General features: G+C 40.5%; 4 protein-coding genes and 2 long non-coding RNA genes across 11 annotated transcripts; 1 reads left to right on the top strand and 5 right to left on the bottom strand.

Moving 5' to 3' along the window:
* Nucleotides 1-15,386: 15,386 nt before the first annotated feature.
* LOC118885082 (zinc finger protein 268-like) lies at nt 15,387-27,864 on the bottom strand. Its single transcript, XM_036833428.1, has 5 exons — nt 27,759-27,864; nt 20,731-20,903; nt 19,421-19,547; nt 19,027-19,128; nt 15,387-18,201 (listed from the first exon to the last, which is right to left on the bottom strand). Exons 2-5 carry the CDS (start codon nt 20,743-20,745, stop codon nt 16,322-16,324), a joined length of 2,124 nt encoding a protein of 707 aa, XP_036689323.1. The 5' UTR covers nt 20,746-20,903; nt 27,759-27,864; the 3' UTR covers nt 15,387-16,321.
* A 225-nt stretch (nt 27,865-28,089) lies between these two features.
* On the top strand, nt 28,090-30,056 carry LOC118885153. The gene is made up of 2 exons (XR_005017450.1): nt 28,090-28,563; nt 28,781-30,056. It is a non-coding gene; the product is annotated as an uncharacterized LOC118885153 (long non-coding RNA).
* Nucleotides 30,057-32,963: 2,907 nt separating this feature from the next.
* LOC118885101 (zinc finger protein 577-like) lies at nt 32,964-70,926 on the bottom strand. Of its 2 annotated transcripts, none has more exons than XM_036833464.1 (4): nt 70,828-70,926; nt 67,912-68,038; nt 67,077-67,172; nt 32,964-33,658 (listed from the first exon to the last, which is right to left on the bottom strand). In XM_036833464.1, the coding sequence occupies exons 1-4, from the start codon at nt 70,840-70,842 to the stop codon at nt 33,600-33,602; spliced, it is 297 nt and encodes a 98-aa protein (XP_036689359.1). In that variant the 5' UTR covers nt 70,843-70,926; the 3' UTR covers nt 32,964-33,599. The 2 variants fall into 2 exon arrangements, with proteins under 2 accessions (XP_036689359.1, XP_036689358.1); XM_036833463.1 differs by lacking the exon at nt 32,964-33,658 and adding an exon at nt 59,886-61,743.
* On the bottom strand, nt 46,788-51,980 carry LOC118885103 (zinc finger protein 84-like). The gene has a single exon (XM_036833472.1). It carries the CDS (start codon nt 51,038-51,040, stop codon nt 49,463-49,465), a length of 1,578 nt encoding a protein of 525 aa, XP_036689367.1. The 5' UTR covers nt 51,041-51,980; the 3' UTR covers nt 46,788-49,462.
* A 27-nt stretch (nt 70,927-70,953) lies between the features above and the next one.
* Nucleotides 70,954-79,170, bottom strand: LOC118885154. The gene is made up of 3 exons (XR_005017451.1): nt 78,887-79,170; nt 77,540-77,629; nt 70,954-71,177 (listed from the first exon to the last, which is right to left on the bottom strand). It is a non-coding gene; the product is annotated as an uncharacterized LOC118885154 (long non-coding RNA).
* Nucleotides 79,171-83,050: 3,880 nt separating this feature from the next.
* LOC118885087 (zinc finger protein 649-like) lies at nt 83,051-114,994 on the bottom strand. 5 transcript variants are annotated; one of them, XM_036833440.1, is made up of 5 exons: nt 102,516-102,595; nt 95,362-95,560; nt 93,019-93,145; nt 92,333-92,428; nt 83,051-87,571 (listed from the first exon to the last, which is right to left on the bottom strand). In XM_036833440.1, exons 2-5 carry the CDS (start codon nt 95,494-95,496, stop codon nt 86,007-86,009), a joined length of 1,923 nt encoding a protein of 640 aa, XP_036689335.1. In that variant the 5' UTR covers nt 95,497-95,560; nt 102,516-102,595; the 3' UTR covers nt 83,051-86,006. The 5 variants fall into 5 exon arrangements, with proteins under 5 accessions (XP_036689335.1, XP_036689333.1, XP_036689334.1 ...); XM_036833438.1 differs by lacking the exon at nt 102,516-102,595 and adding an exon at nt 102,206-102,503; XM_036833439.1 differs by lacking the exon at nt 102,516-102,595 and having other exon boundaries at nt 95,362-97,240.
* Nucleotides 114,995-115,512: the final 518 nt, after the last annotated feature.

Raw genomic sequence — 115,512 nt, 5'->3', positions numbered from 1 at the left:
AGGCATGGAACCTGGTTTAAATGAACTCCCAGGGAATTCCCTGGCTGTCCAGTGGTTAGGACTCCACACTCTCACTGTGAAGGGCCTGGGTTCGATCCCTGGTCGGGGAATTAAGATCCCACAAGCCGCGTGGCGCAGGAAAGAAAGAAAGAAAGAAAGAAAGAAAGAAAGAAAGAAAGAAAGAAAGAAAGAAAGAAAGAAAGAAAGAAAGGAGGAAGGAAGGAAGGAAGGAAGGAAGGAAGGAAGGAAGGAAGGAAGGAAGGAAAGGAAAGGAAAGGAAAGGAAGGAAGGAAGGAAGGAAGGAAGGAAGGAAGGAAGGAAGAAAGAAAGAAAGAAAGAAAAGTGAACTCCCAAACTTGCTGATAATTTGCTATTTCTAGGAAATATTTGCACAAGATTGCTTTCCGTACCCGTTACTGAGTTGCTTCATTCATTCACTCATTCATGCATTCATTCATCAAACACTGTTACTGAGGCCTCCTCTGGGACAGAGTGTGAAATAGCAGCAGGTTGGAGGGCCCTGTATTATAATCCCACCTCTGACCTAACAGTGTGACTGTGGAAAAGTGACTTGTTCGCTCATAGCCTCGGTTTCCCTCCTCTGACTCTCTTTTGGAGCAAAGATTACATGAGAGGATGTACGTTATATGAATCCCCAGATATAGTGGGTTGACTGGTGGCCCCCTAAAGACAGGCCCAAGTCCTGACCCCTTGTACCTGTGAATGTGACCTTATTTGGGAAAAGGGTCTTTGCGGATGTGATCAAGTTAAGGATTTTGAGATGAGATCACCCCTACCTAAATCCAATGACAGAGCCCTTATAAGAGTGAGGCAGAGGGAGATTAGTCAACAGTAGTCACAGAGGAGAAGGTGATATGAAGACAGAAGCAGAAATTGGAGGGATGCATCTGTAAGCCAAGTGTATTCGTTTTATAGGACTTCTGGAAGCAAGGAGGATTAACCAAGATGGCGGAGTAGAAGGACGTGCTCTCACTCCCTCTTGCGAGAGCACCAGAATCACAACTGGCTGCTGGACAATCATTGACAGGAAGACCCTGGACTTCACCAAGGAGGATACCCCACGTCCAAGGACAGAGGAGAAGCCACAGTGAGACGGTAGGAGGGGCGCAATCAGAGTAAAATCAAATCCCATAACTGCTGAGTGGGTGGCTCACAGACTGGCGAACACTTATACCACAGAAGTCCACCCACTGGAGTGAAGGTTCTGAGCCCCACGTCAGGCTTCCCAACCTGGGGGTCCGGCTACGGGAGGAGGAATTCCTAGAGAATCAGACTTTGAAGCCTAGTGGGAATTGATTGCAGGACTTTGACAGGACTGGGGGAAACAGAGACCCCACTCTTGGAGGGCACACACAAAGTAATGTGTGCATCGGGACCCAGGGGAAGGAGCAGTGACCCTGGGGGAGACTGAACCAGACCTACCTGCTGGTGTTGGGGGGTCCCCTGCAGAGGCGAGTGGTGGCTCTGTTTCACCGTGGGGATAAGGACACTGGCAGCAGAGGTTCTGGGAAGTTCTCCTTGGCGTGAGCCCTCCCAGAGTCTGCCATTAACCCCACCAAAGAGCACGGGTAGGCTCCAGTGTTGGGTTGCCTCAGGCAAAACAACCAACAGGGAGGGAACCCAGCCCCACCCATCAACAGTCAAGTGGATTAAGGTTTTACTGAGCTCTGACCGCCACAGCAACAGGGAGGGAACCCAGCCCCACCCATCAACAGTCAAGTGGATTAAGGTTTTACTGAGCTCTGACCGCCACAGCAACAGTCAGCTCTACCCACCATCAGAGCCTCCCATCAAGCCTCTTAGATAGCCTCAACCACCAGAGGGCAGACAACAGAAGCAAGAAAAACTATAATCCTGCAGCCTGTGGACCAAAAACCACAGTTACAGAAAGATAGAGAAGATGAAAAGGCAGAGGGCTATGTACCAGATGAAGGAACAAGAAAAAACCCCAGAAAAACAACTAAATGAAGTGGAGATAGGCAACCTTCCAGAAAAAGAATTCAGAATAATGATAGTAAAGATGATCCAGGACCTCGGAATAAGAATGGAGGCAAAGATTGAGAAGATGCAAGAAATGATTAACAAAGACCTAGAAGAATTAAAGAACAAACAAACAGAGATGACCAATACAATAACTGAAATGAAAACTACACTAGAAGGAATCAATAGCAGAATAACTGAGGCAGAAGAACGGATAAGTGACCTGGAAGACAGAATGGTGGAATTCACTGCTGCGGAACAGACTAAAGAAAAAAGAATGAAAAGAAATGAAGACAGCCTAAGAGACCTCTGGGACAACATTAAACGCAACAACATTCGCATTATAGGGGTCCCAGAAGGAGAAGAGAGAGAGAAAGGACCAGAGAAAATATTTGAAGAGATTATAGTCGAAAACTTCCCTAACATGGGAAAGGAAATAGCCACCCAAGTCCAGGAAGCGCAGAGAGTCCCATACAGTATAGGACTTCTGTACAGAGTATCACAAGCTTTGTGGCTTAAACAGCAGAAATGTATTGCCCCACAGATCTTGAGGCTGGAAGTCTGAGGTCAAGGTTTTGACAGGGTTGTGAATCTGAAGGCTCTGAATCTGTCTCAGCCTTCTTCTCTAGCTTCTAGTGGTTTGCTGGCAATCTTCGGCATCCCTTCTCTTGTAGAAGCATCACCCCCATCTCATCTTCACATGACGTGCTCCCTGCATGCGTGTCTGTGTCCCAATTTCCCCTCTTCATAAGGACACCCAGTCCTATTAGATTGGGGCCCACCCTACTTCAGTATGACCTCATCTTAACTTAAATAATGACATATGCAACAACCTAGTATCCAAATAAGGTCACATTCAGAGGTACTGCAGGGTTAGGACTTCAATTTAGGAATATGGGGGAGGTTACAACTGAATCCATCACACCAAGGATTGCTGGCAACCACCAGAAAGCAGGAGGAAGCATAAAACCGATCTCCCTAAGAACCTTCAGAAGGAACCAACCCTCCTGACACCTTGATTTCAGACTTCTAGGCTCCAGAACTGTGAGAGAATACATTTCTGTGATTTTAAGCCACCTAGTTTGTGGTAATGAGTTGTAGCAGCCCTAACAAATCAATGCAACAGCACAGGGCCTGGCATACAATAAACCAGGAACTGGTTTTTGCCCTGGAGAAGCTCACAGGGACCTTCTTCTTCTAAGGTACATGGGACCAGAATGTGTCCCCTCCCATCTCTCCCCAGGTCCAAGGATTCACAGGAAAGTCTGCTGAAGGATTTCCCAATGTGTTGATTGGGAAAGGGAGGTCCCACGAGGAAGGGGGATTGTGAGGATGAGAGGGAAAGGCCATGTCACTGTGGTCTGGATCTCAGAGGACAGAGAAAGCAGAGGGAGAGCAGGCTTGTCTCCAGCAAGTGGAAAGAGCCATAATGTTGATGGTGGCTGTGATATATACCAAGCCCTGGGCTACCCACTTCATACTTATTAGCTCCAGCCAAAAGATCACCCTCAGTGATTATAGCTTCTGTATTAAAGAAGAGAAAACTGAAGTCCAAAAAAGGGGGATGATGTCTCTAAGGTCACACAAGTAGTGACAGAGCCGAGATCTGAACACGGTTCTTACAGAATCCCAAGCACAGGTATTTTCAGCACTGTGGTATGCTGGTAAACATTTAACCGCCAGCTCTAGAGGGGAAAAAAAAGTACGTCTGTATATAAATACATATGTGTATGATAAATTTTACTGATTATAAATGATATGTAGCAGTTTACAAATCGTAATACAATACACGATACTCTTAATTGTAAATATCATACCACTATAGTTTCAGGGCGACTTGCTATTTCTTACAAAATCCAGTACCAGTTTTCATCATTCTGTCTCGAACAGGAATGTCACAAAATCAGACTACCAATAAATGTCTGGTTACTCTCCAGTCCAGCAAAGAAGTAGCTCCTGTTATGGATGCCACAAATGTAGTCCCTACATGAGTGTCGGCTGATATTTTTGTTTATGTTAATGAGAGACAAACATAAAAGAGGGAAGATGGATGTTGGAATTTCACTGGTTCATCAAAATGTAGCAAAGTAATTAGGAAGGGCTGAATTTGAGAATTTGTTACCTTTGTTTTGAATATCACTTACTTCATTGTAATTTTATATGACTGATTTCTAATAATGGCTCATAAAATTCCTGAAATGTTAACAAACAAACAAAAAAAACATAACCTAATTGAAAAATGGGCATAAGACCTAAATAGACATTTCTCCAAAGAAGAAATACAGATGGCCAATAGGCACATGAAAAGATGCTCAACATCACTAATTATTAGAGAAATGCAGATCAAAACTATAATGAGGTACCACCTCACACCGGTCAGAATGCCCATCATTAAAAAGTCTACAAATAACAAATGCTGGAGAGGGTGTGGAGAAAAGGGAACCCTCCTACACTGTTGGTGGGAATGTAAGTTGATGCACCCACTGTGGAAAACAGTATGGAGGTTCCTCAGAAAACTAAAAATAGAATTACCATATGATCCACCAATCCCACTCCTAGGCACATAGCCAGAAAAAACTATAATTCAAAAGATATATGCACCCCTATGTTCATAGCAGCACTATTCACAATAGCCAATACATGGAAAAAACCTAAATGTCTATCGACAGATGAATGTACAAAGAAGATGTGCTATGTATGTATATATATATATATATATATATATATATATAATGGAATACTACTCAGCCATAAAAATGAATGAAATAATGTCATTTGCAGCAACATGGAAGAACTTAGAGATTATCATACTAAGTGAAGTAAGTCAGAAAGAAAGGCAAATACCATATGATATCACTTATATGTGGAATATGAAATATGACACAAATGAACTTATCTACGAAACAGAAACAGACCTACAGACATAGAGAACAGACTGGTGGTTGCCAAGGGGGAGGGGATTAGGGGAAGGATGGAGTGGGAGATTGGGGTTAGCAGATGTAAGCTTTTATATATAGGATGGAAAAACAACAGGGTCCTACTGTGTAGCACAGAGAACTATGTGCAGTATCCTGTGATAAACCATAGTGGAAAAGAATATTTTTAAAAAGTATGTATAGGAACTTCCCTGGTGGTCCAGTGGGTAAGAATCTGTGCTCCCAATGCAGGGGGCCCGGGTTCAATCTCTGGTCAGGGAACTAGATCCCGCAGGCATGCCGCAACTAAGAAACCCGCAAGCTGCAACTAAAAAAAATTAAAAATAAACAGTTATGTATATATATGTATAACTGACTCGCTTTGCTGTACAGCAGATATTAACACATTTTTTATTGAAGGATAGTAAATCAACTATCCTTCAATAAAATAAAAAATCCTGGGGCTTCCCTGGTGGCGCAGTGGTTGAGAATCTGCCTGCCAATGCAGGGAAACGGGTTCGAGCCCTGGTCTGGGAAGATCCCACATGCCGCGGAGCAATTAAGCCCGTGCGCCACAACTACTGAGCCTGCGCGTCTGGAGCCTGTGCTCCGCAGCCGCGATAGTGAGAGGCCCGCGCACCCCGATGAAGAGTGGCCCCCGCTCGCCGCAACTAGAGAAAGCCCTCGCACAGAAACGAAGACCCAACACAGCCAAAAATAAATTAAAAAAAAAAAAAAAACTTCTTAAAAAAAAAAATCCTGAAATGTTAACAAGTGTCTGTGAGCTGGCACGAGCCATCTCAACACCCTCTGATATATGGGTTGGGGGTGGGTGGGACAGACGTGTGGCCTCCCTCATGTCAGAGTCCCAGGAATCGTGGGCCCTGGCTACTCTGAGGCTTGGGAGACCGAGGCCAGCTCCAGCCCATGGAAACAGTATTGACGACAGAGGGCGCTTGTCAGTGGCGGCCTCTCTGGCTCAGGCACTGTCCAGCTGCTTCAGGTCACTGACGACTGTGCTTGGAACCCGGCTATTTCTGTCTGTGGTGCTGGTGTTTCTCCCAGCCTCCAGTTGTGTGGATGTGGGTGTGGGGGGGGAAGGATAAGAAATGATTTCCACTGACTCTACTGAACCCTGTTATCAACTCACCCCACGTCGTCATCCGTCCCGCAGCAGAAGATTCTAAGACTCACCCTTTCTTTACCTTCACTGTTCCAGGAAAGTGCTCCTCCCTCCCTTCCTTGTTTCTCCATCCCTCTGATCTCTCCCTCCCTTTATTTTCCTCTCTTCCTTTCTCCTGCCCTGCATCCCCACTCCCTCCCTCCTTCTCTTCTCTCTCCATCGCTCACCTCTCTATCCCTCCCTCCTTTTTCTCTCTCAGTAAAATTTTCAGTGAAATGTAATATACACCCAAACCATTGCACATATCATAAATGTCCCATCAATCAATATTCCCAATGTTAAGACACCTGAATAACAAGCACCCAGAACAAGAAGCAGAATGCCCCCACTGTCCCCTTGCAGACATCCTACACACACACGTGGGGATAAACAACGTCCTCACTCTAATCAGCATAGGTTAGTTCCCCTGTTTTGAAACATCACGTAAATGGAATCGGACAGTGCATCCTCTTTTGTGCCTGGCTTCTTTCCCTCTATGTTATGTCTGTGAGATTCAGCCACAGTTGTGCATGTTATGATTTGCTCCTTCTCATTCCCATAGAGGAGCATTTTGTGGTGCGAATACACAATGTCTCTTTTCGTTGTGCGGACAATCTTGCACAGGAAGGATTGTTAATAGACCCAATTTACAGGTGAGAAGACAGAGGCTCAAAGAGAGGAAGCCCTCAGTGCTGGGAGTCTGGGTCCCCAGGACTCCCTCTTAGTCACCTGAGAGCTGAAGTTCTCAGTTCTTTACCCCTCATGGATTATTTTCTGACCTGGGCAAAGTTTCCTAAGCTTTAGCGACTTCCAAAGGAGCAGAGCTGAGGGGCCGGAAGGGGAGGTAGATCTGGGGCTGCCTGAGTAACAGGAACTGGGAGGGATCACTCCTGGTTTCCAAACAGCCAAGGATATGCTGCCACAATGCCTGTGTTAGTGACTTTTGGGGGTGCGCTGGAACCTCCTTGGAATCTAAATATCCAATTCACTTACCTCCATGCTCCTGATGTCCTGTGACCCTCTGCACATCTGGGCTGAGGACATACAGGTCTCTTGGAGGTTTTTGTTTTTGTTTTTTTAAATTGCTGAACCCTGATTTTTTTTTTTTTTTTTTTGGCCACACCACACAGAACGCGGGACCTTAGTTCCCTGACCAGGGATCAAACCTGCGCCCCCTGCAGTGGAAGCTAGGAGTCCTAACCACTGGACCACCAGGGATGTCCCTCTTGGAGGTTTTAAAGGTGATCAGGAAATGTTAATGGCTATATCACAAACACAGTTGTTGAAAGCAGAGAGAAAACTGGGAATACGAAGACAAACAGGACAGTATGAGGATGCTTGTTTCTTCATGTTCCCTGGGGCCTGTGAGCCAGCTCTCTGGCCAGAACACACAGGCAAACTGGACCCAGAACAGCCTTGATCAGCTCAGATGTGATGGGAGAGGAGAGCAGGCAGCCCTCAGTCACATTGGCCAAGCCCGTGGCCACTAGCTACATGCAGCTATTAGATGTAAATGGATTAAAATTAAATTAAACGTATAATCTAGTTCCTCCACTGGAGATTTAGACTCTGGGAGGGATGCATGGCTGCCATGAAAAAGAGTTTGGTCAACGAGGAAGAAAGTGGGAAGGGGCTTTTGGGAGGTACGATGGTCTGATTCTGACCCTAATTCCAATATATGGATTTCTTCCCAAAGCAAGCAGTTCTCCAGCACCAGCTGGGTGTCCTAGTGAAACCAAGCAGGACCCTGTGGGGCTCCTGGACATGGAAGCCTTTCTGTGTACCCCGTTTCTTGTTTGTAGAGAATAGACTCCAGCCTCCGTGACCTTCCCTGAGTTCCTGAGGCCAGATTAAAGGAACCAGAGAAGCTCATCAGGAGACCACCTGAGGCTAGATTAAGGGAGTGTAGGCCTGATTCTTATCAGCAACCCTGCCCTTGAACCACTGCTATAAAACTCCTCCCCAAATCCCCCCAGGTTGGGTCCCACAGTTTTTCAGGGCACAGGCGCCATGGTGGCACGTGGAAGCCTTCTGGGTTTTCCCCAACCTGGAAGCTCTCCAAACCCCATCCTTCTGAGTTTTTATGGAGGCTTTATTACATAGGCAAGATTGATTAAATCATTGGCCATTGATGGGGATTGATGGAATTCAATCTCCAGCCGCTCATAGGTCCAGGGGTGGGGCTGAAAGTTCCAACCCTTTACTCATAGGGTTGGTTCCTCTGGTGACCATCCCCCCATCCTTAGGTGCTCTCCAGAAGCCTCCTCATTAACATAACAAAAAGGCACATTTATTGCCCTCCTCACGGGGAACTGCAAGGGCTTGGGGAGCTCTGTGCCAGGAACAGGGATGAAGACCAAATATATATTTCTTACTGTCATTACAGTATCACAGATGCTCCCACAATTGCTGATATGCAAGACACCTACCAGACAGATTACTTAGCTGAAGAAGATAAATTTCTTGCCCTCCAAGAGGACATACTGGGCAAACGGTGCGTAGAGAAAACAGGTACTCCAACGAAAACGTGTGCACAGGTGTTCATAGTATCACTCCTCACAATAGCCAGAAGGTGGAAACAACCAAAGGTCCATCAGTGGATGAATGGAGAAACAAGATGCACCTGCACCACTGCACCACTCTTCTCTGTCTTCACCTCCGCGATCAGAAAACAAGTATCCCTGCCCAAGATCTGTCCTACTTGTCCTCTGAATCCCACTCATCTCATTTTCTCAAGAACTTCCCTCCTTGACTTATCTGCTCTCTCTCCTGCAGCATCAAATCTTTCCCTTCCCTTCCATCATTCCCAACAGCACCCAATAAGGTCTAGAACCTCTTTTTTTTTCTTTTTAAGTTTACCCTTCCACTCCACATTCTTCCTTAGTTTCCAACCAGTTCCTTGGCTCTCCTTCTCCACAGCCAAACATCCCAAAAGAGTTGTGTATGTTTGCAGTATTCATTTCTTCACCTCATAGTTGTCTATGACTCTCTCCAAAGAGTCTTTTGTCCCCACCATTCTACTGAGCATGCCCTTGTCTAGCTCCCCAGCCCCGAAGGGATATGTTTTTTCACCTGGACTTTCCAGCAACTGTGGTCCTTGCTCTGGACAGTTCTAAGCCTTGGTCTCCCGAGGAGAGTGACTCTGGTTCTAAAGGTCTTAATAGAACATACACCAGGGAATTCCCTGTCGGTCCAATGGTTAGGACTCAGCGCTTTCACTGCAGGGACCCCGGGTTCGATTGATTCCTGGTTGGGAAAGATCCCGCAAGCCATGCATGGTGAACCCCCAACCCTCCAAAAAAAAATGATACACCAAAGGAACAGGGAAAGGGGAAGGGAACTGAAACCAATTGGGTAACAGAAAACTAGGGCTCTTTCTGCTTCTCAATTGGCCCGAGAATACACCAATACGGTACTTGTTTTAAGAGCCTTTGGGGAGTAGACTGGGCCCTTTTAGAGACTCAAGCACCTGACTGTTTTTCTCAAGCTCCATCCTCTGTGGGATGCAGAAGTTCAACCCTCTCAACATCAAGAGTCAAAGAATCTGGGTAGCCAGGTCCCTTCTCTCTCAAGGAATCAGGATAAAGAGAGAGGCAAGGACTGAGGTGAGAAGAATCAGAGATAATAATGAAAGGCAGAGATGAAGATGAGAGAGACGAGAACCAGAAACACAGAGAGTGCTCCGAAAGGTGGGAGGCGGAGGAGCCGACAGTGGGACAAGATAGAAGAGTCCCCATCCGCTCACCACTACCAAGATTAATGCCATCATCCTCTGCTCCTGCGGAAGCTCATTAGTAGGCTTCTAGACCAAAGAGATGGCAGTCTTTCTGAAATTTTAAGAAAGTATCATCCAAGGGTATCACGGTGATATGGGGGAATATGGGAAAATAGACACAGAGGTAAGGACAGTCATCCTAAAAACATTATTCCCAAGGTCTTGTATCAATTAGGGTGCTTTCAATTATAAGTAATCTGCAATTTACAATTACACCTAACAATGGCTTAAACCAAGACAGCGTTGATGGTTTACTTTACAAGCATTTTGGAGATGGGTTAGGTTAGTACTAGGTTAGTCTAAATAATGTCTGAATAATATCATCAAAACCACATTTATTTTATTTTATTTTTTTATTAAAGTATAGTTGATTTACAATGTTGTGTTAATTTCTGCTGTACACAAAAGTGACTCAGTTATACACATATATATTCTTTTTCATATTCTTTTCCATTCTGGTTTATCACAGGATATTGAATATAGTTCCCTGTGCTATACAGTAGGACCTTGTGGTTTATCCATTCTATATATACTAGTTTGCACCTGCTAATCTCAAGCTCCCAATCCTTCCCTCCCCCGCCCCAAACCCCTCCCCTTGGCAACCAATTTTTACAAATTCCCAGGGACCTCCCTGGCAGTCCAGTGGTTAAGACTCTGCACTTCCACTGCAGGGGGTGTCGGTCTGATCCCTGGTTGGGGAACTAAGATCTCACATGCTGCGTGGTGTGGCCAAAAATAAAAATATAATAAAATAAAAAGTTTTTAAAAAGCAAAATACAAATTTCCACGTGCTTTACCTTTTTATGAATACCTCTGGTTTTAAATCTCGGCTTCAAGTAAAGTACCCTTGTTGCCTGATGACTTTGTTTTGAAATAAATCAGTTTACAATAGCACTCAGCCTTTCCCTTGCTTTCTGCAAATAATCACTCACGAATTGCCCTTCATCATATAACACACTCCTGATGAGCTGGCAAAAGAAAGAACTCAAAATGAATATTAGCTAGTCTTGTTATCAAAAGTCCTTCACCCACTCCACTGTTTTTACTCAGTCATCCTTTTTTCTCCCTTCCCCTCATGTCACCCCTAAAGTTTTTGCATTTTTAAGGCAAAGAAGTTTACCCATCTCATTTGCATTCTTGACTCTTAGAAATGCTTTTTAATTCCCAAGAAATGTATACTCTTCAATGCCCAACTAAGATGTGACCATAGAAAATAAGGAACAACTAATAAAGACAAGAGGGCAAAGCCAGGAGTCATGAAGGATGGTGTACATCCTCTAGATAGGAGAACGAGTGCTTCCAAATTGAGTTCCAGGACAGGGAACTCTCACTATTCCTGCCCATTGGCCTTGGTTGCAATAGAATAGCGCCTGCTGTATCCTCCCCAGTTTTCTGTTCTTCATTGGAAGTTTTCATTGTGGATGCCTATTCTCATTGCACCATTGTATATTGGGTCTCTGAGGATTCTTTTAAAGTTTATGGACTGCTCGCTACAAATATTTCTAGACCTGATTGAGTCTAAAACTCCAAAATAAAACTTTGGAGCTGTCTCCCTTGGGAAGGATGGGACTACTTCTGTTTGGGGAGAAGAGTATACAGGGGTGTGGGGTAGACAAATGAGTAGGATGTGGTAGAGACTGCCAGCTTCCTACTCGATATTCACCCCTCTCCTTCATGGCCAGAAGTGAGTGGAAATTCATCCGCCTGAAACAATGCTTTTGGCAGCCATCCTTCCAGCTAGATGCGAGTAAATTCTAAGCAATGAGAGGCAACTGGTTGTATCGCATCAGTACATAATTAGGACAGAGCTGAGGGGTCAAAAAGCAGCAGCAGTAAACAATCCTGGCATGACTGGCTTTGGTATCGTTCAGTTTGTCCCAAATGATAATGAAAAACTAATGAAATCGAGCTCCACCTCGTGGCTGCCTAAAACAGAAAGCAAGGAAATGGGAGTCGCCTCATCCCCAGCTCTCTGACCCTCATTGGGAGAGGACTTTTGGGAGACTTAGATTATTTTCCCTGGGAGCTTCTAGAGCGAATTTCTGGGACCATCTGAATGAGGAACTTTTTTTTCTTTTCCTTTATGGTTTAATCACAAGATATTGAGTACAGTTCCCTGTGTGTCCCAGTAGGACCTTGCTGTTTTTATCCAAGGAACTTTTTTGTTTTCTGTTTTGCTTTTAATCCAGGAAGTCCCCTTCATTCCAGAACGTACATTCCAGAGACTGGAGATCTCTCCTGTATTTCATCCCACCCTAAGAGTTACCACTGCTACAAGATAAAAGAAAATCTGTGTAAATGCTTCATAATCTTGGAACGCTGTGGATTCTTCAACTGTGTTTTTCCCCCTCACATTCCCATCTCAGGCCCCTCCCAGCTCCAAATACCATCTAGATAACTGTTTCCCAAATGTTGGATCTACAACTGATACTGTTCCAACAGAATCGCTTGGGGAGGTATTTTTTTAAAATATGGGTTAGACCACAATATTGTAAATCAACTATCCTCCAATAAAAAATAAAAATTAAACAATTAAAAATAAAATAAAATATGGGTTAGGTCACTGCAGCATCAAGGCATCTGATTCATAAAGTCTGGTGCTTAATGCAGGAACCTGTTTTTTTTTTTTTTTTTAATAAACTTATTTATTTTTGGCTGCGTTGGGTCTTCGTTGCTGTGCGAGGGCTTTTTCTCTAGTTGAGGCGAGCGGGGGCTACTCTTCGCTGCGGTGCGCGGGCTTCTCATTGCCGTGGCTTCTCTTGTTGCGGAGCACGGGCTCTAGGTGCACAGGCTTCAATAGTTGTGGCTCGCGGGCTTTAGAGTGCAGGCCCAGTAGTTGTGGCACACGGGCTTAGTTGCTCCGCGGCATGTGGGCTCTTCCCAGACCAGGTCTTGAACCTGTGTCCCCTGCATTGGCAGGATAATTTTTAACCACTGTGCCACCAGGGAAGTCCTGAATTTTTTTTCTTAATTTATTTTATTTTTGGCTGTGTTGGATCTTCATTGCTGTAGGTGGGCTTTCTCTAGTTGTGGCGAGCGGGGGCTACTCTTCGTTGTGGTGCACGGGCTTCTCATTGCGGTGGCTTCTCTTGTTGCGGAGCACGAGCTCTAGGCGCGCGAGCTTCAGTAGTCGTGGCACGCGGGCTCAGTAGTTGTGGCTCACGGGCTTAGTTGCTCCGCGGCATGTGGGATCTTCCCAGACCAGGGCTCGAACCCGTGTCCCCTGCATTGGCAGGCGGATTCTTAACCACTGCGCCACCAAGGAAGTCCCAGGAACCTGTATTTATTCACAAAACTTCCTGGTAATTGTAATATGCAACAAGATTCCTCCGATTATTAGCAGTTGAATAAATGTTCTCTTTACAACAGAATAAGAATTAATGGTAGATCTCGCAAACACAGAAACATCTTTATAGCCCACACCCAAGAACAAATGGTCTTCTTCAAGCAAAATAAACTTTGACAGAAAGGCTGTTGTCCCCAATATCTTGTTCAAGGCCCTCTGGGGCTACTCAGGTCTTGAATTGGCAGATGTGGGCAAGTTAAGCTGTCAATAGTTTATTCTTTCGATGAGGTGAGTTTCTCAGGAACAGTTAACAGAATTATTAATCTCTCAGAAAGAAGTCTTCCCCACCCTTTCCACCTCCAAATTCTCAGCTTCCATAATCATGTGAGCCAATACCTTATAATAAATCACACACACACACACTATAGGAGAACCTGAATATATTCAAGAAATACTGTCTATTTTGTTGAGTATAATGGTGACTATAGTCTTTTTAAAATCCTTATCTGTTACAGATACATATTAAAGTATTTAAGGAGGAAATTATACTATATGACATTTGATTAAAAATATTCCTGGGGCGGGGGGAGGAAAGGCAATCAGTGAAATCAAAAAATGTTTAAAATTTTTGAATCTTTCTACTCTTGCATATTTTTACATTTTCCACTTTAAAGTCTTAAAAATCACTCTATGGCCCAACAAATCCACTCCTAGATATATGCCCCACCAAAAAAAAAAAAAAAATGTGTGCCTATGAACACTAGGATAAATAACAGGTGAGGGAAAAACACAGTTGAACAATAGTGTGCCCAAGATGATAAAATATTATTGTTACTTCTTCATTATCAATGTATGAGTTGTCATACCTGTAAATAAGTGAATTTTTTCACATTACTTTTTCATTTTTGATGCTTAGTGTTAGTAATATGTATAACATCTACAGTGTTTTGTATCATATAACATTGATGTAGATACTGACAGATGATTCAGCTTGTAAACGGATGATGTAAACTTATGGTATTGATAAATACAGTGCAGTACTTTAAACGTATGTTCTCTTCCCTATGACTTTTCTTTCTGGCCGCGCCGTGTGGCTTGCAGGATCTTAGTTCCCTGACCAGGGACTGAACCTGGGCCCACGGCAGTGAAAGCACCGAGTCCTAACCCCTGGACCACCAGGGAATTCCCCCTTATATGACTTTCTTAATAACATTTTCTTTTCTCTAGCTTCATTGTAAGAATACAGTATATAATACAGATAACATATAAAATATGTGTTAATCGACTGTTTGTTATTGGTAAGTCTTCCAATCAAAGAAAGCTATTAGTAGTTAAGTTTTGGGGGAGTCAAAAGTTATATAACGATTCCCGACTGCATAGGGGGTCAGCGCCCCTAACCCCTGCAATGTTCAAGGGTCAATTGTACTAGGAGTTTTGGATGAATCGTGTATCCACTCCCCCCATCCGAAAAGAAGTATGTTGAAGTCCTAACCTCCAGTACCTCAGAAAATTGAGTTGTTATAGATGGAGTTTAGTTGAGATGAGCTCATCCTGGAGTAGGGTGGGCTCCAAATCCAATAACTGGTGTTCTTAGAAGTTGGCCATGTGGAGACACAGAGGCACACAGGGAGTATGCCATGTGATGACAAAGACCGAGGTTGGAGTTATACAGCTGCAGACTAAGGAAAGCCAATAGTTGCCCATAAATCACCAGGAGCTAGGAAGAGGCAAGGAAGGAATCTTCAACAGTTTTCAGAGGGAGCATGGCCCTGATGACACCTTGACTTTGGACTTCTGGCCTCCAGAACTGAGACAGTAGTAAATTTCTGTTGTTTAAACCCATTCAGTTAATAGTATACTTTGTTACAGCAGCTCTAGGAAACAAATAAACTAGGTTTTCATGGAGGAAAGCCGTGGCAAGCACGTCTGGCTATAAGTCTAAGCCATATTCATTCCCCATTTCAGCACAACCACCAAGACAAGAGACATTTTAATCTTCATTTCTTTGAAAATAGTAGCTGCTTCCAGTTTTTCAGAACTCATTTGGGGACAGAAGAGTTGTGATTACTTATCACTCTTAAACCTCAATATTTGTAATGGGGTTTTTTTTGGGTTTTGTTTTTTGTTTTCTGAGTGACAACCAGAAGACAATTTGTTTTAAAAAAATTTATCATTCCTAAGGGCTGAAAAGTACCAGATTCATTTACAATACCAGTAACAGTAAAACAAAAACCAAAAAGGTGTAAATGGTGTTATAGTCTTCTTTAATGTTAAGCTGAATTACTTCCCTTGTGATTTATATATTTCACTATGTTGACATTTTTGGTAGATATTAGACATACAAACTGGAACAAGAATTTCGTGGTACACAACTTTCAATACCTTGTGAAATTTGAAAATCATCATATACATGTTCTACAAAAATACTCAGATACAAAGCAAATACATACATCTGGGACCTTTCTTAATTTACTTCTTTGACTATGCAATATATTCAAACATGAAACAAAGTGTCCTTTGGCATGCTAAAGTTATCTGCTCTTCCTAACTGACTACTTTGTGTTACATTTTCTATAAATACATGGTAATACGATGATCAAAATTTTTATTATAAAGTTGTTTATATGTAAATAAACTTTCCCACCATCATTACACTCTACTAATTCTCCTTAAAAAAATATTATCTGATGCATGATAAGTTTGGACTTCATGCCAGAGGCATCCCTTATCACAAGTCTTCAGCCATCTGTATTCCTTGGTATGAAAACTCATTTGTTTGGAAGCTACTCAAGAATTCACAATATTTGTGAGATTTTTTTCCACAGTGAAAACTGGCTACTTTACGATAGCCTATCAAAAACATTTGTTGTACCCAAAGGTTTCATTTTGTGCGATGTATAATGGGATCTCTTCTCAAGAAGAGATTTCAACTTTTCATTCATACTGCCTTTTTTCTCATGAAATATGAGGCTACATTGGTAGTAGATAATTTTCCTATATTCACTGCATTTAAAAAATTTCTCTTCTGGGTAAGTTTTGAAACTTACAAAGGCCAAAATTAATGGAAAAGTACCCTAACTTTCCCTGCATTCATAGGGTGACTCTCGTGTGAATTTTCTTATCTTCAGGGAGATCTGGCATCTCACTAAAGTCTTCCCAGTGCTGTGTTCCTGGGATTGTTTTCATGTATGAATTTCCTCATGTGAAGTGAGAAAGAACTTGACAGAGAAAGTTTTCCCACACTCACCACATTGATAAGGTTTCTGCCCTGCATGACTTCTCTGATGGACACTGAGGTATGATTTCTCAAAAAAGGCTTTCCCACATTGAGTGCACTGATATGGTTTCTCTCCTGTGTGATGTCTCTGATGTCTAATGAGCTGTGACTTCTGGTTGAAGATTTGACCACATGGAATGCATCCATAGGGTTTCTCTCCAGTATGGCATCGTTGATGGATAATAAGATGGCTTTTTTGGCGGAAAGCCTTCCCACATTCACTGCATCCATGGGGTTTCTCTCCTGTATGAATCAACTGATGTCTACTGAGCATTGCCATACTGCTAAAGGCTTTTTGGCATTCAAGGCATACGAAGGGTTTCTCTCCTGTATGTGTCCTCTGATGGACAATGAGCATTGCCTTTCGTATGAAAGCTTTTCCACATTCACTGCATTCATAGGGTCTCTCTCCTGTATGAGTTCTCTGATGGACAATGAGGTGGGACTTGTCTATAAAAGCTTTTCCACATTCACTGCATTCATAAGGTTTCTCTCCCGTATGAATTCTCTGATGTGTTATGAGGGATGACTTTTTATTAAAGGCTTTCCCACATTCCTTGCATTCATAAGGTTTCTCTCCCGTATGAGTTCTTCTATGAACAATAAGCTGTGACTTGTCTATAAAAGCCTTCCCACATTCACTGCATTCATAAGGCTTCTCTCCCGTATGAATTCTCTGATGGGTTATGAAGTGTGACTTTTTATTAAAGGCTTTCCCGCATCCCTCACATTCATAAGGTGTTCTTGCTGTATGATTTCTCTGATGTAGAATGAGCTGTGATGTGTGTACAAAAGCTTTTCCACATTCACTGCATTCATAAGGTTTCTCTCTGATATGAATTTTCTGATGTGTTATGAGGTGTAAGTTTTTATTGAAGGCTTTTCCACATTCCCTGCATTCATAGGATTTTTCTCCTGTATGATTTCGCTGGTGAACAACAAGCTGAGACTTACTACAGAAGGCCTTTCCACATTCTTTACATCCATAAGGTTTCTCTCCTGTATGGATTCTTTGATGGATAATCAGGTTTGACTTTTGCATAAAACCTTTCCCACAATCACTACACTCAAAAGGTTTCTCTCCTGTATGTGTTCTGTAATGTAATCTGAGCTTCGTCTTTTCCCTGTAAGCTTTTCCACATTCTTTGCATTCATAGGGTTTCTCTCCTGTATGAGTCCTATGGTGTAGAATGAGATGATATTTTGTTCTAAAGGATTTCTGACACTCGATACATTCATACGGTTTCTCTCCTGTATGAGTTCTCTGGTGCAGAGTGAGATGACATTTTGTACTGAAACCTTTCTGACATTCACTGCATCTGTATGGCTTCTCTCCTGTATGGGTTCTCTGGTGTATTATGAGCTTTGACTTATACCTGAAGGATCTGGGACATTCACTGCATTCGTAAGGTTTCCCTTCTGTGTGAATTCTGTGATGTCTTTTAAGATTTGTTACTGTGCTGAAAGACCTCACACATAAATTATGTTCATAGTACTGGGCTCGAGGGTGGGAGGTTTCATGTAGAGTATGGAAAAATGACTTCCCATAACCATTTAACTCATCAGAGTTCATTTCTGCATAGCTTTTACTCTGATAACTTGGGTCTGAATTTTGTTTCAAACTTATTCCTCTTGAGACACATTTATGGGGTCTTTGTGTAAATGAAACAAAGTTTTTGCTCAAAGGAAATATTTTTCCCAATGCATTGTTTTCATGGTCTCTCTCCACAGGTCCACCCTTCCCGTTATCTTCCCGATGCCAATCATAAACTTGCCACATTACTTCTAGAAAAAAATCAATGAATACTACCATTATCATGAAATGGAGAGGGATGAAATCTCAAGTCAATATCCAAAGAGATGGAGAAAGTGGTACAGCAGGTGCACAACGTAAGTCTGAGGCACCCAATAAAAGAAACAGTAATAAGTAATGAACTGAAGGACATGGGTGTCATCAAACATTGGAACAAATCTATGAATATTTGAAAGCAAAATAGAAGAGGTATATGAATATGGATAAAAGGTAAAAGAGGTTGGTTGTGTCTAATGAGCTATGCTAAAAGAACAACTAAGCAAAAAAGGAAAGACCAAATGAACTAGGCAAAGATCTGACCCAGGGTAGATACAAGGAGGTAAGTCTCCTCCTAGGTGGCTAGCAAAAGAGAGTCATATATGGAAGGGTAGTAAGAGAAGCAGGCAACATTCATACTGAAGACTTCTTTTCATTCAAAGTCACTTCTAAAGGTTCAGAGACTATGAGAAAAAAATATTAAAATGGGGGGAGGGATAAATTAGGAGTTTGGGATTAACAGATACATACTACTATATATAAAATACACAAACAACAAGGACCTACTGTATAGCACAGGGATCTATATTCAATATCTTGTAATAACCTATAATGGAAAAGAATCTGAAAAAGAATATATATATATATATATATATATACATATAACTGAATCACTCTGCTGTACATCTGAAACTAATATAACATTGTAAATTAAATATACTTCAATTAAAATAATATATTAAAATAACAAAGTTCCCAACCCAACAATGACCAACTGTTACTTTGCTTCCGCGAACTCCCACTGCATTGGTTTCACTCACCTGGACCACACTGACTTGGGAATTCCCTCTCTACTACTGCTTTTTCTTTTTCTTTTCCTTTCTCCAAGTGCATCACTGGTTCTGGCTTGGTAACTTGATAACCTGTCAAGGCGGGTAATCACAGAGAATCTGAGCAGTATTGGGTCCTGTGAGGAAAAGTTCTGTTTCAGGGAATGTATAGTTTAAATCTCAGAAAAATTGAAACTTTTCACTTGGAAAATGAAATTAAGTACAGTCACTGTATGATACTAAATAAAATAAGCTCTGTTACCTACCTATACTAGTCCAAGTCCAAAATCATTGACGATATCAGAGTATGCATAAATTGTAGCAATGGAATAAAGACAGGCAATAAATGGGCTTACGCTGAGATATTTAGGAAAGTTGTCTTTACCCAATGACATTAGGTTGCTATAATTTTCCAACATCACATCCCGGTAGAGGTTCTTCTGAACAGTGTCTAGCAGCTGCCACTCTTCCCAGGTGAAATCCACAGCCACATCATTGAATGACAATAAGCCCTGTTGTAACATAATCCTTTTTAATCTGGAGTTAATATAATGGAATAAAATAGTAACGATCTATAGGATATTATTCTATTTTTACTATGAAAATTTATAAACATATATCATTCTGTACCTAGTTTTGATTGACACTCTGTGGGCTAAATTCATTAAAGCTCTCCTTTCTTTGTGCATTCTTCATTCACTTCTTCACTCACTCACTTACCCAATGTAAAATGTCATTGAAACTTTAAACTACCTAAAGACAATCTGTAACCCACCTTACAAGCATTTAATGTTACTTACTATACATTTTGCATTAAAAAAGGAAATAGAGCATGGTCCTGCCGTCAAATGCCTTCTGATCTATTTGAGTTCAAAGAACTGCATATAGTTCAAAGGGACAGGAGAAGAGGCTGAAAGGGACAGATGCCCAGGTGACAGGCAGGAACACGTCTTGGATCAAGAATGCACATGTCCTGCAGACACTTGGTAGCCACTGCAGTGTTTTTCATATACAAAAGTATGCTACGCTCAGAACTGCCTGTTAGAAATCGGACTACGTATTAAATCACAATACTCAAAAAAAGCAAACACAAAGCTTTCACTGTGTGCTATGTATCGTTCTAAGCATCTTACATACAGTAACACAATGATCTGCACAGTAACCTTTATGTAAGCACTACTATTATCTTTTTTTAATAGGTAAGGGATTTTTAAAGTTTTCTGTCTGTGTCTGTTATACCTCCCACATTTCCTCAGGAAGATGACTTTTCACTGGGTCCACTGTCTGGATGAGAAAAAAGTAACAGAAAGACCCATCTTCACACTTAAATGTCCAGGAAATCTTTACTGAATTCATGTGCTTCCTTCTTAAATACAAAGTAAATCTTGCAACACATTTTTATCTTTTGTGATGGTTTCCAGTATTAACAGAGAAATGTAGGCAACCCACTTCTGGATCCTGCTGCTTATGTGGCAATGTTCTAATTATCAGCACCTTGCAGGACCCTATGACATGCAGATGAGTTTCCCTTCCTGATTAGCTATTCTGGATCATTCATTCTATCTCCCAATCTAAGCATGTCCCTCCTAGCCACAATGTATCTATATATATTGTTATCTTTGATTGGATACATTTTAATAAAACTCCAAAAATCAAAAATGCAAAACAAACTGGGGAAAAAACCAAACAGCTCACCTGGGACTTGGTCATTTTTAACAGCTTTTAGGAAGTGGCCACCACATTTAGGATCTGTCCTGAAATCCTGGTAATGGTGTCTCATCAAGGGTATCCTTAGCAAGGATGAATTTCCGGGCTTGAGACCTACTTTTTTCCTTTATAGGAGTGGCCTTATTCTAGGAAGCCGGCATCTATGGATTCAAGAAAAGATTTGTTTAGTATGGAAGTAATGATAAAAGCAAGTTCCAATACGTGCAAGGAACTGTTTCAAGTATGTTCTTTTCTCACTTAACCCTCACAACAAGCCTATAACGTACAGATGATCATTATTCCATTTTAGAGAAAACTAACAGAGGAAAGGTTAAGCACCTAGCTAAAACCCAACAGCTAGTAACTGGCAGAGAAAGGACTAAAACTCAAACCCCCAGAATCAATAAATCCCCTGAGTCTAAGGAGAACTACCAGAATTATCCTTTCATCTTAACCAACCAACACAAAAAGTAGGAAAAATATCTAGAACAACTATTTTAAGACCCAGAAGTCAGAGAAAAAGGGAAACAAACAAGGTGAGAAGTCTGTGCTGCAGCTCACTGCCTGGAGAGACTTTCCAGCTCAGATCACAGGGAGAAGGAACCCCAAAACTGTCCAGCAGTCTTGCTGAGTTAATGATACAGAATTTCAAGTCTGAGAAGCAAAGGTGGCTAGAGTCTGCCAGGCAGTACCTCAGAAAAAAGAGAGAAAAGTCACTCTGTAGATATGCAGAGGGTTCCTCTGAGTCTCTGGCTAAAAATTGGTGAACTGAGGAAATTACTAAGGCCCCTGGAAAGGAGGAGGTGGAACAATTCCTGGAGCTCACACAAGATCAGGAATACTGAGCATTCCCACTAGCCAGGGTAGAAAGACCTTCCACCAGGACTTCAGAGGCCTCAGAAGAGCACTGCCTCAGTAATAGGTACAGAGTAATCACAGACAAAAGACTTTTTCGGCCCCACCTAAGAAAGTTGAAAAGAAAGCCTCGGAAGAATCAAACCTTTTCAAAGTAACTTGACTACATGCCAGAGCAAACCTCAAAAGTAGTTAAAGGAATAAAAGAAAATCCTGTAAACAACAATATCAAACTGACAATATCTGATATCCAATCGAAAATTACCAGATATGCAAAGAAACAAAAAAACATGACCCAAAGCCAAGGAAAGTTCAAGCTAGAGAGACAGACCAAAATGACAAAAGGGATAGAATGGGCAGACTAGTACATTTCTTTAAAATTACACACACACACACACACACACACACACACATATATATATAATATGGAATGTGTATATATTCCACATATTCCACAAGAGAAAAGCATGAGCATGATGAGAAAAATAATAATAAAATATTTAACAAGTGCCATTGAAACAAATAGGATATTCATGTTTGCCTCAAACCAAAATTAACTCAAAATGGATTATAAATGTAAGGGTTAAAACTATAAAACTTCTGGAAGAAAGCATAGAAAAATTTTAAGTGAGGCAAAGATTTCTTAAACAGGGCACAAAATGCATGATAAAAGAAAAAGTTGATAAATTGGACTTCCTCAATACTAAAACTTTGTGATATTCAAAAGACACTGCTAAAAAATGAAGAAGGATCAAGCCACAGGCTAGAGGAAAATATTAACAAAGCATGTACCTGACTAAAAGACTTCTATTTTAAAAATATGAAGAACTTTTCCAACTTAATAAAAGAAGAGACAATCCAATAAAAAGGAACAGAAGTTTCAAACAGACACTTCATCAAAAAAAAAAAGAGATGGCAAATAAGCATATGAAAAGTTGCTTTAAGTTGCACAATAAAAGCAAATTAAAACCTAGATAAAATATTCCTATAAACCTGCTAGAATTGCTATAATTTAAAAGACTGAATATACCAAGTACTGACAAGGATGTAAAGAAGAAAAAAAAAAACCTGTCATGCATTGCTGGTGAAAATATAAAATGACAAAATGGTACAACCACTTTGACTGGTACATCAATGTACATTACAGCTTCATTCAAAATATCCAAAACCTACTCCCCCAAATCCAAAACATCCATCAACTGGGGAATAGATAATATCGTGGCTTATTTGTACCACTGAATATTACTCAGTGACAGAAAGGAATGAACTAATGATACATGCAACATCATGGATGACTCTCAAAAGCATTATTTTAAGTGAAAGAAGTCAGACATCAATGACCTCTTACTGTATCATTCAATTTGTATGAAGTTTTAGAACATATATAATTATGGAAAGCATGTGATGGTGAGGGAACAGGGGATGGGGGTATGGTCTCAATGAAAAGAGGCACAAGGGGACTTTTGGGGTTGATGGGAAAGTTCTATACATTGATTCGAGTGATGGTTAAAGAATGGTATACCTTTGTGAAACTCATCAAATTATACCTGAAGAACTGGTGAATGTTACTGTATATAAATTTTTTAAATTGAAGTATAGTTATTTACAATGTTGTGTAAGTTTCAGGTGTACAGCAAAGTGATTCAGTTATATATATAACTTACGGGTTATTTTCCCTTATAGGTTATTACAAAATATTGAGTATAGTTTCCTGTGCTATACAGTAGGTCTTTGTTGGTTAACTATTTTATATATAGTAGTGTGTATATGTTAATCCCAAACTCCTAATTTATCCCCTGCTCCCCTTTGGTAACCATAAGTTTGTTTTCTACGTCTATGGGTCTATTTCTGTTTTGTATATAAGTTCATTTGTATCTTTTTTTTTTTTTTTAGATTCCACATATAAGCGATATCATATGATATTTGTCTTTTTTCTGTCTGGCTTCCTTCATTTAGTATGATAATCTCTATATTGTACATAAATTATACCTCAGTTAAACTAACCTCTTGCCTACAAAAAGCAAAACAAATACAGGCTGTCTGCCTCTGAAGACAAAATCCATGACCTTAAACTCTGCAATGGAGTCTCAACTGAAATCTCAAATTCATGTCACTTTTTGAGACTTCATCTTCACTCAAAACCCCGGCTGGATCGCTTGGCAACTCTAATCAGTGCTGACTGTTAAATAATTAACTCTGGTGCTGAAAAATTAATTCTAACACTGAGAATAACTTAGAGATGCCAGGACACCCGAGAAATATATTAATGCAACTTACTCTCAGTATCACATTGCTGAGAACTCCGAAGGACAATGCAACACTGTCTTAGGCGGACAGAGAGCTGAAGAAAACAGATCTGGATTTCAAGGACAATATGTGAAAGAAATTTGTGGCCAAAGAAATGAGGCCAATCTCATTTATAAACTTAGTATAAAAATTCTAAATATTTAAAAGATGAGGAAACCATGTTCACTGATAGAGAGGAAGAATACTAAGAAAACAACATAGGAAGAATTATACAATGCACAGATAACTTTATTCCAGGAATGCAAGAAGAGTGTAGAAAGAACTATTTTGTTATCTCAATAGATAAAGAAAAGACATGTAATAAGATATCATAGCCACCCACAATTTTTAAAAATGTTATTAAACTAGAAATAGACAAGAACTCTGTTAACTTGATAAAAGAGTATCTACAAAAAAAAAAATTCACGGCATTTCTTTAAACTTAGGGACATGACAAGGATTCTCAGAACATTTAGACAAAACTGTATCACATTTTGGCTAAATGTAAAATGGGGAAAATAAATGGAAGGAATGGAAAAGAAGAAGCAAGACTGTCACTATGCAACTGCTTTAAGATCAACATAAACATTAACTGCAATTTCATATTCAAACAACAGTAAGATTTAAAAGGAAAAAACACTATTCACAATACCAACAAAACGTATAAGGTACCTGAGGGGGAAATGTACAAGAATAAAGTTTTATTACACCAAAAGAATACAAATTATAACCAGTCAAATGGAGAGACACAATAGGGTGAGGTCTGGGAGGGTCCCAAACCAGAAGCTTCCACTGTCCTTTCCTCTTGGAGTCAGGACCCGTTGCTCATCCAGCATATCTATGTGTGACAACATGCAGGGTATTGCCAACCACAGAAACTCACCTGAGCTTCAGTGTTTACAGTTTGTATTAGAGTTTCATTAAATACACATGATGGATCTAATCATTGGCCATGGAACTCAACCTCCAGCACCTCTACCCTCCTGGAGGTTGGGCTGATATCACCTGGTTGGTCTTTCTGGCATAAACAGCTCCAACCTGAATCATCTCACTAGCATAAACTACAGACTCACCATGAGTTGCCTCATTAGCACAAACTATCAGGGCCCACCATGAATAATGCAGTCATCTCTATCATTCAGGATATTCCAACAATCTAGAGGCTACCTCCCAGGAACAGGAGACAAAGGACTGCCAATGGTTTATTACAAAATAACCAGCAAAAGACTAGCATTCCATATATGGGACTACTTTCTAAATATGAGTTAGGAAGAGACAAACTTCTCAGGTTTAAAATTGGCCAATGAACATACAAAAAAGATGACCAACCATGTTAGTGACAAGAACAGTGCATATGGAGACCACAATGAGATAGATGTCTTCTATACTCACAAGATGGTCAAAAAGCAAGAATGAAAATACTAAGTATTGGAAAGCCTATGGATCAAAAGGCACTTTTATACATTGCTGATGAGAGAGTTAAGGTGGTACAAAAGCAATTTGACTTTCCCTTCTAGGTAAAAATTCATCTACTTTATATTAGAAATTTCATTTCTAGGTATACACCCTAGACTAACAAATTCTCACATCAACTGGGAGACATAAGAATGTTCGGAACTTCACTACTTGCAGTAGCTGAAACCCAGAAACAATATAAATGTCCAACAACAGGAGAATGGTATGTTGTATTTATGCAATGGAATTCATATTAATGAAACAAACCTACCTCCAACGTGGATAAATCACACATACGTAATAAGTCAAGAAAAGCAAGCTTCAGGACTTCCCTGGTGGCGCAGTGGTTAGGAATCCGCCTGCCAATGCAGGGGACACGGGTTCGAGCCCTGGTCCAGGAAGATCCCACATGCCGTGAAGCAACTAAGCCCATGCGCCACAACTACGGAGCCTGCACTCTAGAGCCCAGGAGCCACAACTACTGAGCCCGCGTGCCACAATTACTGAATCCCGTGCGCATAGAGCAACAAGAGAAGCCACCGCAATGAGAAGCCCGTGCACCACAACGAAGAGTAGCTCCCGCTCCCCGCAACTAAAGCAAGCCTGCATGCAGCAACGAAGACCCAACACAGCCAAAAATAAATAAATTAATTAAAAAAAAAAAGAAAAGAAAAGCAACCTTCAGAAGACCACATAATAATATCCTTATTATAAAACTTACAACCAAGAAAAACTAGAGTGCACTTTTAAGGTATCCATATACATGTGATAAAACTATAAAAGTCAAGGGAATAATACATTCTAATTTGTGAATAGTGGTTCCAAAGCTTGGGATGGTTCGGTGGGACTCAGAAGATGGAACAAGGATGGAGGACTTTCCCATTTTCCAATGATCAAACATGACATTCATTAAACAAAATTATAAAGAAAAGCCAAGGTAATCAAATTTCTAAATTGGGCTATCATATTAGAAAAGAATAGAAGGATGATATGCCCATTGTTGCTAAAGATGTAGAAAAATCTGGCACACTGTGTGTAGAAGCATTATAGAATAGAAAGTTATTGGGGAAGTTTGGTAAAACTAAATCAGAAGCCTCTGAAATATGCATTTAATTTGACCTACTTTTATAAATTAAAAACAGAAAAATATCCATAATATATAATTCAGTTTAAAAATACATTTCAAAACATTACAGGTAGTTTACAGATAGTAAATTGGGGGTTAATTTTTTTTTTTTTTACCACTCCCTGCGGCTTGTGGGATCTTAGTTCCCTGACCAGGGATCAAACCCGGGGCCAGGGAATTCTCCGAGGGTGATTTTTATTTCCTGCTTTTTACTGATAATAAACATACAATGATATTCTGATTTAAAAAACTTAGAGAGCTCCATTTAATATCATATATAAATTCACATAGGAAGAGGATTTTATTATTTATTATTCTAACTTAATAAAAATAAGTTGAAAGTATTGTTTTGAGTAGAAAAAAATCCCATTAGAAAGGTATACATTTGAATAATAATAGCTACCTTCTGTCAAATACCTACTTGTTATATGGACTTAATATTTGTGTCCCTCAAATTCATACGCTGAAGCTTCAATGTGATGGTATTTGTAAATGGGGTCTTTGGGAGGTAATAAGCGTTAGATGAGGTCATGAAGACAGGGCCTTCGTGAGAACTGGTGAGGCAGAAATCAATTTGTTTGAATGGGAAAACAGACTTACAGAACTTGGTACTTTATCCAAAGTCACAGAAACAAGTGGCAGAATTGACATAAAAAGCTAGGATTAACTTGATTTCAAGCGCGTACAAACACACGTAAACTCTTAAGTATTCATGGGCACTACTTTAACAATTCATGGATCTAGATGGCAGGTATACAGCAGAACATTTGGCTATTCTTTCGGCTTTTCTGTATGCTTGAAATTCTCCAGTATAAAACGTTGGGAAATATAATACCCCAATGCTCAGCACACACCCAAATGTCTGTCCACCTGAGGCCTCTTTATGTCCCAACCCCCCTCAACCTCTCCTAAGGATACCCACACAGCTCCCCAACCTGCACTTCGCTGTCGCACCCATTCACAGCTCCCCAGACATCTATTTTTCACCCACTGGCCCCTCCGAAGCTCAAATTCCAACCACAGGAATCCCAGGTGACTAACCCCCAAGCCCTATCCTCACCAACCAATCCAGATGGACCCCTTTGATCATCGGCTCTTCCACCGCCTCTTTCCACCGCCTGGGGTGGGGGCGGGGGCGGGGGCGGCGATCCGGCGCCGACCTGTCACTGTCAACAGCAATGGTGTCTCGTTACTTCCTCAACCCACTCCTCAACACTGATGCTGGCCCAAGCCACCCACAACGCCCCCAAAACTCCGAGGCCGCCTTCAACAACAATCCTCCACGTGTACCCACCACAAACCACATCTCAAGTCACAGAATTCCCACCACGCGGGATTCTTAAATCCACTCGCAGCAATCTCACGTAGCCTCAAACGCCAATTCTGTGACAGTACGCTCGGGGAAGCCAAGCTTTGTACGCCACTTCCGTTTCCGCTGACGTGAGTGGCGGGCCCCTGTTATCACTCGCATTCAAGGCCACTTTGGAAGTGAGCGATGGGTTCTGATGCCCGGAGGAGTTAGTTCCGTGCAGTATGGCCGCGCCCATGTCGTTACATTATGTTGGGAGCGGCCATATTGGATCGTGCGCCGCCATTTTGGACCGTCCTGCCGACCAATACGGAGAGGTGCGAATTCAACCGGTTCTCTCCAAGATTTTTCATCCTGGGCTGTTCCATCTCTGCAGCCGCTCAGCTACGTGTTCAGTAGCGTTTCAGCACTCTCGCCTACAGTCTTCCGACCTGACCCGGGAGCTAAACCAATCACAGGCCAGGCCTAAGCAGAATGGCCCCGCCCACTCTCTTTCGGATCCCTTTTTATGCCGCAGGAAAGACGTGGCCGTGTTGGGAAGGTTGGGGCTTCGGGACAGAGAAATGGGGAGCGTTTGCAGACAGGATGCCGGTTCAGCGTTGGAGAGAGTGGGGATTAGGAGGCTAGAGCTGTAGCTGAAGGAGCAGAGGTGTTACGAGGAGAGCACTCTGGATGTACTTCGTGACGCGAGACCGTGAGGGGGTGAGGACCGGGGCAGATGTGTTTTATGGAGCAGACGCTGGCAACCACAGTCCCCGCCAGGAGTATCACTTCTGTCTCACGGTACAAGGTAACTCTAATAGAGGCGGAGCGGGCGCGCAGCGCTTAGCTCCAGGGGTTAGAGGTCCCGCTCAGCCGACAATCAGCTCTCGCAGCGGACCCCCCGGAAGAGAGTGCGGTGAGAGGCCGATGGGGACCTCCTCCGAGGGGCCCTCGAGGACCCCTGGCCTTGGGCCTGGCGGGTGAGGTGGGGGGCCTGGGGACAGTCTGAACGCTGTGTCCTGCAGAGCTCGAGAGCCCTCGCCACTGCCGCCTGCTGGCCGGGCCCGGGCCTTGAAGCGGACGGGAACCTCTCCCCCATCCCTGCCTCTGGGACCTAATGGCGGCTGTGATCTCCATGGGTCGAAGCCCACAGGACCCTGCCCCTTGTTTGCGCTGCCAGAGGAGCCTGAAGTCTGACTGGGGCCGGGGCACCCGGCTCCCTCAGTGATGACAGCTGGGCAGGGTCTGGAGGCCTGGCCCTGAGGGCGCCGCCAACTGAGATCCACCTCTTCAGCCAGGCCTGGGCACTGGGGGAGCATCTAGTCTGGGTGCTGAACCAGCGCTCCTGGGCAGGGTAAGCGGCCTGCGCAGGCACCCCCTCCTCTTAGCCCGGGCCTGGACCTCTGAAAGCTGAGCCTTGGGACCTTGCCCTTTCTTGTCAGGACAGAGAATAACATTTGTTTTGGTGGAGGTTTCCAGGAACGTCGTGACCTGACCTCAAGAACAAGGGATCTGATAGCAAGAAGTGTGCAACAGCTAACCACACCCCTCCCTCACCTTTCCTGTAAAAGGGTTTTGCTGAAAGCTTTCAGGGAGTTCAGGGTTTTTATGGCATGAACCATTGGTCTCTTTGCCTGGCCCTGCAATAAACCTTTCTCTGCTCCAAACTCCGACGTTTTGGTATTGTTTGGCCTCACTGTGCGTCGGACACGTGGACTTCCGCTCAGTAACAAATACATTCAAGAAGGATTCTGTGTATCTTGAATAGTCACAAGTCATTTGTTTTTGTGAATACTGTGATACAGGGATCAACTTTCTTTTTTCCTCTGTATAGATAATTGTCCAGCAGCTTTATTTAAAGTGAGTCTCTTCTACACTGTTGGGCAGTGCCATCTCTATCATAAATCAAGCGTCCATGTCTGTATGGCTCTGATTTAGGATGTCGTTCTGTTCCATTGCTCTCTCGTTTATTCCCGGGCCAATACTACTCTGTTTTAGTTACGGGATCATTTCTAAGTCTTAGGTCTGATAAAGCAAGGCCGCCTACTGTATTCTTTTTCTACAAGAGTGTCTTTGTTCTTTTGGCCCTGTATATTTTCACATAAAATTTTACCTCAACTTGTCAACTTCCACACACACACACACACACACACAAAAGTCTGGGATTTGTACTGGGGCTGCATTGAATCTATAAATCTTTTGAGTAATGACATTTATAGTATGAAGGCTTAAAATTCATGAACACCATGTATCATTCCATTTATTCTTTAATGTCTCTGAATAAAGTTGATGTTTCTTATAGAAGTCATTTTTTTAATTCATTTCATGACACTTGACATTCTTAATGCTCTTGTAAATGGTATTTTATAATTTCATTAACCTTTGTTGGTCATATACAGAAATACAATTAACATGCATATTGATATTATACCAAACAAACTTGATAAACTGTCTTATTAATTCTAATAGCTTTTGTGTAGATCGTTGTATTTAAATGTTTAAAACTTCATATTTTCCCTCTGCCTCAACATCCCCACAAACCAGCTCTGAGTACACTGACCAGGCAACCATGTACACCAGTGCAATAAGGTCGGTCCCTGCCTCGAGTTCCTCTTCCTACCTTCCCGTGCCTGTGACCTAGTGTCATTCAAATGCACCAGCGAAATCTCCTCCAGTCTTTTCTTGTGTACTCCACCCTGATCCGCCAGTAAGGGCACTTCCCCATGGATGCTTCCACCCCCCTACTTGGTAGAGCCTGGTCCCTTGGTGCTCTCTCTGACGTGACCTCTCAGCATGCAGTGACTCTTGTCTCTCATGACCTGTGAGTATAACAAACTTTTTCCCCCTGTACCTATTGAGTCCCTTCTTGTGGTCTCACCTGACTGACCATCACCTAAAAGAACACAAAACAATTATTCTAGATTTTTATGTAAACAGTCATATCATCCTTAAATAGTGAGTTTTCCCCATCATTTCACATTTTTAAATCTTTATTTTTCTACCAATTGCACTGGTGAGAACGTCAGTCCAATGTTGAAAGAAGTGATGATGCAGCACTCTAGCCTTCTTCCTGATTTCAAAGTTTCTCCTTTAAGTATGACGTTCACCAAAGAGTTTTGTAAATTCCCTTTATCAAATTTAATCATGCCTATGTGATTAAGCCTCTATTAAAAAAATCCATAAACCACAGAGAGCTTCTGGGTAGATGAACGCATCCAAGTGCCAGGAGGGTGGGGCCCTCCATCTCCACAGCGACAGAAGCTCCGGCATTTGTCTGCACGTCACCCTTAGCCAGACCTAAGCTGCTGATGTCTTCACTTAGCCCCATTGCCCTTTTGAGGGCACAAGGAAGTTCTGACTGTTTTGGAGTTCTGAGGTCTGTACAGCAAAGAACATATTCCCTGGGCAATGAAAAGAGCATCTGGCAGGGAGGAATCCAATGATGCCTCTGGCACAGGGGGGATTCTGACACATCATTGTCCATACTTTCCTTCCGTTCTTCAGAGATGCTTTCTTTTAGTTCCTCAAACATATTTATAATAGCTGATTTAATGTCTTCGTGTAGTAAGTCTGACATACGAGACCCCTCAGATAGTGTCTATGGATTGCTTTTTTTCCTGTGTAAAGGCCATACTTTCCTGTTCTTTGTGTATCACTTTTTTTTGTCGAAGCTAGACATTTTAGAAAATACAATGTTGTTACTTTGGGTATCAGATGCCCCCTCTCCTCAGAATTCGTTGCTACTGCTGTTACTGTTGTTGCAGTTTGTTCAGTGACGTTCCTGGTCTGTTTCCTTTGCAGGGGGCAGTCGCTGAAGTCTCTGCCTGGTCAGCTTCCTTAGTTGTCCTGAGTCAGTGAGTCCTCCCCCGTTTGCCAAGGGTAGTTTATGCCTTAATGCTCCACTACTTTATTTTTTCTTTAATTTTTTATTATTTTAACAAATTTATCTATAGTTGATTTACAATATTGTGTTAGTGTCAGGTGTACAGCTTCAGATTCTTTTCCATTATGTTATTACAAGATATGGAATATAGTTCCCTGTGCTCTACAGTAAATCCTTGTGTTTATCTACTTTCTATATGGTCATGTGTACCTGTTAATCCCATACTCCTAATGTATTCCCCATCCCCTCCCTCTACTACTACTTTGATGCTTAGGCGGTTTACAAGTCTGTCCTAGCCTTCTCTTCCTGCTGCAGGATTTCAAGGTCAGCCAGAGGTGAATTACCAGTGACCTTCAGGTCTTTTCTGGGCATGTACATATCCCTGTGTAGGTGTGTGGCCTTTTAGATCCTCAGGAATGTGTCAGAGTGTTTAACAGCTCCTTGTGAACATCTTATTCTTCAGACATTCCTTTTAAAAATTTTGGCTGAGCTAATGTTTTCCCCAACTGGTTTTGCGGCCTTAAGCTACCACAGTGTTAAGCAACTGAGACTGTTTTTTGACAAATGGTTTTCATGGCTACTGTAGCTGTGAGGTAGATGTTTTTCTAAAGCTAGTGCAGAACTGGGGAGGGGGGATGGGAGTAAACAAAGTTAGAACTCCACAAACCCCACTGTTTTTAATGAGGTTCAAATTTTTTTCTTGACTAAAAATGCTCTTCAGGTTGTTTGTACGCCTTTGGTTAATTTCTAGAGTCGTAAAAAAGTTGACTTTAATCATTTTTCCAGTATTTTTTAATTTTTAAAAATATCTTTATTGGAGTATAATTGCTTTACAGTGTTGTGTTTCTGCTGTGCAAAAAAGTGAATCAGCTATACATATACATATATCCCCATATCCCCTCCCTCTTGCGTCTCCCTCCCACCCCCCCCATCCCACCCCTCTAGGTCGTCACAAAGCACCGAGCTGATCTCCCTGTGCTATGCGGCTGCTTCCCACTAGCTATTTATTTTACATTTGGTAGTGTATATACGTCCATGACACTCTCTCACTTCGTCCCAGCTTCCCCTTCCCCCTCTGTGTCCTCAAGTCCATTCTCTACGTCTGTGTCTTTATTCCTGCCCTGCCACTAGGTTCATCAGTACCGTTTTTTATTAGATTTCATATATATGTGTTAGCATACGGTATTTGTTTTTCTCTTTCTGACTTACTTCACTCTGTATGACAGACTCTAGGTCCATCCACCTCACTACAAATAACTCAATTTCGTTTCTTTTTATGGCTGAGTAATATTCCATTGTATATATGTGCTACATCTTCTTTATCCATTCATCTGTCGATGGACACTTAGGTTGCTTCCATGTCCTGGCTACTGTAAATAGAGCTGCATTTTTCCAGTATTTATGTTGCTTTCATAAAACACTGGGTTTACACAGGTCCTCTGCTATTTTGGAAGTCCTGCCTCCTCACCTCATTTAGTTTTGCACAATAATTTAATAGGATACAATTTATTAATTTTATAGGTAAATACCCTGTCTTATAATAAGCTACTTCCCATGAGCTATAATTATTGTTGGCACACAAAGCCAGCACTGCTTATCACTATACAATATTGCATCCGATTTAATAATTGCCCTAATAAACCATTAAATTTATGATATATCCCAAACTTATTTCTGTCCAACTTCACTTCCATCCTTCCATCAATGACTTCAAAGGAAAAACAATCACAAAGCATCAAGATAACACGAACACTTATGCACTATTGTATTTATCTGATTGTCTGTCTGCCTTCTGAGTGAAGCTGGAAGCCTCCACACGGCTTAGTCAGTGTCGTCCAAATCTTTCCATCATCAGTATCTTGGGTGTATATCTGTCATGTGCTGGACATCCATATATTCTTGCTTGAATAAGTGATTAACCAGATGATGTGAAGAAAAGAGAAAGTGTTGTGAATGGGCCATTAGTCATGTGGGATTTTTTTTTCACCATGTAAGAGCAGAATCTTGGCGCTTGGAGATCCTGAAGGAACAATATCAGGGGGCTGAGGGTGGGATAACATGCTGCCAGAAAGGTAGCAGTGTGCTGCACCCAGAGGTGAGATTTGGAAACAACATTACAGATTGTAAGGATAGAACGGGTGAAGTAAAACAGAATGCAGGTGATTGCTAGAAGCAGGACAGTTTGAGTGGCTTTTGCCTCAGGAGAGAATCTGTGAGAATTTCTGAGGGTGTGAATATGCTTCACTTGCTGGTGGTGTCTACGTAGGAGAAGGCCCATGTAAACACTGGCCCCAATCATGAGTCCCATGAACACAACATCTGGCAAAGTCATGATAATTGTGAATTTTGCAGCCCTAGACATTTCAGGATTTTTAGAAGAACATAGCCCATAATCCCGTAGCTTCGCTGAATTGCGAATAGGCCGACGAGGCTCTAAATTTACGGGGACAAAGATGTTTATCAGCAGGTTGGAGATCCAACACAGGAAGCAGGAAGAATGGCTGTTCTTCCAAGCTCTGTCCTTGACCCCCATCCACCCACCAGTTCTGGGGCTGATGGTGATTGCCTGAAAATTGCTCAAGAGGCAAGTGGTGCAAAGAGAAAGGCCTCGGGCTAGTCTATGGATGTAATAAACAAGTTTACACCGAGTGTGGCCCAGGATGTGTGTCACTCCCCAGGTAAATATCATCTGGGGGATCCCCTTGAAGAGAAGAACCAAGAAGTTGGCCACAGCCATGTTGGTAAGAATCAAGTGTATGGGCTTCAGGGCATGACCAGTGCAGGATGTGGAAGCATAGGTTGAGAGAAGAAAGGTATTCCCCAGGACCCCAATCCCAGTCTGGAGCAGGAAAAGTAGCCTCAGGATCGAGTCACCAAAAATCATTCTCATGGGATCACGGGAACAAGCCGTTCAGAAAAGAAACTGAAGGTCATGAAGTTAGAATTCAGAGTGAGAGCACCAGTCACAGATTTGCTCCAATATTCCCAGTTCTGATAGGGACTCTTGGGTCCTCAGGAACTCCCCTTTCTGAGGATAGAAATTTCAATTCTGGGGAGGGGACTCTACACCAAGGAGCTCAAAATTGCCACTCAGAGTAGCCGTCTTGGCATATGTCTGTTTATGCTCATACAGCTATGCAAAATTGTTCATTATTTAGTCCATTTCCCAAATCCTTCAGTGTATATGTCCAGGACACAAGCTCCAAGATATAAAGCCTCATATTTCATTTCAAAAACTCTTCTTAAACATCTACTATATGCCAGGATAGGTTGTCAGTACTCATATATACAAAGATTAACTGACCTGGATCATTGTTTCTAACAGCAGAGGGCCTAGTGTGGCGGACGCATGTATAAAATACCATAGAATGAAACAGAAATCGTACCGTGAATAAAGGCTATAAATGGTATTGTGGAAACATGTGTCAGGGATTCCAGCACTTAGGGATTCTGTGATAACAGACAGACATTTTTATTTTATTAATTTAGTAAAATTGTTCTTCCAACTTATTAAATTAATATGTGTATACCTTATTAAGGAATAAAGTAATACAAAGATATAGAGAGGAAAAAGTTCATCTGTGTCCTCTGTCTCTCATTTCTAGTCTTATTCGTCTCTCCCCTGAGATAACCATACATTTCAGGGGTGCATTCTCCCACACCTGTTAATACAACAGGTATGTGTGTGTTAGCAAGCAGTAATAAGTACAGGATTAAATGGGTCACTTACGTTTAGAAATTTAAAGCATTCTCTCTCATAAGACATGGGCCAAAGAAAAAATCATACTGGAAACATGGCAGTAAGAAAACAATATACCATGGCCATGTAAGACCAGGAATGCAAGGAATTTTATTGACTAAGTTCACCATATATATCTTTTTTTAAAAAATTAATTAATTTATTTATTTTTGGCTGAGTTGGGTCTTTGTTGCTGCGCGTGGGCTTTTCTCTAGTTGTGGCGAGCAGGGGCTACTCTTCGTTGAGGTGCGCAGGCTTCTCATTGCGGTGGCTTCTCTTGTTGCGGAGCACGGGCTCTAGGTGTGCGGGCTTCAGTAGTTGTGGCACATGGGCTCTAGAGTGCAGGCTCAGTAGTTGTGGCGCACGGGCTTAGTTGCTCCGCGGCATGTGGGATCTTCCCGGACAAGGGGTTGAACCTGTGTCCCCTGCTTTGACAGGCGGATTCTTAACTACTGCACCACCAGGGAAGTCCAGTGGCCATTTTTTTTAATGACCACCTACAGAGTTAGTTCATTAAAGAGTGAACAACAGCAGGCAAATCCTGCTGGGCTGACACTTGGAAGAAGTGTGGGCTTTCCATTTTTTTAAAATGGGCTCTGTTCCTGAGAGCAGGCTGTAGTTGAGCACCATGCACAATGCCTAAAGCCCAAGTAAATCCCCCATAGCCCTGCTGGTCTAAAGAACCAAAGGACAAAATTCAGGATAACCACAGAGGCTGCAAAGTAAAAGGAAATCTGAAAAAAAAGAGAGCCACAAAGGCAGTACCACAAATTTTAGATACAACGTCTATCTTAAGACTCTGGCTGAGCCCTGAATGTGCATGCATGGGGTAGGTACCAAGCAGTCCCCCAGAGCCTAAAATAACTGAGATTTCAGAATATGGTGTTTAAGTTTAGGCAAATTATCTGTTGAAGAAAAAATAACCTATACTCTTTGGGGAAACACAACAAAAATTCAACCTCTACAATGTATCAGTATACAATCCAAAATTACTAAACATACAAAGAAACAAGAAAATGTAACCCAAACTCAAGATAAAAAATAATCAATGGAGACTAAACCCAAGATAACTCAGATGTTGGAATTGGCAAACAATGATTTTAAAGCAGATTTTATAACTATGATCAAGGGAATAAAGAAAAATAGTAACTATATAAGGAACCAAATGAAAATTCCAAACATCCAAAATTTAAAAATCACTGAATATGACAGAAGAGTCATTGGACTTGGAAAGAGATCAATAAAAATTAACCACTTGAAAGAGAGAAGAAAGATGCGGAGGAAAATAGAGTGGAAAGTACCTGTGAGAAAATATTTTTAAAGTATAAAACAAATAAATGGATTTTCCCACAGATAAAGAATTATAAAAACCGGATAAAATATTCATAAATGACTATTTAGAGGAACCAGAAAGCATCCCCAAACATACAGAAATTGAAGGACAGTTTACACGTACTTGATAAAGTGCAACCACAAGGATTTATGGCCTGAAGCTAGGGTAGCAGAATCTATATTGATGGCAGTGGAACCTATGTCAATGGCAATGGCAAACAGCAGGCCTTACCATCTCAAAGTGCCAGAGAACAGAACTTAGGGATTTTTTTTTCTTCTTTTTTTTTTTGGCCGTACCCAGCAGCTTAAGGATCTTAGTTTACCCACCAGGGATTGAACTCTCACCCTCAGCAGTGAAAGTGCAGAGTCCTAACCGCTGGACTACCAGGGAATTCCCAGGGATTTTTTTTTAAAAAGCTGGAAATTTATAAGGGAAATCCTGGAAGTGGGAGAATTGAAGAAGGAATAAACACTCAAATCTAAATATGAATTCTTTCCAAACCCCTGACACCCAAACTGCACAGAGGCGGGGGCGATCCCAGAGGGCCTGGGGAACTTCTCTGCAACTTCTAAATTATTTCTAAATAAAAAGGATTTAAAAAAGTGCTTAAAGTTAAATGATACAGAAAATACTCTGAGCCTTAGAGTTTCTATTAGAGCTACTCGTAGAGGTAAATTTATATCCTAAATGTTGATATAAGAAGAAAATTAAAACTGAACAGGGGACTTCTCTGGTGGCTCAGTGGTTAAGAATCCGCCTGCCAATGCAGGAGACATGGGTTCGAGCCCTGGTCCGGGAAGATCCCACATGCTGTGGAGCAACTAAGCCCGAGCGCCACAACTGCTGAGCCTGTGCTCTAGAGCCCACGAGCCACAACTACTGAGCCTGCGTGCCACAACTACTGAAGCCCACGCGCCTAGAGCCTGTGCTCCTCAATAAGAGAAGCCACCACAATGAGAAGCCCACGCACTGCAACTAAGAGTAGACCCCGCGCGCTGCAACTACAGAAAGCCCTCGCGCAGCAACAAAGACCCAACACAGCCAAAAATAAATAAATAAAATTAAAAACAAAACAAAACAAACCTGAACAGAAAATACCAAACATTTAGTTAGTAAAACAAATATTCCCCTCACAAAAAAAAAAAAAAAGCAGAAAGAAAGAACTTAAAATAGCACTTTTAATTACTACCATAACTGACCTAGGATAGGCATACCTGGAAGGTCTCTTTTAAGTATTGTTTTCTTTTCAAATTATTTGTCATTTTCTCCTCTAAATGAATTATAGGATCAGTTTAAGTTTTGGTTGAAATTTCTCGAAATTCACAGATAAAAACAGAGCAACTAACATCCATATAATATTGTGAGATATATTTCTTAATTATTTCCCCTTCTTTACTGCTTTTAAGGAAATGATTTTTACTTATTTTCAGCTTGCACATTTCTTCTTAACGTGTTTTTTGGGGGGGGGAGGCTGCATATTGATTTGCTTCTTATTTTCTAATTTTTCTTGCTTGTGTACAAGAAAGCTATTGATTATCATCTCTTATCCCTCTAACAGAACAATCCCATTGCTATTCATATTCTTTCCACTGATTCTCTTGGACTGTCCGGCAAGGCTGTTATCAGCAAACAGTGACGATGTTGAATCTTTTCTCCCATTTAAACCTGACTGCACCCTTGCTTCCCTCCCATGCGTTCTCCAAAGCAGGCAGACTGGTACATCTCAAACCTGATTTGTATCACATCACTCCCCTAGATAAGCTTTGACAGACTTCCCAGACTATTTAGGATAAAAGACAAAATCTTTCATCCTGTCCCAGCTTTATCTTCCACTGTTCCTCTCCTCACCCAGGACACTTCAGTTACACAGGTGTCTTTTTGATGACTTCAGTTTTTAGGCTCATTCCTACATCAGGGACATCTGACATTCTCTTCTTTCTGCCTGCAGCGTTTCCCACAATCTACTGTATATACCGGCATAGTCATTATTTTGGTCTCAGCGAACATCACTCTTATCTGAGAGGCCACCTCTAATCCTTCATTCTAAATTAGGTACCACCAGTTGTTTTCTCTTAGAGCAAAAATTCTTTAGCTTTCATCCAGGTCTCTTTCTGCTATTTACCTAAGATTCTGTACTTAATTTGCATTTCACCCCTTGAGCTTAAATTCAGTATCAGCAGGAGGCATGTTTGTCCTGGTATCTCTACCCAGCCAGCACTCAGCGGAGTACGTGGCCCGCAGGACATGGTCAGCAAATTTTTGTGAAACGATGGTAATTGAATTTCATCGGCACCGTGCTCAACCACTCCCCCATGTGGCCGTCAATCACATTTCTGGAGGCACCACAGTTACTCATGGTCCCATAGGAGGCAAGGTATATGACTGAATTTTTGACATTTTTTTCCTAGTTAAAATACACACACACACAAACACAAAGGATTTAAAATAACCCTGTAGATGAATTTAACACCATCTTTACCAACAAACATGAATGGTTTTCAAAAATAGTTAATAAGCAGCAAATTTCTCCAGGATTCTGCTTTTTCCATTTTAATGTCATTATGGTATACCAGGAAACAAAGAAAGTTATATACAAGAATAAGCTCTTACAACAATAAAAAATGATAGTTTTGTTTGAATATCATGAGGGACTCCACATACTAAGGGGAAAGTGCGTCCCCAAAAGCAGCTGGGCCTGAAGTATAAAGGTTGAAGATCTGGGTTAGAGTCTGGGACTATTATATTAGATCTACCTACAAATCAGTTTGATTGCCACCATATCTCTGCATTTTGTGATCTATTTATGTCTTTTTTCTAATGTTTCTCCTTCAGTACAAATTGTAACAGGACCCACTTGCATGTCTGTCCGGAGAAGACTTTTCTACATATAAAGTAACAATGTTGGGCTTCCCTGGTGGCACAGTGGTTGAGAATCTGCCTGCCAATGCAGGGGACACGGGTTCGAGCCCTGGTCTGGGAAGATCCCACATGCCACGGAGCAACTAGGCCCGTGAGCCACAACTACTGAGCCTGCGCGTCTGGAGCCTGTGCTCTGCAACAAGAGAGGCCGCGATAGTGAGAGGCCCGCGCACCGTGATGAAGAGTGGCCCCCGCTTGCCGCAACTAGAGAAAGCCCTCGCACAGAAACAAAGACCCAACACAGCCAAAAATAAAAATATAAAAATAAATAAATTTTAAAAAAATAAATAAATAAATAAAAAATAAAGTAACAATGTTGGCTCTAAAAGAGACCTAAAGACAGCACTGCTGAGCTCCTCTACAATTCCCTCTCCCACTGACCTTAGTCAACATGACCACCCTTGTTTACTCCAGTAATGAGGGGTCCTGCCAGGGTCAAAGACTCTAAAACATGAGAGAGAATGACAGCCGGGTTATGGATCAAATCAGGCCTGGGTGAATTAGTGTTTCCTTCCAAGTTAACTCTTAGAATGACACGTGGGCCTGATACATCAAATCCTACCATATCCCAGCCCCGCTCTAGGCTCACGATGAAACGTGCACTGTAATCCATGTTTTGTGAGACCAGAAAAATAAGGATACAAAGAGTGACAATGTACTGAGTATTGACCCTGCGCCAGGCACTGCTCTCACAGTTTTATTTTTTATTTATTTATTTAGGCTGCATTGGGTCTTCGTTGCTGTGCACGGGCTTTCTTTAGTTGCGGCTGGCGGGAGCTACTCTTCGTTGTGGTGTGTGGGCTTCTCATTGCGGTGGCTTCTCTTGTTGCTCTAGGCGTGCAGGCTTCAGTAGTTGTGGCACACGGGCTCAGTAGTTCTGGCTCCTGGGCTCTAGAGTGCAGGCTCCGTAGTTGTGGCGCATAGGCTTAGTTGCTACGGGGCATGTGGGATCTTCCTGGACCAGGGCTCGAACCCATGTCCCCTGCATTGGCAGGTGGATTCTTAACCACTGCGCCACCAGGGAAGTCCCACACAGTTTTAAATATATTAGTTCATTTAATCCCCAGATAACCTAGGGAACTAAATCCAGTAATTATTATTCTCACTTGGCAGGTGATAACAATGAAACCCAGAGAGTTGAAGTGTCCTGCCCAAAGTTACACAATTAGTTAGTGGCAGATGGTGGGAGTTCAACCCAACATCAGGTTCTAGGGACCCTGTCTTTATACACTTTGTTTTGCTATAGATGAAAAGTTTCTGCAATAGGACTCAAGATGTCTGCTGAGTTTGCTTTTTCCACCAGGTGCTTGGTGCTTCATGGGTTTCTCTTTATGGAAAAAAAAGAAAATCAAACTGACAGCAGGGACAAGGGGGATAAACCTTGAGTACTGCAAGTGCCACAGAGGCAAGCATCAGGCAGAAATAAATGTGAAAATGAAAATGGAATTGTGAAGAACAGGTCAAGAACTGGTGAGTCAGGCACACTCAGACTTGCTCCTTGGAGCCGGGGGCAGTGATGTTTGAGAGAGTTCCCGGCTGCCAGAGTGCTGGAAATAAACCCTGTATCTTCAAGGAGACTGACTTGAAGACAATAAAAGAAAAGGCAGGATGGATTTGGAAGAGACCTATTCACATAAGGGGGAAGGGAAGTATAAAGAGAGATATGACAAGTGGAAGTGATTAGGAAGATAGAAACACAGATAAAGAAGGGGTGAAGTTAGAACAGAGCGATCAATTTCTGTATTTCGAATCCATTTTCCAGTAAGTGGCTCACAGTCTGTTCAGAGAAAATACCAGGAGATACAATTTATTGATGAGCTTTCGCATGTAGGGCTACAAACAGGCCCTTCATATAAGTTAATACTGAATGCTCAGTGTAAAAGAATATTCTTATCCTATTTTACATGGATGGAAAATGAGGCAGAGATTTTTTTTTTAACTTTCTCAAGGTCACTCAATTCCAGTAAATGGCAGGCTAGGTCTGATCTGACCCAAGGTATGTAAATACTGTCTGATTATTAGTTTTTAAAATAAATTTAAATCAGACTGGTTTCTCTTTTGTTACTAGATTAAAGGTGACTCAGTATGGAAGTTTCTAATTCAAAGTCAGTCAGTGGATAATTCAAATCCTACTAGCCAATTTTAAGAAAGCAGATTTTTGATAAACAACAAAGTCCTACTGTATAGCGCAGGGAACTATATTCAATATCCTGTGATAAACCATAATGGAAAAGAATATGAAAAAGAATGTATATATATATGTATATGTATACACACACACATATATGTGTATATATATGTATATGTATAACTGAATAACTTTGCTGTACAGCAGAAATTAACACAACATTGTAAATCAACTACAATAAAATAAATTAAAAAAAAAAGAGAAAGCAGATTTTTTTCCCCATTTAAGGTCTAAGGGGCACTGCATCACAAAGCCAAAGCAAAAAAGAAAAACACGGATCTGTTTAAAGGGGTTATCCTTCTCTGCTATGGAAATCTTTGCTGAGAAGAAATTCCTAAGTACATCTTCAATAGCCTTCTTTGCTGAATAAGAGATAATGTTTGGATGTACTGTCTCATTATTCATAAGTTTTCTTAGGATTAATTCACTGGTATACTGGTAAATGTGGGTGTGGTCTAGATATAGTCTCTCTGTCTGTCTCTCTCTCTCACACACACACAAACACACAGAAGAGTCATTCAGATTCATCCCACAAAACCTCCCAAACAACACAAGATGGAACTGGGAAATCAATATAGATTTACAGAGAGATAGGGTGAAGTCTGATGACAGTGTGGCCAGCTGTGTGTCTGTCTGGCTGCAAAATACTGGCTCTAGAATCATGCAGGAGAGACCGTCATGACTACCATTTGCTAGAGACTTGCTGTGGGCCAGCATATCACCCTCTTTAATGTTCATTCACTCTATTCAGTATTCAGAGTGACACTGTTCCTATTCCTGGCTCACAGGTTGGGAAGCTGAGATTCATTCTCAGGAGCTCCCCATCCCCCAGACTGTAGGAGGCAGAGCCAGGAATTGAAGATAAGCCGCTCTCGCCTCCAGAGGCTGGACTCTTACTCAGGATTGCTTTTAGACTGTGCCTTTCAGTGGCAAAGAAAAGCATACAATATTATAAACCCTCTAGGTCCCACGGCTGTGCATTTCTCCAGGTCCATCCAGGTTCTGGAATCTGTCTGTGAGGGCAATAATGGAGCAGTGTGAGTCTGAGTGCAAATGTGTGTGCAGAGAACAGGGACCACAGCTGAACAGTCTGAACATTAACCCTGAACTCTAGACATCAAAATTTCTCAACTCTGAGTCTAGTTCTCAGTGGTTTGAGTTGATGAAGAACCTAGTCTCCAATCTTAAAGGGAAAGAACAGGAGGAAGAAAAGCAACCCTTACCCTCAGGCTGGCCTCAGCCTCGGCAATGTCCATTCCCCTTCCAGCCGAGTGTCCACGACCATCTACTGCTGCTGTGGGGTCTCCGCTGTTACACCTTCCCCACCCCTCTCTCGGTCCAGGAAAGAGTCCAGCTGAGACAGAACCGTCCTGAGACCCAAGGGGAAACCTCTGTCCTGTCCAGTTCCTCAGCTGCTCTCTCCTCTTAGGCACCGTCTCCCAAACCTTGCTCAAGTCCGAGCCACAAGGGAACACTCACCAGGGTTTAGCTCTGCTTTGGAAACAGACAGCAGGACTGTGGCCGTCAGTAAATACGTGCCATGTAAGCCAAAGCGGTGGTTATGTGTCTTGAGATCCCCTGAGTTCAGCTCCCCCCAAAGCGCTGCAATTACCCTGTCACTTGTGAGGCACCGACACTGTCTGCAAAGGGACTGCGGTGTATCTGCAAAGAAGCGGTAAACGTTAGTCCCAAGCCAGCATCCGCGGTTCCTGGGGATTAAGACAGAATGAATTAAGGGCGGGTGCAGCTGAGGGGGAGACTTTCCTGAGTCCACTGCTGTGAGCTGCGCGTGTGTAAGGCGGCGTGGGACAGACAGGGCACTCAGCGCTGTGCTGAGACGGCCAAGTGGATCCTCATCTCCAAGTCCTGCCCCAAACCCACCCCCAGGGTCATGGGGATGAGATCTGTCATGTTCATACTGGACTCTGCGCTTCAGTGTTATAACAGGGAAGAATAACTCTGACTCCGTATTAGATCTGTTTTTTACTTTAACTTTTGTGCTCTGTTGCCTGTGCTTAGTCATGACGGCTCTGCACCTTTTGTTAAAAAAAAAAAAAGTTGCCGATAGCCTGAAATATACAGGATAGCCTATTCTCAAGGCTCTGACCTTTAAGAGTCCATTCATATAGAGATAAAAAGTTGCCAAATAGAGAATAACATTTGTCTTGTTGGAGGTTTACAGGAATTACGTGACCTCACCTATGCGGACAGCTGCAAGAACAAAAGATTCCTACACCAAGAAGTTTGTAACAACCACGACGCTCCCTCGCCTTGCCTTTAAAAGGGATTTGCTGAAACCCTTTGAGGAGTTTGGGTTTTTTTGGTTTTTTTGAGCATGCGGCACCTGTCTCTTTGCATGGCCCTGCGATATAACCTTCTCTGCTCCAAACTCTGCTCCAAACTCCGACATCTCGGTTTGTTTGGCCTCACTGTGTGTCGGGCACACGAACTTGCATTAGGTAACAGTGTGTCATAGTTAAGGACACGACCTGTGCCTGGGGCGCTGGGTCATCTAGGTATTGGGAAAGCTCTCATTCAATCCTATTCTCACATGCTGCAGGAGCCCTGGGTATTCCTGCCAGTTCCACCCACCTCTCATTCCCAAATTTGTCTTCTTGAACCATCTTGGGGCCAAGGCAGCATAGTCAACAAAAGCGACTCCATTTGCCATTTCTGAAGGTGCTTCCACCCTAATTCTTGAGTCCCTACTATGAATAATGCTACAGTTCACAGAGTTCCACCTCCTCTTTTTTTCCTTCCACTGCCCGGAGTTAACCACAGACTTGATGTTTCTTTTTATACTTTATGTGTATGTGAAATAAAATTCACACTTTATGGCATGACAAGAAAATTTTATTTATTTATTTATTTATTTATTTATATTTTTATTTTTTGGCCATGCCGCGCGGCCTATGGGACTTTAGTTAACCAACCAGGGATCAAATCTGGGCCCTCGGCAGTGAGAGCGCGGAGTCCTAACCACAGGACTGCCAGGGAATTCCCAGGAAAATTTAAACACAAAAAAATGTTCTCTGCCCTGTGGCCTCCCCTCTCCCCCAACTGTGCATTCTGTATCTGCATTAGGCATTGACCAAACCTGCCCCATCAGCAGAAATACCTGTTCAACCATAAACAGCAACATTCTCCCAGCATCAACAAGACAACTCCTAGATCTTCCATTTCTTTCTTAGATCAACTAATCTTTTGTTGACATGTACTTAGTCTTCTAATTTTTTATAAGTCAGCTTAGATTATATCTACCTCCCTCCCTAGACTAAAATGATGAGATCAATGTTCTTATATTACCTTTTACCTTCTTTTCCCATTTCTCTCCCAATTTTTTTACTTTTATAATTTTTTTTTAAATTGAAGTATAGCTGATTTACAATGTTGTGTTAATTTCTGCTGTACGGCAAAGTGATTCAGTTATACATATACATTATTTTTTATATTCTTTTCCATTAGGGTTTATCACAGGATATTGAATATATTTCCCTGAGTTATACAGTAGGACCTTATAGTTTATCCATCCTATATATAATAGTTTGCATCTGCTAACCCCAACCTCCCACTCCATCCCTCCCCTCCCCCTTGGCAACCACAAGTCTGTTCTCTGTGAGTCTGTTCCTGTTTCGTAGGTAGGTTCATTTGTGTCATATTTTAGATTCCACATATAAGTGATATCATATGGTATTTGTCTTTCTGACTTACTTCACTTAGTATGATAATCTCTAGGTCCATCCATGTTGCTGCAGATGGCATAACTTCTTTTTTTTTTAATGGCTGAGTAGTATTCAGTTTTATATTTTCTATAGTCATTGTTTTTAATACTTACATTAGGCTCTGTGAATAAATTCCCACAATCTACTAAAGGCTTGTATCTATGGTTAAACGGATTCGTTGCTTACTCTCAGTTCTTTTGCCATCGCTTATGTTTGTCTCTTACAGATACAATTCATGTTTTAGTAATTTCTTCAAGAAGTTCATGCATGTTCTTGGCTGTTCAACAATGTTTATTTGCATCTTGGTACTTAAAAGACTTATTTATTGGAGGCGAACCATTATCTTTGTTATACTGAGCCTTCTCATTTAATAGACAATCTACTTCCTTTATTTTGGTCATCTTAAAGATCTTTCAATAAAGTGATATAAATCTTTCAAATTCTCTCGTAATTTTTATTGTGAATAGAGAACTTTTCAAAAGTGTTCTGATTATCGCTGGTGCCTAGCACTCCACTGAAGTTGCATATTGACCAAGTATCTAGAGAATTCTACTAGATTCTTTTTTTTTTTTCTTGAAGTATAGTTGATTTACAATGTTGAGTTAATTTCTGCTGTACAGCAAAGTGATTCAGTTTTATATATATATATATATATATATATATATATATATATATATATATATATATATATATATATATATATATATATATACACACACACACACACACATTCTTTTTTAATGTTCTTTTCCATTATGGTTTATCACAGAATATTGAATATAGTTAGTTCCCTGTGCTATATGGTGGACTCTCATTATTTTACATGGTTGTCTGTGGGCTCTCCTCTTTCCACATAGGCAATCACATCATCTGCAAATAATGACAATTTTCTTTGTTTCCAATTTTTAAACCCTTTAGTTGTTATTACTGTCGTGCTGTGCTGGTTAAGACCTCCAGCAGAGTGTTAAGCAGGAATAGAGGCAGCAGACTTGTGTACCTCAATGGTGAGCAACTAAGGAACATCTTCCAAGTTTCATCATTAAATATGATGTTAGCTATAAAGTTCTGGTAGCTAACATCTATTAAGTTAAAGAAGATATATTTACACCGGTTTTGCTGAGCAGGTTTTTTTTTCTGTAAGCAACTTGATTTTTATCTGCATTTTGAGTGCCAAGGTTCTTGCAATGTTATTCTTTTCAAATATACTTTTATTGATGTAAAAATTCACAAAATATAAAATTAACCATTTCAAAGTATACAATTCAGTGACCACTTACTCCATTGACAATGTTATGCAACCACCACCTCTACCTAGTTCCAAAACATTTTCATCATTCTAAAAGAAAACTACATATCCATTAATCATTCAGTCTCAATTTCCCCTTCCCCCCAGGTCCTGGTAACCACCAATTTGCTTTATGTCTCTATAGATTTACCTATTCTTCACATTTCATATAAACAGAAATACAATATGTGATCTCTTGTGTCTGGCTTCTTTCACTCAGTGTACTGTTTTTGAGGCTTATTCATGTTATAATGTATATCGATACTTCACTTGTATAGGTGATTAATATTCAATTACACATATATGTATAGGTACATGTATATACACATACCACATTTTGTTTTTCCAGTAACCCACTGCTGGGCATCTGGGTTGTTTCCACCTTCTGGCTATTGTGAATAGTGCTGCTATGAATAACCTTATGCAAGTATTTAAGTACCTGTTTTCAATTTCCTTGGGTATATACCCAAGAGTGGAATTCCTGGGTCATATAGTAATTCTATATTTAACTTTTTAGAGGGACTACCAACTTTTTTTTCCATAGCAATGGAACCATTTTACATGCCAGCAATGTGCAAGAGTTCCAATTTCTGCAATGTTATTCTTAATATTAGAAAAATACCAGGCATTTTAGGAAACGCTAAGAGGAAAGGAAATGTTTGTAGTGCCCAAGGACATGTTATAATAACGATTCCAAAGTTCCTGTTAGACACAGCAGTGGAAATACATGCACTTGAGCTCACCACACATAACCCTGTCTTCTTCCCTCCTTCAGTCTCATGTGCTGCTTGTTTTTTAGTATTTTATGTACATCTTTTATCATCTTTGGATATTTCAAAAATAAGGCTCTAGAAAAATGTAGGCTTCAAGAAGTGATGTATCATCACAGTTGGCAGAAATACTACAAAAGACAGTAAAAATAAGGACAACAAACTTATGTGGTGTAATTCTTTAGACTTATTAATGAGTCAAATTACATATTAAATTTTGATTTATAAGGAAATAGAACATTTCTATTTATATTAGATTATATTACTCAACATTCTATGCCTATGCTGGAAATTTATTAAACCCTAAAAATTACATTCTTCACATAATTCCAAAAATAAAAATAAAATTAAATACATAAAGTCCATTTTATGTAGTATATAGTCTACAACGTAACCCTTACAAACCTTGGTCGAAATCCAACTGATCCTTATGTTCTGATTTTTTTCTATATTCAAACAGCATTGTGTTTGCAGTGAAAATACCTAATATTTGTAGTAGAATATTCTCTGGAATCCTTTCTAAAACAATTATATTAAACCCTTAGAAAATTATTTCATTCTAGAGTTCCCAGGTTTTACTTAATTACTCAAATCTAGAATGCCACCAAATGTAGAAAAGCCCTAACAATGAAATGATGACATTCCATCAACTGTAACATGCATCACAGTTTAAGATACAGTCAGATGTGAAGAAATAAAATCATGAAATGCAAAAATAAAATATAATTTATCACTGATGCTTTTGCCGCATTCATAAAGTCTCTGTGTAGAGCAAATTGTTTCTATTTTCAAGAGCTCATGGTGCTTAATGATAGCCAATCCTCCATAGGAAGCATTTTCAGTGACTATAATCACAGTTTTTCTGTAATGTATGAGTTTACTGAAGTAGAAGTTTACTGGAGTAGAATAGAAATATGATTCCTTAAGGATTTTATAACTTCATTGAATCCAGAAATTATCCCCCTGAGAACAGGGTCTTTCTGCTATATGAGTTAGTGGGCAATTAAGGAGTTCTGAATTGTAAATAAAGCATTTTGACAATCACTGTAATTCGTACCCTTTTGTGGCCAAAGGCAGACTTTAACTATATCTACTGGATTCTCTCCTGAATTAAGTAACTGGTGTTTAATATGTCACTTTCAAAAGCTTTCCACATTCCTTGTTTCAAAAAGATTTATCTATTATATGAATCTGTGGATGATTAGTGAGCTTTGACATCTATATGAAGGATGTACTACATTTACTACATTAACAAGGCTTTCCTCCTATCTGGGTTTGTTGATGTAAGGAAGATATGCATTATCGGAAGATATGCATTAAGACTACCACATTCACTGCACCTACCGGATCTCTCTCCTGTACAAGATGTTCATCTCCTGTACAAGATGTTCAAAGAGTTTTGACTTTCTAGGGAATACTCTCATTATCACAACATTCCTGAAATTTCTATTTTTATGTACAATGAGATGTAATTTTTCTTAGCTTGGCTGCATTCACTGCAACTGTAGGGTCCCTCTCCTGAATGAATACCATAATGTCTAACAAATAAGACTTGAAAAAGAATAATTTCCCACTTTCCCTGCATCCATAGGTTTTTGCCTCCTAAATGCATAGGCTGTGACTTTCAAATAAAGTCTTTTGACAACTGCTGCCTTTATAATGTTTCTTTTTTGGTGAGATTCCCTAAGGTATAATGAGGAGATGTCTTCAGATGGAAGAGGTACAACTTTCATTCCATATATAAGGTTTCTTTCCTACAAGAGTTCCAAAAGAGTCTATATAATCAGAGACTTCATAGGCATTTCTATTCTGTATGAGTTCTCTGAGTAGATAAGATTAATCAAAAGAGCTTTCTCACATTCCCACAGTCATTGCATAGAGGATTTTCCTCTATGCTGAGTTCGCTGATGATTAGCAAGAGCTGATTTCCGAAAGAAGGCTTTCTGACATTCAATGCACCCATAGGGTCTCTCTCCTGTGTGAGTTCTCCGGTGACCAATGAGAGTTGACAAAGTAGCAAACGCTTTCTTACAATTGCAGCATTCATATGGTCTCTCTCCTGTATGAATTCTCTGATGTACAGTAAGATACGATTTAGCTGCGAAAGCTTTGTCACATACACTACATTTGAACGGTTTCTCACCTGTATGGGTTCTCTGATGTATAATGAGAGTTGACTTACAGGACAGAACCTTCCCACATTCACTGCATCCATACGATTTTACTCCAGCATGACAATTTTGTAGATGGTTAGTGAGACCTGACTTCTGGGTGAAAGCTTGTTGACATTCATTACATCCATAAGGCCTCTCTCCTGTGTGAATTCGCTGATGAATCATGAGATGTGCCTTAGTGGAGAAGGCTTTCTCACAATTTAAGCATTCATACGGTCTCTCTCCTGTATGAATTCTCTCATGTACAATGAGATGTGCCTTTGATGTGAAGGCTTTATCACATGCACTGCATTTGAAGGGTTTCTCACCTGTATGGCTTCTCCGATGTATAATGAGAGTTGACTTAGAGGACAAAACCTTCCCACATTCACTGCATTCATGGGATTTCCCTACTGCATGATGAGTTTTCTTATGATTACTGAGATCTGACTTCTGGATGAAGGCTTGTGGACATTCACTGCATCCATATGGTCTCTCTCCTGTGTGAATTCGCTGATGAATCAGGAGCTGAGCCTTTTTTGAGAAGGCTTTCTCACAATCTAAGCATTCGTATGGTTTCTCTCCTGTGTGAGTTCTCTGATGTACAGTGAGATGTGTCCTAACCATGAAGGCTTTATCACATACTCTGCATCTGAAAGGTCTCTCTCCTGAATGAGTCCTCTGATGTAAAATGAGTTTTGACCTCCAAGGAAAAGTTTTCCCACATTTGTTGCATCCATAGGATTTCCCTTCTCTGTGACGGGTTTTCTGATGATAGATTAGTGCTGACTTTGTAACGAAGGATTTCTGACATTGACTACATCCAAATGGTCTCTCTCCTGTGTGAATTCGCTGATGAATCAGGAGCTGAGACTTTTTTGAGAAGGCTTTCTCACAATCTGAGCATTCGTATGGTTTCTCTCCTGTGTGAGTTCTCTGATGTACAGTGAGATGTGTCCTAACCATGAAGGCTTTATCACATACTCTGCATCTGAAAGGTCTCTCTCCTGAATAAGTTCTCTGATGTAAAGTGAGTTGTTTTGACTTCCAAGGGAAAGTATTCCCACATTTGCTGCATCCATAGGACTTCCCTTCTCTGTGACGGGTCTTCTGATGATAGGTGAGCACTGACTTTGTAATGAAGACTTTCTGACGTTGATTGCATCCATATGGTTTCTCTCCTGTGTGAGTTTCCTGATGAGTAATTAGCTTTAACTTACTGGGAAAGGCTCTCTTACAATCACAGCATTCATGGGATTTCTTTCCTGCATGAGTTCTCCAAGGCATGGTCATGAGTGGTTTACAAGTATTCACTGCACTTTTGTTGCATCCATATAGTTTCTTGCCTAAAGAAGTTGAGTTATAATTAGCAAGCTCTGACGTCTAGATTAAAGCCAGAGTACCCACGGCAGAATGAGCAAGACAGCAAAAGAAGGGTTTTTTTCATTTACTATAAAAAATATTAGTGAGACAATCAGTAGAATCTGAATAAACTCTGTAGATTGGATAATAGTTCTGTATCAATATTAATATTCTGATTTTGATAACTGTATTCTGTTTATATTTTTTAAATGACCTTGTTTCTAGGAAACACACACTTAAGTATTTAGGGGTAAAGAGTTCAGGAAAACAATATGTACCTCTGTGTGTGTGTGTGTGTGTGTGTGTGTGTGTGTGTGTGTGTGGTGTGTGTGTGTGTAATGACAGATAGATAGACTATGATAAAGCAAATGTGGTAAAATTATCACTTAAGGAAATCTGCAAAAACAATGTGCATAAAATTTGTGTATAATCTTGGGATTTCACATTAAGTCTAAACCATTTAGAAATAAATATTTTCAAAAAAAAAAGAAAATAAAATAAAGGGAGACATTTACATAAAACCATATAGGAGGATTACTCATAAAGGCCTAAATGCAGAATGAATAAATTGTTGTATATTCACACAATGGCAACCGGCACAGTACACTGGTATTCTTGATCTAAATGCTCGTTATACAGTGTGCTGATTGTAAAAATTAACTATGTTATACTTCAAACATTTTTATACAAAGAAGTAAACAAAAATGTAGGCAGTAGTCAGGAAATGCTCACGTGTAGGAGACCCTGGAAGGAATTTGGATATTATACTAATAGTAACAGGATGCCATTCAAGGTAATAGTAGGAGAGAGATGTCCTAGTTTTCACTTTTAAAATGTCATCCTGGACTTCCTTGGTGGTGCAGTGATTAAGAATCCACCTGCCAATGCAGGGGACACGGGTTTGATCCCTGCTCCGGGAAGATTCCACACATGGCGAGCAACTAAGCCCGTGAGCCACAACTACTGAAGCTTGCACAACTAGAGCCCGTGCTCCACAACAAGAGAAGCCACCACAATGAGAAGCCCGCACACTGCAACAAAGAGTAGTCCCCGCTCACCGCAACTAGAGAAAGCCCACGCGCAGCAACAAAGACCCAATGCAGCCAAAATAAATAAATAAATAAATAAATAAATAAAATTAAAATTCACCTTTAAAAAAAATGTCATCCTTTGCGTATCTGTATCACAAGGTCTTAAATCTTGTGACATAAATACTTTTTTAGGTTTGTAGACTGTGGTTGTGAAAATTGGTAATGATCTGCTCTGTCATATAGCATTTTTCTTAGATTATACTTTAGATCTTTCTCTCTACCCTTCCACTTGAAGACTGCTATTTCTGTATGATGGTTTATCTTCCCATACCCCTTTTGTTCTTTCCAAGTAACTGTCAAAACCTTATGTCTTTAAAAATCCAGATGTTTCTGAAGTTTATGTTCATGACCTTTGGGGGAGAGTAGCTCGAAACACTGACTTTCCTTACTTACTATTTATAAATAAATAAAAATAGTAAAATTTAAAAAATCATCTGGTTATTATGTGGAGAATAGAGAGAAATAAGATTAAAGAAGTGAGAGTATCTTCAAGTAAACTATAAAAATTTTGGCAAAAAATACTGGACATTGAGGCTTGAGTGAAAACAATAATTACAGAAAAGAGTGGAGGCCCTCGGGATATAATGAGACAGGAAGACCAGACTTGGTAATGGATTAAATTTGTGGTGTGAGTGAAAAGAGGAACGAAAAGTGACATGAATTTGAGGTAGGTATTAGATCTCCAAGTGCAGAAAGGAAGTATCCAGGTGACTATATGAGGATAAGGGAAGGCTTGGCCTGTAGACAGAAATTTGGGGGTCATCAGCATATAAATAGTATTGTTAAGGTCATGAAATTTAATGAAATTACACTGTTAACAAATGATAGAAGTAGACAAAGATGAAGCTTTATGCTTTCCAACTCTGAAGACTTTAGAAGATCCCCAGAGCATGGAGAAAGTCCATCCATCAGACACAACCAATAACTACAAAGGAAAGATGCCAACTAAAGTCTTGAAAAAATATCTGGGGGAAGCAGGTTAAAATAAAGGACCCTCAGCTTCTCACCTGAAGTGTAGTTATCCTATCTTACTGATTCTTTCTTCTCTAATTAATTCTGAAAGCAATAGCCAATGAACCTTCCCAAAGCTCCAATATCATACCTAGAGACCACCACTGTGGTCAACATTCCCACCTTCTAGCTTGCTGTGATACATTCTCACATGGCCCACAGAAAGCCACCTGCACAGTGGACCAAATCTCCTTACCCCGGGATAAAAGGTGCTGCTGTATTAACTGGAAGAACTGTTACACTATTTGACCAGGTAAAAGAAGTGAAAACAAGAGATGTGGAGAAAACAGGAACTGACATTGCCAAAGAAGAAGCAGAAGAAAAGAAGGAAGTCTGGATGCTGCAAAGAAAATAATGTTCTACTGAACACTGAATTAAACCAAAAGAGAGAAAAAGAGGCACGTCTTCCTTGAAACAGCAAGCAAGAGAGCCTTGTCAATGATTTAGGTATTTGTAATGACCTTCAGAGTTTTAGCCTTGTTAAACACATATGGAAGGGTCAACACTTCATGGCTAACAACTTTACTTTCAAGGTCTCCCATCTTGCTGCTTCTCAGTTGCTCACTCACTTGAAAAGTACTGACACTGCATTTCATCTTCTACTCTCCATGGCTCTTTTCCGGGTTTGAAATTAAGGATTATATCTGCTTTGGTAGCCTGATAGCCTGTTCATGGGCAATGACAAAGACTTGGACACTTACAATTGGACTTGGTGGGGACGTCTAGGAAGAGTACAGAATGTTTCAGGAATGGACACACTTTCACCTTGGCATATTAAAGATCTAATGGAGGTGAAAGCACGTTAATTTCCACCTGGGAACAGAAGAGGGTCTGAGAATCTATTGTCTATAAACTCAAGTTCAGTATCTTGAGGCCCTTTGGAAGCTAGGGCAACTGAAAAAGGAAAGGCTATTATTGGCTGTGTGCTCCGAATGATAGGGCAATCATCTTTAACTAGTGTCACAGGTTACTAGAATTCTCCAACAACACATCCTGGTACAGGTTCTTCTGAGCAGAACCTAGTGGCTATCACTCCTCCCAGGTAAAGTCCATAGAAATATCCTCAAATGATACTAATTCCTGTAATTATCATACATTCTTCTTCCAATGTGTGGTGACCATTACTGATGAGAAAAAGACCTACAGGTATATGTTCTGGCTGTTTTCATCATAAGTTACAAAGGCTATATCTCTGTGTCATAGTTCTCATTAGTCATTATGGAAAGAAGTAAAATGCTATTTTATCTATCTTGCAATTGAACACTTAATTATCAACTAATCCAGTAAATCAGAAGTTTTTGAAAGGCATATTCACTATATCCTGCAGGTAAAATATCCCTAAAACAGTAATCTCTGTAAAATATTTTTAACATATATTTAAAAGGTGGAGAAGAACTAAGTGCTCATATAAACACAGCAAAAATCTGTCCTCAAGGAGCTTTTATCCTGAACACCTTTCAACAGATAGAACAAACAATAGAATCAGATATGAAATGACTACACATGCAGGAATTATCAGGTCAGAATATTATGAATGTTTAATATAAAGCTTTAATATATTGAGAAATAAGATATCTAAAATATGGGGAAGGAATAAGATATTATTAAAATGACCATTTAGATGTGTATAAACCAGCAGAAAAATTTAAAATAAAGTACAGTCGATCCTCATTATTCGTGGATTTATTGTGAATTCACCTACCTGCTAAAATTTCTTTCTAACTCAAAATCAATAATCACGGCACTTTCATGAACATTTGCAGACATGTATAGAATAGTTTGAGCAATGAATAATTTGAGTTGCCCAATGTGTCTGTTCCCAGCTAAGTCTGAACAAAATGATGTTCTGCCTTCTTATTTCAGCTCTGCTATTGTAAACAAGTGTCCTTTTCGTGGTCTACTTAGTGTCACGTTTTTCACATTTTTATACTTTTTTTTTGGTAATTTTGTTGTTTAAAATGGCCCCCAAGCACAGTGCTCAAGTACTGTCTAGTGTTTTTAAGTGCAAGAAGGCAGTGATGTACCTTATGGAGCAAATATATGTGTTAGATAAGCTTTGTTCAGGCAAGAGTTATAGTGAGTTTAATGTTAATAAATGAATGATACATATTAAATAAGGTGTCTTTATGCAGAAACACACATAAAACAAGGTTATCCACTGATTGACTGACACATATGTAACCAGCGGCTCGCAGAAACCTAGTCCATAATCCCCCTAGGAGAAATGGTTCAATATTTGCTAATTCAGTGTTCACAGTGATTTTATAGAATGTAAGTACAGTGAATAACAAGAATCAACTGGATACTAAAACTAAAATTAGAGACCAATTAACAAACTAATAGCCACATAGATACGGCTGAAGAATCAGTATACTCGAATAAAGAATGCAAAGAGATAAAGTATATGAAAGAGAGGGTGAGAAATAATGGAGGTGAGTTCTAAAATTTAAATGGATGTACAAAAGACTTGAATAGCCAGGGCAACCTTGAAGAAGAAAAAAACTGGAGGGCATAACCCTATCAGATTTCAGGGACTTATTTTAGTAAAAACCTACTGTAATTAGTCAGTGTTGTATTATTAGTACAAGGATAGTAAATACAACAATGGAACAAAATACAAAGATCCGGGGGCTTCCCTGGTGGCGCAGTGGTTGAGAATCTGCCTGCCAATGCAGGGGACACGGCTTCAAACCCTGGTCTGGGAAGATCCCACATGCCGCGGAGCAACTAGGCCCGTGAGCCACAACTACTGAGCCTGCGCGTCTGGAGCCTGTGCTCCGCAACAAGAGAAGCCGCGATAGTGAGAGGCCCGCGCACCGCGATGAAGAGTGGCCCCCACTTGCCCCAACCAGAGAAAGCCCTCACACAGAAGCGAAGACCCAACACAGCCAAAAATAAATTAATTAATTAATTTTAAAAAAATGTACTTAAAAAAAAAAAAAAGATCCTGGAAAAAAGATTCAGTATACACTACCATCCAGTTTATGACACAATGCCAACGTAATTCAGTGGGGAAAAAGAACGGTCTTTTCAATAAACTGTACTAGTTCAACTGGATAACAATATGGAGAGAAAAATAAGGAACTTTCATCCCATGCCTCACGCACAGGGAAAAATAAATTCAAAATGGATCACAGGTCTAAATATAAATAGTAAAATATTTAAATTTCTAGGGGAAAATTTACATGACTATCACGAGATATGCAAAGATTTCATAAACAAGATGCAAAAAGCACTAACTAGGAAGGGAAATCTTGACAATATTGGGTTATTAGCGGGCATGACAGATCTCTACCAATTCTCACAACCATGGTCCACTTTAAAAACATCATTCTGTGTGTGCTTGTCAGTTATACTGGTAAGATCTTATGTAACATAAAGGTAGCCTACCAGTGGTTGTAGGCAAAGTTTATCACTTTAATTGCTTGTATTAGAAAAAAGAGAAAGGTGTAAAATCAATAATCTAATTCTCACTTTACAAGGCTAGGGGGAAAAAAACCAAATTGAACCTTAAGTAGAAGAAAAAAACTGAAAATGCTATATAAGGTTACTAAATTTGGTACATCCATAGCAAGATTGATTAAGAAAATAGAGAGAAGACAAATTAAAACAAAGTGATGAAAAACTAATCAACACTACAATTCCTAAAGGCATTACAAGGACAACTTGGTTTCTATTTTTTAATGACAAAGCACATTTACACACATCATAGTGAAAGTGCTGAAAACCAAAGACAAAAAGTAAATCTTGGAAACAGCCAGAGAAAAAAAAGACACATTAGATACAAGGAAAGAGTAATATGAATGATTGTTGACTTCTAACCAGAAACAATTCTGGGAGGCGAGAAGATACTAGATTCATACTTTTTAAATGATAGAGGAGAAGCACTGTCAATTTAGAATTCTATCTCCAGGGAAAATATTATTTAAAAATGAGTGTGAAATAAAGACATTTTAAAATAAACAAAATCTGAGAGAATTCACTACCAAAAGACCTGCAGAATCCCGCAGTAAATTATAATTTCTATAATCCACTCGACACAACCTTCTTGAGCATATGTAGGATTTATAATAGCTGTTTTAACATCATTTTCTGCTAATTCTATCACCCGTGTCATTTCTGGGTCTCATTTATTTGTTTCTTATTTATACTTTTTTCCTCTTTTTAAATTTCTTTTTAATTTTTTCATTTTTTATTGGTTTTAAAATTTTTGTTGTTTTGTTTCAAATTTTTTTCCTTTTTTTTTTTTGTTTTTCTGGGTCTCTTTCTATCGACTTTCCTTCATGTTTATGGGTGCTATTTTCCTGCTTCTTGGCATACCGGGGTAGGTTCTAATTAGATTTCAGACTTTGTGAATTTTACATTACTGGTTGATGGACTGCTTCCTATTCCTTTTGAATACTATTGGGCTTTGTCCTGAGAAGCAGTAAATTACTTAGAAACAGTTTATTTTTTTAGTGGTTTGCATTATGCTTTGGTAGGAGAGTTCAGAGGAGCCTTTACTCTAGATTCAATTTGAGCCACCCACTGAGACAATGCTCTTCTGAAGTTCCACTGTGAGTCTCCAAATGTTAAGGAGGTGTTTCCATTTCAGTTGGTGGAAACACAAATTATTCCCAACTTTGTGCAAGCTCCAAGGATGGTTCTGCTTGTTCATTTCCAGTGGTTCTTTCTCCAGCCTAGGGAGTTTCCTCACATATATGTGCTGATTATAACTTAAAAACTTGTGGAGGAACTCTAGAACTCTGACCTAGAAATTGCCCTCCTACTGCCCCTCCCCTGAGCTACTCAAACAAATAATCTAAAAACAATACTCACCATAGCCCTGCTCCTAATCTCATTATTGGCAATTAGCCTGGCCTATGAATGAACTCAAAAAGGACTAGAATGAACTGAATATGGTATTTAGTTTAAAACAAATGATTTCGACTCATTAGATTATGACTAAATTCATAATTACCAAGTGCCTTTAGTATATATAAATATTATAGCTTTCACAGTATCTCTTGTAGGACTGCTAGAACTCTGGAACTCTCCCACTCTCTGGGCACAGCTCTCTCCTCTCCTGTCATCTGCCCCATGGATTGATTTCAGCCACACTGAATTCTACTAACTCTAAACTCTGTCTCAATTCAAGGAGACTGAGATCTTTTGGGGCTCCTCCTCCTTATGCTGCAGAATGGAAACTCTCTCCAGGCAGTAGGCTGTGGGCAATCATAAGGCTTACTTCATTTGTTTTCTTTCTCTCAGAGATAGCTGTTCTGAGCTCCCTATTATCCAACATCTGAAAAAGTTCGTTCACATATTTTGTCTTTTCTTGTTGTTATTTAAGGTAGGACGATATATACATCATACTGTTGAAGAAAAAGGAGTTGTTGGAGTTGGCTGTGAAAAATACTGGTCAGGATTTAGGTTCATTATGATATATGTGGATGTATTAATTTGTGCAATTTCAGAATAGATACAAACGTATGTTTGGTAGTATTTCTAGCAGCATAAATCTCATATTCCTTTAGGACATTTAAGAGTTCTTTTCCAGTGCTGAGAATTTGATTTATACATTTCAAGAGCATTCCACAGTGTTCACATCTAACAATCAGTGTAAGATTCTCTGATTAAAGAAAAAATGTTAATGTACTTAGATCATAATTACTTTAGATAATTATTTCTCTGGAAACATGCTTTTCCAAATTTACTTAAGGGCTAGGTAGGAATTTATCAAAGTGTAAATTCTCTGAAATCTAATGTTTTTGTGGTAGGCAAAATAATGGCAAATCCCAAAGATGTTCATGTCCTAATTCCTAGAATCTGTAAATATGTTACATTGCATGGTAAAGGGGAATTAAGGTAGAAGATGGAATTAAGTTATTTTAGGACCATATAAATTGTTTCTAGAGTTTTAAACGGTTCACAGAGAGAAACCTCAGAATGGATTATACCCAGAGCCTATCAACACTAGATTTAGAAGATGAGATTTGGCACTCCTGAGCTGATCAGTTTTAGGTTAGGTTTTGGACTCTGAGTTGGTCCTGTAACGGGCTGAGATATCTGGAGATGCTGGGATAGGATGAATCCATTTGCATGAGGGATAGACACGAATCACTGGGTGCCAAAGGGTGGCCTCTGGTAGGCAGAATGATGGCCTCCCAAAGATGTCTACATCCTTATGTCTAGGACCTGTGAACATGTTATATTATAAGGCAAAGGGGACACAAAGTAGCAGATGGACTTAAAGCTGCTAATTAGCTGACTTTAAGATAGGAGATTATCCTGGATTATCTGGGTGGGCCCAATGTAATCACAAGGGTCCTTAAATGTGGAAGGAGGAGACAGAAAAATGAGTGTTGGAGGGATGAAAGAGTTGACCAGCCATTGCTGGCTCTGAGGAAGGAAAGGGGCCACAAGCCATGGAATTTGGGCAGCTTCTAGAAGCTGGAAAAGCAAAGAAACAGATTCTCCTCTAGAGCCTCCAAGAAGAAGTGCAACCCTGCGAACAACCTTGCTTTTGGCCCAGAGATGCATTCTGGACTTCAGAGCTCCAGGATAATAAATTGTGCTGTTATGAGACGCTGAGTTTGTGAAAACTGGTTACAGCAGCCATAAGAAACTAATATAGCTGTCCTTCTACATTCATTATATTCTTAGGTTTTCACTGCACAATGCAATTCCTGGTGTCCAAGAAGATTTCCTTTATTTACAAAAGTCTTTCCCACTTTCCAAGGTAAAACTGTGATACATGACTTAGTTTGGTGATAGAATTCCCATTTTTTATTGCCTTTGGGGGATTTTTCTTCTCTATGAGTGCTTCCACATTTTACTAAACATGTCTTCCACCTTCAGTGCCTCTAGAGTTGTCTTTCTATGCTCCTCTGACAAGTGATAACGTACAATTTATCATTAAAAACCATCATACTCTAAGGTTTTGGTCCTGTGGGAATCCTTTGATATCAACTGCAATATCACCTCTAGGAAAAGACTTCCCCACAAGAGCTGCATTTCTGCCCAATGTGATCTCGCTGATATTTACTAAGTCTAACTTCTCACAGAAGTGTTCTCCACAACCACCCCATCCACAGCATTTCTGTCCTAAGCAAGCTCTGACACATAATGAATGTGCGGAGGATTCTTGCTCAAGGCTTTTTCCCATCTCAGGTATCTGAGGATTTTTTTTTTCCTACACAATATCTGTAACATATAAGACATAATTTATTACTGAAGGGGTTGTCGCATTCACTGCATTTGCAAGGCTTAGTCCCTGTGTAAATTCCCGATTTTCTACTGAGGCTTGACTTCTTGGAAAAGGCTGGTCCACAATCACTACATTTCTGCCTCCTAGGAACTCGCTGATGTTTATTAAGGGCAGGGTTCCCGAAAAAGACATTTCTGCAGGCACTGCGTTCATAGGGTTTTGCTCCTGTACGAGTTCACTCATGAATAAAGAGCTATGACTCACTGAGGAAGGTTTCTCCAGCTTTGGGGAATCCACAGCTTTCTCTCTTGTATGAGTTTTCTTATGTTTGATGAGGACTGACATGTGGGCAAAGGCTTTGCCACATTCACTGCAGGCATATGGTCTCTCTCTGGTGTGAGTCCGCTGGTGCTGAATGAGCTTTGACTTGCTTCTGAAGGCTTTTTCACAATCACTGCATTCATATGGTTTCTCTCCCGTATGAATTCTCTGATGCTTGGTGAGGTCTGACTTAAAAAAGAACGTTCTTCCACATTCGCTGCATTTGTAAGGCTTCTCTCCTGTGTGAAGTCTCTGATGTGCAATGAGGTATGCCTTCTGGGAAAAGGCTTTCCCGCACACACTGCAACCATATAATTTCTCTCCAGTATGAGAGCGCTGATGTCTGTTGAGCCGGCACTTCCGGCTGAAGGCTTTTCCACATTCACTGCATCCGTAGGGTTTCTCTCCTGTATGAGTTCGCTGATGGACCATTAGCTGTGACTTCCTGGAAAAGGCTTTCCCACATTCATTACATTCATGGGGTTTCTCTCCTGTATGAGTTCTCTGATGTTCAGTGAGCTGAATCTTCCTCATGAATGTTTTCCCACATTCATTGCATCCATGGGGTTTCTCTCCTCTTTCAGTTCTCTGATGTCTAATGAGCTGTGCCTTCCTGGAGAAGGCTTTCCCGCACTCACTGCATGTGTGTGGTTTCTTTCCTGGATAAATTTTTTCATGGTCATTGAGCTGTGATTTAGTGCTACTGGGTTTCACACAGCCATGGTATTTAATTCTGGTAAGAGTTCTGTTATGCTGGAGGTAGAGAGATGATTTCCCATATCCACTGAACTCATCAGAATCCTTTCCTGCATATCTTCTATTCTCAATAACAAAACCTAAATGTGATTTCAAACTTCTACAATGTGGGCCAAAATTATTGTATCTTTGTGTTAAAGGAACAAGACTTTTGCATAAATCGAAATTATTTCCAAGTGCATAACTTTGCTGATATCTTTCCAAAGTTTTAATCCCGTTTTGGTTTTCTGGGTGCCACTGCATAGGGTCAATCTCCCATATTTCTTCTAGGAAAAAGAACAATGAAAACATCCATGATAATTTTAGGGGGTAAAAAAAGGTACAAAAATGCCGTGGTTTGGGCTAGCTCTTATAAGATCCCAGTCTAAGAGAAATGTCCACTGTGGAAATGTAACCTATGCTCTGTGAAAAATGACAATATTGCATGCTGCAACTAAGGAGCTGGTGAGCTGCAACTAAGGAGCCTGCCTGTTGCATCTAAGACCTGGCGCAACCAAATAAATACATAAATAAATATTTTTTAAAAAGAGAATATTATAAAACAGTAAAAGGAAAAACAGCTATTTTAGAAACAATGATGGGCAGTCTACAATGAATAAATATAATGTGGGCTGCTTTCCAAATAGAACCTCGCAAAATGGGGACAGAAGTAGAAATAGAACCACACTGTGATTGGAATACAAAAAAAGAAGATGGAAGGGATGGATCTATCCATCCAACAAACATTGAATGGGTTGACGTTTGGGAATATACTAAAATATTAGAATAATATATCAGAATATTAGAATTAGTATGTTACTACAGTTTGACTAATATATTCTGTCTCCATGGAGCTGTCATTCTAGTAACAAGAGAGAAAGAGAGCAAGAATCAAGAGGTAATCAAAGTAGTAAGAAAATTACAGAACATGAAAAATGGTATGAAGGAGGTGATAGAGTAGTGGAAGGTCAATCTTAGACAAAGTAGTCATCCTCGAGAGAAGAAAAAGTTAAGCTGACATCACAGGACTAGAATGAGCAATGTTATGCAAATAACTACATGAAGACTATTCCAAGAGGAAACAGGCAATGCAAAAACCCAAAGGCAAAAAAAACTTAGGCATGATAGAGAAACATAAGGGAGGCTGGCATACTTGGACTATCCTGAGCTTGAGGGAAGTAGAAATAGATAAGTTTGGAAAGGTTGGTAGAATTGAGAGCGTATAGATCTTGTAAACTGTTAAAAACTGGATTTTATGCTAAGAACAATAGCAGGAAGCGACCAAAACATTTTTGACAGAAGTACAACAGGTTTTGAATTGATATTTCCAAAAGGTCACGTGACTCATAGGGAGAATGAATTGGAGAAATGAAATTGTTGAGAAAACACACAGGAGGCTACGGTAGAGTTCCAGCAAGAGATAATAGTAGCCTCAGCATGGATGACTACCAAGGAGATGAAAAAATGTACAAAAACAAAGTATGCATGATGGAAGAGGAAAAGATAAGTATAGAGGAAGGAAAGCTAAGACTCACCATCACAATGAGCTCTGGAGGTAGAAAAGGGAAGAATCAAGGACAGGGCCTCAAGATGCGGCTGAAGCATCTGTTTAGGAGCTGGTGCCATTTAATAAGATGAGGAAGAATAAAGACATAGGTTTGGCATCTGTGGGAAATCAAGTGCTCCATTTTGAGGTACACATGAGGTTTGAGATGACTAATACACACTCAAGAGAAAATATGATGTACCTGGCTGGATCTATGAGTGTGGAGAAAGTTTTAGACTTAAGATAATAATTTTAAGTCATGAGTATACAAATATTATTTAAATATCTGGACTGCATGAAACTAGATGAGATCATTTAAGAAGAACGAGTAGAGAAAGGGGAGGGCGCAGGACAAGAGCATTCCAAGTTTTAGAGTTTGGGGAGAGGAATAAGCAGAGAACATGAAAAGTCCATCCAGAGATATCAAACCATATCTATGCTGATCAAACAAATAAGCAACATGGGTTTTAGTAACAAAGGGTTACAACTGGAAAATCAGAATATAGGATCTACAGAGTCTGATTCCAAGAGTACTGAGGTAAAATATTCAATAATCGCCTTGTTACTAAATCGTTCCCCTCTCATTCTGACTACACACCAAAATGAAACTTTTCTAAGACACCAATCACCTATTTAATAGTAATATTGTAGTTAATACTCCAACTTTCTATTAGGTATGATACAACCTCACATGATCTAATATATGCAGACACACATATAACCATCTGAAATTTAAAAATAAGTCCTTGGGCCGTCTACCCACATCCCATGTACTGACTGGTGGAAATACCACCTTCTTCAATCATATTGTAACTGTATACAGAGCTGCCCCATAAAAATTTCTGCAGTGATGGAAATACTCTGTATCTGTTTTTTCCAATATGGTAGCCACTAGCCATGTATGGCTGTTGAGCACTTGAATGTGGCTAGAGTTGACTGCTGAAATAAATTTGTAATTTTACTGAATGTTAATTAAATTTAAATTTAATTAAATGTTAAATTTAAGTAGCCCACATGTGGCCAGTGGCCAACACACTGGACAGCACAGGTATAGACCATCATATCCTGTATTTGCCATTATAATATATTTAATATACTCATCTCCAAATTTTCTACCTTCCACTAATGCCAGATTCTTCCTTGATCTCTGTTCCTACATCATCTCTGTCACCCACCAATGAAGAGATTCTGAAGAATCATTCCCATCCAGGACGAAGAAAACATTCATCATCCTTACCTTCCATTCATCCTAGAACTCCAAGCTATATTTTCTCATTGTTACAATGTTACCACCCAGCTATCAAGAAAGACTCTCTAGAACTAGCCAAAAAAGACAAGACAAAACCAAAATCACACTTTCTAAGCCAATTATTAACATAAAACCCAGAGTAATCAGCCATTTCCTTGCAGACAGTCTCCTACAGGCCAATCTATTAAGAATCTCCCACACTGCTTTCCTCATTTCCATCTCCAAAGTCTTCTTTTTACATTATTACTGACCCACAAGGCCTTCTGTCAACATTTTTACTTAAAACCCAGCTCTCTTTCTTGCAGAAATTATTTTATTATGCTTTCAAAAAGAAGCACACTTTATCCTCTCAGTAACACTTTATCAAAGCTCAGTTTTCTCTGATTTTGTAAATCAATCCTTGTCTATACCTCATAATCAAATGCTAAAAATTTTAGAATTTTATGCACCTACGTCAACCCTTTCCAACAGAGATTTTTACACTTGTCTTTTATTTCACCTGCATCTCCCTCAGAGCACATTAGAGTGGTGGTTCTTCAATGACAGGGATCAAAGCAGAATTGCCTGGCAAGCCTTTCAAATACCTCATAGGCTCCGGTCACTCCCCACACCTAGCAAACCAGAAGCCGAATCTCAAGAGACAGAGCCTATAGTTAGAAAAGGCTCCCACATAGTTCACACACATCCCTGATGAAAAACAAAATTAAAACCAAAATGCAACCAAACCAAACCTGTTTTGGGGATTCCCTGGTGGTCCAGTGGTTAGGACTCCACGCTTTCACTGCCCAGGGAGCGGGTTCAATCCTTGGTTGGGGACCTAAGATCCGGCAAGCCATGCACCCAGGGGTGGGGTGGGGGACCACCAAACCTGCTTTCATGAAAGATGTGATAAATGGATGCAAGTGATACTGTCAGTGAATTATTCTGTGGTTACGCTAAGTAAGGAAGAATAAGATACAGACCCTTTCCTCTATATGGAAAAAGCCTCATACCAACCAGTAAAACAATACAATAAAATATACGACCAGAACTGAGTTAGTGCGGTGTAGATACGAAAACAGATAGGAAGTCAGGAAAGAGGGAGTTCCGAGTGTGCACTTGAACTTCACGGACAGAAAAAGAGAACTCAGAGTGAAAGAAGGCGGCATCTGGATGTAAAAATGCAATATAATCAAATGCGTAGATGCCAGTCTTCGGGTTATTTGACATAATCTGTGGCATTCAGTAAAATAGATCACTTCCTCCTCTTTGGAGTAATTTTGTCACTTGTTTCCAGGACATCTTCTGACCCTGTTCCTACCACAGCCCAATGTTTTTCTTTTTATTTGGCTGGGTTCTTATCTTCTCAACTTCAAAAAATAAATGTGGACCTCTTGTTTTCTCAACCAACTCTCACTCTTCATGTTTTCTCATCAAGTCCCACTGCTTTCATGCCCCCTATCCATAGAGGAATACAACCAGAACCTCAAAAGGAGCTAAAAGAAAAACTGAAATCAACCTATATATGTAGGAATTGGAACAAAGCAAGTCTATATCATCATGGCCATCAGAGGAACTGAGAGGGTGGAATTTCCAAAAGGCCTTTTGAAAACAAAATTCAACAGGAACAGTAGAGACCTTCAGAAATATAGAGCAGAGTAAATAGGAAAGACTCAAGGCAACTCAAAGGTGACCAGGCATCAGGGTGTAGAGCAGTACGGGAGAACCTAAATAAAATGCACATGGAGGAAAAAGATTCACCAGGAGGAAAAAAGATCTCATTCTTGAAGGTGAAGGAAAAAGGATCTCACAGGACGGATATCTTGGGTGCAGGCAAAATATAGAATGAGAGGGCAGATCAGACTATAGAAAGAGAGGTGGGAATACCTGTCAGAGTGCAGAAAGGTTAAATCTTCCGTATATACGAATACACACTCTGATGGTGAAGACATTATCTGGGAGAAAGGAGGGTTCTGGTTTCACATACAGGAAGTAGAACATCACAGGGCAGAGGCCCTGGTGCCTGGCAACACACAGATGATTAGAGTGCAGGTCATATATTAGCAGGAGTCAATGTGGGACTCTCCAGCAGAGAACAGAAAGCTTAGGCCTTAAGAATGAATTAAACTTTTAACAGAAGATTAAAAAAAACAAAAAAACAACAGAATCTGAAAGCTGGGGAAGCAGAGGGTGAACTAGTAGACAGGTGCCCTGGGAGACGAGGGGTGTATGGTTTTCAGATGAATGAAGCTGAGGTGGATTGTCACGGAAGGATATTAATCAGCCCTTTCAAAAGGGGAGGGGATATTGCAGAGGTAGGGAGCAGCGTTAAGTGCAAAGCAATGTGAACAGGTAGTGAGACGTATCTCATAGCAGGTAAGGTGAAGAACGGGAAGTGAGGCCCCTGCAGACAAAGAAAAGGAGAAGGCATGAGGGAGCATGTTGGGAGGAATGGAACCAGGTTAAGACCTCAAGGTCCTGGATGAGACAAACTGCAGTCAGATCCAGAAAACTGAAAAAAAGGAAGACATCATCCTTCAGTGGCAGGCAAAGAAGAACAGCCCTAATAAAGAACATGCAGGACTTCCCTGGCGGTCCAGTGGTTGAGACTCCGCGCTTCCACTGCAGGGGGCAAGGGTTCGAACCCTGGGCGGGGAACTAAGATCCCACATGCTGCGCAGCATGGCCAAATAAAAAAAGAACATGCAGAAAGGTGTTAGGCTTCTGGGCCACCAACTGGTGTAAGGAAAGTTCTCTAGACAGCATTTCAGAAGTATCAATCCTTCACTGACCAACTGGAATTTCCATGTCGTTTCTCCCCATCTTCTTGGTTGTCACTCACTCACCTGGATAGGTTTGACTCTGGCCTGCTCCCTCTACCGTCCATGGGGGTTCTCCTTGTTCCAACTGGAACAGTGAATCTGGTTTGGGAGTCTGATATCCTGTAAATGGGAAATCACAGAACGCTTGGCACCGAGCATTTGAGCCTGGGGAAACTATGAAAACTGGAGAAAGTTCTATTTCAGGGACCACACCCTTCGTACTTTGGTAAAGTAAAAACCTTTAACTTGGAAAGGGAAAGAATACACTCTAGAACCTATGATGCTTTAGTCCAAACCATGAAATATTCCAGGAACCCTACAGATTTCACTGAATGAGAAAGAAAAGGCAACGACTGTGATGCTTCCTGTTGGGCTGCACCCTGCAGGCCTACAAGGCCGTACTTGCCCAGCTTCAAAACTGAAGAAAGAGCCTGGAATCAGCGACAGAGACATCCATGGTTTAATGGATGGGGGAGCTTATGTGTCTGAAGCAAGGTCCTGGAGCGACACCCCACCATGTATGGTAGATGGTGGGCAGGACATGGCGGCAGTCTGCGCTGGGGGTGGGGGGTGGGGGGTGTGTTACCAGTTATAGGGGAAATTGACATCAGGTTGGCTCACTGGTTACCAGGGAAACCAGCAGAAGGGCAGGTTCCTCACCACCCCTGTGATAGCCTATCAGAGTAGAGATGCTCTGATCTAAAGCTAGAGCGATCAGTAGCTGGGTCCTGGAGCAAAGGATGCAGGAAGGTCAGTCACGTGAGTAGGGTTCAGGCGAAGCAGGCACTGGTCAAGCAGGGGATGGACAGACAGCAAGAGAACAGCCATCTTGGGCGGTCTGACCATACACTGCCCTTACCTACTGACACTAGGTTGTAGTAGTTCTCCAACATGACATTCCTGTACAGGTCCTTCTGAGATGGGTCCAGTAACTGCCACTCCTCCCAGGTGAAAGCCACAGCCACGTCCTCGAATGACAAAGATGCCTGTAATAACAAGTTCCAGTGCAATCTGAGGTGGAATAATATGGTGTGGAAAAGAGGGACGGGAACACGTTCTGCGCATCTTCCCCATGATAAATCATGTGCACTGTGACCGTGACTGTTTCACATACCACAGACCACGTGTCTTTGTCCACCTGGGTTGCTGTAACAAAATACCACAGACTGGGTAGCTTATAAAGACAAATTTACTGGGACCTCCCTGGTAGTCCAGTGGTTAAGACTCCACACTCCCAATGCAGGGGGCCCGGGTTTGATCCCTGGTCAGGGAACTAGATCCTGCATGCCTCAACTAAGAGCCCACATGCTACAACTTAAGATCCCACATGCTGCAACTACAGCTCCCACACGCCACACTGAAGATCCCGCACATGGCAACGAGGATCCCGTGTGCCGCAACTAAGACCCGGCTCAGCCAAATAAATAATAAATAAATATTAAAAGAAAAATTATTTCTCACAGTTATGGAGGCTGGGAAGTTCTAGATCAAGGTGAATGCATGGCTGCATTCTGGTGAGGGCCTGCTTCCTGGTTTGTAGTGGGCACCTTCTCACTGTGTTCTCACATGTAAGGGCGAGGGATCTCTGTGCATTCTCTCTTATAAGGACACTAATCCCACTCGTGAAGGCCTCACCCTCATGACCTACACACCTCCCAAAACCATCATCTTTGGGGGTTTAAGATTTCAACAAATGATTTTGGGGGGAACACAAACATTCAAACCACTGCCCCATGGAATTCTACAAATTAGTCCTTCCCAGCCTAAAAAAGTACTAAAATAATATTTGCATAGAAATAAAAAACACTGTGCAGTAAGAATGTCTTTGTTTATAAGTATGAAAAATCTATCAATAATTTAGATATCCATCAGAGGCAGACAGGGTATGCTATACCTCCATGATATAAAATACTACGCAAACATTAAAATCAATGAGGTAGACTTATTTTTCATTTTTATTTTTTAATTTATTTAATTTATTCATTTTTGGCTGTGTTGCGCCTTCGTTGCTGCACGCGGGCTTTCTCTAGTTGTGGCGAGTGGGGGCTACTCTTCATTGTGGTGCACGTGCTTCACATTGCAGTTGCTTCTCTTGTTGTGGAGCATGGGCTCTAGGTGTGCAGGCTTCAGTAGTTGTGGCACACGGGCTTAGTTGCTCTGCAGCATGTGGGATCTTCCCGGACCAGGAATCGAACCCGTGTCCCCTGCACTGGCAGGTGGATTCTTAACCACTGTGCCACCAGGGAAGTCCTCAATGAGGTAGTTTTAAATATACTGGTATCCATGACCTTCAATGAAAAAAATCAAGCCCCCAAATAGTATATACAGTATGATCCCAGACATGTGAAAAATCTTAATAATATATTCAATTATATATGTATAAGGACACATATGTATGCATATAGAAATGCATATATAAAAATATATATGGAAATAAATGTAAACGTAAATATAGGTATATTTTACCACACATCAATTATAGAAAGACACTGGTGGGAGACCCAAACTATTAACATTTGTTAACCTTTGGGTTGGGAGTTTGGCAAGAAAAGGTAAAACGGGATATTCTCTTTTGGTGCAGATACCTCTGTGTGCTTGAATCTCTTGCATGCCAATGTAGCCATGTATCATTTGAATAATTAAAATACAAAGACCAAACCAAGAATAATTGGCTCTGACTTCATTTTTGAACCTAGGGTTAAGAAGCTATAAAGGGAGAATTTTCAGCTGTCTCCTGCCAAATCAATAACAAAAATCTGGTTGAGAGAATTCTTCTTCATGGAGGACCACTCAAAGGTCAAGCAGCCCATTCATTCTATTGGATAATCCAGGCTTTATTCCTGGGTAAAGTCAGACTATTAGAAGGCTCTGTTGTCAAGGCACACTGCTTTAGAAGAATTTTGTCCAATTGAGTTCTGCTCTGGCATGCCTAGTCCGAGGAACACGATAAGAAAAAGCCAGAGGAAACATCTTAGGCCTTTATTACAAAACTGATAATGAGAGTTCTGTCTATCACAAAACGTCTCTGAAGAGCTAGCAAAAGAAATTTCTTAAGATTGAAGAGTGGACTTCCCTGGTGGTGCAGTGGTTAAGAATCCATCTGCCAATGCAGGGGACATGGGTTTGATCCCTGGTCCAGGAAGATCCCACATGCCGCGGAGCAACTAAGCCCGTGCACCACAATTACTGAGCCTGCGTGCCACAACTACTGAAACCCACGCACCTAGAGCCCGTGCTCTGCAACAAGAGAAGCCACCACAATGAGAAGCCTGCGCACCACAACGAAGAGTAGACCCCGCTCGCCGCAACTAGAGAAAGCCTGTGCGTAGCAACGAAGACCCAACACAGCCAAAAATAAATAAATAAATTTATTTATTTATTTAAAGAAAAAAAAGATTGAAGAGCAGTGAAATGTGTACTTCCCCTGAAGAACTGGTGTGCCTTCTCCTCACAGACAATGCAAATCATGTAACGTTTCACATTTTCCTGTTATAATGGCTGCCAAGAAAAGTAGACTCAAGTTCAAAACTAAGGCAACCCAAGGGTCTTACACAGCCACCTACCTAGGCTCCAACCTTAAAAACTTTGTACAAGCCCTAGGGCCCTCATATCTTGCTTCTGAACTTGCCTTGATTTTAAGATTACAGGCTAAATTTATTTTCCAACAGATCCTGATTTTTATCAACATATACTGTTCTCATTTCACCAGACTTGTTTAGAAGCATCCACAAGTCCACCGGGAAACAAAGGATAAAATCGATAAAACAAACCTCACCTGGACCTTGATCATCTTCTCCAGTTCTTAAGAAAGGGCGTGTCAGGAATTCCCTGGCAGTCCAGTGGTTAGGACTCTTGCGTTTTCACTGCCGAGGGTGTGAGTTCAATCCCTGGTCGGGGAACTAAGATTCCACAAGCCAAGGGGCTCGGCCAAAAAAAAAAAAAAAAAGGGCATGTAACTCTAGGGTGTGTTCTAGTGTTCTGTCTTCTATCTCTGTGGGCCTGCCTGGAAGTTGTGGTCAGAGATCTCAGGTCAGGCTGCTGCCAGAAATGATGATCTCCCAAGCCTGGAACCTTCTTCTTCTTCTATTACTGAAATGTTCCTTCTTCCTCTTCTATTACCAGAACCTGTGAATTCAAGAGCAAATTCAATGATTGAGCCTGGGACCAGAGCTCTCCCTTGCTATGTGGACTTACACTAAGAGAAGGCCCCAATATTTCATGTCTCTTTAACCCTCTGAAAGCGTTTACATCATGGGGCTCTGCCCCACAGAAAGATATGGAATGGGCGAGAGGAATGCCTTTTATTTTGGTAAAGTTGGAAGAGAGTGAAGGTGGAAGAGGAGGTGGGAAACAAAAACCAGCTCATGGTCTTGTCACATAGATCCATTTCAGGAAAGATAAGGTACAAAAATGGTGGGTCTATAAACAACAAGGTCCTACTGTATAGCACAGGGAACTATATTCAATATCCTATGATAAACCATACTGGAAAAGAATACAAAAAACCCAGAATGTATATATATGTATGGCTGGATCACTTTGCTGTACAGCCAAAATTAACACAATATGGTAAAACAACTATACTTCAATAAAAAATATTTAAAAAAAAAAAGGTGGCTCTGGAAACTGACTTAAAACCACCTGAGCCCACATACATCTAAATTTTCTGTTTACTGTACTGAGGCAATTATCCCAGTTTAAAGATCAAGGTACTTAACAGATCACAAGCCGTATCTTATGTAATCTTCAACACTGCTCTGTAAGGTCTTCATTATTCTCTCCAATTTTAAACACCAGTAAGTTGAAGCTTGGTCAGGTGAAGCGTGTTGCCCAAGTTAACACCCTTCCTCAGGAGCAATGTGGGAATCTGCATTCATATCTGCCTCTCTCCATTATGACACTTCCCTCTTCCAATAGCCTCACAATACAAACTTGTTCTCTTTCTCAGGCACTTTAAGAACTAAACTTCCCTGGTGTATCATACTGTGAGGGGGCCATACAGTCACAGTTGCAAAAACAGGGCCTTTGGAATCAGCTCTTGTCATATTCCCCATGCACATCCAGACAGCTCCCTCCACACAAGGAATGCAAAGGCAGCCCCATAACATAACTTATGTATAACATAACTTATGTAAACTTGTAAAACACACAAAAATATTATATATTGTTTGTAGATACACACACACACACACTTAAAAGTCCAAAAATAATCATAATGTAAAATTCCAAGCTAGTGGTTACATCTAGGGAGGAAGAGGAAGGAATGGAGTTGGGACTTGGAGTTGACATTTTAGTTGTATATGTAACGCTTTATTTCTTTCCAAAATTAAAGAAGAAAAAAGGAAAAAGATTTAAAGCAAAACAAAAACAAATTGAACGTTAAACACTTTATATGCCCAAATGAGAGGCAGTGACACTTTGTAAGCATTCCTACGAAGCATGGAAGGGGTGCAAGAATCACTGTTCTCATTCATCACTGGTCCGACCATGCTTCCAAATGCAATTAGAAAAAAGAATCAAATAGCAATTGTTAATAGTAGAAAAAAAAGAGTTAAATAACCTTCTGCACAATATTACTATAGACCCAGAAAACCCAAGTAATTGAAATGGACAATAATGAAAAATAAGAGTTTAGTTAGTGCTTGAAACTGACATGAAAATGACATGAAAAATGATAACACTCGGGCTTCCCTGGTGGCGCAGTGGTTGAGAATCTGCCTGCCAATGCAGGGGACACGGGTTCGAGCCCTGGTCTGGGAAGATCCCACATGCCGCGGAGCAACTGGGCCCGTGAGCCACAATTACTGAGCCTGCGCGTCTGGAGCCTGTACTCCGCAACAGGAGAGGCCACGATAGTGAGAGGCCCGCGCACCGTGATGAAGAGTGGCCCCCGCACCGCGATGAAGAGTGGCCCCCACTTGCCACAGCTAGAGGAAGCCCTCGCACAGAAACGAAGACCCAACACAGTCATAAATAAATAAATAAATAAAAGACCGTGAATTTCAAAAAAAAAAAAATTTCTCTCATACCTTCATTTAAAAAAAAAAAATGATAACACTCCTTTAGATAAATACTGTAAGTATTATATGATAGAATATTACTGGGGGATATTCTCACATTATGTACTGAACATTTTCAAAATAAAATCGCTTCTGATCCAACATTCTGTTTTGGGGAATTTATGCAAAGAAAAGAGTGGCAAAGTGAGCAAACACATATGTAAGGTTCACAAAACATATGTAAGGTCCACTGAGAGACGATTAATTGAATGAATAGTTATAATCCATCTAATGGAAAACCTTGTAATAATTTAAAATTTTAACATACTTCCTGAAATTAAAAATGTCCATAATATACAGCTCAGTGAACAAAGCACATTTCTACTCATTCCATATCATATGATTCTGTATTTCACAAAAGGAAATATAACAATGTTAAAATTATTATGGTAGGGGCTTCCCTGGTGGCTCAGTGGTTAAGAATCCGCCTGCCAATGCAGGGGACATGGGTTTGATCCCTGGTCCGGGAAGATCCCACATGCCACGGAGCAACTAAGCCCGTGTGCCACAACTACTGAGCCTGCGCTCTAGAGCCCGCATGCCACGACTACTGAGCCTGTGCGCCACAACTTCTGAAGCCCGCACGCCTAGAGCCCGTGCTCTGCAACAAGAGAAGCCACCAAATGAGAAGCCTGCGCACCGCAATAAGAGTAGCTCCCATTCGCCGCAACTAGAGAAAGCCCACGTGCAGCAACAAAGACCCAACGCAGTCAAAAATAAATAAATAAAATAAATAAATTTTAAAAAATTATTATGGTTGGTCCAATAGATTAGGATGTGAATTTTACATCTTTTTCAATGAGCACAAAATATTTTAAATGAAAATTAAAATTTTAAATTTTAATATTTTAAATTAAAAAAATCCCCACTTGAAATAAAAGTAAAGATGTTGCCAAGTCATTATAAGTCAATAACCATATATGCTTTGGAAGGAATGGAGGGAGGGCAGAAGGGAACAAGTCATTTGTCCCATAGGATATACTACCTTCTGGATTTGGCTAATTGCTTCCTTATCCTTCCTCACCTCTCCTACTCTCAATTTTTCCTATAAACTGGGTAGTTAAATTAGAGTTTTGATTACTTCTATATTTAACATTTTAGGCAAGAATCCTTCATTAACAATGTTGTATGTTTCTTAGTGCAACATATTAAGAGACATGAGGACAAAAGAAAAAATGGAAGAGGGACTGTTATAGAATAAAAGGGATCTAATGGATAAACAACAAACTCCTACTGTATAGCACAGGGAACTGTATTCAATATCCTGTAATAAAACATAATGGAAAGGAATATGAAAAAGAAAATATATACGTATAACTGAATCACTTTGCTAGACAGCAGAAATTAACACAACTTTGTAAATCAACTATACTTCAATAAAGTATGTTTAAAATAAAATAAAATAAAAGGGACCTAAGAGACATAAGAAGCAAATGCAACGCACGTACATTACTTGGATCATGATGCAGACAATCCAATGTTAAATGACAACTTTGAGATGATCAGAAAAACACTGAATATGGACTGGGTCTTGAGTGAAATAAAAGAATTGTTATTAACTTTGATACATTTGAAAACAACCTGCTGGTTATAAATTTTTTTTTTTAATTTTAATTTAATTTTATTTATTTATTTATGGCTGTGTTGGGTCTTCGTTTCTGTGCGAGGGCTTTCTCTAGTTGCAGCAAGCGGGGGCCACTCTTCATCGCGGTGCGTGGGCCTCTCACTATCGTGGCCTCTCTTGTTGCGGAGCACAAGCTCCAGATGCGCAGGCTCAGTAATTGTGGCTCACGGGCCTAGATGCTCCGCGGCATGTGGGATCTTCCCAGACCAGGCCTCGAACCCGTGTCCCCTGCATTGGCAAGCAGATTCTCAACCACTGCGCCACCAGGGAAGCCCTATAAATTTTTTAAGTGACCTTACCAGTTAGAGATGCATACTGGAAGATTTACAAGTTTAAGGACATGAAACCTTGGATTTGCTATGAAACCCTCCAGAGGAAAAACAAAAGTGGTGGCGGCACAGATGAGCATGATTGGCCACGCTGAAGCCGAGTGATGGGTACATATTATACTATTCTCTCTACTGTGAGTTTCCATGAAAAAAAGAAGAAAAAAGTCATTAGGGCTTTATGAGTTCTACCTAATCTGTACAGTACAGATAAGGTCGATATTATGTAAACTCTCACACATCACAGAAAACGATGAAAAGTTTCTCAACTCATTGTATGAAGCAGGCATTTCAAAGTACTAATTGATAGATTAGAAGAAAGAGTACTATAGAGATAGATGTTTTTTCATTGATTTTCATCCTTCTTTCTTTTCTAACATACGTATTTGAGGCTATAAATTCCCTCCACTGACTCCTTTAGTTGAATTCAACAAGAACTGACATGTAGGATTATTATTAAAATGCAATTCACTCAACTATATCTCAATTTTAAAAATGCAATTTAGACATTTCCACTGTAATTTTTTTTTTATTCATGGATGATTTAGATGGGTTATGGCATACTTGCCAAACAAATGGGGAAATCCTAGGTGTTGTTTTGGTATTGCTTTAGAGCTTAATTCCACTACAGTTAAAGAAAATATTCTGTATGATTTCAATTCTTTGAAATTTGTTTAGACTTGCTTTATGGCCCACCATACAGTAACGTTTTAGAAATGTTCTATGTGCGTTTGAGAAAAATTGTTGAGTGAAGAGTTTTATATTGGTCAATTTTTTAATCATGTTATTCTAATCTTCTAGGGGTCAGCACTGGTGGGCTGGTGACCTGTTTTTGTAAATAATGTTTTCTTAGAACACAGGCACACCCATTCTTTAATGTATTTTCAAAGGCTCCTTTCATGTTACGGTGGCGGAGTTGCATAGGTACAGACAGAGACCATTGGGCTTGTAGAGCTTAAAATATTTACTATCTACCCCCTTACAGAAAAAGTTTGCTGGCCCCTGTTAATCTATAGCCTTCTGGCTTTTTGTCTCCTTGGTCTCTGTTACTGAGGCAGGTATATTAACAAGTACCTGTTACGACTGAGCATTTGTCATTTCTCCTTGTATCTAGCATACTTTATACTTCAGGAATGCTACTTAAGTATATATCCAACAGCACCAAAATGCATGTACAAAAATGTTCACATAAGCGTTATTCATAATAGCCACAAGCCAGTAACAAGCCAAATGTCTATTAATAGCAGAATGGATAAATAAATTGGGGTATAGTCATACAACAGAATACTATATAGCAATGGAAAGAAACAATCTACTGCTATATGCAATAACTTAGATGAATTTCACAACAAAATATTGAACAAAGGAAGCCAGACACAAAAGAACATGTACTGTATGATTCCACTTATATAAAGTTAACAATCAGGCAAACTTAATATGATGTTTTTAGGATAATAATTGCCTCTAGAGAGGAGGGAGGAGATTAGGATGAGGTGGGGGCTTCTAGGGTGCTGTAATATTCTATTCTTTAATTTTTAGTGTTATACTTGAAAAAAACTTTTAAAGAAAAGTACAGATCAGTTTCACCTATAAATTTTCACAAAAACTTTTTAAAATTTCAAGCAAAAGATGGAACAGTATAATTAAACGTCTTCTACAAAAAAAACCCCAACAAAGAACAGTATAATCAAACTCCACGCATCCATCATGTGACTTCAATAATTATCAACTCAAATCTAATTCAATTTTATCTACACCACCACTCACTTCCCCACAGCCACTCGATTATTATTTCCCCCCCACAGATTATTTTTGAAGCAAATCCAAAATATCTTTTTATTTCTAGATGCAAAAATATTAAATAAAATATTAACAAATAGAATCCAGCCCCATGTTAAAAGAACAAATCATTATGAACAAGTATGGTTTCTTCTAGGAATATAAGATATTGGGAAATCTAGCAACATAAATCAAAGGAAATTTTAAAGAGAAAGAAATTATGAATGAAAATAAAATTAAAAAGCCTTTGAGGGGAATCTAATATACAGCATAGTGATTACAGTTAATAATACTGTATTATATACTTGAAAGTTGTTAAAAAAAGTAGATCTTCAATGTTTTCACCACAAAACAGAAATGCTAATTATGTGACATGATGCAGATGTTAGCTAACTTATGGTGGTTTGTTTTGCAATATATAAGTGTATCAAATCAACACGTTGTACACCTTTAAACTTACAGAATGTTTTATGTCAATTACATCTCAATAAAGTTGGGGGTGGGGCAGCCTTGGAGAAAGAATAATAACTTGATAAAGTGCAGGTACCATTTATTCAGACTACACAATGTGCCATGCACTACACTTTGTACTTAAAGAACTTTTGCTCATTTAATCTTTCTAACAGCTATGAAGTGGGAACCATGACAGCTTTCTTCACAACTAATGAAGCTTCACAACTTCTTCAGTGATTAACCTACCCAGGTCAGAGGCAGAAGCAGGTTCTTCTTACTTCAGTCCCATCACTTGCTATCTGGTCAACATTATTTGCAGATGACAAAAATGCTCAACTAGAAAAGATGAAGTAATCAATTTGAAGCTATCAGTAATAACATGAGTGGAATGAGGTGACAAAATCAGCATATCTTTTTAATTTTTGCTCCTGTGCATTACATAAAAGAAACAAAAAAGAGGGAGCGGGGTCATATGGGGAAAAAATGACACCATTTACAGTTACAACAAAAGCATAAACGATTTACAAATAAACATAATAAAATATGTCCAAGACACATACAAAAAAAATCACAGCTGGTCAAAGAAACAAAAAAAAACTTGAGTTAGAGGAAATCCATCACGTGTTCCTGAAAGTGTAGTACCTAGATCTACATCAGTTCTACCTCAATCAAAACACCCACTTGATGGAACATAACTGGAACAGTTTTTTAAAAAGAAAAGAGGGGCTTCCCTGGTGGCGCAGTGGTTGAGAATCTGCCTGCCAATGCAGGGGACACGGCTTCGAGCCCTGGTCTGGGAAGATCCCACATGCCACGGAGCAACTAGGCCCGTGAGCCACAATTACTGAGCCTGCGCGTCTGGAGCCTGTGCTCCGCAACAAGAGAGGCCGCGATAATGAGAGGCCCGCGCACCGCGACGAGGAGTGGCCCCCACTTGCCGCAAATAGAGAAAGCCCTCGCACAGAAACGAAGTCCCAACACAGCCATAAATAAATAAATAAATAAAAATTAAAAAAAAAAAAAGAAAAGAAAGAAGAAAACTTCCAGAGTTTGTAATATGGAAATGGTTATGACAGGAGGTTAGATAAAAATATATAAAATCATATCAATACCTACACACCTGATCCCAGCGCTAAAAATAAGATGTACTAAATTTAAACAAGAGTTGTTTTCTGGAGGCGTATTTAGGAGGATGAGAATGTCATTACTTGGGTCGGGATGAGCCTGAAAATCTATTTTCAATAGGAATATACAGTAAACATGGACGCAAGAGGACCAGAAACCCCATTTCTAAATTAAATATGCGATAAGCTCCCCAAACGCTGTCCCCAACGCGGATACGACTCCCAATTCCTCCAACCTCAGCCACCCCAGACGCTACTCTCCAAAAAGCCTCCCAAGTTCTCGTCCCAACACGGAACCCCGTGACCTGCCTTTCCATGGGGAACTCTCAACACGGGTTCCCCGACTGATCCGCTAACACACAACACCCCAGCGAGGATCACCGCTCGCTTCCCCCCAACACTGACCTCTACGTCGTTTGGAACAAAAACAACAAAACACCCCGAGACACGCCCAGAACCGGACACTCACCTGATGGATGAACTCCGTCTTCACCGTTGGAGGCAAATCACGATACCGCTGTTCTAAACACTTTGCCTCAATGTCAGTAGCCCGGCGATCAACCCCCGCGGCGGACACAACTCTCAGAAGCTGAAAGGATGGTGGCCGACGAGGTCCAAAAGCCGCGGTTCCAGAGATTCGGAATCTGGCTCCTCGCGGTCCTTCTATGACGCAATATTTCCGCGCCGGGTTCGAGGCTCTTTACCGGGAACCGCCGCTTTTCCACGCACGGCCGAACCACGGGGGAGGTTTTCCTTTTCCTGCCTTCCGCGGGAAGGTCAAAAACGGTGAGAAGCTGTTGAAAACGACCTATTTCACCCCCTTTCCAGGTCACTTGACCCGTTGGGCCCCGACTTTGTAACATTCGCCAGGGGCGCTGCACAAAAGCTTAGCTTCTCAGAAAGTCAAGCCTGCCCGGATCTCTCTGCAGGAAGCGCAGAGATGGTCGCGGACATGAAGGCACTTTGATTTAAAGGATAAAGAGAAACTAAGAAGCGCAACCATCTCAAAGAAATTCGGGGGTGGGGGGGGGGGACCCGAGCCAAGCCTAGCAACAATTGAAGGAGAACCGGCTAGTGGAATGCTGGCTGGAGGGGGTGTTGGAGGAAGCTGCATTTGAGGCCACTGTAGGGTTTAGAGAACCGCTGAGGAGAGCATTGATCTGAGAGTGGACAAAACTTAGGATTATACAGCTCTTGTTCTGACTGGTGTGGAGGGAAATGGGGAACACGGTCCATCAGGGGCCGGCAAAAGGGGCTGAGGCTGCGGAGAAGCGTGGCTCCCCCAACCACGGTGGGAAGAGCCAGGTCTTCCACAAAGACGGGAAATACTTTAAAGCAAAAGCTCTCAGAAAGGGGCTTCCCTGGTGGCGCACTGGTTAAGAATCCACCTACCAATGCAGGGGACACCGGCTCGAGCCCTGGTCCAGGAAGAACCCACATGCCGCAGAGCAACTAAGCCCGTGCGCCACAACTACTGAGCCTGTGCCCGGGAGCCACAACTACTGAAGCCCGCGCACCCAGAGCCCGTGCTCTGCAGCAAGCGAAGCCCCCGCAATTAGAGAAAGCCTGCGCGCAGCAAAGAAGACCCAATGCAGCCAAAAATAAAATTAAATAAATAAATTTATTTAAAAAAAAAAAGCTCTGAGAAAGGGAAATGATTCTGTTAAGTATTGCGGCCCAACTGATTAAGCCCCACTCCCTATAATTGTACAACCTGGCTCAGAGAACCTTCGAAGTAAAGGGGTTAATCATTCATTTATTGACCCAGCAGATGTTTATAAAATGCATACTCTGTGGCAAATACAGGTCTGGGTGCTGGAAATATGAAATGTATAAACGCAGACAAAAATAACACTTTTTTTTTCGTGGAGCTGTACATTGTACTGTTACAGACCAGGGTTCTTGGACTCTTTAATCAATAGAAATTGGTAACAGTCCAGATAAGAAACTTGGGCAAGGCTTTATTGTGACTGGTGCTGCAGCAGGAGGGAGAGAAAACAAGTAACAGGTTCCCTTTCTTGCTGGGGGTAGGGGGGTGGGGAGCTGGTCCCTTAAATGGGGTGAGGGTAGGGCGCAGGTCCAGGGGTGGGGCAGGAGGGTGGCTTAGGTAGTCTGCCCACCCCCTCTAGGGCTGTGTGCAGGGATTAAGCACAGGACCCTGCTTTTGCTCTCCGTACCTCAGAAGTGGCAGTTGGGTTTTGGTCTTCTTGTATCTTGTTCATAATTGGCCCCAACTGTGCATGCACAGCAGTTATTTTTAGTCCCTTCTATTATAGTTTCATTGTATTCTGTTGCTGGAGGACTTTTGTCCAGGTGCAAGCACTGCAGCAAAGTGTCCTAGATCCCAGCCTGTCTCACTACTGGTGTGCAGAATGGAAAAGTAACTTGGTTTTATTTCCTCATTATAGCGAGTGTTATGATTCCCACCTACAACTGTGACCTAAAATGCCTGGAGGGTAGAGCACTGAACAAAAGACTTTAGTCTGAAGCCTTAAGATCTAATGGAATTTGTTTCTCTAGGTTTTGGATTTGCGTGGGACCTGTCACCCATTTTTTCCTTACGATTTGTCTCTCTTAGAATGGGAATATCTATCCCACCTCTGTCCCACCATTTTATTTTGGAAGCACATAACTTACCTGTTTTCAGGGGTCCAAAGCTGGAGAGGAGTTTTGCCTCAGGGTGAATTGTACCTCAAGTCTTACCCATATCTGACTTAGATGACACTTTGGATATAGACTTTCTTTTTTTAACATTGTATTTTATTTTATTTTATTTTGGCTGCATTGGGTTTTCGTTGCTGTGTGGGCTTTCTCTAGTTGCAGCGAGCGGGGGCTACTCTTCGTTGCAGTGTGTGGGCTTCTCATTGCTGTGGCTTCTCTTGTTGTGGAGCATGGGCTCTAGGCGCATGGCTTCAGTAGTTGCGCTGATGGGCTTAGTTGCTCCATGGCATGTGGGATCTTGCCGTCCCAGGGATCGAACCCATGTCCCCTGCACTGGCAGGCGGATTTCAACCACTGCGCCACCAGAGAAGGCCTGCATATAGATTTTAGAGTTAATGTTGGAATGAGTTAAGACTTTTGGGGCTGTTGGGATGGAATGTATGTATTTTGCATGCAAGAGGGACATGAAAGGGAGGAGACAAGTCCAGTGGAGGAATATTATGGACTGAATGTTTGTGTCTCCTCAGATTCACATGTTGAAGCCCTAAGACGTAGTGTGGCTCTATTCGGAGATGGGGCTCCTAAGGTAAGAAATTAAGGTTAAATGAGGTTGTAAGGGTGGGGCTCCAGGAAGTTTAGTGTCCTTATTTATAAGAAGAGAAACCAGAAAGCAGTGTCTCACCAGAAACTATATCTGCTGGAACCTAGATCTTGGACTTCTAGCCTCTGGAACTATGAGAAAATTAATTTCTGTTGTTTAAGCCACCTACTCTGGTATTTTGTTATGGCAACGAGAGCAGTCTAATACAGTGGTGAATTACATTGTTTATAAAATTAGACAACTTTTAACCGACTTGGCATTCTTTGGATACACCCAATGTAGTCATGAAGTATTTATCTTTTTAAAATCTTGCTTAATGTGTTCAGTAGAAACCTGGGAAACATTTGTGGGGTCATGGTGGAAGGAATATGATTTTGGATCAAGCAAATTTAATATGGGCTTACTATGAATTGATTCTGGCTTTAATGTGTGAGCTCAGTGAGAATGGCTCTAACAGTTTGCTTGGTTGGTTGACTGAAACTTGACTCAAAGGTGAACTACATTAAAGTTTAAATGCCAGAAATTCCTTGTTCCATATTCTGTAAAGTATCCAAAAGTATATGGAGTTAGGAATGCTAATGTAGATTTATCATGTAAAACCAGCTTACCCATCCCCTAAATACATATCCCAGGAGCATCCAGAAGACAGTCTCTTCAATGAAGCTAATCTGGCAACAGAAAATGGAAGTATACTATTATAAGATTCTGTTACTATACACGAAGAGGTATATATAATACTTATACTGACAAGTTAATGATACATGCTGTAAACTAAAGGAACTACTTAAATAACAAAATTATGGGGAATTCCCTGGTGGTCTAGTGGTTAGGACTCCGTGCTTCCACTGCTGTGGGCCTGGGGTTCAATCTCTAGTCGGGGAACTAAGATCCCACAAGCCACGCATGGCGCAGCCAAAAATAAATAAATAAATAAATGCTAATAAGCCAACAAAGAAGATAAATAATCATAAAACATACTCAGTTACTCCAAAAGATGGTAGGAAAAGGGAGCAAAGAATAGATGGGGGCTTCCCTGGTAGCACAGTGGTTAAGAATCTGCCTGCCAATGCAGGGGACATGGGTTCAAGCCCTGGCCCGGGAAGATCCCACATGCCGCGGAGCAGCTAAGCCCGTGCACCACAGCTACTGAGCCTGCGTGCCACAACTACTGAGGCCCGTGTGCCTGGAGTCTGTGCTCTGCAACAGGAGAGGCCACTGCAATGAGAAGCCAGTGCACTGCAACAAAGAGTAGCCCCCGCTTGCTGCAACTAGAGAAAGCCTGTGCACAGCAACAAAGACCCAGCACAAGCCAAAAATATAAATTAAAAAAAAAAAAAAAGAATAGATGGGATGAATAGCAAATTGCACATTTTTAATCTCAACCTAACTACATTCTCACATTAAAAAGACATATTGTCAACTCAATAAAAAAGCAAGGCCTAACTATATGTTGCCTTCTAGAAAACCACTTTAAATATTAAGTGACAAATAGGTTAAAAGTAAACCATGTTAAATAGAGATGTGAAAGATATAAAAAGAAAGTCCCAAGTCAAATTTCTAGAGATTAAAAACTACAATTTGAAAGAAAACATACACTGATGTAATTAATGGCAATTAGACATTGCATAAGAAAAGATTAGTTAACTTGAAGACACAGCAATAGAAACTATCCAAAATGATACACGGGGCTGTGCTGGGGGATCTTAAAAAGCATGAGAGTTTTTTAACCTATTTGGGTATGCAAAAGAAAAGACCAGTGAAGTTGATGACAAGGCAAAAGAAACTCAGGTACAAAGAGAACAAAAGCTAATAAAAGCTTTTATTAAAAAGAGAAAAGCCTTGAGTTCTCGGCCAATGGGGTAAGAGGTATCATTGTGAGGAATGCCAGGTGGAAATCTCTCAAACTGCCCTCCACTCTCTTTTCAAGATAGTGAATGAAGAAACAATATTATGGGAGGACTTATAAAATATGAACATGTAACGTATAATATATTTTTTAAACCCCATTACACATGGTTATAATTAACATGTTAATCACTTCTCTACCTTTTTGATCCAATGGAATACAGTTATAACTGTTTATACAGTTATCATACTGTCCTTGTTTGCTCAATCTAGCATCATCAGTTTCAGGTCACTTCTGATTGGTTTTTCTCAATATTGGTCACACTTTCCGGCTTTTATGCATGCTTGGTAATTTTTGGTTGGATGACAAACATTGTTAATTAATGTGTTTGCACTCCTATAAATATTCTTGAGGTTTGTTTTGAGATACATTAAAGTTACTTGGAAACAGTTTGGTCCTTTCTGATCCTACTTTAGATCTCAGTTGAGCAAGACCAGATTGCTTATTGGATGAGACTCAGCCAATTAACAACGAGTGGCTACTCTATGTCAGGCATTCTAGACATCTGCTATATAGGGGTTAACAGAAGGTCCCCAAACAGTAGAAGTACTTGTTACTTCTTCATGAAGCTTACAGTCTAAATTTTACAGACTATAACTTATATTCAAGACCTTATATTTGAGCACAAACTCAGGAAGATGATATTTGTTGTTTGATATTTGTTATATTTGTGCTTTGTATTGAAACTGATATAGTAATGTTTATACATGACCTAAGATCTTCATATATTCCACATTAAAATCCTTAAGAAAACAATTGAGATGTTCTCTCCAAGTGATTCTAAGTTTTTACATCATGTGTTTTTTAAAAATCATTTACAATGCCATTAAGATACCTCATCTACTTACATGCCTCCACTCCTAGCTTCTCCCTAAGGGACCTGACCTCATGCCCTTCCTCAAATCCCAGTTTTCCAGCAGTAGACTTGGTCTGAACCTTAACGCTACATCAGTTTTATGCCAGTCCCTACTGACATTACTTCTGGCTACAGCTCAGTAATTATAGAGATTCTGAAAATATTTGCCAGATTGGTTAAAGGCCTATAGTATTCCAGTCTAGAAGCAGATTCAGCCCACACTTCCAGAGCTCCTTGACCTATTCCCAATCTGATTCAGTCGATCCAGCTCTGTGGAGTATGAGATACCAGGCCAAAGTTGATTCTATGAAGATCTACTTTTCTCTTCCTCATGTGACACTCAAACATGTAAGACTCAAGAGTCCCTGAGTTGAGAAGAAATGGAACCACCCCAACATTCTTCCTGACATCTATATCCATTCCATCAGTGAGGCAAAGGGAAGGGTTGGGCAGGGAGCTATCTCCAGAGGGAAGAATGCAGCTGAACAGTTATCCAGTTTAGACTTTCATATTCCCAGGATTCTGAGAATAATTTGCATAATCAGAGAAGGGGGAGAGCTAGGATGGAAGCAAGAAGAGTCATCTTAATTTGTGTTCAAATTGCCCATCTTATTTTCATGTTTTCAGGAAAAATACTACCAAGAGTTATGTTGGAATGTATTTCATTATTTAATTTATAGGTTTAAATTACTAATTGTCCTTGGGCTTTCAGTTCATTTTGCAAACCTGATTTCACTACCTTTTCAAGTCTAGAAAATTTTAAAAATCACATTTATAGTGACCTTTATGGTATAATGCTTAGTCTTATTTATAAATTAAACTTAAGCTCATCCAAGGACATTGTTACATTTATGAATTTAATATTCATTTCTGTTGTGAGGGAATTCAGTTGTCTGAAATAATATTTAAATAAATTTAGAGCCTAAGAAATGCAGCAGCTAATCATATATTGGGTGGGCATTGAAGATAATTTTTTTTAAAAAAAGAAAAAGAATCCACAATTAGGAGAAATGAGTATAACGTGATAACCTTAACCAGTGATGTGAGGTAGACTGTCTTTCTCCTAAAAATTATGGAATCATAAGCATAGTAACTAGGAATATGGTTCAAGGTTTCCTGTCCAAAAATGTACATCAGGTATATTGTGTAATGTATTATGAAGTGGGAATTGGTACGTAAAGCTCTCGAATATTTCTCATTTTCACAGGCTTTGCTTCACAAGAACTTTAGTAAGATATTCCACAATTAGTGTGTTCACAGTGTTTTACTTGTATATGATTTCATCAGCTAATGGATGGGGCGGAAAACCCTGCCACATTCACTGCCTTCCAAGTTTCTCTCCAGTATGTAATGACACCTATTGAGGGAAGGACTTTACCACTCTCATATTTTTACACACTATAAGCTCGCTGATGACCTTTGGTAATCACTGATAATAGGGTCTATCTTCCAAAACACAGCTTTCCTAACCTCTGCCTTCATAGGTTTGCTTTTTATACATAACCATATAATCAGCTATACATTATTGCTCAAGGCTTTTCCAAATAGAATGTACCAGTTTTTTCCTATGTGTTTTTTGTGACATAAAATAAGATGTAATTGACCACTGAAGGCAAAACCACATTCATCGCATTCATGAAGTTTCTCTCCTGCACAAACTCTCTGTTATCTCCTGAGGGTGCACCTCTGGCATCTGGATGTTCCATAAGGACTACATTCCTATCTGCTAGGAGCCCACTGATGTTTAATGATGTCTGAGGGGTTGCAGAAGGCATCTGCACAGTCACCATATTAACAGGGTTTTCCCCCTGCATGAGTTTACTAGTATCTAATAAGCTGTGACCCTTTGTGGAAGGATATTCCACCTTCAGTGAATCTACTTGTTTCTCTCTTGTGTGTGTCCTCTTATGTTTAACCAAGCATGACATGTGGGAGAAAGCTTTCCCACACTCATTGCATCCATAGGGCCTCTCTCCCGTGTGAGTTCTTTGATGGACAATGAGCATTGTCTTTGTAGTGAAGGCTTTCCCACAGTCACTGCATGCATAGGGTTTCTCTCCTGTGTGAATTCTCTGATGTTTAATGAGTCCTGATTTCTGTGAACAAGATTTTCCACAGTCAGTACATACAAAGGGAGTCTTTCCTGTATGAAATCGCTGATGTGCTATGAGGCATGCCTTCTGACTGAAGGCCTTACCACATTCAGTGCATCCATAGGGTTTCTCTCCAGTGTGAGTTCGTTGATGTATAATAAGATTGCCCTTCTGTATGAAACCTTTTCCACATTCACTGCATATATAAGATTTCTCTCCTGTATGAATTTTCTGGTGCAGAATGAGCTGTGATTTTCTGGAGAAACCTTTCCCACACTCATTGCATACATGGGGTTTTTCTCCTCTTTTGTTTCTCTGATGTATAATGAGCTCTGCCTTCCTAAAGAAGGCTTTGCCACATTCAGTACATTCATAGGGTTTCTCTCCTGTATGAGTTCTCTGGTGTTCAGTTAGCTTGAACTTTCTGTAGAATGCTTTCCCACATACACTGCATACATGGGGTTTATTTCCTGTATGAGTCTTCTGGTGTTCAGTAAGCTGAAATTTCCTGAGGAAGGCTTTTCCACACTCATGGCACTCATGGGGTTTCTCTCCTTTGTGAGTTCGCTGATGTTCAGTGAGCTTGAACTTCTTGGAGAAGGTTTTCCCACACACACTACATCCGTGGGGTTTCTTTCCTGTATGAATTCTCTTATGTTCATTGAGCCGAGACTTCTTGAGGAAGGCTTTGCCACATTCAGTACATTCGTGGGTGTTCTCTATTTTGTGTATGTCCCGATGTTTAATTTCAGTATGAGTTTGCTCATGATCAGCATGGAGAAAGGATCTCCCATCTCCATTAAACTCAGCAGGCTCCATTTTTTTGCAGCTTGTACTCAGGTTGATTACATCTAAATATGATTTCAAAGTTTTCCCATGTAAATCAAATACATCATGATTTGGCCTTAAAGGAAAACAACTTTTGCTCTGATAAATAATATTCTCAAATGCATTCTGTTCATAACACTGTTCCAACCTCTTCAGTATATTTTGGTTTTGCCAGTGTGGCTGCATATGATCATCCACTTTCTCAATTTCTAGGAAAGAGAACAATGAACCCTTCCATGAGTATCATATGGAATAAAACTACTTCAAAAATACCTTGGGGGACTTCCCTGGCGGTCCAGTGGTTAAGACTTCGCCTTCCAATGCAGGGGGTGCGGGTTCGGTGCCTTGTTGGGGAGCTGGGATCCCGCATGCCTCATGGCCATAAAACCAAAACATAAAACAGAAGCAATATTGTAACAAATTCAATAAAGACTTAAAAAAAGATACCTTGGGGTGAGCTGGCTCTTTAATGGAAAACCTATGATATCAAATATAAAAGAAATTCCAAGTATAAAAGTACCTTATCTTTTTTTTCAAAAAACTTTTCACAATTGTAATTAAATATATATAAGATAAATTTTACCATTTTAACCATTTTTAAGTGTATATTTATGTGGCATTAAGTACAATCACATTGTTGTACAACCATCATGACCATTCATCTCTGGTTCTTTTTCATCTTCCCCAACTGAAAAACTCTGTATCCATTAAACACTAACTCCTGTCTCTTGGAAATGGTTAAAGACATAGTAATATAAAACACCAAACAACCCAAAAGATAACAGCCATCAGGGTAAAAATTCTTTACTTTCACTGAAGCCATATTCTATGGTTGGAAAGGGAAACAATAAACAAATAAGATAAGGAATAAAGCAGGCAGTTGCAAGTGTGACAGTGGTTTGAAGAAGCAAAGGAAATAAGAAATGGAAGACATCAGGATTTATTTGGAAGGAAGGATAAACAAGACTCACTAATGGATTTGATGTGAGGAGAGGTAACAAAAGAGGGAATCAAAGTGTATGCCTAAGTATTTGGCTTGATCCATTGGGTAGTTGGGTAGTGCCTTTTAACAAGATGAGGAATATCGCCGAACTTCAGAATGTGAGGGAAACCAAGTTCAGAATGTGAGGGAAACCAAGTACATTTTGAAACATATCATCTTTGAGATAATATCCAAGCATAGACACGGAAAACCCAGTCAGATGATAAGAGTTGAGTAAGTTCTTGACTGAAGATAGCAATGTGGAAACATCAGTATGTAAATATAATTTAAGGGGACTTCCCTGGCAGTCCAGTGGTTAGGACTCGGCACTTTCACTGCCACGGGCCCAGGTTCAATCCTGGTCGGGGAACTAAGATCCCGCAAGCTGCACGGCGCAGCCAAAAAAAAAACAAACCCCAAAACCAAAAATATATATATTATTTAAGGTCAGAGTATTGTATGAGATCACTTTCTGAGAAACACGAAGACTGAAAAAAGATGAAGGCACAGACGAAAGCTTTAGTCATTCAACGTAGAGTTTTGGGATTCCTAGAGCCCGCTGAAGAGACCCTAACATAACCATGCTGGTAGAGAAAGAAGCAGACATGGGTGTTAGAACATATACATCAAAGAGGCAACTCAGAATGTTGGACATACAGGTCATGATTTCAAGAAAATTCTAACAGACTCTTGGGTGCTCATCCTGTTGCTAAAACATGCCATTCTTCTTCATTAGGTAGACCATCATCAAATTCACTTTCCCAAAGCACCAATCTCACATTCTAACCTTGCATGGAGCTGTGACACATTCTCATATGTTCCCACAGAAAGAGGGACATGATGATCCTGATGGACTTTCACAACAGGCTAGTGGGGCACAGTCTTTTTTAGAAGCAGATCTGCTGCACCAGACATGGGAATGCTCACCTTCTTCACTATTCTGTACCTGTATGGATGTCATGGTGGAATTTTTCCCATTTCATTGTCCCTGATATACTAATCTCTCAACTTGCCAACAACAGCGTCTTCTTCCTTAATCATACAGTAATGTCTCTGCTGGCATTAATTAAAGGGTCTTATAGGACCACCTTCCTCCTGAATCAAGACTTGTGACAATTTTATCTTTAGTTTTTCTTAGAACATCTGGCTATACCTTATTATTTCTATAATGCTGCCACCGAGGTTAAAAATAAGACTATCTAGAGTTAGAATATACAAAACCTAACCTCCACCATGCCTCCTTTATTATTAACACATAAAAGTCACAACAGTAAGCCTGGTGATAAAAGTTTACATTACCATGATGTACCCAGTTTATCTAAGTTTCCACTCCACTAGCTCCCCAACAAATACCTTCAAATATTGGTCTCCACATGGCTGGTTTCAGGCCAATCTTTTGACAGTCCCCACATGGCCTTGCACATTTCCAGTTTCTTGCCATGTTTCCTTATCATCTTATTTCAAAACTGAGCTATTTTTCTCACCTAAGATACTTTATGATACTATCACTCTTCATTCTCTCTATACCACTTTAGGCTACTTTTCTTCTAAATTTCTGAAATAGTCTCTATATTTACTATTTACTTGAATTTTGTATAGCCTTCAATGATAGCAGAAACATTTCACACGTTCAAAAGCTTAATTTGTAAATATTACATGAAGATTTGTCCTAGCTTTGCTCATAAAATCTTTGCTCTGAAAGACATTTCTTTGCTTCCCACTAAATTTAGTCTCTTCTATCAAAAATCCTTAGCATCATCTCCCATCTGTTTTTTTTCCCCCTCTCACACTCCGTATTGTGGGTTGAATATGTCCCCCAAAGAGATATGTTTAAACCCTAACCCCTAGTAGCTATGAATGTGACCCTATTTGGAATCAGGGTCTTTGCATCTGTAATGAAGTTAAGATGAGGTCATAATGGATTAGAGTGAACCCTAATCCAATGACTGGGGTCCTTCTAAGGAGAGGGAGATTTGGCTACAGACACACAGAGACATACAGGGAGAAGGTCATGTAATAACAGAGGCAAAGACTGGAATGACGTGTCTACAATCTAAGGAACATCAAAGATTTCTGGCCACTACCAGAAGCGAGGAATAGACAAGAAAGGATTCATTCCTAGATCTTTGAAAGGGAGCATGGCTCTACCAATACCTTGATTTTCAAATTCTAGCATCTAAAACTGTGAGAATACATTTCTGTTGTTTCAAGTCACCCAGTTTGTGGTAATTTGTTACCTAGGAAACAAACATACCCCATACCTACTTCAGTGGCAAATTCAGTCTTTATTGTTCCAGAATCTTCTCATACTATCCTCAAGCTGGGTTGAAGTCACCAACAACCAGGTCTCACATCTCGTTTTCTGCTTCAACACCTGCCTATTCCAGTCTATTTTCTACTGACAGCCAAGGTGATACCTCTAAAACATAAATTATATCACGTCACTGCTATACCCTAATCCTTCTAAAGGTTTTCTCATTAGGAGGACAATCAAGTGTTTGAAATGGATGACAAGGCCCTATGTGACCAAATGACCTATTGCAAACCCCCAGTTATGACCCCATTGACCTCATCTCCAATCATTTTCCATGCTGATGGTTTGGTGTTTACAGTCGTTTTCACCACCAGACATAGTATCTGTGTACTTTTTCCCACTTATTTTTATTGTGATAAATTACACATAACACAAAATTTACCATCTTAATCATTTCTGAGTGCACAGTTCAGTGTATTAAAATGCATTCACATGGTGTATAACCATCACCACTATCTCTCTCCATTAACTCTTTTCATCTTATAAAACTGAAACTCTATTTTTGTTAAATTTCTGCCTCCTCTTCGAGAGTGGGGACTGAGGTGTTTGATAGAAGAGAAATTTGTGTCATAGTAATATGGTCAACTGGGACTTAATGCCATCAGACTATGAGGAGGAAAAGGATAGCTTTAGGGAAAAGAATCCAGCAACAAAATCTAAAGTTTAAGAGAATGATTAATTAACAAATATAAAAAGGAACTACAGTAAGGTGGGCATGAGGTTTTATGATTTTGTTTAGGCTATGAAATGAGAATGAGAAAGTTTAGAAACGTCTTTCCTAATTAAACAAAGAACAGGAATAGCAGAGGCATTAAATACAGGCGCCCAGAGGGTAGAGCAGATTCAAGGTAATGCCAGGATTTAAGATGTACAGAAGTACAAGAGAATCTCAATTTTAAAAAGGATGTTGGAAAGGGATTTTCTGGGAGGGAAGATGGTTCTAGTTTCTCACACAAAAAGAGTGAACTCATTGGGAATTGCCATGGAGACAGGTTAAAATATATGGTACCAGCAGGTAATATTGGACAGTGTTAAGGAACATGTCAATTGCAAGTCTCCACAAAGAACTTAACACATTTGAATAAAGTAAGGTTTTATAGCCTATGAGACAGAGCAGAGGGATGACAACAGAACCTTTGAAGAATCTCAGAGGGGGTAAAAAGAAAAGTCAAGCAAGCAGATGAATACACATTAAGAGACCACATTACTACAAGAGTAAGGCACCTGAGGTGCAGTTGGATGTCGTAAAGGGAAATAAATATTTCCCAATGGAGCAGGAAGGTGTATGAGTCAGAAGACAATGATGAATTCAAAGTTTTCTCTTAGAAGAGAGACACGGAAGGAGGAATTTCATACCAAGAGACGTGAAAGGAACATAAAATCAGACTCTAACAAGTGAAGAATGGGAGGATTTGAAAAACCAAGCAAGAATAATCCTAGGAGGGGGAAAGTTGACATCTAAGAAGAAATAAACAGGGATTCATTCCAAGATGAGATAAAGTGGTATGTTTTCCTCTAAGTTCTTGCACAGAAAAAGAGCTCTCACATGAGGAAAGGGATACATGGAGGCTGTTTCTGTATCCTCAGACACCCTCACCACTGGGATGCCTTCTCTAAAGGACTAGAAAGTGATTTCCACAGCCTTCCCCCTCTTGCTGGTTCTCTCTCACTTACCTGGATGGGGGTGACTGTGAACTTCATCTTCTAAGGTCCATGGTGGTTCTCCTTGTTCCAACTTGGAGAGTATATCAGGTTTGCTAACTTGATACCCTGTTCGTGGGAAATAACAGAAGACTTAGGCTCATCAAATGGCACTAGAGATCTGTGATGCTATGAGAACGGTACACTTTAGGGACTGCACAATCTGCATGTTTGGAAATTAAAGGCTTGTCTCTAGAAGAATTTTTTTTTTTTTTTAAATACATGGCTTTAAATTTATTTATTTATTTATTTAGGCTGTGGTGGGTCTTCGTTTCTGTGCGAGGGCTTTCTCCAGTTGCGGCGAGCGGGGGCCACTCTTCATCGCGGTGCGCGGGCCTCTCCCGTTGCGGAGCACAGGCTCCAGACGCGCAGGCTCAGCAGTTGTGGCTCACGAGCCTAGCCGCTCCGTGGCATGTGGGATCTTCCCGGACCGGGGCACGAACCCGTGTCCCCTGCATTGGCAGGCGGACTCTTAACCACTGCGCCACCAGGGAAGCCCAAGGCTTGTCTCTAAAACGCGGAGAGATTATACCTTCTCATATGGGGCCGGGGGGAGGACTGAAAATCTCCCACTTCAGAGCACCACAGACACAACAATGCTTTCAAAAGCTGAAGAAAGAAAAGGCACCATCCAAGGGACCCAGGGGAGCCGTCCTCACCCACGGACAGCAGGTTGCTATAGTTCTCCAGCATCACGTCGCGGTACAGGTCCTTCTGATCAGGATCCAGGAGCTGCCACTCCTCGCAGGTGAAGTCCACGGCCACATCCTCCAGTGTCAGCGATCCCTGTAACAACACAGTCCATATGATAAGAGTGTTTCTCTCATTATTGAAATGGAAGGTGTGAAATAATAGAAAATATATATAATGTTCTCTGTCCCTGGTTGCCGGCTTAGCGCTCCTAAAACCGTTGTAGTCTCCTAAGTGATAAAAGCACTAGGAGCATCTTTTGTTCTAACATTTGGTCTTTGAATTCAATCCTAATCTGACACTAACAACTCAGAGTTACCATCAGGCTCCACAGGCTAAACAGCTCAGTCCCACAAGACTGCCTTCACTTCAGTCACCAGTACAAAGTCCCAGATTCCAGGTTCCCTGCACTTGTGTCCAACTTAGCTACAAATTCGGGGGTTCCCATAACTTCCCTGCTAAGGTTTGATAATTTGCTAGAACAACTCACAGAACTCAGGAAATTGTTATGCTTACTCTTATAGTTTATTATAAAGGACACAAATGAATGGTCACATGAAGAGGCTCATAGAGCCAAATCTAAAAGGGTCCTGAGTGCAAGGGCCTCTGTCCCTGTCGAGTTGGGGTGAGTCACCCTCCCAGCAAGTGGACTGTTTGCCTACTTGGAAGCTCTCTGAACCCCGTTGGGGTTTTTATGGACGTTCCATTACATAGGCATGACTGATTAAACCACTGCCTACTAGTGATAGAGCTCAATCTCCAGCTCCTCTCCTGTCTACTGAGATCAGAGGGTAGAGCCAGAAGTTCCAATCAAGGCTTGGTCTTTCTGGGGATCAGCTCCCATCCTGAAGCTCTCTAGGGGCCCACCCTGAGTCACCTCATTAGCATAAACTCACATATGGCTCAAAGGGGCTTGTTATGGATAAAAAAAGACACTCCTATCTCTCAGGAAATTCCAAAGGTTTTAGGAACTCTGTGCCAGGAACCAGAGACAAAGACTATATATATATATATATATATTATTATACCACAACGAGTCACTTGCTTAATTAAAATAAAGGCAATAAGGAGGTGGGAGGTAACAACTAGATTCTTGGGGGGGTATTCTCTTTCATTTATCAAAATTTTATAAGCAATTGAACTTCTTCTGGTTAAATTTTCCTTATTACTTGATCAATTATTTCATTTTTAATAGCTTTATCAACTTGGGAATTTAAATTTAGTGTCAATACATAATAACCATCATCACTCACAAAAATACTGGTATCTCGTTGAATGGCACAATAGCAGTACCAGGAGTAGATGTAATTGCTTTAAACTGACCAAACATCAATTTGATGATTATTATTTTGCTAGTTTCAATATTTAGATGAGTTCTTCTTTTCAATATAGTTCACTAATTTTATTCCAATTAAATATAACAACATCTAGCTCTTTCCTATCTACACAAAATATTTAACTTTTTGGGCATGAAAAGTACAGTAATAACTAGATTTTGAACACAGGGAAGGGCTCTGTATTTTCTGAGATAAGGTAAAGTTCTAAAGCAAACTCTGTGGATCTCAAAAACCCAAGCCATTACCAAACAAGAATTTATAACTCCCCGTGGCCAAATCTGTACTGAAGCACCCGTTCTACAACCTGTTCACAGATGTCCTTTGATAACTGTGCAAGCCTTCCATTTTCCTGGGCACTTTAGGTTTTATTCAAGGATAAAACCAGCCCAAAACAAGTGTGGGTATATAAGTCACCAAGCTGTGGTCTTTTGAAAAACTGTGTGCACTGAATTCTACTTGGTCTAGTCCAGCAGAGGACTCAGAATAATCATATAAGAAACAGCCATACACAACCTGCTTGTATATCTATCAATATTAGAAGAATGCTATGAACACAATGAATGTTATCACCTCTAGAAAGAAACCATCAGAGATTTCCCAAGACTTAAGTACAATGAAATACTGACATCTCCTGAGGAAATGATCTGCCTTCTCCTCAGATTCAATGCATATCAAATAACTTATCATGATTCTCTGGTTGCAATGGCTGACAGATTACATGCAAGTTGATGGTTTATGTAACCAGGAGGGACCTGCAGAGTCATACATTATATACCAACATTGGTCATGTAGTCCGAAATCTACGAACAATATATACCTGATTCTACTTCATCATGATTTTGAAGGTACAGTTTATTTCTCCCCAGAGCCCATTTTTTCCCAATTTATACTTTTCATTTAATTGGACTGCTTTTTTTTTTTTCAGCCTTCTGGAAATTCATGAGGGAATCAAGAATAAAACAAACCCAAAGTCACCTGAGCCTTGGTCATTTTCTTGTTTTGGGGAATGCCAAGTAACTGGGATGTTGTTTTTAGTCTCTTCTGGATCTGCCCTAAATTTCTGTTCCAAAATCTCAGTCTCAGGTAACGGATGTCCCACGAAATGACCATATGCAACTACAGGAACCTTCTCCTCGTCCTTTACTTGATTTCTCTTGCTCCTCGAAGCCAGGACCTGTGGAGTGAAGAGTAAGTTCATTTGGGTGATATATTCCCTCTGGGCCCAGATGCTGTCACTGCTGCTGTTCACCCACCTTAAGTCAAGGCCAGTGCTTCTAACTGTCCCTTTATTTGATGTCCCTGCGGCAGTAAAACATAACAATCTAAATGGGGGCGGGGTATGCCTTCTATGAAGTACAAGTAGCATGAATGAGAAAGGGAAGGTGGGAAAGGAAAACCAGCACAGCACAAAGCCTGGCAGAAGAATGGCAGAAGACTTCTCACACAGATCAGTTTGGGGAAAGAAGACATATAGAAGTGAGGCTCTGGACATTTTTTCCCTTAAAATCACATGTGTCCACATACTCCTTTGTAGTGGGTTGAATGGTGCCCCCCCCCAAAGATATGTTCACATCTTAACCCCATGAACATGTGAATGTGATCTGATTTGGTAAAAGGGTCTTTGCAGATGTAATTATAGGGATCTCAAGATGAGAATGTCCAGGATTATCCAGGTAGGCCCTAAAATCCAATGAGTGTCCTTATACCAGACACACTGAGAAGAAACACACAGGGAAGATGAGACCATGTGAAGACAGAGGCAGACATCAGTTATGCTGCCACAAGCCAAGGAATGCCTGGAGAATCTGGCAGAAAAGGAGAAGGAAGTGAATGGACATTGGGCAGGTGTGCTGGAAGTCCCTAAGACCACGCCCAGATTCAGTGATTCCTTAGGACTCCCAAGATTTAGCACATAACTGATTTATTACCATGAAAGTATACAAGGCAAAATCAGCAAAGGGAAAAGGTGTGGCAAAGTCTGGGGGAAAATGAGGCACAAGCTTCCAAGAGTCCTGTCTCCATGAAGTCACAGAGGATAGGCTCAGTTCCCCAGCAACAAGTTGTGATAACTCATGTGAAATGTGTTAGCTTATTAGAGACTCGGTGCCCATGGCTTTTATGGGGGGCTATTCCTAGTACATACCAAAATTCCAGAATCCCAGAGGAAAACAGGTGTTCAAGACAAACCATATTGTTTGAAAGAAGAGTCTTGGCACAGTGAGCCACTCTTGATAGGGAAGTGGGAACCCTCCCAAAATCTAAGTTCCCAGATGCCAGGGAAGGCATCTTGTCAGCAGGCCTTTCCAAGGAGAACAGTCTCAGGTCAGCTATGTCAACTCTTTGCACAGCAAGGAACCAGGAGTGTCTGCTACAATATATTGATAGATTAGAAAAGTCACATGATCGCCAAAATCGATGCTGAGAAAAATATTTCATAAAAATCCAACATCTATTTCAAATTTGAGCCCGGGGTGGGTTAGGAATTCATTACTGCCTTAGCATGATAAAACAAAACATGACCTATAGTTTTAAAAAAAAATACATTCAATATACTACCATCCTCATCTGTTTCTAAAACACAAAACAAGAGTATGTATTGTTTGTGGATACATACACATCTAGTAAAAGTATGAAAATATGCATAATATATAACAAGATAGCAGTTATCCATGGGAAGAGAAGGGGGGGAAATAGAAGATGATATGACTTAAGTTGTATTTGTATAAGTATATCTTTCAAAAAGAAAAAGAACCATAATAAAAAAAAAAACTGAATAAATCCCACATATGTCCAGCTGAAAGCCAGAGATAAAAGCACTCACCAAGAGGACGGGTGGGTTTGTGTGTGTGTGTGTGTGCGCGCGCACGCGCGTGTTTGTGTGCGCGTGCACGTGCTAGTGCAACAATACCATTATTTTTCACCACTGTTCTGGAAACACTCCCAATGCAGTCTGATAAAAGAATCAAGTAAGAATTACTAACATTAAAAAAAAAGAATTACTAACATAAGAGATGGAGGTCAATTTTAGTGAACACCAAAAATAAGAGTATTAAGTTAACTGACCAGTTATACAATCTATATGTAAAAATTGACAGCACCGTAGAGTGTGACATTAGCAAAAATGGTGGAGTACAGACCTCCAGGGGATTCCTCAGGAGCACTAAAAAAACTGACAAAAACTGTCAGAATCAACCTTACTGGAACTCTGGAAGATAGTCAATGGTTTACAGAAACAAAGTGAACACTTGACCAGGAGAAAGGTCACTGAAACAGGGGACTTTTTATGGCATTCTAAATTAGCCTTGCCCCCACAGCCACTGTGGCAGAGCGGCAGCCTGTATTCCTGGTGTGGATGGATACCTGGACCTGTAGGGCGCAAAATAAATCTTGTTCCCAAGGAATTGTTTGTTTTTACCTATTAATGGGTTCCCTAAAGGACAGACACAAGAGGCCTGCATACAATATACACACGGAGAAGAACATGAGCTTTCACCTCTGTCTGGTACTTAGGCTCAGCAGAAGCAGGAAAAGAAGCCTAAGGCACTGTTATAAATGGACTGGCTAAGTTTGAAGGAGTGCCCCAAACAGAACCAATATGCATTCTTTTCTTTTTTAAACTCAAAGAATTCTACAGTGAGACACATAAAGTTCAAACTATCAAAAGCCAAAGATAGAGAATCTTCAAAGCAGCAAGAACCAACTGTCATATGCAATGGATATGAAATAAGATGAACAGCTGATTTCTACCAGAAATCATGGAGATGAGAAGGCAGTGCCTTCCTGGGACTTCCCTCGTGGTTCAGTGGTTAAGAAGCCACTTGTCGGGCTTCCCTGGTGGCGCAGTGGTTGAGAATCTGCCTGCTAATGCAGGGGACACGGGTTCGAGCCCTGGTCTGGGAAGGTCCCGCATGCCGCGGAGCAACTAGGCCCGTGAGCCACAACTACTGAGCCTGCGCGTCTGGAGCCTGTGCTCCGCAATAAGAGAGGCCGCGATAGTGAGAGGCCCGCGCATTGCGATGAAGAGTAGTCCCCGCTTGCCGCAACTAGAGAAAGCCCTCGCACAGAAACGAAGATCCAACACAGCCAAAAAGTAAATAAATAAATAAATTAAATTTAAAAAAAAAAAAAAAAAAAAAAAAAAAAAAAAAGAAGCCACTTGTCAGTGCAGAGGATACGGGTTTGAGCCTTGGTCCAGGAAGATCCCACATGCCACGGGCAACTAAGCCCATGTCAGTGCAGAGGATACGGGTTTGAGCCCATGCACCACAACTACTGAGCCTGCCCTCTAGAGCCCACGTGCCACAACTACTGAGCCTGCATGCCACAACTACTGAAGCCCGTGCGCCTAGAACCTGTGTTCCACAACAAGAGAAGCCACTGCAATGAGAAGCCCACACACTGCAACAAAGAGTAGCCCCCTCTCGCCCCAACTAGAGAAAGCCAAAAATAAATAAATAACTCAAAGTTATATGTAGCATAAATGTTTTTCTGCCATAATACAAAATGTGTAAAACATATGTCTGAAGAAAAATGCACAACCTAAAAGTTGAGAGTTATGTGTTATTCAAAGACCTTACGGGGACTACAGCCTGGGAGGCAACCTCTCAGGTAGCTGAGGAACTGCTGAGGTAAGGTAAAGAGGACCCAGGACATATACATAAGTTTTTGCCAAAAAAGAAATATGTAGTTGAATGTGAAAAGATAACTGCTAATCACAAAAAAACCGTATCTCAAGTTAATGATTTTAGTGGTTTTCTATGTATGGGAAGATGCAAGAGCCTGGGCTCGTTGAAATTATTCCTTAGATATGCAACTTAACAATCTAGGGCCAGTATCCTGTTTTTCCCCATCCTGAATTCCCCCCTTGGTGCACCATGGTCGGGGTGGGGGGTGGAGGCATGCTGATGCAGTGGCTGACGGCAGGCAACATTCCTTCTTTACTGGAATGGCAGGTGACATTTTTGTATGCATATATTTATACAGACATACCAAAAAATACTGATACCAAAAAGTTAATGTGATTATACCTAGATATTATTAGATAGGTCATTTTATTTTCTTAATTATCTTTTCACAAGTATGTAAAATATGTGTAATAGAATATAAAATTATGGTTGCCTAATTATTACTGTAAGTTTATAGTCTTTTAAGTTTTCATTACAAAAAAATGAGTAAATGACATGAGTGATATATTTTACAAAGTATGAAAGTACAAACACAGAAAAATAGCAGCTGTTTATTTCTACCATGTATGTGCCACTAACCATCACAATTTTATATATTTTAATTCCCTTAATTCTCAGCAAACTTGAGAGAGGGACTAAACTTTTATTTGCACAAATGAAGAACAAGACTCAGGTTCAGTAACTAAATAAGTGTTCTGGACCCAATTCCAACTTTTGGTGGAGGGAAGGGGGTCCCCCCCATACCACGAAACAATTCTCCTGACACCAGCTGGGCATCCTACTTCAGTTCAGTTCTGACACTATGTGCCCAGAGACAGCATCAGATCCCACAGGTTAAGGGTTCAGTCCCATAAGACTGCCCTCCCCCGCCCCCCGCCACCCACCCACCATCACATAAAACGCCATTCTCAAGTCCAGATTATTACCTGTACTTCTGACCAACTGGCTATAAATCACAGGTTCTCATGATCTTCTCCTTAGTTTCAATTAATTTGCTAGAGTGGCTCAAGAACTCAAGTATTTTACATACTAGATTACCGGTTTATTATAAAAGAATATAACTCAGGAACAACCTGATGGAAGAGATGCAGTGGGGAAGGCATGAGGAAAGGGTGTGGAGCTTCCATGCCCTCCGAGAGCCACTCTCCCGGTACCCCCACGAGTTCACCCCGGAAGCTCTCTGATTCCCTTCCTTTTAGGTTTTTACAGAGGCTTCATTATATAGGCATGATTGAGTAACCGGCTGGCCATTGGTGGTTGATTCAATCTCCAGCCCTTTCTCCTCCCAAGAGGTCAGGGAGTGGGACTGAAAGTTCCAACCCTCTAATCACATGGTTGGCAGTACAGACAACTAGCCCCATCCTTAGGTGCATTCCAAAAGTCACTTCATTAACATAACAAGAGACACCTTAATCACTCTCAAAACTTTGAAAAGTCCAAAGGTTTTAGGAGCTCTGTGCCAGAAACGGGACGAAGACCAAATATTTCTTATTGAAAATCACACTATCACAGTTATTCACCCAAGTCATCAGTAAGAGCAAGAATTCAGATTTTTAAAAGCCAGATTCATTTCATTAGCAAATCCATACATTTGTCACTGGGACAATATTATTTGGAAATGCTCAGATCATTCACTTGGAAAATATAAAGGAATTAGTTAAGCTATTGGTAGAACTGTAATTGATAGAAATGCTTAAGTATTTAGGGGAAAGTATACTGATGTCTGCAGTTTACTTTGAAATGCACCAAAATTTTTTTTAAAAAAGAAAGAGGGACTTCCCTGGTGGTCCAGTGGGTAAGACTCCGAGCTTCCAACTGCAGGGGTCGCGGGTTCCATCCCTGGTCGGGGAACTAAGATCCCGCATGCCGCCCGGCGCGGCCAGAAAAATAAATAATTAAAAATAATCAAAAAAAGAAAGAAAACAAGACGAATTAATGAATGGAGGGATGGATAGATAACTGACAGAGCAAATATAGTAAAATGTTAATGGTACAATCTAAGTGGTGGGTATAGTACATATGCACTGTAAAATTCATTCAACTTTGCTACGTTTGGAATTTTTCATAGTAAAATGTTGAGTTCATAATTTCATAATGAACTGTTGAGTTGGAAAAAGCTATTAGTAATCATAAAATTTCAGTGTAGTAACCAAAAAAAAGTATTTAATAATATATTTTTAAATTGTTTTACTATGTTAAATAAATTGAAAGGAAATAAAAATTAGAAGGAAAAAAAAAAAGACCCTAATTTCAGTTGCAACAAAGGCAAAAAACCAGGAAGGAGATGTGGGTCAGGGAAACAAACCCTCGGGTAAATACCAAATCCTAATGTAATCCTAAAAGTAATAACTAAGAGAATTTGTATTATGGAAATGTTTAGAATATGAAATTAACTTTTTTAAAAGAGGCAAATTACACCTGTGTTTCCATAGTTTATCTGAATTATGAAAATTAAGAAGAGAAAATAAAGACAAAAATTGAAATATACTAACATTTGAATAAGAGTTGGGAAACAGAATTTGAGGGACCAGAAGGGTTATTTTACTGGTGTCAAAAAGAATCTGAAAAGAAATATCCAAGTAAACTCTCAGTAAGGAGGAAAGAAACCTCATCTTAAACAGAAAGTTTACCACTTTAGATTTGCTTAATGCTTGATCTCCCTAAATTTCGTATCTGTGGGGACGAAAGGAGAAGGTGATGTAGGACCCTAAGGAGACTTCCAAAGCAGTCCTTGGAGAGGAAAGGGGGCTTCAAGGACTGAAGGGAATTGCAGCGTTCATCTGGTCTATCTCACCCCTGGCTACTCCGTCACTGAGCGCCAAATGAATTCAAACACCACTTACATTGACTAATACCAACCCCCCTCCCGTTTCCAATTACTGAGCCCTACTAACAAAGTGAACTGCAAAGACCCTAAACTCTGACCTCAGGACTCTGAGTCCTTGATTTCGATGGACCTTTAATGCACGACCACGAGAGCTCCCCCATGCCCGACAGCAAAGGCATCCCAACTTCAGAACCATGGTGCCAGACCACCAGCTCTCCCCGCGGACTCTGCGGCTGCTAACTACACGGACGCCCACAGATCCTCTCTCACCCCTTAACCTATCCCACGGAGAGAGTCACACACTGACCTGATTTCCTCTCGATCCCACTCCGATCTCCTAGCGGCTACACTTGTGAATGCTTTCATTTCAGGTTCCCTAAAGCCAGCTTCGGCACCGGACTACGGCGGCCGATGAGGGACTGAAACCCTTCTACGCAGCCCGGACAATTGGACTTCCGGCTTCTCCTTCGAGGGTAATGTGTCCGCGCCCTCTGCGCCTCGCCAGCCTGGGGGCAGCCATCTTTGAGTATTTATCATGCAGAACAGAGGTGGCTGTTTCTGCGCCACTAACCCGGGTGGCTCGAGACCAGCAAAGGGCCCCTGAACTGTTCCCTCACCTGATACTTCATCCCCTGTGCGGCGAGGCTGGAAGAGTTGCAAACCACTGCACAAGCTGCATAGAGTTTCAGAGGCTCGAGCTTATACAAGGCAAACATGGCGCGTGCGCCGTCCACTTCAGCGGTCAAGAGTAATAGTAGGCCCCATGACAAGTCCCTGCATCTCAGCTTGTGAGGTTAGACTTAGCAGGTGAGTGCGGCTCAAAGCGTTAATTCATCGTCAAGGTTGTCTTTTGTTTCAGGCCAGTTCGGAAAACGCCAAGTGTTGAAATTTGAAATTGTGGTCTATGAAATAAGTGGATACAAAAGCTACTGTGACGCTGTCAGAGCATCAGCAATGCAGTGCCAATATTTTTTGAAGAAATTGTTGTTGAACACAAATTCGTGTGCTAAGCAAACCAAAATGTTGGGCTTTGGAGCAGAGAGAGGTTTATTGCAGGGCCAAGGACGGAGAATGCGTGGCTCGTGCTCAAAAAACCCGAGCTCCCTGATGGTTTTGGAGGAAGAGTTTTTAAAGGCAAAATTTGGGGTGAGGGCTGCAGGATGTGTGACTTTCTTCTGATTGGTGGTGAGGTAACAGGGCGGTGTCCAGGAATCTTTTGCTCAGCCTGAAGTTACCATCCTCTGCTTGGGTGGGGGGCCTTAGTTGCTACAGAACTCAAAGGTATATTATTATGTGTATCCCTTGAGGAGGAACCAGGACCCTGCTTTACTGCTGCACTATTTTTTCTTGACTGCTTTTCCTTTGTTACTGCGTTCCCTTACTTCCCTAATTAGAAACTATTTGAATCTGCCCTTTGGAACTCATGGAAGGTCTAGGAGGCTGAAGACTTTTTCCTACGAACAAGAAAGGGGGAGGCATGGAAAGGCTTTTATACCCGGGAGAGCCCACAGGGTTCTGCTAGGTTTCAAAATTACACACAACCATTCTTTCTGGGACTATGTCATCAAGGCCTTAGCACCTCTGCTTGCATCTAAGATTATTGGGAGACGATTCTGGGGCATCTATGTGCTGCTTTGTCACTTTTTTACGTCCAGCCCCTTCTCTCTGTTCACCCCTTACCCTATCTCTGCATCTTAGCCCAAGCTCCTTCCAGCTATAGCAGCAGTGAGCTATTGTTGCAGGAGAAGGGGGGAGCAAGAGAATTGTCACATCCCAGGTCTCAGGAGAGTCCTTGGCTTCTCGCAGGAAAGAATTCAAGAGCGAGCAATAGTAAAGTGAAAGCTAGCTTATTCAGAGAAGTACACATTCCATAGGCAGAAGGTGAGAGCGGCCCCGAGTAATTTCATAGGCTAACAAGTGGGAGGATTATTCCAACTGTTTGGGGGAAAGGGCAGGAATTTTCAGGAATTGGGCCACTGCCCACTTTTTGGTCCTTCATGGTCAGGCTTGGAATTGTCATGGCACTGGTGGGTGTGTCATTTAGCATGTTAATGTATTACAGTGAGTGTATAATGAGGCTCAAGGTCTATGGGAAGTCAAATCTTGGGCCTAGCAAGTTCTAACCAGTTTATGTCATATCCTCAATGGCTGTGTCATTCTTTCAATGGCTGTGCCCTGCCCCCTTCCTTCCTTTTTCACTAAGGCAGAGACAAATCAAGTATTCTTTACAAACTTTTAACACAATATAAGTCGGTCAACGGTAACTTTACAGATATGTCCCCAAAAGCTATTAAAACTATCCTATCAGGTAGGAATTGCTATAATTATTTTTTTAAGATGAAAGAAATAAAATCTGAGAACCGGCCCTCCACAAATTGGCCTGCTTCCAATTAAAAGTGAAGTTTAGTGTCTTTTCATGTTAATTGGCTATTCAGAATCACCTCTTCTATGTATATTTGCCTATTGATTTTTACTCTGTTGTCATTTTCTTATTGATTTGTTGACTTAAAGAGACACAACATAAGAGTTGCGAGTTCTAAGTTTTATTTGGGTTCTTGCTGAGGATCATAGCCCGGGAGGCAGCCACTCAGTTAGTATAAGCATATAGGTTAGGGGGTCCTTGGAGACAGAGAACCAGGAATGGCTTTCTTGACATGAGAGGACCCATTTTGACCTAAGCCATTTTGTCATCTAAGCCTAGCCACAATTCTTGTCCTTGAACAGGTCTCACTAATCAATGATCTTAAGGGAACAAAGGAATGCAGGAACAGAGAAAAGGCAGTCAAACAATAGTGCAGTGATAAAGCAGAATCCTAGTTCCTCCTCAAGGGATATACATAATAATGTATCTTTGAGTTGCAAAGGAACTAAGGCCCTCACTTAGGTGGAGGAGAGAATGATGATCTTGACTCTCCTGACTTCAATCAACTAAAGTTTGGACACTGTCAACTTTTGCCCCAGTTTTATGCTGAATTCTCCTCTGCTCAAGCCCCTTCTTGAATATGCATGTACCCTTAGCTTAAAACTTCCCCAGTTTTGCTGTTCCGGGGAGACACTGCTTTGGGAAAGATCCCTGGTGTTCTTTTTACTTACTGCAAGTAATAAATCATTCCTTCTCCCCATCTTTGGCTTGGTTGTGCCTGTTGGCTCGACAGTCACCAAGGGGTGAACCCAGTTTTGTGGTGACATTAGCTCTGAGGAAATCGCTCTGAAGAGGTAGGGGAGAAGCCCTTCTATATATGATTTTTGGCTAGGAACTACATGCAGTCAGGCATACATCTTGGTAAAAGATTTACTGCTAATCATAAAGAAAAAGATGTCTCAAGTTAATCTTTTTAGGGCTTATCTCTGTATGGGAAGATGTGAGAATCCAGTGTTATTAAAATTCTTCCTGAGATATTCATCTAACTACCTATGGGGCTTGCCTATTCATGTGCATTCTAAGCCCAGAGTGCCTCATTCTGTTTTCTATTTAAATTCCTCTCAGAGTGCACTGTTGATCAGCAACTGCAGTGGATTACAATTAACCCTTGTCAAACTGGATATTGAGACTCTTTGTCTTAATTTTTCTGCATCCCCAGATTCATAAGAGCTCTTTTTACAGTCTAAGTTTTCGTCTTTTTCAGTTAAGTGTTGCGATATATGCTTCCAATCTGCAGCTTGTTCTTACTGTTGTTGATGTTTGTGTTTTATTTTAATGTAAAATGTCATGCTTGAAAAGGAAACCAAATCTTGTAAAGTTAAAGTCAAGCTCATTGTAACTTGAGTTTAATCCCCATTTCAGAAAAGAATTTGAGACTTTGCAGTTACATTCTAGAAAGGGATTAATAAAAACATATCTAAAGTTTGGCTTATGCTCTTTCAAAAGGAAGTACATCTTGTGCCGTATGGGGGAAATAGGAGACCATTTTATTTGACCATAGGAACAAAACACATTATCCAATCAAGCAATACCAGGACTCAGGCTAATATTTAATTTTATCTTCTGATACCGGGGACTCTCTCTCAAACTGTTTAGAACTCAAAGGGGGTATAAAACCTGTGAACAGTCATCATCTTCAAACCCTAAATATGTGGCTGGTTTAGAAGAAAGAAAATTATAAAGATGATGACTTCTACTGTATTTCATCCAATCTAAGATAACTTTGGTTGTATGATACACTACTATTTTATGTACCAAGTTCTCCATTTAAATATGTCAAGCCATCAACTGTATGCTGTATTTTAACTTCAGAGTTATTAATACGTGGGAAAAATATTCCATCTTAGAATCGATGAAAAAAAGTTTCACTCAAGAGAGACTCAAAAATTTCCAGGCCCACTTATTAATACCAGCATACAGTGGGGCGTGGTAGAGGTGGTGAGATATTCAGTATTAAGATTTTTTTTTTTTTTTTTTGGCTGAGTTGGGTCTTCGTTGCTGCGTGCAGGCTTTCTCTAGTTGGGGCGAGAGGGGGCTACTCTTCAATGAGGTGCTCAGGCTTCTCATTACGGTGGCTTCTCTTGTTGCGGAGCACGGGTTCTAGGTGCACAGGCTTCAGTAGTTGTGGCACATGGGCTCAGTAGTTGTGGTTTGTGGGCTCTAGAGCTCAGGCTCAGTAGTTGTGGCACACGGGCTTAGTTGCTCCGCGGCATGTGGGATCTTCCCGAACCAGGGATCGAACCCGTGTCCCTTGCATTGGCAGGTGGATTCTTAACCACTGCGCCACCAGGGAAGCCCCTTAAGATTTTTAACTAAAATAATGAACCATGTAGTTCAGTTACAATTTATGTAGCATTGTAATGATACAAAGACTCAGTGCAGATATTCTATGGTAAAGTTTTATGACATTTAAGCACATGGACTAGGGAGTCACAACTGTTATGCTAACACACGCAATTTCCAAATACAAACAATCATTTTATAATAAAAATAGGTACAAAACACTTACATATTCTCACAAGGTTCTGATATAACTTTTGCTTTGTCTTCTGACTACTGTATTTATTTACATATTTAATACTTTCTATAGTGCTGTTTATTATGTCACAGTTACAGAAAATGAATTCCCTCATAAAATGATACCCATGAAAGCATGATTCCAAGATTCTTTATAGACTTTTCCCCTGAATGTCAGTTCTCTGATACCAATGTAGCTGAATTTCATACCAACAACATCCCCAAAATTAAAACATACGCAGAAGTTCCTATTTATTCTCTCTGGGCTACATCCAATTGACATTCATCGGGAAAGGTATTTCCTCCTGTCTAGCATTCTATGCAGTACCGCTCTCTGATAAGTAATAAGTTGTGATTCTGAAAAGAAAACAGGTCCACATCTGCTGCAGTCTTAAGGTTTCAGTCCTATGTAAACTCTGGAGTGTAAGGAGCTATTTCCTTTCAATGACAACTTTTGGATATCTACTTTCTTCACAATTTCTCTCTATGAGTTTTCTGATGTAAAATGAGGCTGAACTTGTGGGAGAAAGTTTTCCAACACTCACTGCATCCATAAGGTTTCTCACCCGTGTGAGTTCTTTGATGTATAATAAGATGTGACCTCTGGGCAAAAGATTTCTGACATTCACTGCATTCATGGGGTTTTTCTCCTGTATGTGTTTTCTGATGTAAAACAAGGCTAAACTTGATAGGGAAAGTTTTCCCACATTCACTGCATCCATAAGGTTTCTCTCCTGTATGGATTCTCTTATGAATGATGAGGCTAAACTTGTGACAGAAAGCTTTCCCACATTCGTGGCATTCATAAGGTTTCTCTCCCGAGTGAATTCTCTGATGAATAAGGAGATATGACTTCCGGCTGAAGGCTTTGTGGCATTCACTGCACTCAAAAGGTTTCTCTCCGGTGTGAGACCTCTGATGAATAGTGAGATGTGACTTTTGGGTGAAAGCTTTCTGACACTGACTGCATTCATAGGGTTTCTCACCTGTATGAGTTCTTTGGTGTAGGATGAGACTAAATTTGATGGAGAATGTTTTTCCACATTCACTGCATCCGTAGGGCTTCTCTCCTGTGTGAGTTCTCAAGTGAGTATTGAGGAGTGACTTTACACTAAAGCCTTTTCCACAGTCACTGCAATTATACGGTTTCTCTCCTGTGTGAGTTCTCTGATGTCTAATGAGCTCAGATCTCTGGATGAAGGCTTTCCCACATTCACTGCATCCATAAGGTTTTTCCCCTGTATGTGTTTTTTGATGTAAAATGAGGCTAAACTTAAGGGGAAATGTTTTCCCACACTCATTGCAACCATAGGGTTTCTCTCCTGTGTGAGATCTCTGATGAATAATGAGCTGTGACTTATTGCTGAAGCTTTTCTGACATTCTTCACATCTGTAGGGTTTCTCTTCTATGTGAGTTCTTTGATGTAAAGTGAGTTGTGACTTATCGCTGAAGCCTTTCTGACATACACGACACTCAAACCGTTTCTCTCTTGTGTGAGTTCTCTGATGTTTATTAAGGCATGACTTATCAGTAAAGGCTTTCCCGCATTTGTTGCACTCATAGGGTTTCTCTCCTGTATGGGTTCTCTGGTGTAAAATGAGATGGGACTTCCGCCTGAAGGCTTTCTGACATCTACTGCATCCAAAGGGTTTCTCTCCTGTGTGTGTTCTCTGATGCTTAATGAGGTCCGACTTCTGAGAAAAGGCTTTCCTACAGTCACTGCAGTTATAGTGTTTCTCTGCTGTTTGAGTTTTCCAATGTTTAATAAGCTGTGACTTATGGCTCAAAACTTTCATATGTTCATTATGTTCATTGTATTTTTGTCCAGTATGAATTTTCTCATGCTTAGTGTAAAGAAATAATTTGTCATATTGATTAAATTCAACTTCATTTCTTACATAGCTTTTATTCTGAGTAATACACTCTAGATTAGGTTTCAAATGTTTCCCAAGTATGTCAGGTGTATGAGATCTTTGTGCTAAGGAGATATCAAGGTTTAAGCTCAGAGAAGATATTTTTCCAAATGCATTATCTTTGTGGTAACTCTCCATAGTTTCCAGGTTGCCATGGTTTCCTTTGTGCCAGTCTCTATGATTATCAACTTGCCAGGTGTCTTCTAGAAACAGACCAATGAATCCATAATGACCATGTAATAGAAGGAGTAGAATCTCAGCAAAGGCCAAAGAGAGAAGAGGAAAGGAGACTGTGGGTATATACTGAAAATCTGGACATTTATAAGTGAAAGGAGATAAAGAAAATGAAAAAAAAAGAAGAAGGAATAAACTACAAGAGGCATGAGAGATACACAGCATGGGAAGAAGGGAGAATTTATGAATGCTTGAGTATATAAGAAAAGAGAGCTATAACCATGGATTAGGGAGGTAGAGACAAGGAGAAGGCAGGTAAACTGAGGATAACAGGGAGAAAGATTATTTAGGAGAGCAAGTTCCAAGATGGACTAGAGAGGGATTTGATCAGAATATCTAAAACAAGGAAATGTTCTTTTTAAAACCAGGCAAAAGAGACCTAATACGGAGAGGTTAGAAAGTGGAGTCATGGCGCTTTCACTGCCGAGGGCCCGGGTTCGATCCCTGGTCAGGGAACTAAGATCCCGTAAGCTGCGCAGTGCAGCCAAAAAAAAAAAAGTGGAGTCAATGTTAATGTATATGGGAGCTCACGTCAGCTGTTCTGAGTCACATTCAGAGCTTAAAAATTTCAATATTTCTCCAGACATTTCAGAGGTACCTCTCTCTTTCTGGCCAACTAGGATTTTAACTTCCTTTTATCCCACAGGGCTGTTTTTTCACTCACCTGGATGAATCTGACTCTGGCTTTCTTCCTCTATTATCCATGGTGTTTCTTGTTCCAACCGGTAGAATGCATCTGCTTTGGTAACTTGATACCCTACTCAAGGGGAATTACAGAGGACCCATGGACCCAAATACAAGCCCTCTGTAAACTGGGAAAGGTTACATTTAAGGGGCTGAACAAATTGCATCTTGGCCAAGTAAAGGACTTTTGCTTTGGACGTGAGAGAAAAATACTGTTAGAGGCCACAAGGTACTGAAATCTATGATGTGTGAAACTCAAATCTAAAAAAGTAAGGCAGTTGTAAGCCTCCACCCCTTTCATCCCTGAGAAAGAAAAGGCAATCCGTTGCCTACATTACCCAGGGAACGCTCTCCTTACCCACTGATACTAAGTTGATATAATTTTCCAACATCACATCTTGATACAGGTTCTTCTGAACACGGTCCAGTAGCTGCCATTCCTCCCAGGTGAAAACCACAGCCACATCCTTGAATGACAGTGAACCCTGTAATAGAACATTCCTATTCATCCTAAAGGGATCATCATTGGTTCATACTAGGAAGATAAATAGGAATTTATTACTTTTCCCATGGTAAGCTATTTGACTGCTTTCTGTGTAACTAGTTTTGCATTATACTTTGTAGGAAAACCAACTTTTTACTTAAAATATCCTACCTTTGTGCTTCCATCCAATCATTCACTGACTCACATGTTCATCCATTCACAAAAAAGGAGTAGAATAGAGAACATGCTTAAGTCCTTTAATCTAGAAACCACACAACCTGTGTGTATGCACCTATATGTCAGACAGTATATCAAGCATTCCTTTGTAAATAAGACTCACTTCTACCCTGAAGGAACACACTAGCTTGCAAAGAGAGAGATGTAAGTGCACAAGAGAACAACAGATTTATACATGTCAAGTAAGTATATAAAAATATATACCATGTGGGCATCAATGGGGAGGAGAAAAATTGTAAAGGGTAAACTTCACAGAGGTGAATCTGGAACTAATTCTTATGAGATCAAGTCTATGTTTTACGGCGAATTGCAGAGGGAAGAGGTGGCATGGCATTCCAGAAAGAAGTAACACGAATGATAGCACAATGAAACCATGAGCATTCAAAACACTGAAAATACGTTTCCTCCTAAGTTGTGAAATTAAATGACTGAATTTAGAGCAGGTGGTGCACTCAAAACATTTTTCACTTATTATTATTTGTTAGTTATATGCTGATAATGGAGAGACTTCCAAATAAGTGGTTAAGTGTATATATGTTAAAAGAAAGTATATAAACTGTAACCTTAATTATGACAATATGTATATTTAGGTACTGTGTAGTAAAGCAGACCTGGGTTGCCCAAGCCCTGTACATTCCAAAGAAAGGCCTGTCCTTGATTTGCTCCTGGGAGATAACTTTGAACCCCTGAAATATCCAGCCTGATGAATGTTTTTATATTCCTGAGGTCTTGGGCTACACTATATCAGTGTTCTTTGTTTTTTTTGTTTTGATATATAGTTGATTTACAGTGTTGTGTCAGTTTCAGGTGTACAGCAAAGTAATTCAGTTAAAAATATATATGTATCTGTGTACATATATACATATATATATTCTTTTTTAGATTCTTTTCCATTATAGGTTATTATAAGATATTGAATATAGTTCTCTGTGGTATACAGTAGGTCCTTGTTGATTATCTATTTTCTATATAGTAGTATGTATATTTTAATCCCAAACTCCTAATTTATCCCTGCCCCCCCCCCCTTTTTCCCCTTTGGTAACTCTAAATCTGTTTTCTATGTCTGTGAGTCTTTCTGTTTTGTAAGTAAGTTCATTTGTATCGTTTTTTAAAAATTCCAAACCTGGAAGCTCCTGCCTCTGTGTATCTTTTGCCTTTGCTGATTTTAATCTGCATCTTTTCACTTTAATAATCCATAACTGTGAGTATAACTGCTTTCTTGAGTCCAGTAAGTTCTTCTAGAGAATCATTGAGCTTGAGGGTGAGCCAGGGACCTCAACTCAAATTCATATGAATTCACATTTACATATGTAAATAGTGACATGGGAAGTCAGAATAATACACATAAACGTTTTTGGATTATTTATCTTGATGGTAGAGAAAAAGGACTGATGGAGGACATAAGGGTTTAGCTCTATAAACTTCTAGACTATTTGAAACTTTGACACTGAGAATATTTTAAGCTTCACTAATATTGGATATTTTTAAAAGAAAGAGGTTAAGTATTAACTATGAACTGAGGGTTTACACTACATTTTTGGGTGTGAAGAGATCACGATGGGAATATTCTAAGACTTTGCTAGTAAAGGTAACTTGGAACTGTTTGTTAATTAATATAGACTGGGATTTCTTAACCTTGGCACTATTGACATTAGGGGTTGGATAATTCTCTGCTATGGAGACTTTTTTTTTTTTTTTTTTTTTTTTGTGGAGGCTTTGTGCATTGTAGGATGTTTAGCAGTGTCCCTGGCCTCTATCTACTAGATCCCATTAATATCCCAACCCAGTCGTGACAATCAAAAATGTCTCCAGACATTCTCAAATGTGCCCTGGGGGGACAAAATCATCCCCAGATGGGAACCACTGATTTAAATAAAAAACTGAATTTTGAGGACCGTTAGTGGAAGACCATTTGATAGTCACAGAAGCCATCCATTCTTCTTGATAATCTAGGTTTCACCCCGGGCCACCAGGAGGCCATGGATTTAGGCTACACTGTTTTGAAACCCTGAAGCACTCTGATCACTCTGATTTTGGCTTTGTCAGGACACCACTGGCTTATCTGAGGACTGCTGAGAAATAACCAAACGAAACTTACCACTTTATCAATGGCTTGCACTGAAGGCACTGAGCACTATATGATCAAAATAATGACCCATCAAAGAAATTTCTTCCTACTTAAGGGACATGAACTATTTCACTTTCCTAGAAGAGATTTCTCCTTAAGGCAAAACAAATCACCAACAATTTTTTCATTATGGCCATGTGGTAAATTATATTTCCCAAAGAAGGCCACAGTAGTTTATCTCCCATTCCAAAAAACCTTCTGCAAACCTTCTGCCACTCCCCATCAAGGGGTGGAGCCTATTCCCTTCCCCTTGAATCTAGCTGGTCTTAGTGACTTGCTCTTAACCAATAGACTGTAACAGAATGACAATGCTAACTTCCAAAGGTAAGGCAGAAAAGGCAGTGTAGCTTCAGTCTGTTTCTCGCAGGATACAGCATCATACTGCGAGAAGTCCAAGCCACATGGAGAGGCCAAGCATAAGTGCTCTGGTCAAAAGCCTCAGCTAAGCCTAGCTTTTGAGTCATGTGATCCTGGAAAACAGACATGGGAGTGAAGAAGCCGCCAGGTGATTCCAGTCTCCAACGTTCTGAGTCTTCCCAGCTGAAGTTCCAGGCATCCTGGTGTGTAAGACAAGCTGTACAGTAAGGGATTAGCACAGAAAGTCTGGGGTGTCCATGTCCCGCACATGCCAAAGAAAGGTCTGGCTCTTGCCAGTTTATGGAACCTCTAAGCCCTTGAAATATCTTTGTTTACACGGGAGCATTGGGCCACACCAAATAGTCTATTGCCATCAATGTGATTTATGGTGGAGGCCTTGGGCCACACTGTAGCAACTTGACTTCTGAAAGGGCTGGACGCTAAGGTCAGCCATTCATGTGGTCAGCCTTGCCTATGTAACCAACCTCATATAAAAAGCCTAGACACTAATTAGCAATACCCAATATGTGTTGTTACAAATCATTGCTGGGAAAATAAAACAATGTCCACATGACTCCATCTGAGAGGGAACAACTGGAAGCTTCTGCCTGGTGTCTCCTGGACCTGGCCTTTTGCACCTTCCTCTGTTGCTGATTTTCATCTGTATCGTTTTGTTGTAGTAATCCATAACTGTGAGTATAACTGCATTGCTGAGTACTGTTGAGTTCTTCTAGTAAATCACTGAACCTGAGGATGGTCTTTGTAACCCAGAAACATAAAGCCATCACCATAGGGTCCTGTCTCACTTTCTGACCCACTGAATCCATGAGGATGATCAAAATAAATGTTTACCACTAGACTTTGGGGTGGCTTGTTAGGCAGCAATAGATAACGGGAACAGGGGATACTAGAGACAAGTTTATGCTCAATTTTATTAAATATTTAGAGCCTCAGAGGCTATAATCTATGTTCTAACTTTAAACAATTTGTATAAACATATGACTTACATATTCTCATTGCGTCCTTACTGTGAAGTTGATCTTTTGTCTCAGTACTTTTTCCTGAATTCTGACATTTATCTTTTCATGCTGATCTGGTATAGTGTAGTCTTCGTAAATATTGAATAAACATATATTTTAAATATATGTATTTAACCTCCTAAAATCCACTGGAAAGCCAAATGGAAAATAAATATACAAAAAAAACAACTCACTTGGGACTTGGACATTTTCTGGAGCCCTTAGGAACAGCCAGCAACTCTAATATCTGCTCTATTGTTGATTCTGGCCTCTTCCCTGAAGCTCCAGTACAGAGTCTCTGGTGAAGGATGTAATGCTGATCTTGGTACCTTCAGTTCCTTCCTTCACTGGAACTATTTCATCCCAGGAAGCCAAGACCTGGGGGATTACAGAAATTCAGTGCTGTAATAAACTATAACTGGGAGCATAATATTTTTATGAGTTGTGTGAGTCCTTATTTGTATGTGTGTATGTATTTTAGATATACACACATATATAAAAATCTAAAATTTAATTATGTTTTCTTCAGGTGGTAGGTTAACGTGATAAAGAAAAAAAGTAACATATATTATTTGATGGTTTATTTTACAACAAACATTAACTATTTTATAATAAAGAAACACCAACAACAAAGCTATCTTCATTAAATTATGTAATTGTGCTAAAACTATTCAAAACTAGATCTACGTTTAGAGAAGGACCATTATATAAAGAAATTTTTTTTAAAAAAGAAAAATTTAAAAGCCTAAAATCCAGAGAAATGGTATATACATACTGGAATACTGCTTGCTAAAACGTGTCTTGGGTACTTACTATGTGCTAGGTACTCTAACTATATGAGTAGTTAGTACTGATTTTTTTTTTTAAACAAATAGGAAAAGAATCACGGGTTGAGAAATGCCCAAGTTCACATAGTAAGTGGCAGAATATGGAGAAAAACCTAGGTCTGCCGAAATCCAAAGTCCCTATTCTTTTCTCTGAGTTAAAATTAACTGCAGCTGACTGCTTACCTGGAAAACCTACAAAAATCAATTTAAACACATTAGTAATAATAAGAGTTCAGTAAGGAAATGAAAAAGAAAATGTTTTTTAATCATCTACTTTTATACCTATAAAATAAAAATAATTAAAAGTTCAAGGAAGCGAATTCCCTGGTGGTCCAGTGGTTAAGGCTCCGCGCTCCCAATGCAGGGGGGCCGGGTTCGATCCCTGGTCAGGGAACTAGATCCTGCATGCCGCAACTTAAAAAGATCCCGCATGCCACAGTGAAGATCCCGCACGCCACAGCTAAGACCTGGCACAGCCAAATAAATAAATAAATATTAAAAAAAAAAAAAAGTTCAAGGGAAAGAGAAGCTATTTGCAACGGCAGCAAACATAGATAAGATCTAGGAATAAACGAGCAATGTCCAGACCTATATGAATATTTTAAAGTCATGTCTATCCAAATTATTGCAAAGATTTAATATAACTTCAGTCAACATTGCAACGAGATCCACATCATATAATACTGTGCAGCTATCAATAAGACTTTGTATCAAAAGTCAGTAATCTGGAACAATTTTATCGTATAAGGTTAACTTTCTTTTTTGAAGGTTAAGTTTCTTTAAAAAGGCAA

The sequence above is a fragment of the Balaenoptera musculus genome, chromosome 19, assembly GCF_009873245.2.
Source record: "Balaenoptera musculus isolate JJ_BM4_2016_0621 chromosome 19, mBalMus1.pri.v3, whole genome shotgun sequence".
Taxonomy (NCBI): domain Eukaryota; kingdom Metazoa; phylum Chordata; class Mammalia; order Artiodactyla; family Balaenopteridae; genus Balaenoptera; species Balaenoptera musculus.
The sequence above is the reverse complement of the archived record's forward strand: the minus strand, read 5'-3'. Positions and strand labels throughout refer to the sequence as shown.

Excerpts from the sequence above, each read along its gene's own strand:
- LOC118885082 (XM_036833428.1), bottom strand. Across the intron at positions 19,129-19,420 it reads TAGCAACCTAATGTCATTGG|GTTATCAAGTTACCAAGCCA; the intron begins GTAAAGACAACT and ends CCGCCTTGACAG. Across the intron at positions 18,202-19,026 it reads CCCAAGTCAGTGTGGTCCAG|AAGTAATGTGGCAAGTTTAT; the intron begins GTGAGTGAAACC and ends ATTTTTTTCTAG.
- LOC118885103 (XM_036833472.1), bottom strand. The coding sequence starts at position 51,040 with ATGACCATGCCTTGGAGAACTCATGCAGGAAAGAAATCCCATGAATGC.
- LOC118885101 (XM_036833463.1), bottom strand. Across the intron at positions 67,173-67,911 it reads CTACAACCTAGTGTCAGTAG|GATATCAGACTCCCAAACCA; the intron begins GTAAGGGCAGTG and ends TCCCATTTACAG. Across the intron at positions 61,744-67,076 it reads CCAGAGTCAAACCTATCCAG|AAGAAATATGGGAGATTGAC; the intron begins GTGAGTGAGTGA and ends TCTTTTTCCTAG.
- LOC118885087 (XM_036833440.1), bottom strand. The coding sequence starts at position 95,496 with ATGGTCATTTCGTGGGACATCCGTTACCTGAGACTGAGATTTTGGAAC. Across the intron at positions 92,429-93,018 it reads TAGCAACCTGCTGTCCGTGG|GGTATCAAGTTAGCAAACCT; the intron begins GTGAGGACGGCT and ends TCCCACGAACAG. Across the intron at positions 87,572-92,332 it reads TCACAGTCACCCCCATCCAG|AAATTGAGAAAGTGGATGAT; the intron begins GTAAGTGAGAGA and ends TCTCTTTCCTAG.